The sequence below is a fragment of the Panthera tigris genome, chromosome E1 (genome assembly GCF_018350195.1).
Source record: "Panthera tigris isolate Pti1 chromosome E1, P.tigris_Pti1_mat1.1, whole genome shotgun sequence".
In the NCBI taxonomy this organism is placed as follows: Eukaryota; Metazoa; Chordata; class Mammalia; order Carnivora; family Felidae; genus Panthera; species Panthera tigris.
Window position 1 is genome coordinate 28,595,905 of NC_056673.1, and position 139,456 is coordinate 28,735,360.

A 139,456-nucleotide genomic window follows, 5' to 3' on the forward strand; every position below is an offset into this window, starting at 1 on the left:
TCATTTGATTTATCTGTTTTTGCTCCACCCCTACTCTTCACGACATTTGGACAGGCATTAATAAGTAGTGATCTCTTGTTGCAAATGAATAGTGTTTTTCTGGTAATGTAGATGAAACAGCACAATGCTGTTCAGTTTCATTACATCCATCTTTTAACTAGTGGAATGTGTGTGGGGTGGAGGCTAAAGCCACTGAAAAGAGTTTTACCTCTGTACCAGAATAGCTTCATGTAAGGATTTAATTTATGTTTTTGACTATTAGCATGATGATGTAACTGAGCTAAGCTTTTAGTTGGGTTTAGGCCCACCAAGTTTGTGTGACTTGTTAGGTATCAACTTTTTTCCAAGCTGAGCCATTACCCGGGGCTTGGGGCATCTGAGGGCAGGGAGGAACAGGTGGCCAAAGGAGAAATGTTTGGTGCCTGAGAGTATGTTTTCCAGTTGTATTGAATTTCTTACTTGGTGTATTTTTGATCTGTCTTACTTTCTTTCCTTCTTACGTGCTATGCTATTTTGCTGGCTATTTGTTAGATGTTCTCTGTCATTTAGGAGTTGTGAAACGGAAGTTAGCTTTTCTACTTAAATGCTTTGTGGATGAAACTGATAGGTTTAACATTGATTTCTGGTAGCTTCTTTCTAGAAGAGTTAAACTGATAAATGTGTTTCTATGGCTTTGGACTTGTTTTTGGCATCTTGGGGATGAGACCCTTCTTAGAAACAAGTGTTTTAGAACCCTCAACTACTAGCTGAACTAAATGTCTACCAGGAAAATGAGTGGATTTATTTCCTTTACCTTTGTTCTCTGTGATTGTCTAGCTGTCAAGGAACTTAAATAGGTATTCAGAGAAAAAAATTCTCCCTTGTTTCCCCTTCCTCACCTTACCAGTTAAAGCAGAAATAACTAGTGATGACACTTTAGGTGGTAGAATTGAAACACAAACCCAGCTTCTGACCACATGGGCCACAGGCAATTGGCTTAAGCCCTTAGTGTGGTTATGAAGTTGGGGTGGACTGGAAGGGGGTGGGGAGATTACTTCTGCTTTCCTCCTGAGAAGCTTGGCTGGGTGTTGTTGTTTTGGTTTGGTTTGGAGGAGGGGGGCGGGGTGCTTCCTTTGGTAAAATGTTCTTCCTTTCTTCCTTGATTGCATTGAGGCTGGTAATGAAAGGTAAACACTTCTCTCTCGCCAATGTTTTTTTGGTATTTGCAAATATTCCATTCTTGGCTTTTCCTAGATTTGTTGTCAGTTCTAGCTTTTTTGCATGAAGAATAAGTCCATTAACTTGACAGATTTGAAGCCTCTTCTAACTTCTTTGGAGTAGATATTCCCTACTGAAAGTTTTGGATTTGATTTGTTTTCAATTTGCTGAGAAGTCTTACTTGGGGACAGGTAATTGACAACAGCAGAGATGTTTCCTATTCCTGGGATTCTAAATCTAATTATAACCCCAATGTACTCACAGGATTTTAAAATTCTCTCCGAAATAGGAAGGAAATATCCTGTTACTTTCTAATGTTTGCTAAAAGTTGTCTTTAGAAAAGCTGATCTAAGTTTTCAAGTAATCTCTACCCCCAACGTGGGGCTCAAACCTATGGCCCCCACATCAAGAGTCACATGCTCCTCCAAACTGAACCAGCCAGGCACCCCCTAGAAAAGCTGATCTTAATAGGTATATTCCTTTGTCATGTGTCATTAGCCTTTTGTCAACTTACATTAGAGCTCTTAAAAAGAGAGAGGGATGAGGCATGGTGAAAAACCTGTTACTTTGAAAGAAAGTGAGAGGAATAATTAACTGTTTTTGCGGAGTTCACAGCCCCAAAATTAATCTAGAACCAACTAATAGCACCAATAAAAATATTTACTTAGGACTTCTTATATTACAGGAAATGTTCTAAGCATTTTACATACATTTCTCATTTAATTCACGAGTCATCACTGGGAGATAACGCATTTATCTTGTCCTCATTTTCCAGATGAGGAAATAAATCCCTGGAAGGTTAAATGATGGGTTATATAAGCTGGGGCAGAGGAAGTGGGAAAGAAGAACCTGAATAAGATGAGGAGGAGGGGATCTTGAGTTTTATTTGGGTGGATGTAGGCACACTTTTTTTTCTTTTTTTGCTTAGACACCAAACATTTCAGTTATCATATTCAAAGGTAACACCACTGATTCACCCACTGAAAGTTGTTCACAGTAATCAGGATGAATTTACTCTTTAGACATCCTTAGTCTTTTCACTTTCTCCAGTACTGTCTGTGGAAGCTGGTTTGAGGAGAGGCTCATTTGTTTGTGGTTAAGGATATTGTCTGTCCTAAGGGTAGAAATGCCCCTTCTAGGGATGGAGTCTTTAATCTTACTGGTTAACCTCCTTATATTCCTCAAAACATTTGGACCTGATTGTTTTTGAGTAATTGTTCCAAACTTTTGGATATTTTCCCTCTGGAAAATATCCTAAGGTTTAAAATTTCATCTGAATTTAAAAAGTTGTTAAATTTTCTTTTTAAGGGAGGGTTTGGGGAGCAATCAGGAATTTGGGTTTCCTCTCATGGATAGAGATAAAATTAGCCATTTTCCTCAAGAAAAGTGATACATCTGAATCCCAGCTCTTCATTAATGAGAACTGGACTGTTTTCACTTGACCTCTACTTCCTGTTGGTGGGAAACAGAGGTGCTGTGAGAAAGATTGCTGGAGAAGGGTTTCTAGATCTCAGAATAAGTTCAAGAGTCTGGCAATATTGTCATTAGAATAATGGTCTTCATAAGCACTAGTTTTCATGATCCTAAAGCTTCATTTTTAACACCCTTTGAAAGGCTATAAAGTAGGAAAGGCTAAACTGGGGAGGAGGAAAACTTAGTAGATAAATTACATAGACCTTGAGGTGAATCTGTGCTCAAGAAGCAGAGACGTGGAGTCACTGAATGAAAATGAAAGAACAGGCAGTGTCTACGGTCAGAACTGAAAGGTTTTAGTTTACCTAGTTAATTCCTTAGATTTACATCTTAGTTTCCTCCTTATCTTGCATGTGCATATAAACTTAGGCTTACTGAGCCGTTTTCTTTTTCTCCCCAAATAAGACTAATTTTATAGGAGACATAGGGGCCACTGCAGCAGCTTAGCTGAGGAACGTATGAGAAACTGTTCATTTTCTGTCCCCTCCTGTCTTAGGCTGATCTGTCCCTTGATGTGCTACCTGCTTCTGCTACCGACCCATACTGCAGACTTCTCATTCATCCCCAAGGCCTCCAAGCAATGTCCAATAGGGAATCGACTCTAAAAGGAACCAGACCAGACCAGACCAGACCAAAAAGGTGTGCAGCCCTTTCATTGTGGTGACTGAGGGAAGGAAAGAATGGGAGGGGGTATATGTGTGTAGTGGATGGAAGGGAAACACAGACTGTCAAATTACTATCTCTCCAGTTTCTTTTAGAATAGAATTCTGCAACCATACTATCACTATTGTGTCAATATAGGGGAAGTTCAAGATGGTGACCTTGATTAGAATATGTCTGGAGAGGAATAAATGGAGTGTGTGAGATAAGAGACCGTTGGTTATGAAGGATGTTGAAGTCCTGAAATAATGTGACCATCTGAGGAATTTTTTTAAGCCAGAGTTTATAAAAATATCACCAATACAGCCTGCCCCCTCACTGCCCGCCACAGGAGACTTCTCGGACTGGAGACATTTGTTTAATAATAGCTTGTCTCTGATATTCCCAGTAGCTACCTCTCTGAGGAGGGGATAGCAAACGTTCAGGACACCATCCTACAAAGTTCCAGCAGCAGTGACGCCTACACGGAAGACTTGGAACTGCAAACAGAGGCTGGGGTCACCTCAGTGACATCTGACGCCGTCCAACCACAAGTTCGGTTTTTGTTCTGTGGGGCGAGAAAGACTGTACTAAAAAATAATTTCTTATCTATACTTCCTCACTTGTTTTTGTTTATTTTTTTGGCGGGAGAGGGGGATGTTCGGGCAAAATTTCCTATCCTCTCTGGCGTTAAGGGGAGGATGGGAAAGCTCAGCCCTTCGCCCAAGAATAAGCCAGTAATGACATCTCTACGCGTGGGAAGTGTTTCCCTCAGCTGGGAGGATCTGAGGCTGCACCCCAGTGGGATTCCTTGCTAGAGCTGGAGGGCCGCTCCGAGGTAGATGCACATCGTAAGCAGGAGTGCGGAGGGGTTAGCGCGCTGGGGATGAAATACCAGACGGGAGAGACACTCCAAGTCCTGGGGGCTTCCCCCAATTTGGAGGCACGGTAGTGCGGCGCATACGGGACTGAAGAGCCAGGTGACCGCCGTGGCCTGCGCCTGCCGCCGAGGGTCTGACAGGGACGCGACGCTGCTGGGCACCGCGTTGGAGTCCCGGGAGACGGCGCCGCAGTGCCCAGCGAGTCCGCGCCAGACCCTGGCGTCCTCCATCTTCTCTCCTGCGCTCCCCCTGCTCCGGCTGCCTGAGCCGCGGACCGCAGCACCACACACCCCCGCGGGGGGGGACGCCGCGCCCCATCCCCGCCCCCGGCCCCACCCCAGCCCCCCCGCGGAGGCCCTGACCCCACCGCCGGCGGGCGCTGGCTGAGCTCCGAGGCGGCGAGTCTGCGGCGGGGACGCCCAGAAGGGGTCCGGGCGGCTGGGGGCGGCGGCGGCCGGGTCGGGGCTCCCCCCCCGCCCGCGCTCGCCGCGGCGGTGGTGCGTCCCGGAGGTTACCGGAAGTGGCCGCGCTCGGCGCTGCCATGTTGAGGAGCCGCCGCTGCCGCTGCCGCCGCCGCCGCCGCCGCCGCTTTGTTGTCGCCTCCTCCGGCTGAGGAGGCTCCCCGAGCGGGGGGAGTGGGGAGGAGGGGGGTCGGCCGCCGCAGCCATGGAGGCCAACTGGACCGCGTTCCTGTTCCAGGTACTGGGGGCCCCCCCGGGGGGGGCACGGGGGGGACAGGGGGGCCGGGCCCCGGGCTGGCGGGCGGGCGGGCGCTCCTCCTCCCCTCCCTCCCGGCTCCGCTCTCCGGCCCGGCCTTAATCCCCCTTTGTTTTTCCGCCCGCCCGCCCCGGCGGAGCGGGGCTGCTGAGGTGAAAGGAGGCGGCCTCACGGGGTGCGGGGGAGAGAGCAGGCCTCGGGGTGAACCCCGGGCCCCCCCTAACACACTCACGCACACGCACACACCCTTCCCTCCCGCCCTGAAGGGGAAGGGAGGAGGCCGGTCGCTGTCACCACCCGCGGCCCAGAGAAAGGAGGGCGCCGGGCCGCTGGATAGCGCGGGCCGCTTGGCCACCGCGCGCTCGGCCCGGGCCCGCACCGTGGGGTGAGGGGGGGGTCCCCAGGTCCTACTCTGAGACACCCCCCCACACACACACACACTTCATCCATCTTTCGCTGTCCTGCCGTTTAACCTCCCTCTCCTCTTTTTGTGTGTGTGTTGACTTTCTGACCCCCCCATCCCCGCGAATAGCGGGTATCCCTGGGTTCCCCGCCACTCCCCCTTCCCGCCCCCCCCCCGTGTTTACCCTGTTGGGGGGTGTTCTGAGTGAGTCTCCCCTCCCCAAACTTTTTCACTGGATTACATTTTTTCTCTCGCAAGCCTTTGCCGAACCTTGGCAGCTGACACCCTCTCCCTCTGTCCAGCTCTCCCGCCGTCCCATTCAGCCCGGGGAATCCCCCAGCCGGGCCGGGGCGGGGGGAGCGGTGGGGGCCGGGACTCCAGGAGGCCCGACCTTCTCTCCCGGAGCGCTTTTCCCTCTCGTCCCACCTCGAACGTTTCCTCCTACCGAGTGGGGGAGACGGAAAGTGGAGACAGCAAACAAAGTCCGCTTACAAAGCCCCCAGATGAGTCATTCGTTGGGGTGTTGGTCTACACTTTCTGCAAGAAACTTAAAAGTGACTGTAGCCGATACGTTGGCACTCCTCTTGCCCGCCTGTTTTAGGTGGGGGACCCCTGTTGGGAAGACCTAGGCTGGAACTTATTTTTTCCCTGCCTCATTTCTATTTGCAAACGAATCACTTAGTGGGCAGTAGTGATGAGCTCACGGGAAAACTTCGGAACCGGAGGAGGTTAAGAAGCTTGTCACTTTAAATGCGTTCTTCCCGCCTCTCTGGGTTATTTTCCTTCTTTGAATAACTTTGTGAAATCCCAAACGCCTTGCTTGGGCGCTGGAGACCTTTGAAACTAACCAGGAATGGATGCAGAATTCTCAAAAAATCATCCCAGCCACTGGACCCATCCCAGTGGAGATGATATAGGGAATTGGATAATTCAGACATTACCTATTGTGTAGAGCTGGTATATTGTTTTCAAACATATTTTCTTTCAAATGTGAGTAAATTTGATTTTTAAGTAGTTGTTGAAATATATTCGGGCTTCTTAAAATTGAAGATACACAAAATTTGTCAAACTTCTTTTCTCATCCTGATCTAGTATTGTTTTATCATGCTTTAAGTCTACCTAAAAAATGCATTGGGGAAGATATGATGTATAACTACCTGGCATCCAGATTGGTGTAAAGGTGGCAAATGCCCTCTCTAGAAAGCGCTTTCAAATGGTCTTTTTAAAACATGGGATTAATGGGCCACCTAAGTGATTTTCATTTGAAGAATGCTTTTGATTTACCATATTAAATCTGCTGTATGTAAACTTAATGGTGATTGAAAAAAAGGAGAGTTCTTTATGTAAAGGAAAAACCTATAACTAATTTTTGGAAAGCTAGTTGAACATTTTTTTGGAATGCTTTTATTCTTTTCCTGGATAAGACAAATGCCAATCATTTATTGATCAACTTGTTAATTAGACTTTATATTATTGAATTTTTTTTTTCAGCAATTAAAATCTTTTTCTCCACCTGATGGAGAAGTGTGAAAGCTAATATTTGATCTTGGGCTTGGCAATGTGTGCAGTGAAAATTGTTGGAAAAATAATTTAGAGCCAAAGACAGTGGAATGGGTTAAGAGAATATTTCAGTCTTTTCTATAGAAAGGTATGAATAGACTTACTCAGTTTCAGTTTTAAGTAATTTTCCCTGGGGAAATGGGAGAGTTAAACTCTCTCGTTTGTTTCCTAGAGCATACTGTGGAATTTATATTTTAAAACAGTTTAATACCTGCTTGCTTTCCAGATAACCTGGTGGAAAGTGAAAGCCATAGCTGTTAAGATGTTTGATGGATGATTCTCCTAACAGGGCATTCAAGATATGACTCACTGATGCTAATTTGTTTCAGTACAAAATTTTTTGCCCTCTGGCACTGGAGATTTCATGGTGCTATATCCTACCACCCTGGGTGATGAAATAACATTTCTGTTTTGTTTTTTGCCAACCCCAGAAAAAGGAAAGCTTGGGCAGGGTTAAAAAAGCCTTCAAGTTGAAAGAGATGGGAGATAAAATGAAAGCTTTGGTTTGATGATACTAGTCAAATAAAAGTCTACCCAGAATTTTTTTTTTTTTTTTTTTTTAATCATTTAACTGAAGGCAGGCCATGGTGGTTATTTTACTCTGTCTCTCCCTCAGTGAACAAGTTGGGGGAATCCAGTTCCCCTCTTAGAAGGCTTCATGTAGAAGTGTGGGGACCCTAGGAATCCTCAGAGAGTGATTCCCATAGTGGTCGAGGCATTCTACAGCATTTCACCCAAGAAGCAGGGACCTGGTGTGACCTCGTGTGAGAGTGAGCTTCAGCAATGCTGTAAAAATACTTTATGTTGCCACAGACATCTGAATTGGTAAAATGGCAGTAAGTGCTTTTAGTACTCCATCGAACTAATGGTTGTTCAGAATTGAAAAATGCCTCTAAACACTATAAGTCTGAACTTTGGCCAGAAGATTTGCATTCTCTATTATCTGATCTGTTAGCCTTTGAAATTGTATATCGTGAGCTATCTTCAGCTATTAACTGTTTGTATACTGTATGGAAACTTGGGTATACAGGTTGGAAAGGGGGTAAGATTTGCATCCAAATTCTGTAAAGTTTCTACTAATGTCTCCTGGGCAGACCCTGACATTTACAGTAGCTCCATAAATTAAATTAAAAGTGGACTGTAATTCAGTATGATCCCTGAGTCCAGAAAGATACTCATAAGTAAGCACACAATTTCTGTATTTCCAGGACTGAAAGGGTGATTCAACCAAAATTATTAAATTGAAACTGGTAGCTGTGGATACCACACTTCCTAATGATTTGGGGAGACTGGTTCCAGGCTTAGCTGCTGTGCTGCCATCACGTAAATATTACAGCTATGTGCGATAGACACTCTTATCCATCAGGGGAGAAGCGCTGAGCATGTGTGTCTGTCTCCTTGTTATTTTCTTCTTAATCAAGTTAACTGTAGGATTTGTGATTATAGAGTGAGAAGGGTAAATAAGTGGCTAGGGTGTCTAAGATGATGGGATGGGCCCTCCTAGGATGTTGTATGCTTAAGATATTTGGAACTCCTGCCTTCGAATGCATGTATCCTTTTAGGATTACAAAACTCAAGCATAGGGGCTTGAGCCCACTATCAAAAGTTGCAAAAATAATGGTGGTAAAAAGTACAACGTATCAGGAAGAACTATTTCAGGAATTTTCCCCATCATTTCCTAATTGTTTATCAGTATGGAGAATTTTAAAAGAAGCAAAACCAAGAGAGTAACTACTCATAAATACCAAGAACATGATCCACGACGAAATTTTGGTTTCAGTGCAGCTAAAGAAAATTTCTAGACAGCGTCCAGTTCTGGAGTGGAGAAGCACATTATAACAGCAAATGTCTAATACTTTAACGAAACATCCAAGTGCTGGAAGAAGATGAAAATGAAAGGAATTTTAATTATTTACGGTTTGTGTTCTCTTGCTAGTCTGTCTTTGAGAGTTTCAGGTTTGAACAACTAGTGTTGTTAAAGGATGCAGATTTCTAGCGTAAGAGTAAATGAACTGGGAAACAACTGACAGGTGTTTTGCTGTGGGCTACCTTCACACATGCCTTCCAGGCTGATTAATAGCAGGTTTAATTTCAGTCAATCTTTTAGTAATAAAGTAAAGTAAAAACTTTAAAAGGAAACTTACCAAACCGCGTATGTATTCAGAGAGCTAGATTCCTGTTATCACTTAGCAACAGCCTCCTTCCTCCAGCACTAAGTTTTCTGATGGAAAGGGAGAGACAGTGCCTTTCTTTTCCTAGGTAAAATAGACAAATAGATGATTATGTGTATACATGTGTATGTATATGAATGTGTTGTGTGTGTGTTACTGCAGTAAGGTACTCGTAGATACTTAGTCTGGAGTGTGACTTTTTTTTTTTTTTTTTTTTTTGGACAAGTTATTTAAACTTGGTTTCGGCACTGACAGACTAATGCAAACTGATTCCATCCGCTGGTATGTCCCTTATGAACCAGGGTGGTGTGTAGTCAGCTGTTTGAAAGCAAGATCACTGTCAGCAACTTAGTTGTACAAGTTTTGTGTCTGCACAGTGATTTTAATGCTTTGTACTGGAAGCTCTAAGGGTCACTAGGTGGTTGCTGGCTCACTGCTGCAGGGAGTAGCTTACAGGCTCTTTGATTGTTTCTTCTGGTCTCTGTTGTCTGTGGGACATGTTGAATTTTGAAGGCCATTGTGAGAGGCTGAGTTTCTGAAGTGTAAATGTTTGGTTTTAGGCCCATGAAGCCTCCCATCACCAACAGCAGGCAGCACAGAACAGCTTGCTGCCCCTCCTGAGCTCTGCTGTGGAACCCCCTGATCAGAAACCATTGCTTCCAATACCAATAACTCAGAAACCTCAAGCGGCACCAGAAACATTAAAGGATGCCATTGGGATTAAAAAAGAAAAACCCAAAACTTCATTTGTGTGCACTTACTGCAGTAAAGCTTTCAGGGACAGCTATCACCTGAGGCGCCACGAGTCCTGCCACACAGGGATCAAGTTGGTGTCCCGGTCAAAGAAAACTCCCACTACGGTGGTTCCCCTCATCTCCACCATCGCTGGGGACAGCAGCAGAACTTCGTTGGTCTCAACCATTGCTGGCATCTTATCAACAGTCACTACATCTTCCTCGGGCACCAACCCCAGCAGCAGTGCCAGCACCACAGCTATGCCCGTGACCCAGTCTGTCAAGAAACCCAGTAAGCCTGTCAAGAAGAACCATGCCTGCGAGATGTGTGGGAAGGCCTTCCGAGACGTGTACCACCTCAACCGGCACAAGCTCTCCCATTCGGACGAAAAGCCCTTCGAGTGTCCTGTTTGTAATCAGCGCTTCAAGAGGAAGGACCGGATGACTTACCATGTGAGGTCTCACGAAGGAGGCATCACCAAACCCTATACTTGCAGTGTTTGTGGGAAAGGCTTCTCGAGGTACTGCATTTTGCTTTGCTTTGCTTTCATTATGGTATCAGTGAACTTCAGTTTTGTCTCTTTGCCATCTAGAAGGTTTATGTGAGAATAGCTGTGGGCAGGCCTGTGTTATTAGAGGAGATTGGTGATAGATAAAGTATTACACCTCCAGGTCTCATTTCAGTGTGGTGTGGTTGGCAAGCGATGACACAGTGATTAGCTTAATATTTCAGCTGAGAAGTGCCTTGGTGGACTGGGGTCTTCATTTGGCACATCAGTAATTCTTGTCACTGCAAAACCACCAGTTTCCAATTCAGTCGGGTGACTAGATATGAGGTTCACTGTGCAAATCAAAGAAACTTATTTCCTGGAAGTTGGGATGACCTTGGATACTCTTAGTAAAAGTTGTAGGAGGACGTTTTTCCGTGTATCTGTGGTTACTAACATTTCACTAATTTTCATTTTCAAGGCTTTTAAAGTTAATAGAGTAGTAGCTGTCTCTGGCAAGTGTTAGGACTAAAACTTTGGGTATTTTATAATTTAAAGAACCAAGACCTAACATGATTTGATGTTGACTAGGAGAGAAAAATTAACAGGTAAAGGACTAAGACTTTTGTTTGTGGTAAGAGAGGTAAGGAGGCTTGCACTGGGGGGAGGGGGAGTTGGTAATTCGGCTAGCTTTCTTTAAAATGCCCCCCACCCAAAGCTGCCAAGCATGTAAACATCACAGTGAGTAGCATTTCTCAATGTGTGTTCCATTACATCTTCTGTTGAAACTCTCTCTTTCACAGGCCTGACCACTTAAGCTGTCACGTAAAACATGTCCATTCAACAGAAAGACCCTTCAAATGCCAAGTAAGAGTTAAAATGACTTATCCTTAGTGTAGCACTTAATGCACATTATCCAAAAGGTCTGAGCCAATCAAATCTCACCGTTCTTGAATAGTCTTAAAATCACTGACTTGAGTAAATGTGGTCCATTTGAATTCTGGTTTTATACAAGATAAATGACAGCTTCTATTTCTGTGAGGCAAGAGCATTTAAAAATGTAAATGTGTTGTTTTTGTTAAGCTACATTTCCCTTTCCTTAGGCAACAGTATTTATTGTTATAAGAAAAAAATTTATAGTCTGGCAAAGGTCATTATGTGTTTGGAATGAATGAAATAAATGAATGAAATGCTTTAAATTATTTGCCGGGTTGATGATTGAGGTTGTTTTAACTGTAATAGAAGAAAACTAGGAATTTTCTCCCAAATGTTATCACTTACCGGATGTTTGTCTGCCAAATTGGGGTATTTTCTAGTTGTTTGAAAATCTGTTGATTTTATTTCACATAAGTTGTGATAATGAAAAGGTTAGGAATCTTGCTAAATCAAATGACTTTTTTAGACCTCAGTAATTTTAGTTTGTTGTTGGAAGTCTTTTTGTGCTCCTTTCAGTTAAATGTGTTAATGACTGACTTTATTAAGTAAATGATTTGAACTGTAAGAAAAATCCAATTCGAGGAAGGAAGCTAGTGTCATTTGAATGAGTGCCTGCTATGTGCGAGGCCTCGGGCCAGTCTCTTAATCCCACCAATAAATTTGTGAGGTAGGTATTATTTACCTTCATTTTACAGATGAAGAAACACATTCAGATAGGTTAACTAATTTGCTCAGTGTTACCTTGTCGTGAATCAAGGAGCTGGATTTAAATCCAGGTTTAACTGACTCTACGGCTCACATCTTTTCAGTACTTACTCTGTGTTGATATTTTTTCTTCCCTCAAAACGTAAGGAAGGGTCTAAAATTCATCGAGTGTTTTGTCATGATGGCGATTCTAGGTAACACATGCAGTTCAGATTCAACTCAGTCTGCTTGCGGACATGGATAGGGTAATGCCTAGAATATAACGTACTTTAAAATGAGTAGAACAGGATAGTCTATATTTAAAAAAAGTTTTCCTCCCTCATGCAGACGTGCACTGCTGCCTTTGCCACCAAAGACAGACTGCGGACACACATGGTGCGCCACGAAGGCAAGGTATCGTGTAACATCTGTGGGAAGCTTCTGAGTGCAGCGTACATCACCAGCCACTTAAAGACACACGGGCAGAGCCAAAGTATCAACTGTAATACATGTAAACAAGGCATCAGTAAAAGTAGGTGACACTTCAAATTATATTTCTGTCGCATTTGAGATTGGTGACATCTGAGTGTTTTGATAATGTATTGAAGGTATTTTCACTGTGCTGTCAGTACATTCACGTTCATCTTACATGTTCCCTCCCATCACCAAAGCGCGTAAACACACGTCAATGGAGAGTAGATACTGATGTTAGAAACAGACCTCACCTGCATATATACAATACAGACAGCACTGACAAGCCCTCCGCTAATTTTGCTTTCAGTCCTGTGCTTGTCTACTAACGACACCCAAGTTAGAAAAGCATAATTTTCCCGTAGCTGTTTTTCAATGCGTCCCTTCTTCTATGGAGTTTGACTAAAAGGCTCTAGTGTTTTAGAATTGCGGCAGCAGAAGCCACACTAGGAAGTTGCATCTTATGCTGGGCAATTTTGATTGTTTTTATTCAGTGTCAGGAAGATTCTCAAGCATCAATGTCTCCTAACTACTGATTGAGTTAATAACATGCCCTTAATAACCTTAAAGATGAAAGGAGTGTTATTAAGTTTGCTTTTCAGACCCAGATCTGTAGAGATAGGACATCCTACCCATTTGAAGGTGTAAGTGCTTTGCCCACCTTAAATTCAGAATTGAAAAGAGACTCTTTCAGGGACTTGTGGATAAAACTTGATACTTGTACCTACCCAGGCTTTTTCTTTGAGATTGCCCTAACCACCAGGAGAAAGTATATTTCTCATTCCGTATCCCATTATATATGTACTTTGTGCGGCAGAAACATTAAGTTCTCAAAATAGGTGGCCAAAAGTGAGTGGGAAAGAACGTTTATTGTGTTTTAATCTCATCCATTTTCCTTCTTTGTAAGTAAGTTGGGTTTATTATCTAGCATGTCACACTTTGTTAACTTTACAAAAACTTACTTCTAGTGCATGTTGTTGTGGTCAAGTAACCAACTATATTAGATATTTTGGTGAGTGTGAATTTGTCCATTCTAATGTTAACGAAGTTCCCTTCCAAAAGACACTTGCTTTTCAATATAGCAAAGAATTCTTTTTTTCTTTTATATTGATTTTCCCTAGTTTTCTAGATTCCTTTCTTAATTTATCTACTTTGACCAATATAGACAGAAGCGGCAAAAGAAGATGCTCTGTAGTAAAAACTATCAAGTCCAATGATAAAGGTCAGAGAAGCATGAGGAGTCTCTAAGTATCCAAGTTTGGGGTTTTGAAAAAAAATGGCTGCACTTTTTCAAGGTAAATGTAGCGTTTCTGGTTTGTCTTTGGAGTAGCATGCATGAGTGAAGAGACCAGCAACCAGAAGCAGCAGCAGCAGCAGCAACAGCAGCAGCAGCAGCAACATGTGACGAGCTGGCCAGGGAAGCAGGTGGAGACACTGAGACTGTGGGAAGAAGCTGTCAAAGCAAGAAAGAAAGGTAAGATGAGGCAGTCAGTGCTCCAAGTGTGGCTAAAGAAGTGTTTTCGTTCTGTAGTTTATTTTCTTAAAGCTTTGCTATTTTCTGCTTTGTAGTGTTCTTTCTGTATTGTATTATTCATTACATGTTTCCGACTTTATAGTGCTGATAATCTTTTCTCTTGGTCTTATCCTTAATCTCATTCAGTCTGTCACTGGGGCTGGCATTAGCTTAACATATATGTACCAAGTTGTCAGGAACTTTAGTTGTTACTAAAATTGAGAATGGTTCCCTTTCCTTTCATGTATCTTCTAAAGAATCAGAGCATCACTTTTCAACATAGCTTTTTAACTTCATACCTATAGCTTTTGGCTTCTAGACTGTTGTGCAGCCATTTCAGATCAATCTTTTTGTCTATGTACCATCAGCCACGGGAGAGATTCCCGAAATTCCTTCTTTCCTTCCTGACCCCTACCATGTCTTATTCCTGTTTTATTTTAAATTCATAAGGAATCCCCTGGATGTAGGCTTCTTGTAATCCTTTGCTGTGTGGTTTTTTCCCTCTTTCGCTTTCATGTAGTACGGCTGTTGCCTTGCACAGATCCCTTCTAAACACCCTGTACTTGGATAAAGATAAAAGGAATAGCCTCCTTTCTCATACATGTACTGGCATCGCAGCCAGATAGGCTTTCCACCCTTCCTCAGCTGCCACTTGCTCCTCTCTTGAAAATGAAAATTTGTCATTGTTCTAATAAAATGCTATATGGTTAGGAGAAGGGGTTGGGGGGTGGGGGGAATGTATACGTGCCATGACAATTGCCCAGTGAGTGAAAGAAAGCATGTTACGGAGGATGTTTTACTTAAAGGAGTTGAGAGTAAAATTGTTGAAGTCCTGGAAAAGGATGATGTCAGACTGAAAGGAAAATGTGCAGGGTTGGGAAAGTGGCGCATGTGAGGGTGAAAGCTCCCTCTTTGGTATAAACAAGAATATCCTTAGCAGTGCTACCATCACCTCAAAAGTGAGTTGGTTTTCTCTTTCTTTCTGTACTCTTCCATTTGGTGTTGTATTTCAGTTTGCTTGCACAATAAGACTTGATTGTTTAGCTCATCTTCTGACCTCCATGAAACAAAATGCTATTGTAGTCCCATTTGTAGCATGAATATCTCTGGAAACCACCACTGATGTTAGAAACTTCTATATTCATGTTAGTAAAATGCCACATTTGGGGGCAGAGGAGACTCCTGCCCTGAAAATGTAAACTTGAATCAATGTGTCTCTTTTTTAAATAAGATAATGTTAAGTTCCCAAACCTGAGTGACAATCAGATCACCATCTTGGGAACTTTTTAAAAATACAGATTTCCGGGTCGCCTGGGTGGCTCAGTGGGTTAAGCGTCCGGACTCTTGATTTCGGCTCAGGTCACGATCTTGAGGTTAGTGGAACTGAGCCCCATGTCGGGCTCTGTGCTGACATTGCAGAGCCTGCTTGGGATACTCTCTCTCCATCTCTCTCTGCCCCTCCCCTGCACACACACTTGTGTATGTGTGCGCTCTCCCTCAAATAAACATTAAAAAAAAAAAAAAAAAAAACCCAGATTTCCAAGATTCATGTAAATCTCACTATTGAATTTCCTGGGAGGCCTTTTTTTTTCTTTGTTTCCTTCAAGCTCCCTAGATAAATGATTTTGATCATCAGCCAGGTTTGGGAATTCCTGACAGAGAGTATGGAGTTCCATCATACTGATCAAGGAAGGGCTGCATATTGACCCCAGGTTCCGTGTGAGGTGCTTTGACCCATATGTGTGGGAGTATGCAGACCTCCATCTTTAGTCTCAAATGTATTTCTCCATTTTGACAGCCAGGTTACACACAGCTAGCCCACCCACCTGTCTTCTTACTGCTGTTTTCTGACACACCAGCAGGTGGTGCTGAATTTTGTTGAGGGGTGGGGTAGGGGGGTCACCTCTGAGGCAAATTTTAAGAAATGACCAGGCATTGCTGGATAACAAGGACCAGGGTCCCCCAAATCACTGCAAGGGCTCCTTGCTTAATTATTCCTCCTTGATATGGTTGATTTATGTATGTGTGTGTGTGTGTGTGTGTATAGGCAATTAAATGACACTAGGCATAAAATTGTGTCAGCATCAGAAACACAAGAAATGGGAGTTTGGGAAGGAGAATATAAACCCATTGAGAGATATTTTGTCTTAACATAGTTAGGAAACCTAACCGGAAACAGGATTATTTAACTAAACAATTTTTCTAAGACTGAAATAAACATGATATCTTTTTACCAGTCCTACTTACAGATTTTTAAAACCTTAACAGAATGTAGCTTCACCTCTGAATCTTTAGAGTTCATAGCAGTGAGGACGCACAACTCTCTCCGCTAGTTACAGTGTGCCTTACCAGAAGATTTTTCTGATTACCTGTTCTTGTGTGACCATTGGCCCAGCGCTGTGTAAAACAGGCTCTTTCTCCTGGCCTGCCGATGGTTGGCTCTGCCTGCATGAAGCTGTAGTGAGAATACTAAGCCCTGCTTGCTATCTCTGCCCCCCAGAGTGCCTTGCAGAAATTAACTGATCTTCCCAGCATCACTGTGAGGTAGGTACATAAATCTAAACTTGAAACCAAAAGCACCAGGCTGAACAGGTTGCCCAAGTCCTTGTGGGAGGTACAGCATCAGAAAAGAGATTCAGGCACCCCGCCCCCCCAGTTCTGTGTTCAGAGAGCCTCCCTTCCTGATGACCACTTGGTAGAAAACTGTATTTTCATTCATAAAATGTGTGTCCTTTTAATTAAAAAAAGTTGATTCAGAAACTGTGAATTTTGTTCATTGCTTTGGGAGTCTAAAGGCCATTTTGTCTTCTTATTTTAGAAGCTGCTAACCTGTGCCAAACCTCCACGGCTGCTACGACACCTGTGACTCTCACTACTCCATTCAATATAACGTCCTCTGTGTCGTCTGGGACGATGTCAAACCCAGTCACAGTGGCAGCTGCAATGAGCATGAGAAGTCCAGTAAATGTTTCAAGTGCAGTTAACATAACCAGCCCAATGAACATAGGGCACCCTGTAACTATAACCAGTCCGTTATCCATGACCTCTCCTTTAACACTCACTACCCCAGTCAACCTTCCCACCCCTGTCACTGCTCCAGTGAATATAGCACACCCTGTCACGATCACATCTCCAATGAACCTGCCCACACCTATGACGTTAGCTGCCCCTCTCAATATAGCAATGAGGCCTGTAGAGAGCATGCCTTTCTTACCCCAAGCTTTGCCTACATCACCACCTTGGTAAACAGTATTATAAAATCAAAATATGGGTTAAAGTAAATATTTACCAGCAACTTACTTTTAGTTTATTAAAGCAAAAAGTAAACCATGAAATCGGGAGATTTTATTACATTAGTTAATAATAGTGTAGTAGCATTTTTCTCCAATTTGGCTGGGATTATTCAAAGTAGGGTGTGTATGTAACTTATCACTGGACCACTTTAGTCTAATCAGAAATTCCTTTTAGCTGACAGCATTGCTTAAACAGGATAGTAGTTGGCAAGATAAAATGCCAGAATTAAAACCAATCATAAAAAAGCAAAACCCATTTCAAAATAAAAAAAACAGCATTATTGTTTCTAATCCCAAGAAATCATTTTATTCTAAACACTAGCAAAACTCTTCTCCCCATATAAAGTGGATGGGTGGATGGCTGATTTTAACCTGAAGTCCTAAATCCACAGATAGAGAGCTAGTGTAGAATTGTCTGTGTTTATTGTTTTTATGAGTAAATACATGCATTGTCATAATAAAATGCATTTCAGAGAATATGCATTTTACCTTTGGGAATATGTTAATTTCAGGCAGCATTCCCTATGGGAAAGGTGATACCAGCTCTGATATGCAAAGCATATGATAATTTATCATTCTAACTTCAACATATAATAGGGATTGTGACCTGATATTTGGAGATGTAAATATTGCTCAGCATATTAATCCTGATGGAATATAGCATTGTAGTTGACTTTTTAAAAAAAAAAAAAAAATTAAAAAAACAACAACAACAACAACCAAAATATACAAATTGTGTTTTGGTAAGAAAAGGCCTCAACTGACAGCGGAGAAGTCAAGTGTGTGGACAGGCAGACTCCTAACAAACAGAGGCCAGTGGGACTCCTTTCAGGAGCCAAGGAGTACTTTGGAACAGTTAAAATATATTGCTTTAAATTGGAAGATGCTGGAGGCACTGGGATGTGATATGCCCCTCTCTCTCCCAATCAGAGCCTGTTGATGTTACAACAGGGAAAGATGTGTTAGTTGCTCACTAGAGTTTATGTCTTATATTAAATTGTATACAGTTTTTATTCTAACCACTAACTAGGTAGTATGCCCCTTCAGAACAGCAGAGTGTATCTTTTTTTTTTTTTTTAATTTCTCCTTCCGTTTCTTAATCAAGTATTGTGCAGATTTGTTCAACTTTGTAAATATGGACATCACTTTTTTTTTTTTCTTTGAAAAAACACTTGTATCAGCTTTGTGGTGTTTTCAGGGAGACAGCTATCTGTACTCCCTGTAGAAACCCAGCAATGATTGTGCACGTTAAGACATGTGCTTTTTATTTCTTAGCAGGATGTTTTATCTCTGTACATAAAGTAGAAACCAAAAGTTAGGGAAACAGATACTCTTTACACCATCATGCCACACATGTTTTGAAAGCATTGTGTTTAAAAAAAAAAAAGTTACTAAAACCAAGACGCTGTGATTTTTTTTAAGTTGCAATATGTTTTGGGTTTTTTTTTTTTTTTTCTTTTTTAATCTTGCAGTTAAGTGGAATTTAGTTGTATTAATCTTGCAGAATGTTTGCAGGACTGACTATCAAACTGGATGACTTCCGTTTATACCCCACTGTGTCAGTTCAAGCATCAAACACCTTACATCTGAGGCAGACTTCCTACATCAGGGACAGGTATCTGTGTGTCATTATACAAAACAGTTCGAGGGGGTTGAACTACGTAGTAAAAAATAAAATAGTACTTAGTGTAAAATAATTTTATAAATGATCTTTTGTACTTTAGGACATTAAATTGTACAACTTTTGTATATATAAAAGCTTAGGAACTTTCTGTTTAGCAGGAAGGCAACACATTCCTACACTTTTAATGTATATGTTTGTTATAATGTCCATGTAAACATGCCCTATGTTTGTGCCTTTTAATTAGTTTGTCTCAATAAACAAAATGTAGAGAAAAATATGTAGCTATGACTTTGTTACAACTGTTCTATCCACAGTACAAAGATGGTTTGTTTTTAATCTGTAGAGCATTATGTGTGGACTACTGGAAGGACTTGTGTAGGGAAGGCCCATACGTGGCCCTGCTGAGGCCTGGATTGGGCAGGTAGTGGCCACATTTGGAGGAAGCCCAATTTCCTGGCATGCAGCCCCAGGACTGGGTTCTGGCTCTGCCTGCTGGGACCTGTCATCTCTTTGGCTGGGCTGGCAATCACCGTCCACCGTGACTCAGACAGCCCAGGCTTTCTCCACAGTGGCCCAAGGAGCAGTCCTCAGTGGGGGCAGGTGTGGACCCTACCCCCAGGCTAGAGTGTGGTCGTCAGAACCCTGAAAGTATTAGTTCTTAAAAAAAAAAAAAAAAAAAAAAAAAAAAAAAGATATATACTAGAAATGATTGTTTTATCAATTCATTGTATAATAAACAGGAGTGAGACTTCATTGTATGAGTTCAGTTAAAATGCTATTTTGTATGCATTCTTTATTCACTTAAGAAGCTTGTCTGCAATAATAAAGCCACGTCGTGTCTTCTTTTGGGAGGGAGAGAGTTGGCAGGAAGGGGGTGGCGGCAGGCCACTGAAGGGGGGGTGGCGATAGGTTGTGTGGTAAGATTCTCCTGTGTCTTGGAACTGGAATTGAGTTTTGATGCTGATGAACTGATTCAACCAAGTGTTGAAGGCACGACGGCCACCGCGCTACGAGAAAAACAGAGTTTATTTTTCCCTTCTGGTTGTAACCTGGTTGAGAGCTTCCCTTTATCAGATTGGCAGCTAAACAGTTGTATTAGATAATCCTCAAATCTGACATCAGCCTGTTATGCTCTAGGGCTCGCTGCTTGGCCTGCATTTGCCTTTTATTGTATACCCATTTCCCTCCTAAGGTGTGCTCCTAAACGAAGGTTTCTATGTAAGCAGATGATGATTTTTCCTGTCAATACCAGCACTGTATTACTAACATGCAAAATACTGCAGATTTATTTTGACAAATTAAAGTTAACCGGTCACAAATGTTATGGATTGCTTAATATCTCAGAAGCTTCACCGGTTCACCATGATGGTAGAGCAATGTTGAAAGCACTTGCTTCTCCAGGTAGTACGCATCAGCACGGGGCTGGAGGAACGGGGAGGGACTGATGTCCGGCTGGTTGGTACCGAGCTCCTGCAGAGAAGGGAGGGTGGAAATGCACCAGACTGACCCCACAAGTACTGCCAGTCCGCCTGAGGAGAGTCTAGGCAGCCAGGCCTTGGGGCAGTGGCCCAGGCTTAGGCCCCTGTTCCATCCAAAAGAGAAAATGGATTTAGAACATTTCTCATGCTCTAGAAGCCAATTTCTTTACTTGTAAAGGGTCTTAGGCCCGTTTGTGTTCAACCAGATCCATCAGATGTCCGTTAGGTGCCAACAATGTGCCAGACACCATCTGGCACTAAAGGACAGTAAAGGTGGTTCCCATGTGGTTGCCACCTCGAAGGAGGCTGTTAAGAGACATGACAAGTACTCCAGTGACAGTATCACCAGATAGCAAATCAAGATGAACCTGACACTTCATTTAATGAAAAAGTTTTGGGTACCTACACCCAAATTCTGTTTTATATAGAATTGAGGCTTTTCAAACTTTTTCTGACGATTGCTTTAGTCTCTGTGGACTCCGTGAAAACAGCTGGAGGAAAAGTGTTCCTGGTGTTTTTGTCCGGAAACAAGAAGTGTTATTTCACTGAGTTGCTAGTTAATCTTTACAGTCCTGGGTGTACAAGTCTCTCTGCTCTTCTTGAGGGACTCTGCAGTTTAGTCCTCTCCAAAGAGACCTGGGTGCAGGATGGAGAGGGGATAGTGAAGGTTTTCCCTGAAGTGTCCTCGAGGATCACTGGACTAAAAGTCCAGTGTGCTCATGGGATGTAATCACTTTCCCCTCCCTGCTCTAATAAATCTCGCCCTCAGTCCTGCAGTCTTTGCATTTCCTCCTTAAGGAGTCTCGTAGCTGAACAAATGCCATTTGTCCCCATTTGGGCCTATAAATCTCCCCCACAGCTGGTCTGACCTTGACAGATTACTGGATAATCTCCCCCTGGTCTTGTAAAAATGGCCGGGGGGGGGGGGGGGCGGGCGGCAGGTCAGTGTAATGGTTCAGGGCTCAGTACTGACTGACTGGCTGACTGTGCATTGATCTGGACACCAGCTTCTCTTGGTTGCCCACTTTTGGGCAATCAGACCCATGTGGTTCCCAAGGAAGGAATGGAGAGAGGGTCAAGGGCTTTGCTTTGTTGGATTTTTCTGTAATCTAGCCCTCTCCTTGAGGCAACCCATCAGGGGTTGGCTCGTTAGATTTTCCCTTCCCAAAACAGGCACTTGACCCAGATCTTGGCCCTGGACCATGAGGGTTAAGTATACTTCACTTTACAAAAACTGCCATGTCATGGGAAGAGAAGGGATTTTCACACTTAAGAGTCTGTATCACCCCTGACTTGCATCATAATTTCAGAAATTTTCTTCATCCTTGATTATCTTAAATTGCCATCCCATCTCCTTCCCAATCCTAAATATCTCTTTGAAGAGGACGTAAAATAAGAATTTAAAATCACTCTTCTTATGGGAATGAATCCTTTCTGAGTGTGTACCTGCCAACCATGCAGGAGGAATTCTCTGGAGTATTTTGTAAATTTATATTCTTTATGGGTTTTTCTCAGAAGTGAGGTTCATATGCATTTGGCTGCATCAGCCTTGTTACCTGTATGTCACTTTTCCCTAAACACATCTAGAAAGGGCCTGGAGCAAGAACTACCAGGCTAAAGAGGGACATTTGAGGACAACATTGTGTTCTGCCAGTGAACTATTCCTTTGGCACGGGGGTGGGGGTGGGGGGGCGGTGCAGAAGCAAATGGAGAGGACAAGGAGACCAAGGGGGAATGGAAGGGACGTGCTGCCCATCATGCCCATCAGCTTTGTCTGAAAGTCAGTGCCAGGTCCAAGACTGGGAGCAGATGTACCAATTCTAGAGGCTGCTCATGGAGAGAGGAGCCAGCCTCAGAGACTGGGATGCAAATTTAAATCTCTGTCAATCTTAGGGGCAGTCAGGGGCCACCAAAGGCACAGTCTTTACAGAGTCCGCTTAATCCACTCAGAGATCTGACTTGGAGCCTGGATCCCCAAGGCCCTTGCTCAGGAGCCAAGGAATCCTCGCTTTGTTAGCGGGGAAAAGAGCCAGAGAGACATCAACTTTGCTTAGTGGGGGGAAGGGGAGAGGGAGGAAGGAAATGGGAGACTTGGAGGTTAGGAAGAGGCCCAGGGCGGGGAGAGAGATTTTGGAGAAAATGTCCTTGTGCTTCCTGTGGTGTAACCCTCACCCCGGTCCCCTCCCCTTTCCACTCATCTGCCCTGGGTTGGACATGATGACTCCGAGGCCTCAGAGACAGGCTGCTAGTCCAAGCCAGCTGTGATCATTTCAGCTTCAGTCAAGGGGCAGGAAAGATGTGTCTTCAGCCATAAAAAGGATGAAATCAGTAGCTGAAGAAACAGGCAAGATTCAAGTGATTAGTATGGAATCCCCCTACGGTGGGGGTCCATGAGCCACTTCTAGCTGAAGAGGTGGGCATCCTTCCCGGAATGCCACAGCGTCATCCCAGGAGAGCAGGCCCTGACTCACGGTGGCCTGTCCAACACAAGAGAAGTTCTGCCACTTTGTCAACACCAGGAGCTCCGTGGCCATCAAGGATCGCTGAGGGAGAATGGGGCAAGGGTAGAGGTGGGGAAAGAGAGTCAAAGGAGGTGGAACCTTTCTATGTGCTGTTCCCTCGGCCTAGAATGGCCTCCCCACAAGCAACTTTCCCATTTCCTCCATTATGAACCCCTAGAGGTCTTGCAAAACCAATGTAAATGTGGCTCCCTCTGAAACCTCCCCTGTAACTTTAGGTGGTTGGCTCATTCCTCCTCAGTGTGACAGGAGAAGTTGGCAGATACCCAAATAAAGTAGAGGTAGGCGAGCACCCTCTGGTTTCTAAGTCCGACTGTGGGTTCCACATCCCCTAAATCTCTGGTTCCAAATTAGTGGGGCTGTGACAGCCTGTGGTTTTACTGACTTTGCCCTGTATCGATGAGTCCCAGTGTCCGGGAAGCCTGAAACACAGCAAAGAACCAAGTGCCAAGACCAGAAACAACAGCAACAGGTAAGTGTGGCCCCCAGAGGATCCAGTGGAGGGTGAGACCTGGCAGACCGTCCCTGAAATACAGGGTTGCAATCAAAAGCAGAGTTGGAATCTGACAGGCCTGGGTGTAAATCCAGGCTGTGCCACCTGGAGCTGTGTGATCTTGAGCAAGATACATAACCTCTCTGGCCTCCCTTTCCTCAGCTGTAGAATGACAGTAAGAATGGACCCCCCCCCCCTCCACCTGGTCCTCCTATTTTCCTATCCCAGGAACAGCAACATCACTTTGCTCAGAGACACTAACTGCATTCTCCCTAAGACCTACAAAGGAGCCGGGTGCTTTCCTGCATGGCTTCCCCACCTCAGACTCTCAGATTCTGAGGACTGGCATCCAGCATAGGAACCAGGGCCTCATGCAAGAATGAGACAGTTAGATGGAAGACGCATCTTCGGAAAAGCAGCTAACTGATGGCTGGCCGGAGATGTGGCAGACAGGGCTCAGGTTAGACCCAGGGAAGAACCACCGGGCTGGGAGACCTGGAAAAGTGGTCATGACATGTGCCCAGCTGGGGACGGTGCATCCTGCTTCAGAGAAGTCTTTCCATCTCGCTTCCTGCCCCCACACGCACTACATCCACACAAGATCCGCGGTCCCACCTCCTGACCAGAGAGTGAGTTCTGCTTACAGTGGACTGCAAGTCTGGCTCGGGCCTGCCCTCCTGCCTTCTCAAAAAGAAAGGAAGCACCGCCTCCTGCCCAGGCAGGATGGGGGAGAGAAGCCTGACAGCTTCCTCACACCTGCTCGCTCCCGAGTCAGTCCCAGTCGGCTCCACCTGCTCTCTCGAAGGAAGGCGTCCCGGGGCTCACGCGCTCGGAGAGGGGGGCCCCCCGCAGAGAGCGAGGCAAACGTGGGTTTTGCCAGGGCCGCATCGGTCAAGCTCCCGTGGTCCCCAAACTGCCATGCCTAGCGTCCGGTGCCCTCCACCGTTTGGCCCGATCTACTTTGCCGGCCTCCCCTCCGCGATCCCGCCCCCGGGCCGACCAGAGTTACCGCGGGGCTGCGGGGGAGCAGCTGCGAGCCACCAACCCGGGGCGTGACGGCCCGCCCCCACCGGAGCACCGCCGAGCCGGGATTGGTTGAAATCTCCTGCGTTCTGATTGGTCGAGTCAGGGTGTTCATTCACGCCGAGCCGTCCTCCTGTAGAAGTTTCTCCAGTGCTGCTTCACTTTCTTCTCCCCGCACGGTAGTTGTACGTTTTCTATGTAAATAGGTACAGTGCAGCTCTATGCTTCCGCAGGTGAAGTGCCGCCGAATAGCGTTGGCCCCTGAAGGATGGCCGGAGCTGTCACTTTATTGTAGCCAGCACCCAAATCACACAGGTGCGGCGAATCGGGAGAGGCTTGTGGGAAGCTGGGGGGACTGCGTTTTGCAGCCCTTGGGAAGGCCGCCGTTCATCCTGGGATGCCCTTTGCTGGGTGGCCTTTCAGAAGACTCGCTATTGCTAGAAACCAGTCCGTTCTTCCGCCTACGCTTACATTTCACATTTCATTGCCTTCTGTCATGCTGTTCCATATGCTAGGAATGCTTTTCTCACTCACTTTTTTTTTTTTTTTTTTCCCAAATGTGGTTAAATATTCCTGCTCACCAGCATCCTCCGGAGAAAACCCTGATTGCAGGGCTTGGACACAGAAAACGTAAAGTGAGCTTGAAATATTTTTCAAACACTTTTTATTTGGAAATAATTTCAAAATTACAAAAAGTTGCAAAAATGAAAATAGTACAAGAAACACCTGTATACCCTTTACCCAGATTCACCTATTGCTAACATTTTATTCCGTGTTTAATTACATATAGGCTCTCTCTCTCTAATTTTTTAAAAACTATTGCAGGGTTTCATACATCACGGCCCTTATCCCTAAATACTTCTGTATGCATTTCCTAAACATGGATAATGCTCTTACACTCTTATACTCTTATTAACTTTATACACTTACATCTATATAATACTTTCATTTCATCTACCATCCATATTACAATTTCGTCAGATGGTCTAATTATATCCTTGACGGCACCCAGTATAAGGTCTAGTCTAGGGTCAGGTATTGTGTTTAGTTGTTGTGTTTCTTTAGGCTCCTTAAAACTGGAACATTTATATGACTACCTTTATTCTTATTATTTTTTAAATTACAGACCCCTGCTTTTTTTTTTTTTTTTTTTTTAATAGAATGTTCCTCTGGGTGCCTGGGTGACTCAGTCGTTTAAGCGTCCAACTCTTGGTTTTGCTCAGGTCATGATCTCACAGTGCATGAGTTCGAGGCCTGCATGGGGCTCTGCACTGACAGCACGAAGCCTGCCTCTGATTCTCTGTCTCCCTCTCTCTCTCCCCCTCACCTGCTTGCTCTCTATCTCTCTCTCAAAATAAATACATAAACATTAAAAAACAAGAAGACATTTTAAAAAATAGAAATTCCTCGTCTTGTGTTTATCTGATGTTTTCCCATGGTTAAATTGAGATAACGCATTCTCAGCAGGAATACTGCTGAGGCAATGTGTCCTCAGGATATCCTATCTGGAGGCACATGATGTCCCTCTGTCCCCCATAGATGATGATAATTTAGATCACCCAGTCAAGGTGTTGCCCAGTTTCTCCACTTATGATTACTTTTCTCCCCCTTGCAACTAATAAGCAGTCTATGGGAAAACACTTTAAGACCATTCAAATATCCTCCGCATCAAAATTTCCCCCTAGATTTAGCATCCATTGATGGTCTAATTCGGGTTTACCATGGTGGTGTAAACATCTCTTTGCACAAGTTTGTAGAGATGGGAATGTATCAGATAAAATGGGAACATACTGAAAGAACACAGGAGCAAGGAAATGGCCAGAATCTGGAACAATCTAAGCATTGAAATAAATAATGATAATAAATTATAACATTGAAGGAAAGTAATAATCCACGAACCCACAGTAAACCAAGCCTGGGGTGGCTCAGTCTGTTGAGCATCCGACTTCAGCTCAGGTCGTGATCTCACAGTTTGTGAGTTCGAGCCCCACGTTGGGCTCTGTGCTGACAGCTCAGAGCCTGGAACCTGCTTTGGATTCTGTGTCCCCCCCTCTCTGTGTCTCCCCTCCTTGTGCTCTTTCTCTCAAAAATAAATAAACATTAAAAAAAAAACAACAGCATAAATCTCAGTTTGGGCTTCCAGTGACCCCACCATGCAGTGGTAGCTATGCCCCTCTATGCTACTATATTGCTGTGCCTCTCCTCTGACCTGCCACCATCATGTGACACTTTCCTAATTAGGAAACAGAGCTGAATTGAGCCCTGGCCTCTATCTCCTCCTGCCCCAAGGGAAGCAGGCCCTGCAGGATCAGGTATGGGACCTGGAGCTGAGGGTCTTGGACCCTGGAAACTGAGTCACAGCCTCAGGGTCCCCTTGTCCCAAGGGTTCAGCTCTGCCAGAGGGCTCTATTTTCCCTTTTAAAGAGACACCCAGTAGGGGCGGCTCGGTCAGTTGAGCATCCAACTCTTGATTTCTGCTCAGGTCATGATCTCCCGGTTTGTGGGATCGAGCCCCACGTTGGGGTTTGCACTGACAGCGTGGAGCCTGCTTGGGATTCTCTCTCTCCCTCTCTCACTGCCCCTCCCCTGCTCATTCACTCTAAATAAATAAATAAATAAATAAATAAATAAATAAATAAATATAAACTTAAAAAATAAAAGAGACACCCAGTAAGTGGAATCTCCCTCAAAGACATCACTCAGCCCTCTAGGGAGGGTCCCCTGCCCACCACCTTGGAACTGGCCGTGGTACAACCCCAGGGAAGCTCTTCTGCCAAAGAAGAAGATATTCCTGCCTTTCCACTAGTGCCCAGAGCCTCACTCAGGGGCCGATGATGTAGCGCCAGCTTCCTCTCTTTCCTTCCTTGGCCATTTACCGGCCCGCCCGAGGGGTCCTCCCCAGATGCTCCTTTACCTGTGGCTCTGCTCCCCAAGTCCGACTCAGGAATATTCATCTTGCCCCATCCCCAACCCCCTCCATGAATCATTATTGCTGGGACGGACCAGATCTAACGTCTTAGACTAATTTGATTTCGGGCAGGCCCCTTTGAATTATAAGAATGACAGTAAGCAAAACAGGCATCATTGTCTAAGTGTATTACAGTGATGAGGAACGGACACTGCAGCCAGACCACCTCCTCCTGATCCCAGCTGTGCAAAACAAATGTGCACAAGTTACTTAATCTCTCTGTGCCTCAGTTTCCTCATCTGTGAACAAGGCCTGATGGTAGTACCTACCTGAGGGCTGTTGAGGAGTAAATGAGGTAAGAATGTTAGTGTTGGGGAGCCTGGCTGGCTCAGGCAGTAGAGCGTGCAACTCTTGATCTCAGAGTCCTGAGTTCAAGCCCCAGATTGGGCATAGAGTTTAAACGTTTAAAAAAAATTTTTTTTAATTTTTTATTTATTTTGAGAGACAGAATCCCAAGCAGGCTCTGCACCATCAGCACAGAGCCGGATGCGGGGCTTGAACTCAAGAACGGTGAGATCGTGACCTGAGCCGAGATCAAGAGTCAGACACTTAACCGACTGCGTCACCCAGGAGCCCCTAAATTTTTTTTTTAAATTTTTTTAACGTTTATTTATTTTTGAGACAGAGAGAGACAGAGCATGAACGGGGGAGGGTCAGAGAGAGAGGGAGACACAGAATCTGAAACGGGCTCCAGGCTCTGAGCGGTCAGCACAGAGCCTGGCGCGGGGCTCGAACTCACGGACAGCAAGATCATGACGGGAGCCGAAGTCGGACGCTCAACCGACTGAGCCACCCAGGCGCCCCTTTTTTTTTAATTTTAGAGAGAGAGAGTGTGGGGGAGAGGGGCAGAGAGAGAGAATCTCAAGCAGGCTCCACACTCAGCATGGACTCGATCCCAGGACCCTGGGATCATGACCTGAGAGAAAATCAAAAGTCAGTGGCTCAACTGACTGAGCCACCAGGAGCCCTGGGGGTAGAGTTTAAAAATAATAAAAATAGGAGCGCCTGGGTGGCTCAGTTGGTTAAGTATCTGACTTTGGCTCAGGTCATGATCTCAGAGCTTGTGGGTTCAAGCCCTGCTTCAGGCTCTGTGCTGACAGCTCAGAGCCTGGAGCCTGCTTCAGATTCTGTGTCTCCCTCTCTCTCTGCCCCTCCCCTGCTCGTGCTCTGTCTCTCTCAAAAATAAACATTAAAATAAATTAATTAATTAATAAAAAGACTTTTAAAAAACAATGTAAAGGTTAACTGGCACATAGTAAGCATCATGTGTTTGCTTTTATAATAATTGTAATTGTTAACTCCAGGAGTGTAGTGAAGGGTATGGACTCTGGAGTCACAGGCTGGGTTTGTACCATGGTTCTCCCACTTACGGTTGGAATTTGGGCAAAGCTTTTGACCTCCCTCTGCCTCAGTTTCCACATCTGTGAAATAGGAGTGAAAAACAACGCTTGCCTCTTAGGGTGTTTCTGGATTAAATGAGGTAAAATGTGCCAAAGTGCTTAAAACAGGGTCAGACACATTATAAATTGTTCAAAAAACTTTATCATTTACTATTATTATTTTTATTTCACTGTTTTTATTTTTAAGTAATCTCTACGCCCAATGTGGGGCTCAAACTCACAACCCCAAGATCAAGAGTCATAAGCTCTACCGACTGAGCCATCCAGGTGCCCCACACCATTATTATTTTTAATCTAGTGAGGAAGACAGTGATATTCTTACTGTCGTTTTAGAGATGAGAAAACTGAGATTCAGGCTAAGTACCTCGCAGGGATTTACTTGTGCCCTGGTCTGAGTGGCGCCAAGGTCTTGGTCACCACACTATGCGGACGGAGCAGGTTTAGAGGGAGTTTACGAGGAAGAAGGAATCTGCTGCTCCGAGCCAGGATTGAATGTCTAGCCTCGTGAAATATTTGTGCAGGCTCAAAAGCCACTTCGTCAAAGGCGCCCTCTCTGATCTCTCCCCCTTGACAATGAACCCCTTCCTCCCTAGATCTGCTTACACCTTGACCTTCATGTCACACTCTGCCTTGTCTTGTTTGCCAGCTGCTCCACATCTACCTTCCCCTTAGACTTGGGAGGTGAGGTGAGGAAGGGCTAGACATTGTTCATTTTGGGGGTCTCAGTATGGGAAGTGGGCGAAAAAGGTCCTAGAATTGGCTTGAAATTGCCTAAGTTAAATGTAATTACGGAGGGAAAGGTATTTATGTTTAACTTTCCTCCTTCCAATCAAGGTGACCCTGAAAACTATCACAGACGTATACATATATATGATTACAAAGGAATGTACATTCAACGTAGGAAATTTGGCAAGTCCAGAAAAGTATTAATTAATAATAATTATTAATAAAACAAAAGTTATCTGGGGTGCCTGGGTGGCTCAGTTGGGTAAGTGCCCGACTCTTGATTTCAGCTCAGGTCATGATCTCATAGTTCATGGGTTTGAGCCCCAAATGTGTTTGAGTGCTCTCTCTCTCTCAAAATAAATAAACTTAAAAAAAAAGATAAAATAAAAGTTATCTATAAAACTCTCATTCAACAATTTGTTAATATGTTGGCAAATTTTCTTCTATGCTTATAACTAAATAAATAAAAATAAATAAACGGGCTCATAATGCATAAGCTGTTTCATAGCCTCCCTTTTCCAAACACATTGTGAACATTTTTGTAGACATTAAATGTCCTTTTTGTTCGTTTGTTATTATTTGTTTATTTTGGGGAGAGTGCAAGCAGGGGAGGGGCAGAGAGAGGGGACAGAGGAGCCAAAGCAGGCTCTGTGCTGACAGCAGCAACCCAGACTCGAACTCACAAACCACGAGATCATGACCTGAGCTGAAGTCGGTTGCTCGACCCACTGAGCCACCTGAGGCCCCTGGATAAAGGTTACCTGAAATTCCATTTATGTATCCCTGATCTTCACCCCACTGCCTTGTAGAGGACAAGCTAGCAGACTTTGTACAGGAGGTCAGGACCCCTGCAGCCTTACAAACTGCTACCCGTGAAGGGAGGACATGTGGTTTTTGTAAGGGCAAACCAGACGCGTCTCACCCACCTGTCAGAAGTCAGTCCTTTGGCAAATAGTTACAGACAGTCCTTGCCTTTCAGTGGTCCAGTTTGTGATTTTTCGACTTTATGATGGTGCGAAGCACATACACATTCAGTAGAAACTCTACTTCGAATTGTGAATTTGGATCTTTTACCTTGAAATGTGAATTTGAATCTTTTCCCGGGCTCGTGATATACGAGGCTCTCCCATGATGTCGGTGGCAGGACGAAGCTTCTAGTCAGCCCCAAGATCAGGAGGGTCACAACCCATACACTGATAACCATTCTGTACCCATACAACCGTTCTGTCCCTCACTTTCAGTACAGTATTCAATACGTGACATGAGACAGTCAGCACCTTATTATATAATTTTTTTAAACGTTTATTTATTTTTGAGACAGAGAGAGACAGAGCATGAACGGGGGAGGGTCAGAGAGAGAGTGGGACACAGAATCGGAAGCAGGCTCCAGGCTGTGAGCCATCAGCCCAGAGCCCAACTCGGGGCTCGAACTCACAGACCGCGAGATCGTGACCTGAGCTAAAGTCGGACGCTTAAGCGACTGAGCCACCCAGGCGCCCCAGTCAGCACCTTATTATAAAATGGGCCCTGTGGTAGATGATTTTGCCTACCTGTAGGCTAATGTTAAGTGTTCCTAGCACAGGTCAGGCAGCCTGGGCGAAGCTGTGATGTTCAGCAGGTTAGATGTATTCGATGTGTTTTTGACTTATGACACTTTCAATTTAGGATGCGTTTGTCAGGACGTAGCTACTGTAAGTTGAGGGAGATGTGTACTCACTCATGGCGCTGCCAGGCTGGGTGGTACAAGCACTGAGACAGAGGACACCCCCTGTCTCCCAGGAGCTCATGCGGAGAGCTACTACCTTACCCTGAGCTATATGTAGGCAGGATGGACAGAGGGACCGCTGGGGAGCAGCGGGCTACTCAAGAGAAGGAGAGTTCGCAGAAAGTGCTACAGGCATGACATTGGCATTGGTGCCCCGGGAAAGGGGTGAGGGGCCTGGGAATCCTTCTCTCAGTTGGAAGTCAGGTTGGCAATCCCACAGGTTTCCATCTAGTTACCATCCCGGGAGGGGAGGTGCGTACTCATTTATTTTGAGTAAAAAATGTCTCCCCTGTTTCCGTGTTTCTCTCATGTGTTCTTTCAAAACCCCCACGTGTTACTGCCAATTACTTGTCAGCGTCCTCTGAGTTTCCTGCTCAGATCGGTAAAGCTGGAGAAAGGGATAGGATTACCCCAGTTGTCTGGATGTTCGCGCCACTTTCTTTTCCACCTTGGACCTGACTAAGCTTCAGTGATGCTAGAAGGCTTCTCTTTAGGGCAAGAGAATGGGCTGTTTCCCAAGCCGCAGCCACGTGTTCTTGTCCACGATTTGTGCCCCAGCATTTGTCTGGGGCTGCGGAAATCCCAGAAGGGCAATGTCTGGTTTTCCCTGGGGTCCAGTTGGAACCCGCTCTTTCCAAGCCTGAGCCCCACAGCTCAGCCTCACCCTCATTGCAGAGGTGGGACACAGCGGATATGCTCCCACTTATCTGTGCTTAGTATAACCACAGACTTGGCAAGAAGCTTTCCTCACCTTCCCATTTGCTCAGTGGGAACAGCAAGTGGTCTTGACTGTCCTAGCTTGGGGGTAAGGGGCAAGGACAGGAAAGGGGAGGGACTGGAGTGTAGGCGAAGGGCAGGCTGGGAAGGGCCTCCCGAAGGAGTTCAAATTTTATTCTCCAAGCAATGGGTTGTCATTCGTATCTTTTCAACAAGACAGAGACATCACCAGTCTAAGCTTTAGAAAATAACCTGCCAGCATCGAGAAGGATGGATTGAAAGTCAGGAGCCCTGGTGGCACCAGCAGAACAAGGGCAGAGCCGTGGGAATGCAGAGGGGGCACATTCCAGAGACATTCAGGAAGTAGAAAGCCCTGAATTCGCAGCATATGAACTTGGTAGCTCATATGAATGGGAGGTGCCCTTCTTCAGGACAGAGAGTTCTGGCGAAGGAGGATGTGGAGTTCACGGCTTCCAGGCTTGCCACGCTGAAGATGAGGTGGTTCTGCGCCAGGCTGTCCAATGGCAGTTACACATTCCAGGCAGGAGCTCAGGAGAGGGAGTGGGGACCCCAGAATGGGTCATCACCCCAGACAGCTGGCGGCAGACGCCGTGCTACTATCATCAGTAACGATGCTAGCCGTCACTGCACATTTTGATGTGCCAGGCAGTGGTCTGGGCGCTTCACATGCGTGGATTTGTGTAAACCTCACCCCGATCTTTGGAGGTTGTGAGCTCCAAATTCAGGTGAGGAAAACAGGCCCAGAGAAAGTTCAGTAACTGCCCTAAAGTCATGCAGCACGCAAGTGGGGGGCAATCGGGGCTTGGTACCTGCTCCACTCTAGCCCCACTGGGAGAACATCTTGGGAGTTGTGGGATTTAAGGAAAAGGCAAGAGGACTGTACCCTGGAGAAGCCCCTGGGGCAGGCAGGGCTGAAGAAAGGAAGGAGCTGGTAGGAAAACAAAGGTGGGAAGCCACGGGGTGGGAGTCATTTCAGGGTGTTAACTGCCCCTGGAATGCTGGGGGCAGGGTCTCAACTGCAGGATCCAAGGGGGATTGAGGGATTAGACAGCGTGTCTGGTTTCTTTCTGGAGAAGTTTATTGAGCTATCGAGGAATGGGCAAGAGAGAACCAGGGCAATGGCCGGAGGGCAGGGCAGGGTTACAGGCTTCTTAAAAAGGGGGGCATCCCTCAGGTTTGAAGGTATGAAGCAGAGAAGGGGAGAAAGAACCGATGGAGCCTCCTGGAGCGTGGGGGTTGTGCCTGAGAGCATATGTCATCCTCTGAGCTGAGCAGGGACAACAGGGGCCCAACCCAGGGCAGAAGCTGGGGGAATAAGGTGGGGGTGGGGTGGAGGAGGAAGGAACAGGACTTGGTAACCAATAGAATATAGGGCAAGGGACACTTGAGATCTGAGGTTTCCAGCTGCCAAAGAGGAGGAGGAGGAGGATTGGACAGGCAAAGGCTCCGAGTTCGATTTTAGCCTCCTTGCCTGTGAGGTGTCCGAGGGACCTGCAGGCCTGGCCTGGGAGCCTCTGGGCCCTTATGGCTCAGAGGCAGTGGTAGGAGTGAGGGAAGTTACCCAGGGTGGGTATCAGAGGCAGGGGAGGGGTCTGAGGAAAAGCTTCCAGAAAGACAGCCCTGAAAGGAAGGATAAGGTAGCAATGCCCAAGAAGTGTCCTTCAATGAAGAGCATCCATTCGAGTGACTGATTTCATTTGATGACTGTATTAATAGCGTATTAAAAGATTTTATGAACACTCAGGGGCAAATGCAAATAGCGGTATCTCCAAGTCTGCGGATGCGTTTTCCGGGCTCTGCAGGTGACAGGGAGGAACTGCAGAAGCATCTTGCAAGTAGGCAGAAAAGTGAACCGCACTGTGGGCTGGAATAAGGTAACACTCATGATGACATAATCTAGAAGACCCGCAAAGAGGATCAATCCCAAGCTCCCAGTTACAACTTCAGGACAGGAGCCAGGAGGCAGTTGGTCTAGATTAAGGGTCTTTGATCTGGGGTCTAGGGACTACCTCCTGAGGTTTCAAGCAACCCCCCCCCCCCTCCCGGCAAGGGCATGTACCACCAAGTGAAGGAGCATGAGGTGGGGTGTGGGGTGGAGAGGAGATCCTCAGAGGGTCTGGGCACCCCACCCTGGAGCTGTACTCCAAATGCTAACCTGATGTTGGACCTCCCCAAGGAGGGTGTGGTTCTGAGGTTTCTCCTCCTCACAAGTTCCCAACTTGCTAAAGAAACCTTCCCTTGACATGCAAATGATGGAAACACACGGTGTCTGGGGCACTCTGGTTTGTGGTTTTTACCATCAGATGTCTCTGTGGCTGAGCAGGTTGACTTGTCTCAGCAGAGCTAGGGGGAAGCCCTCAGAGGAAGAGGGGAGAGGGGCTATTCCCTGGAGTCTGGGCCCACATGGGAAGTGGGCCTCCAAGGCAGGCTGTGGAAGAGGAGGGTGCAGACCCTTCGCAAGCTGTCGGGGGCGGGGCTGGAACTGCACCCTCCTCAGACCTCCTATGTAGCTCCTCTTCAACGCAGAATACTGGGCTGTCGCCACCTGCCCCCGCCCCCCCCCCCCCCGCCCCGGCCCCACACTGGAGTTTGAAGCCAAACCACATGAAAAAGAATAGTCAAATCTGATCTCCCATTTATTGGACAAGTTCTTCTGTGGAAAATCTTCTCAGGGCTCAGAAGCCCCCAAAAGTGACCGGGGATGCTGGGAGATGGGGAGATGGCAGGAGGTATCTGATGATGTGATGTGATGGATAACCGCTTTGATCTCCTGACCCCCTCCTCACCATCTCCTCCGACCTCGGCATTTTGTTTCCTTCCCGGAGCCCTAGCTTCCCAGGGGCCACCCTTCCCCCACACCGCAGCTGTCCCAGGCCCAGATGTGCGTCGTCCACCCTCTGCACCCGCCCGGGCAGCTCTGCTCTTAGGTGGCCCTCCGAGCCACGCGCTCGGGTCCCCGCCCCACCCCGGCCCGTCTCCGGGAGCGCCTTCCCGGCGCCGGTCCCCGAGCAGGGAGGGGCAGGACGCCCCGCACCCCACTAGCCGGGGGAGACCGAGGCTCCTAGCTCACGCCCTCCGGCCCGCCGGTGGGGGCTCACGGCGGCTGGTGCGGGGGCGACGCAGGGGAGACCCCGCCAACCGTCCCCGGAGTCCCCCAGCCCCGCGACTGTGCCGCTTCCCGCCCCCCCCCCATTCCGGCTTCCCTCCTCTCTCGGAGGGGGTCGGGCCTCCGAGCGGGTCTGGGGGCGCCGCGGCCTGGCCGGCGCCCCGCCCGCGGTCCCGCTCCTCCCCGCGCGGCCCCACTTGTGGCCCCGCCGGCGGCCGCGCAGGGACAGCTGCATTTCTCGCCGCCCGCCGCTAGGAAGCTGGCCTCGCCTCGCATTCTCCGCCTCCCGCGCCCCAGCCGCGCCGCCGCGCCGGGCCCGCCGCCGCCACCGCCGCCACCGCCGCCGGCGCGGGATCGCGGCCCCTCCCCCGCCCGCCGGCCCCTCGGGCCCGCGGGGCAGCGGACGCGCGTGGCGGCTGCTCGGTAAGACCCTCCCTTCGCTCCCCCGCGCGAGCCGGCTCCGGCCCGGCCCGGCGGCCCCACCTTCTCGGGCGCCGATCGCCGCGGCGCCGCTGGGAGGGCCGGGCCGGCGCGAGTTTGATTCCCGGCGCTGCCGCCGCGGCTTCCCGGGAGCCCGCGCCGCCCCAGCCGCGTGCGCCGGGTCGCGGCCCTCGCCTCCTCCCCGAGCCCCCTCCTCACCCAGGCCGTGGGCGCGCGAGGCGGGCGGGCACCGGGGGGCGGGGAGCGGGGAGCGGGGCTCGGGGCTCGAGGGGTGGTCGCGGGCGGGCGGGCGGCGCCGGGATGGGCTGCGAGGCCTCCCTGAGCCGGCGCCGCCCTGAGCCCCTGCCCCGGCCGCTCCCCCTTTTGTGTGGGCGCCCCTCGCAGCGCTGCCCGGGCCTGGGGGCGCTGGCTGGCGGGGGGCGCCTGCTGAGGGCAGAGCTCCTCCTAGGAGGAGGGGAGGCTGGCTTCCCGTCCCCGCCGATGTCACAGGTCGGCTCAGCCTTTTCTGGTCCCACCCGGTCCCCTGGGAGCTGCATCTCCCGGTGGCTCGCTAGGGAAAGTTCAGAACGCACTGTCCCCGCCCCTGCTCCCCCGCCCCTCGGCTCGGTATGCCCCGGGCTCTAAGCTCCAGGGGGTTGGTGTTGGCGTTTATTCATTCTTTCCTCTTCAGTTTCTCCTTGCATTGTTGCCTTACACCCGGCACTGGCTTGGCCTTTTCTTTTCTCCTTAAAAGAAGTTTTGGCTGCAGGAAATTTTTACTGAAATGAAATTCCTGGAGAGGGACTTGTTTTAGGGGAAAGGAGGTTTTAGATTTTCCTTTATTTTATTAATTTTATTATATGTGTGTGTGTGTGTGTGTGTGTGTGTGTGTGTGTACATTCACACACACACACACACACACACACACACACACACACACATATGTATGTATTTTGGTGAGAGTGAGGGGAAAGACTGGGAGTTTAGATGTAAGATGTCCTAGAGGTGGTACGGGATGCAAGGAGACCATCTCACTCCCCACCTGGCCCTGAGGCAGGAACACCACCCCACATGGGGAATAACCTTGCCTGTTGGTTATTCTGAGCATCCTGAGCCACCTGGTCCTGCAGAAAGGACTCAGGGAGATGTTCTGGGCCTCTCATGCTCTTTCTCTGGCAGGCATGCTCATCTTTACCGCCTGGTGGAGTTAGCCATGTATGCCTGAAGAAGTGAGGGACACAGGGAATTCTCATGGAGGAGGTCACCTTACCATGAGATTTGGCCCCTTTGTGGAATCAAGTGTGAAACTGGGCCCTCTCTGTTGTCAGGGGTCGATGCCATTGGGACCTCTATTTTGAATGGAGGGTGGCATCTCTGGGATGGAGAGAGAAACCTGGCTCACGTCACCAGGAGGCTGAAGGGTGTGTGCAGGAGGGTTGGGTTTGAAATCCGCCTGTCCCCTTTCTGCTGCTGGAAGGAGCAGGAGACAAGGGAACAGGAGTGGTGCATCAGGCCTGGGCACATCCTTAAACAGGAGAGAGAACTTGGACAACTAGGATGGCCCAGCAGTGGTAACATGACTAGGGAGGGGACTTGGGGCCAGAGGCTGGGGTCATGGACCCCTTTGAGAATCTGGTGAAAGCCCCAGCTCCTGCTGTCTCCAAAGTGCACGTGTGCAGGGACACATTTTGTATACGCTATAACGATGTTACCATACCCTTTGGAACTGGAACCCCTTGGAAGACCCCTGATCTACAGTCTCGGTCCAGCAAAGTCCATTCAGAACGGTTCTCTCCTTTGTGGCCAGTCAGTGAATAATCCCAGTGTGCGAAGAGTAGACTTCTCAGGAGGTCGTTTCTCATGACCTTCTCATGCAACTTTGGGCGTGTGGCCACGGTGACCTGGAAACTCTGGACCAGAGCCCAGCTCCCTACAGTCAGCCAGAGGATGGGGGCAGATGGCTGGGGCAGGGGGCTTCTCCAGGGGCTGTCTGTGTGGCGAGAAGGCTCTAGGCGCTGCGTGGGGGCCACAGTTCTATCGGATTAGAGGCAAGTATAATTTCACTGGGTATGGAGCCAGGCGCTTTAAGAGCCCCAGCTTATTCTTGGCGAAGAGGGCTTGAGGTGGAAGGAGGAGCTTCAGTGGAGAGTGCAAGTGTGAAAACACTGCCCCTCTTGAGGAGTTTTGGGGCACCATTGTCCAAGGCCAGGATCCAGGTACTGTAGGTTCCTTTGGACTTTAAACGACAGTGGGGGGCCCAGAGGAGACAGATGTCACCGACCCCAGTGCACCCCAGGAGGTGTGGCCTGCCTTTGGTTTCTTAACCAAAGTGCCCTAGTTTGGCTGCTCAGGTGTTCGTGGCACCTACGCTTGCTGTCGGATCTAGAAGGGCCTTTAGTAGGGGTTGCCATCTCTGACTTCTCTGCTTTGGTGTTGAGAAGCACTTCTGAGGCTCAAGTGCCCCGAGACAGTGGTAGCTCATGGGCATTTTGCTTTATTTAAGTAGCCAGCACAGTGTTTGGGGTACAGCAGTACCCACACTTGTTCCCTCCAGAGCTTCCTACATTTCCTCAGGAGTATTCTAAAGCCTTGGGGGCAGGAAGCTGGAGTCAGGCAGGGGTCACCTCTAACTATGCAAAATGGCCCAGAGGAGGAGATGCCTCCATTTCATTGACTCTGACAGGCTCCTTTGCTTACAGGAAGAGACACAGGAGGCCTTGGAGACGCCATAGTCCAAGTCCCTGAATTTGGGACTTGGAAGTTGTCTTGGTGAGATGTCAGGGTCCTGTGGCAGTGACTAAAATTTCACATTCACTGCTGCTGCCCTGGATAGCACTGGCGAGTTGAGGATGCTGGTTGTGGTGGCTCACTCAGTGCTTCTCTGATCTCTGCCTTCAGCCTCCCAGTGAGCACGTCTGATCTGTCACAGCAGTTATAATGGGCTCCTAATAACGCGGCTATTACGCTTATTTTTAATTTTTGGTTTTTTGTTTTTTTTAGAGAGTGCACATGAGTGGGGGAGGGACCGAGGAGCGGGGGAGACTCTCATGCAGGCTCCACGCTCAGTGCGGAGCCGGACACGGGGCTTGATCCCACGACTCAAGGATCATGACCTGAGCGGAAACCAAGAATCGGACGCTCAACTGACTGAGCCACCCACAGGGGCCTCTCTTATTATTTTTAAAACAGGTCATAAATGGCAAATGCTATAACAATGCCTGTAAACAGAAACTCCCTTGTAAAATGTGGCCTTTCCATTTCTGTTATGGTGGCACCAAGTGTCTCTGAGGAATGATTGGTGAGATAAAGAAGTTCCAGCTCCCTCTAACCTCCTTCCCCCAGAGGCAGCTGGGGCCCTTTGGTGTCCTCCTCCCACCCCTTAGCTCAGTGGTTTGGAGCATAGGATCCGAAGTTAGAGTCCCAGCCCTCTCTCTTCCTCTCTGATTTTATAAGTGCCTGCCTCAGTCTCTCAGCTTTAGAAAGCGTGGAAGGAGAACTAATGTGTATGCCAAAGAATAAATGTTCTTTAGTGTAGAAGCTATTAGTACTATTATTTTTGTTAACTTTTTTTTAATGTTTATTTATTTTTGAGAGAGGGTGTGCGGCAGTGGGGGAGGGGGAGAGGGAGAGGATCCCAAGAGGCCTCTACGCTGACAGCAGCTACCCCATGTGGGGCTCGAACTCACAAACCACAAGATCATGACCTGAGCCAAAGTCCAACGCTCAATGGACTGAGCCACCCAAGTGCCCCTATTATTACTGTTATTATTTCTGCACATGGGTGCTAATGTTCTGAGGCTCCTTGTTGTTAAGGAAAATCTTTGGTAAAGATTTTACAGTCTAAAGTCTGTAGAGGTGGAAGCTGGCTTTAGGAGGAGTAGGATGAAGTGTGTTCAGGCTTTTAAATTATGAGCAAAGGGTTCTGCATGGTGGGGAGATGGGAGCCTGAAATGTCAAGGGTGATGATAGAGAAGCATAGTTGGGTACAGAATGACTCAGCATCTGTAGCCCTGCTGTGGAACCGACTCTTCTCCCTTCTTTTTGGGTAAGAGAATAAGCTGATGAGAGTAGGGGAGTTGGGAAAGGGTCATAATAAGGTAGGAGAGTTGCATGACTTTTATGTTGATGCTAACATTGGTTCTGGAGAAAGGGAGTGTAGCGGGGGTGGGGGGCAGGCCCCCTATGCAGTCAAGAGTGAAAGCTGCAAGGTGGAGGGGGTTTCAGGAAGGAATAGATCTGCTGAATAATTCCAGCACTCCCTGAGCACTTGCTATGGCTCAAAGCCTGTTCCAGGTGCTTCTCACGGATCAGCTCATTTAATTCTCACAAGACTCTATGAGATGTCAGATCTGTTTTTCAGTTAAGAAACAGAGACGTAAAGAGGTTAAATAACTTGCCCAAGATCACATGTCTAGAAGGTGGTAGAGCCAGGATTTGAATCCAAGAGGCCTGTCTCTGTAGAGCTTACATCCTTAGAGAAATTCTGGGCTAGGGGTGGAGAGAGGCGAGGACGGTGGGGCTGGGGCTAAAGGCCTTCGTGCTCTGCTGGAAGGGCAGCCCAGGCCACATTCAGACATCACCAGAAGGTGCCTGGAGTGTTCAGTCTGCCGAGAACCGCTGGCCAAGTGCCAGGCACTCTGCTGGGGCTGACCCCCCGTACAAAGGTCATTGAGGCCCCTGCCTGCAAGATGCCTGTGGTCTTGTAGGGGAGACAGGTTAGCCCAGAACTCCACGGCAAGCACTGCTATGAGACAAAGCACTGCAGAGGGGACGCTCTACCGTCCAGAAGAGCTGGGGTGGGGAAGGCTGCCTGCAAGAGAGGGCACTTGAGCCGAGTGAGAGCAAAGGTGGCCGCTGTCTCCAGGACATCACTCTCCCACTCTGTGAACTTTGATTAGAACCGAGGGTCAAATTTTCTGGATCCTGCAACACCCTGGCTGGGGTGAGGCAGGAACTGGGAAGTGCAGTTGGCTTCCTTGATGTCTTTGTGGTTTTTAAGAGTCATCTCCTGTAATGCTTGCAGTGAACTTGCTGAAGAAGAAATAGAAATCTTCTAAGAGTTACTGCCCAGAGGGGCACCTGGCTGGCTCCGTCGGTGGAGCATGCAACTCTTTTTTCTTTTTAAGTTTATTTAATGAGAGAGAGAGAGAGAGAGAGAGAGGGCAGGGGAGGGGGAGAGAGATAAAAGAGAGAGAGAGATTCCCAAGCAGGTTCTGCTTTGTCAGCACGATGCGAAGCCGGATGTGGGGCTCGAGCTCATGAACTGTGAGATCATGACCTGAGCAGGAATCAAGAGTTGGATGCTTAGCCCGCTGAGCCACCCAGATGCTGCTGGAGCATGCGACTCGTGATCTCGGGGTTGTAAGTTTGAGCCCCACGTTGGGTGTAGGGATTACTTTAAAAAAAAAAAAAATAGAGTTACTGCTCAGAGCACAGTGATTCACTCCTGTCTCTCCGAACTTAGAAGCAGAACCAGAGGCAAATGAACGTAAGCTGTGGAGGAAGGACTCGAGTAAGGGATGAGGAAAACGTTCCTTGCAGATAGGATGTGAGATGTGAGAACAAGTGACTCATAGGAGCAGAGGGGAATGGCCTCCCCTGAAGGTCTTTAGAAATGGGAACGAGTTTCATTTGTCTTGGTGGTTTCAGAGATTTCATCTGGAGACAGGAAGACGAAGTAGAGGCCCCTAGAGGTCTGTGTCAGCTCAGCGATAGGAGGGTGAAAGGAGCTGGAATTTCTGAGCTAGAAGATGGCTCAAATCTGGCCTAGGTCCTTATTTTGCCGTAACATGGAGCGGCTCATCCATTAGTCAGTGAGCCGGGACACGAGGCACATCTGCCCAACAGCTGGGGTCTTGCCCTGCGCTGATCCCAGTCAGAGGGGATGCTTACCGGGAGTGCCCACGGGGTGGGGTCCAAGCCTTGTGACGAGGCCTGCGGGAAACCCGCAAGGAGTTGACCTTTGGGCTGTTGGCACTAGAGAAAAGCATCAGCTGTGCTCAGATGCTTCTGAGGATGCCTGTTCCCTGCTGGAGCTACTGGGTCATCCAGGTCACCCTGCTGGCCTGGCACCCAGGAGAGCTTTGGGTGCACATTTGGCGCCTTTGGCGAACCTTGCCGAATGAAAAGTAAATAGCAGAAGTCATTACTCTTTTGCCATACACTTGTTGGGCCAGCACCCTTGTCCTTGCACTTCTGTGTAGCATAGGCCGACAGTAGAATCATTGTCTAATCCCCCCAGGCGCAGAGAAAGGTGTCCCAAAGCGTGCTGGGGCGAGGGGAATTGACACAACACAGTTTAGGATCTTCCTCAAAACTTACAGTTCTTTGAAAGAACATCAAGGGCTGACGTTATGTTCATTTATAATGACCTGCTTTTTTCGTTTGCTTTGGGTTTGTCATTGATCCTAGCACAAAAGTAAAGGCTGAATTTTCCAAATTGAGAAAAAGCATAAGGATATAGTGATCTAAACTGCATTCAGCAAGAGGGCCACAGAGATCTCTGAAGAGAAACAAGGCTTGCTCTCAGAAGGGAATCTGATTAAGAATGAGCCAACGGGCGCTCGGGTGGCTCAGTCGGTTAAGCGTCCAACTTCGGCTCAAGTCGTGATATCACGGTTTGTGAGTTCGAGCCCTGCATCGAGCCCTGCACTGGCAGTGCAGAGCCTGCTTGGGATTCTCTCCCTCCCCCTCTCTCTCTGCCCCTCCATAACTTGTGCTCTCTCTGTCAAAATAAATAAATTTAAAAAAAAATAAAGAATGAGCCAAATATGAACAGATGCTGAACAGTGGCTTTGAAATACTGGGTGGTGGGCTTCACTTGCTGGGATCAGTTTAAATGGACTCATGCAAATTAAAACAAAGCAGCAACAGAAATCACTCTGCCTCCTCCTCTAACCTTGTTGTTCCTTGTTTGTTAAGGAAGCAGTAGGTACTAGGGGGCCATTCTCCAGAGCTCTGGTTTGGAGCTCTGTTGAGAAGATTTTCAGTGGTCATGTAGGGTGATCAGGCATAGGAAATGATTTCATTTTGTTCAGGTCTGAGATTAGTTTCGGTTTCAGGCTGTGCCAGGAGCTGAGAGAGCCAGCGAGCTCGGGCGAGCGGCGGGAGGGGTGAGCTGGGAGAGAGCCTCCCCGCTGGCCGCGTGTGGGCCCGTGGTAAGGTGGCCAGACAGGGAGCCCCTGGGTTGCGCAGGGAGAGGAAGAAGATGAATCAGAGATGGAGTCGGGCTAGGAAGCCGTGGAGGGTCTGTGTGTCTGGGGACTGGGATGTGTGATGAGGAAGGGAGTGTATGAAGATATCAACAGGAGTGTGTAGGACACAACGTTGCGCAGTTACCTGACTGCTGAGCCACCGGGCTGGGTGGTCACAGGGAAGCTGTGAAACACATTACCTGCGTCAGGTGGATTTTCCACGAGCAGGTGTAGACCTGAGAGGAGAGCAGGTGTAAGTATGCCACAAGGCCTACGCACACCTTGGACTGACATCCTTGAAACTAGCCCCCACTGTGCACATTTTCTTGCATTTGACTTTCCTTAAAAAAAAAAGAAAAAAGAAGAAGAAGTCAAATTAAGGTTTGCGTGCTGACAGTTGAGAATTAGCAGACCCTAGCAAGTTTGGGGGTGTCCTGTAAGAACTTCAAGCTGTCATTTTTCCAGAGACGGTTTGGGGCCTGTCTGGTTGTTTTACAGGGTATCATTACCCTGGAAAACCAGGAGTTCTCCTCCGCTGGTGGGATCTGGGGAAGGCACACACAGATGTTTCAGTCCATCTTAGCAGTCCCACCACATCATTGCATTTTATTTCTCCAAGTCATAAATTCATTTTATTTCTAAAAGAGAGAATCTTTTAGATTCTGGCTGACTCAGTTGGTAGAGCATGTGATTCTTGATCTTGGGGATGTTGGTTTGAGCCCCACACTGGGTGTAATGATTACTTAAAAAAATAAAATCTTTTAAAAAAATTTTTAAATGTTTTATTTATTTTTGAGAGAGAGAGAGAGAGAGAGAGAGAAAGAGAGACAGAGCATGAGCGGGGGAGGGGCAGAGAGAGAGGGAGACACAGGATCTGAAGCAGGCTCCAGGCTCTGAGCTGTCAGCACAGAGCCTGATGGCAGGGGCTTGAACTCACGGACCACAAGATCATGACCTGAGCTGAAGTCAGATGCCTAACCAACTGAGCCACCCAGGTGCCCCAAAATCTTTTTTTTTAAAGTTTATTTCTTTATTTTGAGAGAGATAGAGCGTGAGCAGGGGAGGAGCAGAAAGAGAGAGGTAGAGAGAGAGAATCCCAAGCAGCCTTCGTGCTGTCATCACAGAGCTGAATGCGGGGCTCGAACTCATGAACCGTGAGATCATGACCTAAGCCGAGATCAAGAGTTGGATGCTTAACCGACTGAGCCACCCACATACCTCCCCCAAATAAAAATCTTTAAAAATAAATAAATAAGAGAGAATTACTGAATTTCGTTTATTTATAAAGTTTATTTATTTATTTTGAGAGAGAGCAAGCAAGCAGAGGAGGGGCAGAGAGAATCCCAAGCAGGCTGTGCACTCTCAGCCCAGAGCCCCACGTGGGGCTCGAACCGGGAACCACAAGATCATGACCTCAGCTGAAACCAAGAGGCTTAACTGACTGAGCCACCCAGGTAGCCCTTGAGGATCACTGAATTTTAAAGCCAGAAAGGATTTCGAAGCTCGCCCAGCCCGTTCCTGGAAGAATTTGTGATCCTGGGTTGTTAAGGCAGCTCAGAAAGACCTATGGTATGTGGTTAAGAACATGAGTTTGAACGCCGCCTCTGCAGTCGCTGTTGGGTTTTTAGGGCAAGTTAGTCTCTCAGAATCTTGGTTTCCTGACCCACACAATGAGGGTATCGCTGTTCCCTAATAATTGCTAATGAGAATCAAATACTTAATGGTTTTTTTAACTTTTTTTTTAAAGTTTATTTTTATTTTTGAGAGAGAGAGAGCGCAAGGGGGGGGGAGGAGCAGAGAGAGAGGGGGACAGAGGCTCTGAAGCAGGCTCTGCACTGACAGCAGAGGGTCTGATGCGGGGCTCAAACCCATGAACCGTGAGATGGTGACCTGAGCCGAAGTCGGACGCTTAACGGACTGAGCCACCCAGGTGCCCTGTGAATCAAATACTTACTGAGTCCTTAGCGCAAGGCTTAGCATATTTGCAAGTTAGCATATTTGCTAACACGTAAGTGTTAGCTGCTGTTGCTGGTGCCAGTTGTTGTTTGTGTTATCATTTCGTGAAATGACGTGGTAGTTGGTGGTAGGGCCAGGGCTACATGTGAAACGCTTTTCATTGCTAGCTCTCCAGCATGGCCAGAAGGTGACTTCATCAGTCTTGATATACGACGTGAAGAGCATTCATGGAAGCGCATGTGTAGAAATCTTGTAACGAGCGTTCATAACAGAGCTAGAAGAGATGGGCTTAATCCATTGATTAGATACAATTAAGAGTTTGGGCAGGAGCATATGCTTACCAAATAATTTGTTTCCACAAATATCATTTACTCGTGTTTGGAGGTTTCCTAAATGCCAGCTTGGTTACCTCTGCTGGAAAGGTTGGTGTGTTTTTTGATGTTTTTGTGGAAGAGTTCGTCTCAAACTGGAAACCTCCATTTCGATGAGTTGTGGCGGCAAGTGAGGCTTTGGGCGTAATGGAAATATTTCTGTAGCCTGGCTGCTATTTATCAAGGGTGAAGACAGTGCGTGTTTAAAAAAACTATGGGCTTGGCAGAAGTCCACACGGCTTAGGCCAGGCCTGCATAAATGTGCTCCCAAATGATTTGCACTGACCTTTTTTGCAAATCGCTGACAGCCTAGGAGCCTCCCGAGGGAGCCCTTTTAGTCTGAAACATTATTGAGGCCCGTACAAGCCTCCGCCGTGAGTGGTCTTTTGACACCTCTGACGGGGTGGCACCTTCTCCTAAGGCCGCTTTGGTGTGTTTTCTTGGAATATGAAAACAAATGGAAATTGATTTTGTTTGGCAAATCCTGCACCCTTCCCTTGAGATACTGCCACTCTCTGGGGGCTACGGAACTGAAATCTGTTTTTGATGCTGATCCATGGCACTTCTTAAATTTCTGTGCCTGAGGGAGGGAGCGTGAGAAAGTGTGAAGCTCGTCAGCGTGTCATTTGGAGTCCAAGACCAGAGGTCCGGTCTCACCCCTGCCATGAATGGACCGTGTCGTTCTGAGCAGATCACCTAACTTCTTGGTTTGTACTTTTCTTGAGGTTAAGCTATTGTTACACCCACAACAACAAATGCCTATTGAGCACATCTGCTAAACAGAGCTGTGAATAATAATCCCTATCGCGCAGGATCGTTGTGATGGTCCAGTAATAACAGCTAGCATTTATTACATGCCTGTTGCCTGCCAGCCACCTTCTTAAGCACATTAATTTATTTACTCAGCCCTAGACGAGTATGGTATTATCACCACTTTACTGAGGCACAGAGGGTTGAATCAACTCGCCCGAGATCCTTCATCTAGTTAGTTGAGGAAGTGGGACGCGAACCCAGAAAGCCAGGCTGCTGAGTCTGTAGATGGTGTTTACAAGAGGGCTTTATTCTGTGGTAGCGTTGGACTTTTTATTCTTTCACTGCTCCTCTTCTTTTATTTGAGGAGCCGAGGGAGGGATAAGCTGAGCCTGGAGGTAGATTAAGTGTACAGATCACAGTGTTGGAAAGAATGAGGGGACGGAGCATATGAGAGCTTTTTTTGGAGTTATAGGGAAACAGCTGCTTCTAAGTTTGGGACAGAGTTGAGGAGAGCGCAGGGACAGAGAAGGACGTTTTCTGGGTGGATTTTTACTATCTGCCATGAGGGAGTGCACCGTCTATGGATTTAAGAGCCACGTGCCTCTTTCCCCTTCTATCACATTTTATCTGGAAGCCTGTCTTTCAATTCCAACTCAGCCCTCAGCTGTGACAACTATAGAAACTTAGAAAACGAGCCAAGGATAGTGAATTCTTGGGACGTGAAAGGAAAGGTGAAGCAAGGGCTTTTTAGTGAATTTCTTCCTTGTTACCAGATTTCTATCAAGGACTTATGGGGATGAGCCATAGAGTGGCTTGCGTTTAATGAAGAGAAGATTGGAAACTTGGGTGACTTCCTTTTTTCTCATGAATCGACTTAATAAGGGACTGAATCATCCTATTAGCTATCGTCCTGGAAAAGAAAAAAGAAAGGAGAGAGCAAGAGAGTGGGATGGCATTTGACCAAAACCAGAAGCCTTCTGTGGCAGTCTCCCCAGACAGAGGCCAGGCGGACACGAGGGGCCTTGAGGTTCAAGCCAAGGCTGAGGTCCCTCCAGGGGCTCTGGGAAGAGCTCCCAGCTTCCTGTCACTGCCACCCTCAGCCCTTGCCATCCCTGTGAGGCTCTGGGGAATGAACAGGCCTTAAGGGGAAATGAATAGGGGGTGCAAGGGTCATTTTTAAATGACAAACCACTGGTGAAATTCACACACAGCAGTGATAATTTTGAAGACATTAACATACAAATTCATTACATAAAACTAGACAATTCAAAAACAGCTTTTGACCTTCAGGGATGTGAATGGCTACTTCTGACCCCGTCCTGTGAAGGTGGCAGGGGCCCTCCCTGTGCTGATGCCTGATGCCTTGGACCGTCTTTGGGGATCTCTCGGTCTCTTCCGGGACTCCAGACAGGAGGCATCCAGGTGTGAGCACATCCTGCCTGCCCAGCCCCACCGGCAAGTCGCCCTGTTCTCTGAGTTTGCCAAGAGGCTGGGGAACACATCCTTTTCTGAGCCACTCTTTGTGACCCTTTTGTGGACCTTAATTTGGATTCTGAGCTGAGGCTGGGGTCGCCAGGGGAATGTGAAGTCTGCCCGGGAGAGACGGTGGGGAGGGTTGCAAGGAAGCTCCTCACACCAGCCCTTGGAATGTTAAAAGGGTGGTCGCGTTTTCAGACTCTCTCTGGCTTCGTGGCACACATTTTCCAGAGTGTTGGCTTTTCTCAACAATGTCTCTCTGTCCCCATTTTGCCTCGTTTTCCTTCCTGCCCCAGCCATCAGCAGCCGCCACTGTTAACAGCTCCCATTCATAAGAGGACTTATTCTGTGTCAAGCATTTCACTTAAGTAATTCAATTTAGTCCTGTATCAGCCCTGTGAGCCTGGGACTGTTGTCTGTTTAGAAGTAGGAGCTGTGACTAAGGACTAAAGTGTGAAGTAACTTGTCCAAATAATGCAGCCATTTACTAGGTAGGACGGTTTTTGGTTTTAAACTTGTATTGCGAAATTTTTCTTTTCTTTTTTTTTTTTTTTTAATGTTTCTTTATTTTGAGAGAGGGGCAGGGGAGGGGCAGAGAGAGAGAGAGAGACAATCCCAAGCAGGCTCAGCTCTGTCAGTGTAGACCCCAAATCGGGGCTCGATCTCATGAACTGTGAGATCATGACCTGAACTGAAATCAAAAGTTGGACGCTCAACCCACTGAGCCACCCAGGCGCCCCTTATTGTGAAAATTTTCAAATATACACAGAAGTAGAGAGACCAGTATAGTACATTCGCATATCCTCATCATCAGACTTCTCCAAGCTTTATTTATGGAGAAGCACTGTCTCCGTGCTTCTGTGGGTTCAGCATACAGCAGATACCGTCGTGTGAATTAGAAGACAGGACCCTTTCTCGGGGGACCGAGCTTGGTAAGCAGAGCATAGGCTAGATTCCAGCCCCATTTGCCCCCTTGGATGGGCACCTTGTGAAGTGAACAGCTCACACAACTGTATATGGCAACCCTACGAGCTAACTTCTCATCTAACTTCTGGCATAAAGGAAGGGGACAATAGCGAGATACCAGTTCTGGACAATGATGATTTCTCTGGTTGGTCCTCAACTATGTGGGGTCAGGAGAGAAAAGCGTAGTTGTTGGAGACTTTGGGGGCTAAGATAAATGAAGTGGGGGGCGGTGATTCCCAGAGGAGATCCTTCTGCTGTAGAGGAGGGTGCGGGCAGAGGAGTTGTGTCTTCCGTTGCTCGTGCTTTCTACCAGCCACCTGCTCTCTTGGTGACTCCTCCCTGATGCCTTCTCTCTTATGTTCTGTGCCCAGGGCAGGGGAAGCACTTGTGTGTGGCCATGAGGCCGGTGGGAGGGGAGCTGGGAGGGAGCAGGGTGTGAAAACCTGCTGTGAACTCACTCTTGGCTGCCACCGTCCTGGAGTTGCTGGGACCAGCTGCCTTTCCCTCCTGGCAGCTTACCTTTTCTCAGAGCTCAGTGTAGCCAGGCGCTGGCTGGGGGGGGGGGGGGGGGGGGGGGGTTGGGGGGGTGAGGGGGGAGCTGCTTTCACACCTGTGGAACTGTTCTTTTTTAAAAAAGCCCCAGAGTGGGCATGTGGGTCACCAGATGAGGAGCTTCTTGAGGGAGGGACTGGGTCTTTTTTTTTTTTTTTTTTTTTTTTTTTTTTTGGTGCAGTGCTTTTGGCTCTCCCCATTACAGCATTTGGCACTGGTGCTCTAAAAATATTTGTTAAGCAAATGAATGTTAAAACAAACAAATGTAGCATCCTGCAGACCAGGCAAATGTGCTGAAGGGCACAACAGGTCGAATAACTTGTGAACTTCAGTCAGGAGAGGCTAGACCTGTGCTGTAGTAATAATCAAACCCTAACGTGCCAGGGGCTTGACACAATCTGGGTTTCATTTGTGCTCATGGAGAGTCTGATGCCGTTCAGCAGTCCTCCCCTATCCACACCGTCTGAAATCTGGGACCTTTAAAGTTATCACAGGAGGGGCGCCTGGGTGGCGCAGTCGGTTAAGCGTCCGACTTCAGCCAGGTCATGATCTCGCGGTCCGTGAGTTCGAGCCCCGCGTCAGGCTCTGGGCTGATGGCTCGGAGCCTGGAGCCTGTTTCCGATTCTGTGTCTCCCTCTCTCTCTGCCCCTCCCCCGTTCATGCTCTGTCTCGCTCTGTCCCAAAAATAAATAAAAAACGTTGAAAAAAAAAATTAAAAAAAAAAAAGTTATCACAGGAGTGGAAGAGAGATGGAGACAGCCCCTGGCTTCTAGCCGCCTTGCAAGGAACAGACACCCCTACTTCCATTCACATTTCATTGGCGGGAGCTAGTCCCATGGATTCAACCTAACCGCTAGCGAGGCTGGGAAACACAGCAGGGCAAAGGGCTGTCTTCCCAGTTTAGAGGCGAGGATTTTGTATTTCTTGCCGGTGGCTTTAGTCCATTGGAGTGCCCCCGGCCTAATCACTTATCCTCAGTTATCCGAGTTTTGTTTTGTTTTTTACCTGCCACTTCCTTTAATCCTTTAAGGGGAGGAGGCACGAGATGGCACTGAAGGAGAGTCACACAGCACCGACTATAACCTCTCCTTTACTACACGTTGGTCATGTGACTTCCATTGAGTCACTTCACCTCTGTGAGCCTCTTTCGTCATTTATAAAAGGAGGATAATAGCGCAGCCCATCTCTTAGTTCAGACTCTACTGACAGCCAGTAACAGAAACCTAGCTTGAGCTATTCGAAACCACAGGGGAATGGAAGATGGGAGGGCAGGGACTACGGCTGGCCTCCCAAGTACCTACAAATGCAGGACGCCACTGCTTCCGTGTGTGTGTGCCAGAGGTCACGGGCCCTCAGCTTCCAACTAGACCGGTTCTGGTTCCAGTAATCATCAGGCTGAATAGCAGCTCAGAACCTTGATTCCAATTCCTGGTGAAAGAAGCTGGTTGGCCCATTCGTGTCAGCTGTCTCCTGTTGGTCTCATCAGCTGGAGCCAGGAGGCCATGGACTGTATAGTACCACCAAGGCCTGGGGGGTGACCCTGTGAAGGGGGGTAGAGACGGTCCTCAGAAAGGGGCCTGTGCTTAGCTGGTTCAAGGACTGGCGAGTTGGTTGGGTAATATCTGGAGTGCTGCGTTAACGTGAGCTGGCCTGTTGGTGTGTGATTTCTCATTAGGAATCTCGGAGATTGCACTGCCCCGAAGGGGGATGGGAGAGGTTGTAATCTTGTGAGGGAGGGGCCTACTTTGAAACAGAAACAAAAGATAAAACTCTCCTAGAGGCAGAGGAGCTGTGTGTGGGAAGGTCACGAGCCTGGACCCTGGATGGGAGGGAATGGACAGAACTGGCTTGGGGCATTGCCCAGGGTCAAGCTAGGTTCACAGGCCATTAGACCCTAACATGGTGAAACAGAGAGTACCTTGACTGTGCTCTCACCTGCCTAAATATGGATGCTTCTGTAGCTGAAACTGTGATGTGGAAAGGAACTGAGCCCAGGTTATGGCACTTCGTTCCTTGTCTGGCACTGTCCCAGCTGGCTGTGTGACTGTGAACGAGTCACTTCACCTCTCTGGGCTGAGTTCTCTGAAGATCCTGAAGTGCAGTATATGCGTGTGTCTGTGCAAGGTGGGGTTAAGGCCTGGAGTCTGGAATTAAGACAGCTGGGGCCGAGTCCTTATTCTCACTCTGCTAAGCTGTATGAGCTGGGGAAATGTCTTTACCTCCTTGAGTCTGGGTTTCCTCACTTGTGAAATGATGATATTTGAGGTACCTTCCTCATATGGTTATGGTGGGGATTATATGAAATGAGTGCCCCATAAAATATCAGCTAATACTATGAACAGAAGCCAAAGCTGGCCACTTGCAGGGACCTGTGACCTGGTAATTCTGTGCCCGCAGACCCTCTGCGTTGGAATGAGCATGAGGGCTGTATAGGGGTGTGGCGGGCCGGATGCAGCCAGAAGTCCTGAGAGGCTAGGGGGCTGGAGGGAGCTTGGGGAGACTGCTGACAGAGGCAGGTCTAGCAGGCTGACGCTCAGGTCCTTGTATTCATTCGGTTCTGCCAGCACTGCCAGGTGCCAGGTGAAGCTTACAGCCCCTGGAGTGCCTGCCTGCCCACCATTCTTCCCACGCCCCATCTGCTTCCAGCAATTTGTTGAATTCGGGGGTTGGGGGGCTCCTTCCTTTCAGCCCTGGGGGGTGGGTGCGCGGAGGTTTGGGAGGCTCTGGGTGCAAAAGGGGGCTCAGGGTTGGGATTAAAGTGCTTCCCTTAGTGAAACTGCAGACCTCGGAGAGCTGAAAAATAAATGAAGAAACCCTTCTGAGCGCAGAGCAATTTGAGGGCTGAATTATTTAGAGGCTGCTATCCCTCTGGCCGGTCCTGGGGGAAGGGGGGCTAGGGAGGAATGTAGGACCCGCTGGGGCCGAAGGTCCCTGACCCGGCCTGGGCTGCCCCTTTGTCCTGGGGTCAGCGCGGCGGTGGCCTCCCGCAGCCCGGCGACCCCGGCTGGCCTCCCGGGTCCTGCTAGGCTCCGGTGCGAGGCGATAATGAGTTACATAAAGAAGTGACCCCATTAGGGGCCGGCGGGCAGTGTCACCCCCAGCGTGGATGGGTCACCGGCCCCTCCTCCAGGGAGCCACCGAGGGGGGCTGCCGCTGGGCTGCTGGGGGGAAGCCCTAATCCTCTTTTGTTTCGTTCAGGATTATGTTTTGAGCCGAAGACTTGAGGAAAAGCAGCGCCTCCAGCAGCTACGGGGCCCGGAGAGGGTGTCCCGGCGCTGAGGCCTGCTGTGTCCTGCCAGGGGTGGACCGTGGCCATGGCAACTCCTGCCCGGGGCTGCGTAAACATGGGCTTTCAAAGGGGGCCTTGTTCCCTGCGGGAGCCCTTCAGTTCCAGTCCGCTGGGGCTTTTCAGGCCTGGGGAGGAAAGGGAGGGCAGCGGGGAGGGGCGGGCCTGCTGGTGCTGGTGAGGAAGTGTCACTCGCGTCCCCCCCTCTCCCCCGCCCTAGGAATGTTTCCTGGAGGCCCCAGTTTCCAGAGCTCCTGCTTCTGGGGAATGAAAAGAAGCGTAAGCATCAGGAATTCGTTCAGTCTCCAGGCAACAGGGTGTGTGTGTGTGTGTGTGTGTGTGTGTGTGTGTGTGTGTGTGTAATTAAGGGGAGGGAAGGAAGCTTGAAAAAAAAAATCACTCTCCCTCTGGCCACCTCAGAACGGAAGCCCTCAGTCCCCAGACGGATTTCAGCAAGCTAGCCAGGGCCACCGGAAGCAGATCCTTTTGGCAATGAATATCAAATGAGTAATCTCACAGAAAACGTCGAATCATTCATTAAGTGTAATGTAACCTCATGGGCAGTGTGTATGCTTATGTATGAGCCGGTGAATTTTTGTGAGAAGGCTGATCTTTGGAGCTTGAATAGACTCCACTGTCTTTGGGGGAGCCTGGCCCTGGGCTCCCCTCCCATCATTTTGTCTTTAAGGTAACCCTGGTGTAAAAACCGGGAAGGATGCGTGGCTGATCACTAAACAGCCACGTAATTTATAAGGCATCTTCTGTGTGTTGGTTACTGAATGAGTGATGAATGCATTTCCACTAGGGAAGGTGGGGTTGTGACCCAGTCTTTCCCCTTGACGCTGCCCTCCTCTCTGGCCTTGTGTGAAGACGCATCCAGCAGGTGTGGGGAGGAGAGGAGGCAGAACACAGATCTGACTGCTCTCTCAACTGTTAAGGTTGGCCAGCCCTCTGTCTGTGAGTTCTGATGCTACTGGGGCTCCTTGAGGGACGTGTGAGAAAAGACCCTAGCCTTTCAGGCTCAGATTCGGACAGCAGGTTCTGAGCCTGCTTATATTATTTTCAAGTCACTGTCAGTCTGAGGACCACAGGGTCCTGTCTGGTACTGCTACCGACCCCCAGTGTCACACCTTACGTTCTGGTCAAGAGGGGTGGGAATCGGGGCGCACCTGGGAGGCTCAGTGGGTTGAGCGTCTGAATCTTGATTTTTGCCCAGGGCATGAGCGAAAGGTTGGTGGGATCCAGCCCCATGTCCAGTTCTGCCCTGACATTGTGGCGCCTGCTTGGGATTCTCTCTCTCTTTCTCTGTCTCTTTGCCCCTCCCCTTCTCATTCTCTCTCTCTCGCTCTCACAAAATAAATAAATAAACATTAAAAAAAAAGAGGGATGGGAATCCACAAAGTTGAGTGAACATAGGTGGGTGCCCTGGCCACTCAGCCAAGTTTCCTCACACCCAAGGGAGAGCATGAAGGGTTCTCATTCACAGGCTGGACACTGAGAGCAGAAGCAGGTGGCTAGATTCTCATGGACTCTTATGTCTTCTGCCCCCTCCTCCTCTCAAAGCTTGGAAGGGTCTAAATTCTTCTTGTCATTAACTGCTGAATTTGGGGGAGCTGGTGCTATTTGAAGCGACTTCTTCATTTGAAGATGGAGTGGAGGAGGCTCATTAACTTTCCAAACTTTTCTGATTAACACAAAATAGGAGGAACTGCATGGAGCTTTGTGGAGAGAGAGAGAAAAAAGGAAGATATAGTTCATGCTTCTGGAGAGATCCGGTCTAATGGATGAACCAACCAACACATGAAAAGAACATTAAGGGTTTGTAAAGTGACAGACATTCTTGTTTGCTTGTTGAATCTGGGGCCAGAATCAGAATGGTGTGGGATGGGGCCCTGGCGTGGGTGAGTTTTATAAGCTCCCCGGGTGTTCCTCATGTGCCACCAGTGTCCCAGGACACTGTTCACAAATGGGGATGGTTCTGTTTCCCAGAAGACATTGGTTGTGTCTGGAGATATTTTTGGTTGGCATTCCTGGGGTTACTGGCATTTGTGGGTAGAGGCCAGGGATGCCACTACCCATCTTCCAATATACAGAAATATATCTCCTCAAAGAGAATGATCTGGTCCCAAATGTCAAGTTAAGACAATGTTAAGAAACCTTGCTCTTGTGACCGCACCAGACCTTCTGGAGATTTGTGTTGAGCAGAAGTCTGAGAGCAGGAAGGACCAGCGGTCGGGTGGAAAGGAGCCAGGTGGGAGCATCGTGCAGGGAGATAGCACATGGCGGGGTTTGGAGGTAGGAGAATGTGATTTGGTTTTTGCAAAGGGAGAAAGGCTTGTGGTTGCATGAAAGTCATCTGAGACGTAGAAGGAGGTTTTCAGCCATGTGTCCCTTGGAGTTGGGCTTGCATCGGGTCGGAGGGACTTTTGGTTGGGACATCAAGCCCTTCTGACTGTTGGCTGTGTATGTCAGTGACTCTTAGGCCTCTGTCCGCTCTGGGTGAGTGAAGGAGCCCCTGTCAGGTACCGTCCAGTCCCACTCTGGGGCTGGCTTTCCCTGAGCTCATGCATATAGGAAAGCTGCCCGCCATCCCTCTGGCACCAGGAACAGGCAGTGCCCTTTGCCTTAGTTAATGGCTTCGTGCGTGGCCCCTTCTTTCGTGTCCTCCCTGCTTTTTAGGGAAGGTGAGGAGAGGCCCAAGTCTGCTGAGTCCATGCTGTCTGCCCACTTCCTAATGGTCCTGGCTCATGGCAGTTGGTCTGTCATGTTTTTGAATAAACGAATGAATCCTTGAATGAATGGAAGATCGGGGCCTTCCGCAGTGAATTGCCCCTTTTATAAGTACATAGCCCTTCAGTCCTTGTGCCATAAGTTGTAATAGGAGAGGCTGAGATTGGCAATAAGGAGGAAGGTCTCTATTGTCAAGAATTTCCAGGGAGTAGAACGCGTAACCGGAGGGTCACCTGAAGGAAGTGGGGGCCGTTCCTCTTTGGAGAAGAGCTGGCCTTTTCTGGCTGCAGGATTGGCCACCGAGGGGCCATTTTTGCCCTCCCAGGGTGACCCACATTACGTTCCCTCCTCTGAGGCTTCCAGCTTTTAATTAGATTTCTTAGCTCTTAGAGTAGACGTGAATATCCTTTTATAAGGAGTAAAAAGTGCTGTCCGAACACGCACGTGTAGTAATTCTCCTGGGGCATCACTGCTGGACATCCACAGGCTGGCACTCTGGCACGAGCGGAGCGAGGCCGTGAGCACAGTTCAGCCAAAACACCCCCTCTCGTAGGGTATGTTTAGAGGCAGCATTCCTCTGAATGTCTGCTCCTGCTTCTGAGCTGGCTTTTCTCTGCCTTCAGTCAAACCCTTGGGACAGAAAGGGCTTCTGTTGGTGCAATTCAGGAGAAAAGGGCCCCTGGATGTCCCAGGCTCAGGCTGGTGTGGTAAAGGATGTGTCTCAAGGGCTGCCTGTGAGCTGAGCCCAATCCTACCTTCCTCATAGCCAGGCCCAAGTCGTGAGCCTCTTCTTGGGCCCTTTGCTAGACTCTGGCTGGCTTTGTCAGGCGAAGTTTCTGGCACCTGCCTCATCTGCCGTGGTGTGCTTGTGCAGTTAGAACCTTGCTGCTCAAAGTCCAGACTCCGGACTGACAGCCTCACATCACCTGATTAGAAACGGGGAGTCTCAGGCCCCACCTCAGACTGCCAGAGTCAGTCTGCGTTTTACCAAGATCCCTGGTGGTTCATGTGCACGTTCAAGTCTGAGAAGCACCATGCTAGAAGACTTTGCATGCTGAGTGGACAACTGAGGGGATGGCTGGAGGCTCGCGCACATATGCCCCCGTCTTTGCAGAGTGCTTTAGAACAGGGCTTCTTTGGGGCGCCTGGGTGGCTCAGTTGGTTAAGCGTCTGACTTCGGCTCAGGTCGTGATCTCATGGTTCATGGGTTCAAGCCCCTCATGGGGTTCTGGGCTGACAGCTCACAGCCTGGAGCCTGCTTCGGATTGTGTGTCTCCCTCTCTCTCTGGCCCTCCCCTGCTTGCTCTCTGTCTCTGTCTCAAAAATGAATAAACATTAAAAAAATTTTTTTAAAAATAGAACAGGGCTTCTTCAACCGGCTGAGGTGAAGGATGGGTTGTTTTCATTCATTCAGGGATGGGTATGGGGTCCCAATGAGTATGACCAGTCTGCACAAGTCTGACAGTGTCTGAACGGCTCTGTATGTGTTCCCTGTTCTAAGAGGCAAGTCCACCACCACCTGCTGGGTTGCTGTGGCAATGTCAAATTGCTAGAAACATCTTTAAATCTACTTTCTTTTCCTGTACTTAACTTGCCAGGGACCCATAACAGTTTGTGGATGGTCTGTGGACTTGCTTTCAGTGGTCCTGGTCTAGAACCCAGTGCTTAGGGTCAGATAGACCCAGGTTTGAACCTTGGCTCTCTCACTTATTTGCTGTGTTTTCTTGGGCAACTGTTTGACCTCTCTGAGCCTTCATTTTGTCATCTGTAAATCAGAGATGATAATGTCCTTACCTCATAGGATTGGGATGAGGATTAAATGAGGGAAGCACAGAGCCCAGCGCACAGAATGCACACTTAATGATATTGGCTGTCCAATGGCACTATTGTTATTGTTTAATGTCTTGGAACATCTGAAAATGAAGACAGTAGTGCTGGTTAAAGGATGCCTTTGTTTCTAGATATATAGTAGTCTTTAAAACTAGCAAATTCCTTTGGGACAGAAACATTTTTCCCCTGCTAACTTCTGGTAGTTTAGGGCTGCTGATAATGCATTTTCCTCTGTATGGATCCAAGCGAAACCCAAAATCAGAATTAGGACAGTGTTGGAACTTGTTTTTAAGTGATGGAAAGAAATAGTAAGCACTGTAGGAAATCCCTATCGTCCCGCAGGGCCTTGCTCTGAAAGCTTTCTCTTCCCTCTACCTGGGTGGACTTTCAGTGCCAAGTTGCCTAATCCTAAACTGCCAGTTCATCCTTCCTTTCTGGAAATTCAGGCTGCCCTCTTGGCTATTTCTTCAGAGGAAAGAGGTAAAGGGAAGATGTAGAGGACCCAAGTCAGAAGATCTGTGTTCTAGAGTCATCTTAGCAAGGCTAATACCTCATTGGCATACAGTTCTTGGCCTCTTTTTGAGGCCCAGTCCCTTTGGATAATCTAAAGAGAACTTTGACACTCCCTTCTACCCTGAACAGTGAATGCACACACAAACACCAAGACTGTATGTTCGATTTTGGGGGACTGGTGGGGGTCGGGTCCATGGACCTCATCAAACCCTCAAGGACTCTTCCACAAGGCTTGCTTCTCGTGTACCAGAATATCTAAGTGACCCGCAGCATGGGACAAGGGTTAAATGCACAGGCTTTGGAGTCAGAGTGCTGGGGTCTCAATCATTCTTCTGCTAGTTGCTAGCTTGTTGACCTTGGGCGAGTTACTTATGTCTTCCAAGCCTCAGCTTTCCCATCGATAAAGTGGGGATAAGAGTGCGCCTACCTCAGTAGGGTAGTTGTGAGATTAGAACAGGTAACATTTGTCAAATGTACATATTGCACTATTGTTTCCCCTACAGAACGTCCCATTGCCTTCTGAAGGAGTCCCAAGTCAGTAGCAAGAGCCCACGTAACCCCTTTTTCACAGCATCCAGTATTTGGACTGAGAAAATGAGGCTTTCCTGTGGATGGGGTGGTGGGGGGGGGGCGGGTGGCACAGACCCCTTGCCGTACCTCTTGGAAATTTGAAGGGCTGGGGAGCTTTGGAGCAAGGCTCCTAGAAACCCGCTAACCCCAGCTGCTCCTGTTCAGTAATTGCCATGCGCTGTTGGTTTTGGCTGCAGGCGCACAGATCCCTGCCTCGGGAGCTTCCCTGAAACTAGACGCCCAACCCAGAAGGCTGGGGAGGAGTCGAAATGAAGAATGGAGAAGTAGACCTTTTTTTTCTCTCCTTAATTAACTCTGGCTCTTTTGCTCCCTGGGCTCTCTGCAGCCCCAGCAATTAGTGGGAGTGTTAACTGGGGTCAGGGCAGTGGCAGGGCTTCAGGGAGCTCCTGGGGACAGTGCTGAGGAGGCGGCGGAGGAAGTGCCTCTCAGGCCAGGAATGAGGGCTTCGCCTCCTGCTGCCCCGGGGCCCTCCTACCCCTTGCCGACCCCTTTCAGCTGAGCTGCCCAGACACCCAGGCTTCCCCCGTTACATTCCCCGCTCTGGCTCAGCTGTTCTGTGAGAATGGCGAGGAGTAAAAGGACTCCAAACATTGGCCCCCACCGGGCCCTTAATTACATTAACGCACAAAGCGGCAGTGCTGGCCGGCTGCTCCGGGTGCAGCGCCTGGCCTGTCCGCGAACAATTGCCCTTCTGTTCTCACGGCCTGTTTTCCCCCAGCTGCGCCTCCTTTCATCTGGGCCTCTTTCCCAGGGACGCGGGCGCATTCCCAGGAGGGTGGAATCTCAGTCCTAACCTTCTTACTTCTTCCCTGGTTTGGTCGGTTTCGTTTCCTCCCTTGGCCTCCCTGAGCGGTCCCTTTCCCCTCTGGTTCAGGAGGCCCATATGAGCCCCGTCTCGCACGCTCCGGACGCCGCCCCATCCAGTCTGGGTTTGGAGCGTGTGGGGGGGAATGATTGCGTTGGGGGGGTTAATGTGCTCTTCTGTTTTTGGTTCTAGTTTGCAAGTTGTCACGAAAGGGAAGCAGAATGCCCACTTTATAACGACACCCCACTAATCATAATGATGCCTTCCATTTGTTTAGAATTTGGTAGTTTTTAGAAGTGCTGTCCCATACATGTCTCACCGACCTGGGAATTTTTGTGTACGGCGGCCAGGACGGGTACCCCTGACCCCTCATTCAGGGGAGCTCAGGGACCAGGAAGCCACAGAGCCAGGCCAAGACCCAGGGTGGACTCCCAGGCCCCCCTGCCTCCTTGGCTTCATGAGCATGGCCCTTTTTCAGGCCTCCTCAGTGCCTCAGCAGAAATGCTGGCCACAGAAGGATGTCCAGGAGGGGCACTGTTGGTGTTGGTGAGCTGGAGCTCCTTGCCATGACCTGCAAGTGAGGGGCCCCCGAGAAGTTGCATTTCCAATCTCTCCACTTCACTCTGTCCCCTTCCCCAGCTTCAAGGGCTGAGGCTGTCACTTCTGCTTCTTCCTCATTTTAGTGTTGAGCCATTCCAGATGCTTAGGTCTTTTGAGACTCCAGAGAAGGAAATTCTCTAGTCCTCCCCACATTCCAGGGTCAGCCGGCCCTGGCACGCGGCACAGGCCTCCTGACCCTGATGTGAGCTTGCCAGTAAGCGCACCCGTGGGATCTGCTTTCTGGACCTGGGCTTGCCTGCCCAGCTCAGGGAGGCAGCAGGCCTGCGGCCCCAGCCAGATGCCCTCTCACCACCGCCGGGCCGGCCATCGGGCGGCTAAGCACAGGCGGCTGGGTGCCTGCTGCCCCCCCACCCCATCCCCCGGGGAGCATCTCTGCTTGCAGAACCAGGCCTTGCTCAGGCGGCACAGCCCCTGTAATTAGTGTTCTTCATGAGACAGCTGGTGCAGTTTTTTTTGCTTTAAACCCCCTTCCTTCTTCACAATTGCACACGGCTTAGGGACCTGCCATTCTCACTCCCACCGACATTCCCACGAGGCTCCTGAGCCCCATATGGTGAAGCTTGTCTCTTTTCTCTCCTTGTGGCCGGGTGGGGAGTGGCGCAGGCAAGAATCCTTGTCCGCTGGGGGTCTCCAAGGGACACTGGGCCCCCGCGGGTGGCAGCTGGCTTCTGTTTCTCTGCCTGGGGCGGGGCACCTGACTGGGCCCTGTTTCACTTAAGCGTCTTTCACCAAAATCTTTTAGAGCACTTTAAGAGCTAATGGGCTTTTTGTTAACATTCCCTGGAGAATTTCAGCCCCTTGGGAAGGGTACCCCACTGGCTTGTTGCCCAGGTGTCAGCATTGCGCCTGCTAGCCTCTGGACTGCAGCTGGGCCAGTTCTGTGTCACTGCTGAGGGTCGCCTGGGGTTTATGCCATCCCCGCAGATCTGCATCCGGACTCTCAGGCTCACTGCCTGTAGTCAGAATGTGTTCCTCTTATTCCTGCGCACTTTACATGCTCACTGAAGAAGAACTGGAAAATGGTTAATTTCTGACACAGAATGATCATTCTGATAATTTAAGCACTGCCACTGATAACGTTTGGTTGTATTTCCTTCTGCTTTTTTTTTAATGCGCATAGATTTTAAAAATAGTTGTAATCTTACTAATTACCTACTTTTTTTGTAGGTAGCTTTTTCGTGTAACTGCAAAATGAGCATTTTTAATGTAATGGCATGATTTTATTTTATTATTACTTTTTAAATTATTTATTTTTGAGAGAGAGAGAGCGCGACAGTGCAAGTCGGGAGGGGCAGAGAGAGGAGACAGAATCCGAAGCAGGCTCCAGGCTCTGAGCTGTCAGCACAGAGCCCACTGTAGGGCTCAAACTCATAAACCCTGAGATTATGACCTGAGCCGAAGTCGGACACTTAACTGACTGAGCCACCCAGGCACCCCTGAAATGGCATGATTTTAAAACATGATTTCTGGGTGGCTCAGTCACTTAAGTGTCCGACTTCGGCTCAGGTCATGATCTCGTGGTTTGTGAGTTTGAGTCCCCCCACTGGGCTCTGTGCTGAGCCTCCTTTGGATTTTGTGTCTCCCTTTCTCTCTGCCCCTCCGCCACTCATGCTCTCTCACTCTCTCTCAAATAAATAAACATTTAAAAAATTTTTTTTAAATGTGGTTTCAAATGGCTGTAAGATATTTCATCGAATGGTCATACCATTGTTTATTTGCACATTCCACTGTTGTTGACCTCTCCCTCCCCAGCTCGTCTTTGTTTTGAGCCTCAGAACTTTATGGAACATGACAGTCAAGAGCCATTTGTTTGGGTTGTATTGGTGTAATATTAATCCAGAACTGGGACCTCTGCCAAGGCCTCTTGTTGCCAAGGTGCTGGGAGGAGGGACCTGGCTATGGTATAGGTCTGGCTGCGACAGAGGTTCCTAGCATGGCCCCTTTAGTCCTCAACTTCCTAGTCCTTAAAGTGGGGGAACTCATGTGAGTGGCCATCAGGAAGCTTCTGTGGCTTATGCAGGGGTAACTCGGTGGGACACAAGTTTAGACTGGCTCTCAGAACCCATCAGGAAATTGGTTGAGTCTCATTTCCAGCCTTGGGCCTGGCATGGTGGCCCAGGTGCCAGGAACATGCTGCTGTGACCCAGCTTGGTCTCCTTCCTTGAGCTGTTTTGGACTCTTGCCCTATCCCACAAGCAGAGCCATCCCTCCAGACCTCCTGGGTATTCGCCCTGGAGTCATCAGGTGCTGTTTACCCTTTCCCAGACGGCCTGGGAAGCTCAGTGGCCTGGGCTGCTGGACACTGCCTAGGGCCAGTGCCTTGTTTAGCCACTCTAAATGTCAGGGCAGAAACCAGCCTTCTCTCCCAGTGCCTCTTTTTTTTTTTTTTTTTTTATGTTTATTTTTGAGAGAGAGAGAGAGGGAGAGAGAGACAGAGAAACAGAGCACGAGTGGGGGTGGGCAGAGAGAGAGGGAGACACAGAATCTGAAACAGGCTCCAGGCTCTGAGCTGTCAGCACAGAGCCCAATGTAGGGCTCGAACTCCAGAACAGCGAGATCATGACCTAGGCCGAAGTCGGACACTTAACCGACTGAGCCACCCAGGTGTCCCCTCCACCCCCCGCCCAGTACCTCTTAATTCCACATCTGATGGGGGTGCCTGGCTGGCTCAGCCTGAGGAGCATGCAACTCTTGATCTCAGGGTTATGAGTTTGAGCCCCACGTTGGGTGTAGAGATTACTTAGATAAATAAAGCTTAAAAAGCTTAAAAAGAATACATCTGATGGTGATAAGGATTAATAATAAATATAATGATAATAAGCAGTGTCCTTTGTACTTGAGACCCACAGCCACTTTCAGTTCTGTTGACCCTTTTCCCTCTCTTCCTGCCCCAGTGAAGGGATAAGTTGAGGCGTTGAGAGATTTGAGTTTGGTGCAGTAGTGTAACTAGGCAGGAAGGATTGGCCAGGCTTGGGTTCCAGTCCTGGCTCTGTCCTCTGATGTTCCCTTGTTGCTCAGTCTTCCTCAAATATCCAATGAAAACAGCGATGCCTGACTTGCAAAGCTGATAACAAGGATCGCATGAGAGTCTTTCTGTAAAATTCCCTGTGACATAGTAGGTGCCCCCTCAGTGTTGTTTTGTGGATATTGTTCAGGGTCACAAAATACCAGAGGGATTTGCCCACCCAGTCCCCTCCCTGCTCACGTTTTCCTGGAGTCTCTTCAACTGTGTGTTTACCTAGCCAGCTCTAGGCAGGAAGCTTTCCTGTTGGGCCGATCAGAGAAGTATGGCAGACCAGAGCTGACATCGTTTTCAGCTCCTGGCTAGGACATTCTGCCAAGACAGGCCATGTTCTCCTACACCTCGCTCATCCAAGTGAAAGTAACTGGGGCCTTTTCCTTTTGGCTTTATCCTTGGCTGGTCTGGAGAAGGCAGCTCCACATGAATGCTGGGTGTGGTGTCATGATTAATTTGCAAGTATGTCTTCGTGGCCACACATGTCTGCAGGCTCTTGTTGGAACCTAAAAAAGCCAACAGGAAGCCCAAGAGAGTCATCTGGGAACAGGCTTTGCTTCTGGGTCCTGCCACCCTAACTAAGGTCACAAAGTTGGCTGCTTCCAGCAGGCACTGAACTCCAGCCTGGCTAGACTGAGCTGGCTCTTGAGTGTCCAGAGAAGAATCTTACAGACTTTCCAGCCGTCTTCCCAAGACCTTGAGTTTTGGATGCCATTCCTCTGGAGGCCACGGATCCATAGCATCGACATCACCTGGGAGCTAGTTGGAAATGCAGAATCTCAGGCCTCAAATCAAACCTATTGAGTCAGGACTTGGAGTTTAGCAAAATCCCTAGGAGGTTCGTGTATATGTTAGAGGTTGGGAGGCACTGATTTAGATCAGTCCTCAGCCAGGTGAAGTTAGAATCAGCTGTAAAAATGGGGCACCCGGGTGGCTCAGTTAAGAGTCTGACCTCAGCTCAGGTCATGATCTCATGGTTCGTGGGTTCGAGCGCTATATTGGTCACTCTGCTATCATCGCAGAGCCCCTTCGGATCCTCTGCCCCCCTCTCTCTCTGCCCCTCACTCACTCTCGTTCTCTCTCTCTCTCTTTCGATCTCTCTCTCAAAAATAAATAGACATAGGGGCACCTGGATGGCTCAGTTGGTTACATGTCCTGACTTAGGCTCAGGTCATGATCTCGTGGTTTGTGAGTTCGAGCCCCGCGTCGGGCTCTGTGCTGACAGCTCAGAGCCTGGAGCCTGCTTCAGATTCTGTCTCCCTCTCTCTCTGCCCCTCCCTTGCTCATGATCTGTCTCTCAACAATAAATAAACGTTAAAAAAAAATAGACATTAAAAAATACAGTTAAAAAAAAAAGTATAAGCTGTAAAAAATGTACCGACTCCCTAGGTCCTTCCCCAGACCACTGAATCAGAATCACTGTGGATAAGATCTGGGCACTGGTGGGTTTTTTGTTTGTTTGTTTTGTTTTGTTTTTTTAAGTTTGTTTATTTATTTTGAGAGAGAGAGAGAGAGAGAGAGAGAGAGTGAGGGAGGGGCAGAGAGAGAGAATGCCAAGCAGGCTCTGCACTGTGAGTGCAGAGCCCAATGCAGGGCTTTAACCTGAGAACTAAACCATGAGATCATGACCTGAGCTGAAACCAAGAGTCCAACGCTTAGCAGACTGAGCCACCCAGGCTCCCCTGGGCACTGGTATTAAAAAAGAAAAAAATTTCCTCAGTGATTCTAATATGCAGCTGTAGCAGAGAATTAGTTTAGACCCTTATCTTTGGGATGGATGTTCGTAAATGACGATGATCATGAGAGTGCTAGTTGCTGTTTATTGACCTTCTACTCTGCAGAAAGGTCATTACCCTTACCTAGCGTGCTGGATGAAGGTCTTTAGCTTTATCTAGAATCCTGCATGAAGGTTCTTTACCTTTATCTAGGATCTTTACTTAAACCTGAAGGTTGTAGCCCTCTCACTGAGGCTCAGAGAAGTGACGCAAGGCCCCCAAGGCCACGTAAGTGGTGCGGCTGGAACTGCCTGCCCAGACGCTATACTGAAGCTCGGGATGGTTCAGATGGGTCTGGTTCTCCTTGGAAAATCCGGCAGCGGGTTCTTTTCTTTCCTGCCTCAGTTTCAATGATACTTTCAGATGGTGTGGCTTGGGGATCATTTAGTTCGAGGAAAGGCACAGCAGCTTTTAGCCCTCAGATTCATGTGTCTCCTAGAATGAAGGGATGGGGGCGCCTGGGTGGCTCAGTCAGTTTAACGTCCGTCTTTGGCTCAGGTCATGATCTCACAGTTCGTGGGTTCGAGCCCCGCATCGGGCTTTGTGCTGACAGCTCAGAGCCTGGAACCTGCTTCGGATTCCATGTTTCCCTCTCTCTCTGATCCTCTCCTGCTCACACTTGGTGTCTCTCTCTCAAAAATAAAATAAACATTAAAAAAAAAAAAGAAACATTAAACATTAGAAAAAAAAAGGGGCGCCTGGGTGGCTCAGTCGGTTAAGCGTCCGACTTTGGCTCAGGTCGTGATCTCGCGGTTCGTGAGTTCAAGCCCTGCATCGGGCTCTGTGCTGACAGCTCAGAGCCTGGAGCCTGTTTCAGATTCTGTCTCCCTCTCTCTCTGACCGTCCCCCATTCATGCTCTGTCTCTCTCTGTCTCAAAAATAAATAAACGTTAAAAAAAATTAAAAAAAAAACATTAAAAAAAAAAGAATGAAGGGATGGAGGGGTGGGGTGAATGGCAGACAATGATAGAGAAATCTCAGGGAAGGGAGGTATTTCCACAGGTCATAGAGCCCCAGCCCAGCTCTGTCTGTGTGAAGCTAGCGGTGGGTTCCACCAAGTCCCTGTGTCCCTGTGTACCCAAACTCCGCACTCCTCCAGATGAGCAGTGCTCCTTCCAGTTCTGCAAATCTGAGTTTCTACGATAACAGTGGGGAGACTGAGGCATTGGCCAGAAGCAAGCCAGACCGCAGACCCTAAGTCATCTGCTCCAGGAGTAGCCGGGAGGCCACCGCGCTGGGGATGGTTGCCATGGGGGAGTCAGCGCACGGTGGAGGGGGGAGTACACAGAACCCTGAAGCGGAACCTCCCCGGGAGTTGTGAGCCTGCAGAGAAACCAGGCGAGAAGTGCAAAGAAAATGGGCCAGACATTGAGAAATAGCCCTTTCTTTCATGTTTTGAACCATGTCCAAACCTAACTTCTGAGTTCGAATAAGGATTTGAAAATCAGCCTGAGGCTCCCACGGAATCTAAATCCAGGTTACTGTGTGCATCTTCCTTATAAAGTCATGGAATCGCTGCGTTGAGGGAATGGAATGAGCAAGGGTGGGTGTTTCACTGCTTCTTTTTTTTTTTTTTTTCTTTCATTGCTTTTCTTTTTAAGAAAACTCCTCGCCCTTGTATTGTATGGCACCTTGCTATTCTCAGGGGCCTTTGTGCATGTCACTGCATTGCTGATCCCTGCACCATCTCTGTGGGGCCCAAAGAGTGTGTGAATGACCCCCGATATGTAGCAGAGGACGCACAGGCCCACAGATGCTAAATGAGAGCCTTGAGGCCCCACAGCAAATTGGGGCATAGCCTGGCCTGGAATCTGGGTCTTCAGACCCCAAGCACAGCAGTCCTTGTGTCCCACCAGTGCTTTTCTGGTGACTCCCTCCTTGGGCCTTCCAGGGTCTGGAGCTGGACGCTGTCATAGCCTTGGTGTAGGTGTAGCTCATAAAATACAGTCAGTTTCAGTCATCTGCACTTGTGTTTTACTTATTTATTTATTTTGAGAAAGGGCGCAGTGAGTGAGGGTGGAGAGAGAGACAGAATCCCGTGAGAGCAGAGAGAGAGAAGCGGGGCTCACCTGAAGCGGGGCTCGAGCTCATCCGATGTGAGGCTCGAACTCCTGAGCCGTGAGATCATGACTTGAGCCAAAGTCTGATGCTTAACCGACTGAGCCACCCAGGCGCCCCTGCACTTCTCTTTTAAAACATGGTTTCCTTTTAAATTATACAGCCAATGCACAACTATATTACTTTCATTAAAAATTTCAAATGATACAAATAAATAGCCCCCTTTGGCTACCCTCTCCCTAGCCCACTCTTCAGAAGCAACCACTGATGACAATTTGATGTGAATGCTCCTAGTCCGTTAAAAAAAAATGCATTTTGCATGTGTTACTGATGGATTATTATAATCCCTAACCATCTTGCTTGCTTTAATTGCCAGCTGTGAGTGCATGTGTGTAGAGAAAGCAAACGTTCTAATATTACCTTCAGCAAGATAAAACCAGGGTGGTAAATCAGCCGGACTGGTTTAAAGCAGTGATTCTCCAACTTGCATGTGCATATGAATCACCCATAGATTGTTCTAAAATGCAGATTCTGATTCAGCAGGTCTGGTATAGGTCCTAGGATCCTGTATTTCTTTTCTTTCTTTTTTTTTTTTTTAATGTTTATTTGTTTTTGAGAGACAGAGTGCGAGCAGGGGAGGGGCAGAGAGAGAGGGAGACACAGAATTGGAAGCAGGCTCCAGGCTCTGAGCTGTCAGCACAGAGCCCGACGCGGGGCTCCAACCCATGAACCGTGAGATCATGACCTGAGCTGAAGTTGGATGCTTAACCAACTGAGCTACCCAGGCGCCCCAGATCCTGCATTTCTAATCAGCTCCCAGTTGGCACAGATTCTGCCAATTGTAGGCCACATTTTAAGCAGGAAGGGTTTAGAGCACAGGCCCTGGGCTCAAACACACCTGCCGGGCCTTTCATTGCCAGGTGACTGAGCTGGGCAAGTGTGTAAGCTTTCTGTGCTTGTACAAAGAGGATAAGAAGGACACCTTATCCATGGGATTCTTGTGAAAACAAAATGATCTGGGGCACGTGGAGCATTTATTCCAGTGCCTGGCACGTAGTGAGCGCCCGATAAATGTAAGTTATTAGTGTGACCTAGAGATGAACACCATTATGTTGTCTAAGCCAAACAGAAAACGCTTGCTGGTTGGCTAGTATTTGGAACTGTCTGTACTGATGCACTTCTCCATTATTCGTTCCGTGTCATAATCACCATCGTCATCATCAGGATTTTTAATACGCTTTGTATGGTATTCTTTACTTATGAGGGAACTGAGGCTCGGGGAGTTTTTGAGTGAATTAACCAGATCCACAGAGCTAAGAAGTAGCAGAAACAAACTTACACCCAGGTTCCAGGTCTGGTGCTTGTTGTATATACGCTGTAGCTGACTTCTCTTGTCTGCGGACTGGGAGCTAGAGCCTCTGAGGGTGGTGCCAGGGAAATTTTGAAAAACTGTATCCCCTTACACATTTTTAAAATTCACATGTAAAGACTTCTATCATAACTTTAAGTAGAGTGTATTACCAGGCTGACGGTAGGTCACCTACTTGCTTCGAATATATTTTTGTCAAACGCAGCCCTAACACAGCAGGCTCAGCCCATGCAACTACGGAAAATGTCTGTCATAATTCCTAATGGGCAGACTGGACCTCGTTGTTCGAGCCCTCAGCCAAATCTTACTTTGTGTCAGAAAAAGTCAGACTTCATTTTGCGATTTGAATAAATGTGTTAAACGGGTGTCCCTGTGTCCGCTTCCTTGCTTCCCGATCCTCACCCTGAAATAAACAGATGGGTAGGTAAGGAGGTAGATAAGGCCTTGGTAAAATAAGGCCAGCTCCCTTCTCAATGTCCATCCCCTGGGGACTCCCCCCCCCCTGCCCCCCCCCCCACCCACGGGGGCTGCATTCTCCAGTAGTCCCTTTGTTTGTTTGGTGGCTTTCACCGCCCACCCCCCCTCCCCGGAGAGCACCAGCGGGCAGTTAGGATGGCTAGGGGTGGGTCTTTCTTTTGGGAAATGTTTAGGAGGGCCATCATGAAAAGAGAGCTGTAGATCCAGATGGTTCCCAGCACCGTTTTTTCTCGTTTTGGAAAGGACTACCTGGGGCGCCTGGGTGGCTCAGTCGGTTAAGCATCTGACTCTTGATTTCGGCTCAGGTCATGATCTCATGGTTTGTGAGTTTGAGCCCTACGTTGGCTCTGTGCTGACAGCATGGAGCCTGCTTGGGATTCTCTCTCCCTTCTCTCTGCCCCATCCTGATGGGTGCTTTTTCTTTCTCTCAAAATAAATTAAAAAAAATTTTTTTTGGAAGGAAGGAAGGAGAAAAGAGAAAGAACGAGAAAGAAAGAAAGAAAGAAAGAAAGAAAGAAAGGGCAAGCAAGTGAGCAGACTGTCTGTGGAAATGAGGTTTTGGAAATCGATTCCTTGAAAGCCAACACCCCGGGAAGTGCCCGCATTTCCCAGATGTATGCTGGTGGGAAGAACACTAAACCAGGTGCCCCACCAGAGATGCTACCCAGGGTTTTGCTCTGCAAATGTTATACCGCTCACTCCAGAGCTTGTGGGCCTTTGGGACTCTTTTGCTGGAGCTGGAGTCTTCCTCCTGTGGGCTCCCCAGTGACACCTTGGACCCATGCCCCATTGTCTTTTCCCAGTGAGATGGCAAGAGCTCACACTATATACCTCCTTGTTACAGGTAAACTGAGGCCCAGAACAGGAGACTAACTTCATGGCCACACGCCAGTCCACGTACCCCACCAAGAAAGCCACTGGCCTTCCCAGGGGGGGCATCACAAGGCAAAAAAGCCTTGGGTGGGTCAGAAGAGCTGGTCTTCAGAGCTCATCCCCTGCCTCAGTGAAAGTCACTTGCACTCTCTCGTCCTCAGCATCTCTGCTAAATGGGCTGATGTGGCAGGCATTTGGCCGAGTGTTCACAGGCTTGGAGGCTGGGCACACCATGCTTTGCCATTTACTAGCTGAGTGACCTTAGACAAGTTCCTTACCTCTCTCTCTCTCCCTCTCAGGAAACCGGGATAAGGATAGTATCTCCCTCCTGGGCCGGTTGAGAGGGTCAATGAAACAAAAGCTATTTAGTGTCTGGCCCACACAGCATGCTCAGTAAATATTATTGTTGCTGTTATGCTTGTTTTTTGTTCTCCGTAGGAATTGTAGTCAGGAGAAAAAACTGAGTGGAGTGAAGTCCCAGTTGAGGCTTTCCAAGGGCAGGGCTGTGCTAGTGTGTGGCATTGTCTCCTTCCTAGGATCGCAACACGTGCGGAGGGGCGCTTAATATGTGTCACCTGATGACTGACGAGAGCCAGCCCGGAGGCTCTCATTATTGCCCTGGGCCCCTGCCATCTGCTGAGCCTGCGGTTGGCATCTTCCTCTGGCCTTCACCCTCCCGGGAGCATTTCAAGCCTCCGGCCTTGTGCCCGGGGTGGGCGGGGTGGGGGTGGGGGTTGCTGAAGACTGCCCCCTTCTGCTCCCCACGTTTCCCCTCAGCTAATAGCTTTGAGAGTGCCCTGCTTTTGGGGTCCACCTGCCTGGCCCCTCCTGCTGCGGGTTCCTGCGCTCTTTGGGGGTGCTCTTTGGGGGTGCGTGGGGCCACAGACGCTCAGCCGACTCACCCTTCTGTTTCCAAGCTGGCCCGTCTCCATTTCTCATGGGCCCCTCCCAGCAGATATTTCATAAAGAGTCTTGTCCCCACCCCTCCATCCCTTCCCCTTGGGAATTTTGTCATCTTTTCTTACAAACTTTCAGCTGGAAGTCACTCCCTGGCTCTCTGTCCTCAGCCTCAGACACGGAAATAGTGAAACAAAATAAACGCTCCAATTCACCATGGGCTTTTGCTGTTCCAAGGAATCCCTTTGTCAAGCAAAGAATCCTTTTGTAAAGTGAATAATTGCTCACTTTGGATTTCTATCCGGGATTTTTTTTGTTGGGGAACTTTCTCAAGAGTGGGGCCAGGCTCGTTCGTAGGCCTGGGGGGTGGAGAGGCTTCTCACCTCCCTCTCTACCAACTGAAAAAGCTCAGGGTATGGCTTCTAGATCTTCTGATTACCTTTAATCCTTCCGCCGTCTTCCTGTCAGGGCTCTAGCCCGCCAACATCGATCATGCCGCCCGGAAGGTGGTGACGGGTTTGTGTTTCTCGCTCTGTTTTGTTCCTTTGCTCCGCCAGTCGTGTCTCCATGGAAACAGGTGCAGCCTTTGTGTTGCGTTTGCCTGGGGCAAATCGATGCCTAGTGGGGATTTTTCTTTGCTCTCCACCCCCCCCCCCCCAATTTGGTATCAAAGACAGAGGTGGGGGCAGCGCAGGGATTTACAGGGGGACTCTGGTAGCCGGGAGCACCAAGGGTGGGGAGCTCTCATCAGTCCTCCAGCGGGGACTCCAAGACTTGGAGCCTGGCCTGGCCTCCCTTCGTGGTTGCCGCATCATGAGGCTGTCAGAGGGAGGGGACCCCGCAGTGGTTTGTAGATACTCAGCCCTCCTGGGCCCTTTGTATTTGCAGGGGCAGCTGCTTGCCAGGGCGGCAGGGGTGGGGGGGGGGGGACGGGAGGCGGGGGACGGGAGGCTGGGTGGGAAAGGTGACAACAGCACTGATCCTTTGGCAGGACCTGTGGGGCGAGGACTTTGACCTTTGCGGGCCTTGGTGTCTTCTGAGAGAGAGAGGGTGGGAGGTTTTAAACCTCTTTGGTACTTAGACTCCTTTTACCTTAAGGAAACCCCACATTTGGGTAAACTCTGCTAAATTAGTGTCACATGATTGTCCCATGGTGAAGAGTAAATGCTGTGTTTGATTCAAACCACTGAGTTACCTGGTTTGCGATGAACCTTCAGAATCAGGAACCTCTCTTTAGACTGAACCTCGTGCTTCTGATCCAGCCCCCCTCCTCCCAAGCTCCCCATCCTCCTGCCCAAGGTATTCTGCATCCCTGGCTGATCACAGTCTAGTAGGTGAACCTTCTGTTCCAGGTCAAAGCCCCAGGGTTGGCCCCAGCAGCCTGGGGCGACAGCAGATCCGCTCTGTGTTCTCAGAACCCTCCCAGAAGTTCATGGGCGGGTGGGCTTCCAAGCAGCAGTGTCCTGCCTGAGCCCTGCCTGCCGTATTTCCCACAGTCACCTCTGGTCACCACTGCTTTGACCAACTCCGTCATCCAATAGACGACACAGTAGGCTTCTAGCAATACTGCACTCGTGCTAACCTTAAGGTGGTCACATCCACTTCTTTTTTTGTTTTTTTTTTTAATTTTTTTTTTTAACGTTTATTTATTTTTGAGACAGAGAGAGACAGAGCATGAACGGGGGAGGGTCAGAGAGAGAGGGAGACACAGAATCTGAAACAGGCTCCAGGCTCTGAGCAGTCAGCACAGAGCCCGACGCGGGGCTCGAACTCACATACCGAGAGATCGTAACCTGAGCCGAAGTCGGACGCTTAACCGACTGAGCCACCCAGGCGCCCCGGTCACATCCACTTCTTGATTGAATCAGCAAACTCCAAACTTCATTTTCATATCTGAACTCTACCCAGCTGCTTGTCAAATGAAGCAAAGGTTGTATTTAGCCTTGGCTTTGCATTGTCTGAAAGCCTCCCTTGACACCGGACCTGGAGCAAAATTCCCTGAGGAGACTCCTGAGCATGTTAGGAGATACACTTGCTAGTGGTGGTAAAGGTCAAGTTGTCCAGTCTCCTGCCTACAGAATGGGTACATGGTGGGGCTACAACTTTCAGGTTTCTGTGCTGGAGCGTGAACTCTCTAATGCCTCTTCATAGTCAACAAGTTTCTAATGGAATCTAACTTCAATCCCATCTCATTTTGTCCTGGCTGGAGGAAAGATAGAGAACAAAGAGCAAGTATCCTTAATGCTTTACTCAAAGGACCTTAAATCTCTGCTCAGCCTTGGCCAGACACACTCCATTTTGGAGGGTTGCCTTCTCGCTTTCTCTCCTTCCCGCAGAACAATGCCCGAGTTTGCTGTTGGTAAGACAAGGAGAATAGTAGCTGTCTCATTGGGTTGGTGTGAAAATTAAATGGAGGCTCTGGGAATACACCTCACTGTGCACCTGTCCTGTGGTTCATTTTCAGTCACTCCAGTTGAGCCTGAATACATTTTATTTCCTGCCTGCTGTTATGCCACTCAGCGTTCCTGCTTTTTTGCACAGCCTCTCTGGAGTAAAGCCCCTGGGCTAGTGGGACCTCCTCCTCATTGTTCCTGGCCCAGACAGGCCGGGTGGGGCACGTGCAGGCGACCCCTCTGCTGCTCCCGAAGAGATGTGGGTGTGGGGGAGAAAAGCCTTTCTACGCCAAGGTCTTGGACGGCATTGTCCCTGTCCCTGTTTCTCACCTGACCTCTGCTCCCAGTTGGAACCGCTGACGCCTGGTCTCTCCGCAACCTGGATCCGTGCTTTGTCCAAAGCGCGAGGTATGAGCTGCTGCGACCCCTACACCTCAGGGAGCGAGGGCTTCGGAGGTAGCAGGTTTTTTTCTGGGTGTTACTCTTTCTCCCTTTGAACCCCACATGCCCTAGCAGACTGGTTGAGAGCAAGGAGCGGGGAGCCATGCTCCCTGGGTTCTTGCCCAGCTCTCCCACTGTGCCTCCCTGGGCCTCAGGCTTCTCCATGGCACGTGGGAAGTGCTAAAACAAGTATTTGCTAGAACTAAAAAAATTTGCCTAGTGGAGCTGTTTGATTTAAAGCCCCCTCCCCCTTTCTCCTGGTCAGCGTAAATACCCATATTGCTTGTCCGCTTTATGCTGCGCACTGACCTAGCTGTTGGGGCGGAAGAGCTGAATGAGACCAGAACAATCCCTGCCCTGCAGGTGGGCACCGGCCTGTTGGGGCCACCGGTCAGCCGCACACTGGTGATTGTGATACGTGACGTGCTGATGGTGCAACAAGAATCTAACAGGCCCAGGCTGCGTGGGGGTGAGCCAAAGAGTGCCTCTGGGAAGGCTTCTTGGAGGAGGAGGACTGCAAACTGAATCCTGAGATAAAGAGTTGCAGTTGATCAGGGTGAGGCTGTTGGGGCCAAGGCATTAAGAGCACCAGGAAAGGGGCACCTGGGTGGCTCAATTGGTTAAGCGTCTGAATCTTGATTTCTTCTCAGGTCACAATCTCACAGTGTGTGGGTTGGAGCCCCACGTCAGGCTCTGTGCTGACAGCGTGGAGCCTGCTTGGGATTCTCTGTCTCCCTCTCTCTCTGCCCTCCCCCGCCCCACTTCTGCTTGCTCTCTCTCTCTCTCTCTCTCTCTCAAAATAAATAAATAAACATTTAAAAAAAAAAAAAAAAAAAAGGAGCATCAGGAAATGTGCCAGGATCAGCGGTGGTCAGAGGAAGCCGTGGCCCAGGACTCGGACAGGCACTGGCTAAATCAGCAGGTTCCTGGAGGGCAGGTCCGCCTGAACTAGGAGGATGGCATCTCCTCTCCAGAACCAGATCTCTGAGTGTGCCCCGGGGTGGGGCTGGGGGGCGGAAACTAAGAGTACCTCAATATTGACATTCCTTCTCCTCTCCAGCCGATCTCTAGGTTCTGGTGATGTTTTTCCCTACAGCCCCTGCCCCTCCCTTCTCCCTTCTTAGATAATGATTTGCTACTCACTTCAGCGGAGCTGGGTGGGGGGGAGGGGTAGTGTCTTTTAAATAGAAGCCCCCAGAATACCCTGAACCTCTTTGACTTGCTTGGGGTGGGGATGGTTGGGAATGAGAATTGCCTGTTCCTCAGGAAATTCTGATTCAGTACGGGGCCCTGGACCTTTGTCTTTCACAAGCACCCCCCCCACCCCGTGGTCCTGTTGCACAGAGGGGCGGGGGCACAGACCCCCCTCCCTGGTCTCCTTGCAGTTTTTTTATTTTACTTTTACAGGAGGCATTATTGTTGCTTATTTTTAAATCTCTCCTTTTATTCTTCCAATGGGGATCTCTATCATCTTGTTTGGGGCTTTACTACTTTTTAAAAAGATACTGTTAGCTAGTGAAATGGGGGCGCAAAGAAGTAGAAGTTGCCCAAGGTCACGGAGAAGCCAACATCTGCCTTATAGAATCCATGGGATCTTCAGCCTGCTCAGAATGTCTCGCCAGGCAGAAGCCTCAGTGCCCAGAGCCCCAGATGTTTGCAGAAGTGGGACAACGGTCTGCTCCTCAGACATTCGCTACCTTTTTATTATAAGGCAGGGTATCTTCTTGCCTCCCTCCCTTGGGTTCCAGGCCTGTGTCATCACAATTGACATAGGCTAGCAGTCCAGGGACCCGGGGCAGTGGGGTGTGGGGGGGGCACAGGACGAGTCAAGAGGGTCCTTGGCTTCATGCAGGATAGAAATCAAATGCAAGCAGGGTTTACTAAACAGCTTAAGTGATAGGGTATAGCAGACGGTGTTGTCTGAAAGACTCAGAAAGGAAAGTTGTCTCTTGGGCTTAGGGGTTTATATTGGAAAGGGGTCCAGGGTACGTGTTCCTTCAGGAGTCCGGGATAGGGTCCAATCCAAAGTGAGTGTCAGGTGAACAATAGGTGTTGTTTCATAAATCATCAAAGGGAGGGAGTATTGATGCCAGCGTGGGCCAAGGTTTGTTCGAAGCTAATGCCCTGGAACATGTCTGAGATCTGGTTCTTCTTAGATGGTGTCATGTGTCTTGGGGGCCTGGGACGAGACTCAGAGAATGATTAACTTCCTCGTTTTCCCCTTGCAGTGGGAACGTAGCTTCTCTGGTTTACCTAGACGCAAGGTGGGATACAGAGCATGCGTAAATGGAGCCTTTCTAAAATGGAGTCCCTTCCGCTTCCTTATCTCACAACCATTGTTCTGCCCACTTTCTTGAAAATCTGTTCTCCTACCAATACCTGCCCATAAATCTTGTCTCCAGGAAGTCCTGGGTGGCTTAGCCAGGGAAAAACGAAGCCTGCAAACGGCAAGCAAACCTTCACCATGGCTACACATGGGTGTGACCACAGCTGTGGTCACCTCTCAGGCCAAGGTGGTGTGTGGGTAGCCGTCTCTGGGGCTGCAGAGGTGGGAGGAGCCCTTTCTGCAGGCTTCTGTGGCAACGTATGCTATTGTAATTCTTGTTCTCCACGAAAAAAAGATATTTTCCTCTTGGGTATCCGACCTACAGTAGGTGCCCCCTAAGTATTTTTTGACTGACAGTGAATGAATGGGTGCATCGTTAGGAGTCTGTGTGTGAGTGAAACAGATTCAGTTCTCCTGGGACATTTAGAATACCTCCTGGATAATGTGGGGTCACTGAAGAAGTGTTCCCCCCAGCCCCTGCTTTTAAGAGCTGATACGATGGAAGGAGGCAGTGAATGGCAAAAGTGCCACGTTGCCCATCCACATGGCCACTAAGTGCTCTCTCCCCTTTTCCAGACCACCAGAACACTTTCAGTGCTAGGGATGGTCTAGAAGAACAGAGACAGATCGATATGGGCTGACGTTTCCAGGGACTGCCTCATGGAAAGGGGAACTTGCACTAGCTCTTGAAAGCTGGACAGGGCTTGTTTAGGAGACGGAGGAGAGGTGCAAATCAGTGTTCTAAAGTGTGGTCTCTGGGGGCGCCTGGGTGGATCAGTTGGTTGATTTCAGCTCAGGTCATGGTCTCGCATGAGTTCGAGCCCCGTATTGGACTCTGCGCTGACAGTGGAGCCTCCTTGGGATTCTCGGTCTCCCTCTCTCTCTCCCTCTCCCCCCTCTCTCCCTCTCTCTCTGTCTCTCTCTCAAAAATAAAATAAAGTGTGGTCTCTGGACCAGTGGTGTCAGCATCACCTGGGAACTTGCTAGACATGCAAATTTGGGGGCCCCACCCCAGACCTAGGGAACAGGAGCTGTGGGTTAGAGCCCAGCAGCGTGTGTTCAAGAGCCCTGCCGGTGACCCCAATGCTCTCTGAGTGTGGCCACTGCTGATGCAGACAAAGGGAGGAGTCTGATCTTTCCAGGAGAGAGGAGCTGGGAAGTGACACGGCATATCGGCATATCGTAGATGAGTCCTTCTGTTGGCAGCACAGAGAGAAGACAGGAGGGGGACGGGAGAGCGCTAGGAGACATCAGAGAAGCAGGCATGGGATAAACTTGAGGTTTGCCCCACTTTAAGAGCATTCTTTTCAGGGCGCCTGGGTAGCTCAGTCGGTTAAGTGTCAGACTCTTGACTTCAGCTCAGGTCGTGATCTCATGGTTTGTGATTTCGAGCCCTGCATTGGTCTCTGTGCTGACAGCATGGACCTTGCTTGGGATTCTCTGTCTCCCTCCCTCTCTCTGCCCCTCCCCTGCCTGCTGTCTATTTCTCTCTAAATAAATAAACAAAGCACTCTTTTCTTTAAACGTTTAAAATGACTTGTGCCCTGTCACACTTATATGCTGATCATGGAAAAAATGTAAGAAGGAATGAAAGGTAGGGGCAGGACGCAGAAATCTACCATCCAAGACAACTATGGAGAGACAGCGTGTTTCCTGCCACCCGTCCCCCTATGTGCGTTTCCTTGACAGGGCTGAAAGCATACCATATGTATCCATTTGCATCCTGCATTCTTACTTAACAAAATATTGTAAGCATTTCCTGATGTGCTTTCAGGCTGTCTCTTTTATTGTCGTAAGAGCCCTGTAAATTGCCCAGAGGCATTGCTGGTAAGGAAGGAGTAACTGAGGCCCAGAGAGAAAAGGAAACTTGGTCCATGAACTTCAGACAGTTAGGGAAGTCCATAGTCACATGGCCTGGGCTCATCAATTCACAAATTATAAGGATGCAAAAAAAGGGGAGATGACGGGGGAAGCTGTAGATTAAAATAGGCTTAAAGGACAAACAACAGGCAAGACCAAAAGTACAGTGTCCAGGGATGTACATTTGAACAATAAAGTACACAGAAGTGATTACTGCAAAAGTCAGTGTGTGGTATGTGGAGGGGTTATGGAGTGGCTGGCCACGTCTCTTTTCTTTTTTATAAATTTGTTGTTAAGTTTATTTATTTACTTTGAGAGAGAGAGAGTGAGAGAGAATCCCAAGAAGGCTCCACACTGTCAGAGCAGAGCCCAACATGGGGCTTGAACTCATGAACCACAAGATCATGTCCTGAGCGGAAGTCGGACCCTTAACTGACTGAGCCACCCAGGAGTCCGGCCAAGTCTCCTTTCTTGGCACGAATGTAACAAACTTACATTTGTTTAGAGCAGTTTTCTCTTATTTATTTATTTATTTATTTATTTATTTAGGGAAAATGTTCAGGGGACGAAGGTGTTGCTCAAGGAGCTATGTGGCAGAGCCAGGAGCAGAACCCAGGCTCAGAGGTTCCCCTCAGGTCTCCGTTCCCCATTGTTCCCACACTTTGTGCATTGTCTGCTCACCTGCCTCCCAGCCCCCAGCCTCCATCTGCCGCTTGCTGGAGAAACTACAGATTGATGGTTCGTGTTGGTTGACTTTCAGGGCTAGGCCAGAACACGCTTGGGGAGACCGGTGATGGCCCTTGACTGAAATGGGGAAACTCTGAAGGAGATTGGTCACGTTAAGAGTGAAGGTGTAGGGGCTCCTGGGTGGCTTAGACAGTTAAGTGTCTGACTTCAACTCAGGTCATGATCTCCCAGTCAATGAGTTCGAGCCCCGTGTCGGGCTCTGTGCTGACAGCTCAGACCCTGGAGCCTGCTTCGGATACTGTGTCTCCCTCTCATTTGCCCCTCCCCTGCTCACGTTCTGTCTCTTTGTCTCTCTCAAAAATAAACATAAAAAAAATTAAAAAAAAAAAAAGAGTGAAGGTGTGTCTGACACCATCTCCCATCATCCTGTGCGGTGTGTGCTGGGCCGGGGGGTGCCTTGACCAGTCCTGCTGTCTCCGGTTGGTTCAAAGACAGACACCCAAACACCCAATAATGCTTACTTCTCAGAATCCCTTTCCTTAGCCCGGTCCATCAGTTTCCTTAAAATACTGTTTTTTTCTTTAATAAGCACTTACCGTCCCCCCTCCCCCCATACACGTGGCCCCTCTGCCTCAGGTGTTCTTTTCTTCTCTTTCCTATTGTTTTGGACAAGCCCAAGGAGGCAGTGCCAGGGCCACCATGGGGCACACCTAGGAGAGGTGACAGAAGATGAGCCCTGATGATATGAAGCACACCCTTTCTCCCGGCAGACAAATAGGAGGGCCTTTTCCAAATCTGGGCTTCTGAGGCCAGGGCCTTGCGAGTTTTGAACCTGGGACTTGGGCTTCTAGCTGGACCTCTGCTTCTCTCTGCCCAGACTGGCAAGTTTCATAGAACCAGCTGAGGTTCTGTGAGGACCCCAGTGGGAGGGGTCCCAGGGCTCACCCCAGCCCTGCCTGCTCAGGAGAAGGGGTCTCTGCACTTACCCACCCTTCCCGAAAGGATGTGGAATTGGTCCTCTGTCGGGGATCAGCTGCCCACAGTCCTTGGTCTCTCCCAGATAATTGTAACAAAGGGCTCCAGGGCTTTTCACACTGCTGAGGAGGAAGGCTCCCCTTTCGGTTCTAGAATAGCACTGATAGAACTTCCTGAAATGTTGGAAATGTTCTAAAATATGTACTGTTCAATATGATGGGCATTGGCCTCGGTGGCTGTTGAACACTTGCAATGTGGTCTGTGAGGAACTGAATTTTATTTTATTTATAATAAAAAAAAATTTAATGTTTATTTGTTTTTGAGAGAGAGACAGAGACAGAGCATGAGCAAGAGAGGGCAGAGAGAAAGGGAGACACAGAATCCGAAGCAGGCTCCAGGCTCTGAGCTGTCAGCACAGAGTCCGATGCGGGGCTTGAACCCACAGACCTCGAGATCATGATCTGAGCTGGAGTCGGACACTTAACCGACTGAGCCACCAGGTGCCCTGAGGAACTGAATTTTAAGTTTTATTTCATTTTAATTAATTGTAATTTAAATGTACATGTCATATGGGACTAGTGGCTACCTTCTTGGACAGTTCTAGAAGGAATGGGTCTCTGAGAAGTCCACAGTGGCCACGTCGAGATGTTTCAGAAGTGCCTGCCGCCCTCTTTCCCACAAGCCCACATACACACATTACACATTTCAGCAAGGCCCTGGATACAATGTCCTTTTATAACAAAGGCCACTGTTTAAATATTCTTATCTCGAATGAGGCGGAGCAGCCACGGACCACAAATGTGCCCCCACGCACGGCTTCCCTTTGTCCTTGCACAATTGAAGGCAGGCGGGGTAAGACCTCAGGAAACCGTGCACCTGAGAAGTCCCAATCCAGCAGACAAGCCTGCTGTTGCGCCCTGGCATAGGGTCTTGCCCTTCCCAGCTCCTCGCCTTCAGGAGGAATGAATCCAGTACCAGTTGATGCCTGGTAGCTCGCCGACCTGAACGCTTGTGTGAATGAGGCCTGGTCACCGGGGTGATCCGCCCACACTGGCAGTTTTGCTCTTACTTCCTTTTGAACAGCTTGGCCCTCAAGTAAAAAGGATTTTTCCTTTCTGTGAGAAGGTGGAGGCTGGGGGCAGTTTTGGGTTTCTCGGCTTTATATATGTGTGTGTGTATATATATGTGTGTGTATATATATATATATATCTCCATATATCCATATATATATCCATATAAATATAAATATATATATGGATATATATATATATATGGATATATATATATATATGGATATATATATATATAAAAGTTTATTTATTCTGAGAGAGAGAGTGAGCAGGGAGGGGCAGAGAGAGAGGGAGAGAGAGGATCCCAAGCAGGCTCCACACTGCCAGTGCAGAGCCTGATGGGGCGTTCAGACTCACGAACTGTGGGATCGTGACCTGAGCCGAAACCAAGAGCCAGACACTTAACCGACTGAGCCACCCAGGCACCCCTATATGTACATATTTTTGAGCAGGATGGGTGGTGGCACGGATGTTTACCAGATGAGTCGGTTCTCTTACCCCCTGCCCCCTGCCTCCCATTTTCCCAGTGTCCAGAGCCCAGGAGCGCTCTGTAATGTTTGCTGAATGCATGAATCAGTGATTTCCCCCTGCCAGAGCACCCTGTAAGACAGACCTCTTCTTATCCTCCTTTGTCTTAGGCTCCTTCTGTCTTTTCTTCCTCTGCCCCTGCAGTACAGACAAGCCACCTCCCCTCCCTGCTCCCTTTCTGTCCCAGGCTCTCAGTCGCGTGCTTCATTTTCCAGCACGCTAACCTTTTCCAATAGCTGTTTCCCAGTGTGTCATAACCCACCTATTCCGAATGTTCCAGAACGTATCCCTGCACTGCCATCTCCCCGCGGCCCCATGGCATGTGTGACTCTGCAGGACCGCGTGAGCAGTCCTCATCAACAGGGGTGTCATTGTCCCCTGGCCCACTCCATGCAGATGGGGACAGAGTCCCTCTGTGCCGGCAGGATTTCCTGTGCGCTGGTTGCCCTGTGTCCGAAAAGAGCCCGAGTGGTGCCCCCTTCTGTCTGGTGATTCCGCCACCTCCTCCTGCCTGGCTTCCTTAGGTCTTTACTAAGGAAAGACCTTAGTCTGTCTAAGACTGTGGTAAAATCTGTATAACATAAACTTTACCATTTTAACCACTTCTAGGGGCAGTTCGGTGGCATTAAGTACATTCACGCTGGTGTACGATCATCACCACCATCCACTTCCAGAACTTGGTCATCATCCCAAACGGAAACTGGGTGCCTCAAACCATAACTTCATTCCCCCGTTCCCTCGGCCGCCGGTAACCTCTGTCCTAATTTCTGTCTCTCGGAATTTCTCTATTCTAGGTAGCTCATAAAAGTAGGATCATACAGCATTTGTCCTTTTGTGTCTGGCTTTTACATGTTTTCAAGGTCTGTCCGTGTTGTAGCATATATTGCAATTCCCTTCCTTTTTATGGCAGAATAATGTTCCACTGTTCCATATGTATACACTATAATTTGTTTATCCATTCATCTGTGGATGGACTCTTGGGTCATTTTTACCTTTGGGATATTGTGAATAATGTTCTTAAGAACATGGGTGTGTACGAATATCTGTTTGAATCACTGCTTTCAGTTCTTCGGGGCGTATACCTTCGGAGTGGAATTTCTAGAACATAGTTAATTTTGGGTTTAACTTTTGAAGGAACTACCAAAGTGTTTTCCAGCGCAGCAGCATTTTACATTCCCACCACCAGTGCACTTTATTACTATTATTTTTAATTCTTAATTTTAAAGTACAGAGCTAATACGCGTTTGTTGAAAAACTTCAAAGGATGCAGGGAGGCGGGAAGTAAACAGCAGAAGATCCCCCCTGGTGCAGCCCCACCTCTACTATAACTGCTACTTAGTAGCTGGGGTGTCTGCACTTCCTGTGCAGGTCTAGATACGCCAAGTACACACTCAAGACACCTGAGTGCAAACAGTGGGTGTGCACGTGACCCAGTAACTTGGCTTTCTCCTGTCATTCCTTGTTGGCCCCTGAACGTCTCGGCTGCATGCTTTCCCGTGTTGGAGGTGTATCCTGTGTTATTTATTGGTTAGTGGGTATTGAGAGACAAGTGGGGGGCTTTTCCCTCTTTGCTCTAGCAAACTGCACTGAGCTTACTGCTTTGCACACACGTGGGCCACAATCTCACCAGATCACAGCCTATGTGGGAAAAATGTGAGCGGGGCTTGGTACTGGGGAGGCCATGCGGCCCAGAACCACCTTCCCCACCAGTGGCCGCTTTTCCCAAATTGCTCTCCTCTCCCAGGGCAGCTAAGCTAAGCTGAGCTGTGAGCCTCTTTGTGAAGGCGGGCCACCCACCTCAGCCAAGAGACAGCCTTGGCCGGGCACGCCCTCCCCTCTGGGAATTCCCAGAGTCAAGTAACTTAGAGCTGGATGGAGAGGTGAGCAGTAGGCTGGAGAGAGGGAGAGAGGGAAAGAGTCTGGGCTCTGGTGCGGAGGGGGGCAGGGCGGGGGTTTCTTTTAGGGGCACGGAGAAGGTGCTTGTGAGGCTGGCAAGGCATCCAGTGCTCTGACACACTAGGAAAGACCCAGTTTAGGCCTGGCAAGAGTCCACCTTTTAAGCCAAGGACCAGCCTGTCTTTTGCCAGCACCTTTTTCTGCAAAGCCCCAGGCAGCTGGTGGGAGAGTACAAAGCGGCCTGGAAAATCCATAAACTGCATAATCAGCCCCTGCATCTTGGCCGCTTGACTCTGTTTATTGCTTCCTGTCCCCGAAAGCCCTTTACAAACAGAGCGGCTTTGAGGGGGGTGAGCTGGACCTGGTGGGTGGCCTGCCCCTGCCAGCGGGGGCCCTAAACAAGCCCATTCCCTTGTACTGCGCCCCCTGGAGGATGAGAGCTAGGGGACTGTCTGAGGGTGTGAGAAGACACCCCCCAAAGGAGGGCGAGCCCCCAGAGAGCTGTTTACTTTGTAATTGACAAAGGACAAGGATCCCATTTCTACCAATTTCCTTGAAGGCCTGGAGGTGAAGCTTTAATGAGGTGCAGGAGGGGAGCAGGTGAAAACCTTAGCCTCTGACTGACCCCTGCTAGGTGGCGGTGGGGGGAGCAGGGGCCCATTCCCAGGGATCTAGGGACAGCCCTGGTTCCAAGGGCTTAGGCGACTTGCTCAAAACCTGTTCTATTCTTGTATTACTTTTTTTGAAACAGGTTTTCCCCTGCTGACTGACTTCTTCCTTCCCTCCCTTTCCTCCCCCAACTTCATCCTCCCTCCCCCAGGATTAACTAATTCACTTTACATCCCTTCCCGCCACTGCCCGTGGCCAGGATGTGACTCTCTCGGGGAGAGCTGCCGCCCTGAAAAAGTTGGTCTAGACACTGCTGGGGTGCCTGTGAGGGCTGTTTGCTGTACTTCCCTTGCCTCTGGGTGACGCAGTGGCACCTGCTTGGTGGGAGGCGGGATGGTAGGCAGGCTTCCCAGAGCTGGGGCAGCCCCTCCCAGCCAGATGTGTTAGAGCCATCCCTCTGGAAGACCTGGGGCTCCCACCCCCCGAGGGGGTGGTTGGAGGCCTGAGTTCCCACGCCCCTCTGCTGCCTTGTTATTTCCTTCCTTTACTTGGCTTCCCTGGATGGTTGACTACAACGCCCTGATTTAAAAAGCAGTGAAGGGGAGCCTGGGTGGCTCAGTCGGTTAAGCATCTGACCCTTGATCTCAGTTCAGGTCATGATCTCACGGTTTCATGAGATTGAGCCCTGCATTGGGCTCTGCGCTGACAGTGCGGAGGCTGCTTGGGATTCTCTCTCTCTCCCCCTCTCTCTCTCTTCCCCTGCCCCGCTCGCTCGCATGACACAGTCTCTCAAAATAAATAAATAAACGTACAAAAAAAAAAAAAAAAGACCGCGAAGATGGCTTGGCCTGCCTCCTCTGTGTGGACCGGCCGTGGGTTTGCTTGTGCTTTTCCTCAAAGGGCTTGTCTATACAGACTTCCACGTGGGACCTGTGTGTGTCTGAGCCTGCTTTTTTCGTTGTGCAATTCCGAGCCAGCCCCACCCTTCCAGCTCCTTCCTGAAAGTGAAATGTTACAGTCCTTGCTCAAGAACAAAAGCCCCAAGTTCAGCCCTGCATGTTAATGATTTTCAAGTGTGGCCACTTCCTCCTGTGGGGCGTGCAGCGGATTGTTGAGGACAGCCCAGACCCTGACCGGGAGGTCGCGCAGCGGGTGGGAGAGGGAGCCTGGCGCTGTCCCCTCCGGGCCTGGGGCTGCCGTAGCCGAGGAGGCATGTGGCGGGACTGGCTCAGCTCTCAGCTCGGCTGCACCTACTTCGTTTCTATTTCCCTGCTCTGGGGCCTACTCCACGCAGGGCTTCTGCTCCTGCTCCGGGATACCTGGAGGGGGGTAGGGAACCGTTGCCAGGCTGACCGGAGCCTCAGTTTCCCTGTTTGCCCCATGCAGAGGTCAGACGCCCTCTGAGGGTGCAATACAGTGAGAGTGCGCTAAGTGGTCGGGAGTGTGGGCTTTGGGGAAGAATCCTGACTCACCACTTCCTGGCTATGAGACCTCAGGCGAGTTAATTCCTCTGTACCTCAGTTTCCTCATCTACAAAATAATCCACTTCCTGCCTTGGAGGATTGTTTCGAGGATTCTGTGTAGGTGAAGTGCCTCACACAGTGGCAGGGTGAGGCCCTACTGGAGCATCCATGCCCAGCCTAGAGCCCGGCTGAATGGAAAGGGCTGTGGACTCTTTCTCCAGCATTATAAACTGTGAAGTGCAGAGCACATGTAAAGCACGGTCATTTGGGGGCAGTCAGCACGCTCAGAGTGAGAGAATGATCTATTTCGGTACCCTTAAATGAGTAGAATCAGCAGACCCTAGCAGTGATTCCCAGATGTTTCCCACTGTAGAAGTTGGGTTTTCATTCTTGCCTTTTTTTTTTTTTTAATTTGAGAGAGAGAGAGAGAGAAAGCACAAGGAGGGGAGAGGGGCAGAGGGAATGAGAGAGAAGATCCCAAGCAGGCTCCACCCTGTCAGCACAGAGCCCAATGTGGGGTGCGAACCCATGACCCCGAGATCATGACCTGAGCTGAAATCAAGAGTCGGGCACTCAACCGACTGAGCCACCCAGGTGCGCCTCATTCTTGCCTTTCTTGTTTGTCCTTCCCCTTGGTTAATTTTGTGAGAACACATACAGGTTCACCATATGCAAAGGTGGCACAAAGCTGAATTCACCCTGTGTCCGTGGGCTGTGGGCCTGATAATCCCCACAACTCCACTGTTAAAGATGCATAGACCTTGAAGGACAAATCAATCATATGTTTGCTGCTAGTAAGCAATGCTTGAGCACTAGCTGGATACACTGTATTTTAACTGGTGATTATCAAGGAACTCCGGGGACTGAGGAATGCCCAGCTGCTTTTCAAAGGTCCCAGCAATCATTGGGTGCTTCCCAGGCTGTTGCCTCACACCCCTTAGGTCTGGATACCTTGTGGCCCACTTCCCATGGCTGAGGCCCTTCTGGCCATACCCTCTATCTGACCCAGCCACCATTCTGTGGTGGGAGGAAGGGCGTGCAGGGTCCGCACATCCCAGGCCGGGTGCTTCCCCTTGAGAAACAGAGCGGGTGCGAGTTTGGGCTTGTGGGGTGACTTGGCAGGGCCTTTGTGTGCTGACTGTTGACTAAGCCCAGGTGTGCAGACCCAGTGTTTACAGAGTCCTGGTTGGCTCAGGCTGGAATGAAGAAAGTCGATACTCAGGGGAGGGGGAAGTGTTATGGATAATCCAAAAGCCATTTGTTTGGGGCCTGGAGCCAGAGATAAGGTATTTTTGCAGATCTCCCTAAATCAATCAGACTGGAACTCTTTTTAATGTGTGCCTACAGTGTACGTTGGAGGCTACGGGGAATGAACAGCCCATAAAATTCAGTTCATACACCTGTGGACCATCTGGGGACTTAGGGCGGACACAGAGGATGTCAGAGGAGAGAGAGGTCTGGAGATCATTTAATCCTCCCTGCCCATTTTTCTGGGAAAATGGAGGGAAGCTGGAGGCCCAGGAGGTAAAATGACTTGCCTAAGGTCACTTAGCTGGTTATCGATGGAGCTAAAACTAGAATGAAAGGTTTCATACTGCATCAGGACGTAGTGGTCGTCGCGCTTTACTGGGCACCAGAATCATCGGGAGAGCTTGTTAAAATGCAGATTCCAAGACCATGCCCCCATAGATTCTGATTTTAGTAGTGGGGTGGGGAATATGTGTTCTTAGCAAACACCTTGGGGAGTCTGATGCAGTCTTACCACCCTCTGGGGACACACTTTTTTTTTAATGTTTATTTATTTTTGAGAGAGAGAGAGAGAGAGAGCACGAGCAGGGTGGGGGAGGGCAGAGAGAGAGGGAGACACAGAATCTGAAGCAGATTCCAGGCTCTGAGCTGTCAGCACAGAGCCTGACGTGGGGCTCGAACCCACGAACTGTGAGATCATGACCCAAGCCAAAGTCAGATGCTTAACCGACTGAGCCACCCAGGTGCCCCAGGGATATGCTGCTTTAATGCAAGGAGTAATTGCTTCTGAGACTGATAGGGAGGCACGATTATGCTTCCCAAAGAGTGGGTGGTAAGCAGTAGGGCAAACAGGCAGAGATGCAAACAGCTCAGGAGATGAGAGCATGGGGGTTACTCTCCCAGGCTTTAAAACTCTCGCAGGTAACTAAGGTGTCAGGAGACTTGGCGGGCACACTGGTCTTTGCCATGTAAGGCCATGCAGGTTGGAGGTGGCACAGCCCTGGACAACCTCTAGGTCACACATGACTCCGGAAAGTGGCTCTGATAATGGTAGAGGGCGATGATTTACAGTTCTGGATGATCGTGAGGATTAACTGACCCCATGCACCGGCAACATTGCCCGCACTCAGTAAATGGCAGGTTCTCTGACGATGCATAACTGCTGGGGGTGGGGGCAAGGGTGGGTTTCTGCTTAGTGTCATTATGGAATGGACTTCTGAGGATTTCGTACGGGGAAAGGGGTCTGGTTCTGTATCTAAGAAAGGGTGCCAGTCCTTCCAGCCCTAGGGTACTGGGATCCAGCCACCTCCTTCTGCAGAGACACCGTCATGGTTTGTAACTAGTACAGTGGTGCCTTTCTCTGGCCCCAGTTCACCCCTACCCCACCCCTGTCCTTGCATCCCTGGGAGATTTCAGTGATGGGAAAGGTCGACTGAATCGGGACTGTTTCTGTCTCTAGCGGTGGAGACTGAGGCCCCTACAGGCAAAGAAGGCTGGTTATGGGACACCCAAGAGTTCCTGCCCCCTTGCTCTGACTTTCAGATTTCAGGGCCAGGGCTCCCAGCCCCAGCTGGCCTGAGGCCCTTCCCTGCACTCCATTCCAGGAGCTGGTCCTACAAGCAAGTGGGAAGGCCGTGCCTTGGCCAGGGTGCATCGCTTCCTGGTTCTGGCCAGTTCTGCAGGTCACGTCGGCCTGACCTCACCTTTGCTGCACCAGATGCTGTAAAAACAATTCTGGGCACAGATGGGGACGAGAGAAAGGGCCTGGGGGCTCCCGTGGTCCTGCCGTCAGCCTAGGGAAGGGAGCGGCTGGCGTGGTGGGCTGCAAGACGGATGGAGGGTGGTGTTAGTGCAGTTAGTGTGTGGGGAGGAGAGTGTGGCTGTAATTTTAAAAACACAGCTTCAGAGTAAGGTGAAGAGAGGAACGGATTGAGTACCTAGGCTGGCTGGGAGTGTTCGGGAGAGATCTAATGAGGGCTGTCTGTGCCCTGTGGCTGTATGAGTGAACGGGTTTGGGTGAGCCGGTGTGCGTAGCACACGCAGACGTATGGGCTGTTTTGTAATTACTAGCGTGTGCACCACCGGGGGAGAGAGCACCGGCCCAGGAGTCTGGGTTCAGATCGCAGGCTCTGTGACCTTTGGCAACGGGCACCATCTGGAAGTGACAACATTGAGATTTCTTTCTGCCTTCCCGACCTGGCCTCTCTAGAGGGCATGTGTGGGCACATGGCTGTCTGGAGGCGAGGCCGTGTGGGTGAGTAAAGGCCTCAGGTGGGGAGGGGATGCCCGACAGCTGGCTACTGGGTGCCCCAGGCTGTGGAAGGGGAGCTCTGCTCTGCACAGATGAAGAAGGGGCCAAGGCGAGGAGAGGGGAGCAGCCTGCGGTCGGGAAAGTAGCTGGCCTGCTAAGTGGCTCTAAACAATCCCATCTGCTGTCTGGGCTGGCCCTTCTTGCTGGGGTGGAATTTCTGATGATGTCTTGGCTGCCAGAGGGGGAGGGCCACGGCCCTCCCAGCCACAGCTGCTGCCTGTTCTTTTGAAGCTCAGGGCCAACCACCCCCTCCCCAAGCCTCTGCTCCCCGGCCGGGGCCGAGCCTGCATTCCTCAGCTGCCAGAGGCGGCACTTCTGAGAAGGCCACTCAGCCTGTATGCCTGTGCTCCTGCTGCCCTGGGTAGGGAGCCCCTACCGGAGAGCCGAGCCGGGCCCCCAGGAGGAGTGGGAGGGCCTGGGCGACCCAGGCCCTGGTATATTCCAGTCACTTCTCCCCCTAGGAAACACAGCAGAGTACGGACAGGCGTGGGGCTGTTGGCCCAGCTCCCCACTCCACTCAGGGGCCACAGAGCCCCTCAGCCCGAGGTCCTGAAGGCCCCTGAGGGGAGGCCTTTGTGCTGTACGCTGTCCCTTCGGGGCTGGATTCAAGATCCTAACTCCAGGCTTGACTCCTGGGCCAGGCTCTAGACTCAGCCCCTGAGAACTGTGTGGCCTTAGAGCCTTACTAACAGCCGCCCCGGGCTGAGAGCATCTGTGTGGAGCCTGTGTGTGCCCATGGCATGAATCCCCCTCAGAGGGGAACCCATCCTCAGAGGAACAGGCGTCCTGTTCTACAGGTGAGGAAACTCACTCAGGAAGTCCACTCACCCAAGCAGTGGTGATCAGAATGGAAGCTGAGGTTGGCTTGGAGCTAAAGCTCCCTTTTTAACCTCCGTGCTCTACAGCCTTTTACCCCCGACTCCGTGCCATTCAAAAACCAGCTTGTGGGGATGCCTGGGTGGCTCAGTCAGTTAAACGTCCGACTCTTGATTTTGGCTCAGGTCACGGTCTCACAGTTCGTGAGATCGAGCCCTGTGTCGGGCTCAGCACCCGACATTCTCTCTCAAAATAAATAAATAAACTTAAAAAAAAAAAATCTAAGTTAACTTAAAAAAAAAAGAAGAAAGAAAGAAAGAAACAGCAACCTGTGGTTTCCCCTCTGCAAGGAGCTTCCTGGCCAGACCCGACCCTGCCCTGCCCCAGCGGATCCCCCACGCCGTGGTCTAACCTCTGAAATAGCTGTGGCCTGGGCCTCCACCTTGCTCATGGGCCTTCATTCTGCCCTGTGAGGCCACCAGGAGGCGCGCGGGTCCCTGAGCACGAAGGGGCGCAGTGGGAGGAGTGGCGCCCGGTTCCCACTGAGGCACGACTATAGGAGACCTGCTGAAATAGTAGAGGCGGGAAGGATGGAGCTGGATTCTAAGGATTACAAAAGTTCTAGAGTCCTGGAGGCTCTGGGGTTTGCTTTTTTCATACGCTTTTCTTCTGTCACCATTCGGTTTTTGTTTTGCTTTGTTTTAATTTTTTTTTAATGTTTATTCATTTTTGAGAGAGAGAGACAGACAGAGCATGAGCAGGGGAGGGGCAGAGAGAGAGGGAGACACAGAATCTGAAGCAGGCTCCAGGCTCCGAGCTGACAGCACAGAGCCCGACGCGGGGCCTGAACTCATGGACCGTGAGATCATGACCCGAGCCTAAGACGGACACCCAGCCGGCTGAGCCACCCAGGTGCCCCTGTTTTGTTTTGATTAGAGAGACAGCATAAGGTGGAGGTTAAGAAGAGCAGGGACTCTGGGGCCAGACAGTTTGGACTCGGATTTTGGCTCCATCACTGACTGTGTGACCCCACGTAAGTTATTTGAACTCTCTGGGCCTTCGTTTCCTTATCTGTAAAGTGGGTATAATAATTGCTTTACTTTGAGGCTTGGATGAGATAATGCATGCCAAGTGCTTAGAAAGTAGATGGCACACAGTGAACATTCAGACATTTGCTATAATTATTAAAAAGTAATTCACGTCCATTGTAAATAATATACATATGCAAAAGGAAAATTAAAAAAAAATCACTGTAATGCTGTCATTTTGCTATTCTTTATAGGTTATTATTTTATTTTTATGTTTTTATTTTTTAGATAGAGAGAAAGACAAGCAGGGGAGTGGGGGAGAAAGAGAGAGAGAGAGAGAGAGAGAGAGAGAGAGAGAGAGAGAGAGAATCCCAAGCAGGCTCCACACTCTGCATGGAGCCCAACGCGGGGCTCGATCCCACAACCTTGTGATCACGACCTGAGCTGAAATCAAGACTCAGACGCTCAACCGACTGAGCCACCCAGGTGCCTCTGCTAATTTTACTTTTAAATTAATGAATGTGAATCAAAACTTAAAAGATATACAAAGATTTACAGAGACAAGTTTCCTGGTCTGTCTCTTATGACCTAATCCTTCCCAGTGGAAACCTATGGAATCAGTTTCTTACGAATCCTTTCCGAGTGTCTTCTCCATACACACTGACATACACGTGCCATAACGCACTATAGTACGTTCTGTACACACTGTGTTCGGCCTTGTATTGCTCCCCTGAGCGATGGGTCTTGAGCAGAGAGACACAAAGAGATGCCTCATTTTAGTTTACTCTTGTATAGTATTCCATTATACATATTATATGCATTCCATAGAAGAGGGGTTCATGGATCAGTGAATGGGTGCACAGTGTATGTTAGTGGGCGGAGGGAATGGGGGCAGGAGTTGGCATTCTGTTCCCAGGACCCTCCTCTGCCCACCCTGAGCACCCCTCCCTAATCTTGGTTCCTTGAGCTGGATTCCCTGGGCATGCTCAGATACTAAATTGTCTGGCATCATTGACTGACTACCTGTCCCCAGGGGCCCAGAGACATCTGTGACTGTCTAGACTTGAGAGCTCAGCCCCAGACCACACAGGCCCTGCCTACAGAGGGGCCTTCAGCCTGACCGCCTGAAGGAGAGGCCCAGGGAGGGGCCGCTGGCCTGTCTCTCCCAAGGCGCTGGATCTGGGCCAGCATGAGCTCATGTCTGGAGCCAGCTCAGCTTTACTACCTTGCACCTGAGCTGCCAGTGGCTCCCTTCTCCCAGTTTGGGCCACGGACTCGGTCCCAGGTACACATACATTGGTGCCAGCCCTGAGGGGCGGGCCTACGGCCCCTGGGTAGGACAGTGGGGAGTAGCACCCGCCCTGTCCACTGAGGTTTGATCTCCTCCCAGTCTCCTGGGCTGAGTGTCTTGGCTAAGCTGGTACAATTTGTTGATGGGGAGAGGGATTGTTGTAGAAATCGGTTTTAAGCAGCTCAGGTAGAAGTGGAAAACAGTTGGTCGTCCGGCCAACACCCTTGGTGGGGTGCGGAAAAGGGTTTTGTAAGGAAACTGCCACGGTTCTGTCTGTCCTTCAGGATGAGGCTTTGCCTGCAAACTTCCCCTTCCTCTTCTCTTGCTCCCCCAACACAGGCACCAGCCACCCCCAGCCTCTTGAAGGGCAACTCTGCCTGGTTAGGACTCAATTCAGTCCACAGGTGCCGAGTTCTTGCCATGTGCCCAGCTCTAGCAATACAGAGGAGTGGTTGAGCTGGATGGATTTACAGTGCTGGCTCCGGAGTCAGACCTCCTGGGCTGAAATGTCAGCTTGGCTGTGTGACCTTAACAAGTTACTCGACTCTTCTGTGCTTCATTTTTCAATCTGTAAAGTAGAAATCGCAGTGACATAGGCACCTTGTAGGGCACAAAGAGCAGGTGAGAAGAGCTAACATGCATAAGGCACAGGGAGTACGGCTGACTTGTAAAGAAGCAGGCAACATATGTACCATTATCCTACCAAGATGCGCCAAACAAGTGACATGTCCCTCGTGCCTGAGGAGCTTCATGTTGGGCCTTTTCAGCTGGAATGCAGAAGTGGTTTCCTGGTGGTGCCGTTCACACAGCCAAGCCCTGTATTTGGGCCTCAGGAACAGAGATGAACGATGGTGTCCTTAGGACTGAGGCTCCAAGGCAGATGCTTCCATAGGAGAGGGACCTTTTTAACTTCGTTGGAAACCTCTTGCCCTAGTCCTTACTGTGTATAGTTCCTGTTGGCCACAGACCTGGCCATGGGAGTTGAGGCAAGAGAGGGAAAAATTAGGAAAGAAAATGTCATTCTTCTCCTTTTTTTCTTCTACAGACTTTTAAAAGATTTTTTTCTGGGGAAAGGGATTTTTTTTTTTTCTGCCCCAGCCTTAGACTGGACTAAATGATTGGGCATGGCCAGAGAAGGTAAGTGGGCAACCCAAGGTCACACAGCAGGGCATGGCAGAGCTGAGTCTGTCTCTCCTTCTTTTTCTCCTGCTGCTCTCAGGTCTAGCCCCTCCCCGCCCCCCCCCCCCCCCCCCCCCCCCCCCCCCCCCCCCCCCCCGGCATGGCTATGCCTGAGGGTCCTCTCTGCTCCTAGTGCCACCCAGAGGTGGGCACAGGTGTGGCCGCCCAGCAGCTCAGTCCCTCAGAATGAGGCTGGCTTTGTCACAGCCCCAGCAGCTGTGGCCGTTTGAGTTTCCATTAAGCCTTTTCCGCGCCTTGGGCAGGAGCAGGAGGCTCGGCATTTAAAGGTCACCCAGCTTTTGAAGCTGCAGCGACATTAATAGCTTGGGAAGAAAACAAGCCTGTGCAGGGGCAGGAGGACAAGGCGCCTCTGTCAGGGCTGCCCCTCCTCCTCCCGCTGGGTGCGCACACGCATCCACACAGGCTTATACGCTTGTGCACCCACACGCAGCCCCCGAGAGCCTCTCTCTGTCTCTTGTGCCCCCACCTTCCTTCCTCCCCCCCCCCCCGCTTCTGCGGCCTCTCCGGCTCAGGAGCCAAGATGCTTAGCAGACTAGCCTGCGCCCTGCCCCCATGGCGTCTGAGGTGACAGTTGGACAAGGACGCAGCTGCCCTGAGTCCAGCAGCCTCTCCATTAGCACTGCCATTACCCGCCTGAGGTTTCCCCGGGACTTAACCATGGTTACACAAGCGTCCCAGGGGTCATATGACCTCATTCTGGCCCCGCTGGCTTTTGCAGCCTGGATTCCCGATAAGACGAAGTAAGCCCGGGCCTCGGCTTCTCATATGGGAATGAAAGGGCTGGCAAGCAGGGCCTATCTTGCTTGCCAATTCTAATCACCTGGTAGGGGCTCTGTGGGCTCCAGAGGACAAGAATACCTGGATAGATTAGTGATGTCTGCCAAGGACATAGGCTGGAAATCGGTGGCCTGTGTGCCTTGCATTTCCCACTTGGAGAATAAGTCATTTTGAAACTTCCAGTCTTGGATTCTGAGACCCTTGGGCTGGTTGGGTTCCTCTCCTTTTGAGTCGGAGGTGGGGGTGGGACAGATTCTTGGGTTCTAGGAGAGAAGCTGCTCCGTTTGCCCTTTCCCTGGGAGCCCCGGGGCCTGAGCCCTAGAACTCCACCTAGTGGCCTGGCATGGCAGTGCCACAGGGCTGGGCCTCTGAGTCCCCTCTACGGGGCGGGATCACAGCAATTACAGATGGGTCACAAGACCTGGTCTGTCCCTTGTCCCTCAGGGATTTTCAGCGGAGGGAGCCAGGGGTGTGCAGAGACAGAGCTGGCCTCAGGCAGTCCCTCCTCCTTCTAGAAGAGAAAGGGTCGGGCAATTGGGACCTCTGGCTTCCCAGCCCCACATCTCTTCCTAGGGCCTCCTGTTCTATCCCTGCTTTCAGGGTTGGGTTCTCCCGGGGTGCAGTAGAATGTCAAGTCAGATCTTGGAGGGGGTTGATCTCCTGTCCCCTGGAACTGACGCTGGCTTGGAAAGGGGACCATCCTGCCATTAGCCTTGTGTGCCTTTTAAGGGATGAGGCCCTCAGGCCAGGCAGCAGAAGGCTCACGGGACCTCAACCATGTCACTGATTGCCTTGGCCTCAGCTGTTTCGTCTGTGAAATGGGATAATAATGCAAGCCCCTATAGAAATTATAGCTTTTTTGTGTGAGGACTAAATGAGAACATAGAGGAGAAAGGGCTTTGGAAACTAAAAAGTCCTCCCGCTAACCCCCATCTTGCTATGAGCCAGAGGGAGGAGGGGAAGGGAAGACAACCCACAGTTAATTGTGCTCCTGCGTCTTTCCTTCCCTTCTTTATCCACCTAACAAACCTCTGTTGTTAGTGCCAGGCACTATTTTAGGCACTTTACTCAGCACAGTGAATAAAACGGAGACCTCGCCCTCACGGACCTTGCATTTGAGTGGCAGAGGTGGTCAGCGACAAGCAGAGAAATAATCTCTCAGGTGGCCTGTTCCATGAGGAAACGAAAGTAGGGCAAAAGGGGAGGGAACGTGGCAGAGGGGGGTGGTGATGCCTCTCTGGTAAGGTTGTGCTTGAGTAGGGGCCAGAGGGAGGGGAGGGAGGGCGCACATCGATATTTGGGCAAAGAACATGGCAGGTAGTAGAAAGAGTAAGTTCAGCATGGGAGTGCGTGTGGCTTGCAGGGTGATGAGCCAGGATCCAGGATGCCCAGAGCGAGTGAGGGGAGGGGACAGAGTGAGGTTTGACAGTGAAGGCAGGTGGCACAGGCAGGACAGTGTGGGGCCTGGTGGACCACGGTAAGGCTCTAGGTTGTGTTCTGAGGACATGAGGAGCCATTGTGGGGGGTGGAGCAGAGGAATGGCATGACCACCGTGGTGAGTTGTCTGCGGAAAGGCAATGGGGGACACAGAGGCAGGCAGGGGTGGTAGCAGTGGAGGTGGTGGGGCGTGGCCAGATGCCGGGTTTTGAAGCTAGGGAAGATTGGATTTGCTGGGACTGAGTGTGGGATGTAAGAATTCGAGCACTCAAGGAGACGCTCAAGCTTTTGGCCTGAGCCCTGTGGAGTTGCGGTTAACAGAGACGGGGAAGGTGGGGGGAGCAGGCTGGGCTTGGAAGGAACCAGGGAGTCGAACTCAGATGACCCATTCTGTCGGAGCTGCTATTGGACATCCAAGTGGAGGCAGCAGGTCAGATGTGCAAGTGTAGAGTTGAAGGGCATATTCCCAGGAGGCCTCAGGGCAAGAGAAATTTGGGAGCCGGTATTCAGCAGTAGATGGTATGTATTTAAAGTCATGGGACTGGATTACATTGTTCAAGCCACAAGTGTAGCCAAGGCAAAGGGCCAAGACCTGTGCCTGAGGCCACACCAACCTGTCTTCTTGGATGCTTCCTGGCTCCAGGCACCCGTGTAAGTTCCATCAGAGCACCCCCTCCAGGGCATATTCTCCCAAGTTTTACAAATGAGGAAGCTGAGGTTCAGAGAAGTGAAATGATTTCTCCAAGTCACACGGCCTTACTAGGCCCAGTGAGAATGGAAGCCCAGGACTCTGGCTCCTAGGCGCTCAAGTCTCCCAGGTGGACCCTATCTGGTGCTGCGGGAGATGGGCTGGGATGACCTTGGGCAAGGTCAGGCGGCGAGCTTGCCGGCAGCCTGCCCACCTCCCCTGCGCCAGGCCAGGAGTGACTCAGGCCTTGGCTGTCTCCTCACGCTTGGAGTGAGGATTGGCAGGCTGCTGCCCCCCTCCCCCCAGTCCCAGATTCCTTTATGGGGAAGTGGAAGGCCTGGCTCCCTGGGACCTGGGGGAGGACAGGTGTGGGATTTCTGCTTCCCAGTGCCTAGGTCACACACAGCCCAGAGTTCAGGAGAGCCTTAGAGTTGGCCTCCAAGACCAAGACCTCCAACAGGCTCAACGGGTTTCATTCACTTCCTTTTTCAGAAGTGGGTCAGGGGTTATCTCCCTCTGTTGCCCTGCCAGAGCCCCGCAGCTGGGGTTCAGAGAGGTCAAGTGGTTTCCCCAAGGTCACAGAGCCAGCTCTGGGGCTGAGCCAACAGACACCCTTTCCCCTTCCCTCCCCCAGTGCTGTCTAGGTCACATTTCCTCTGCTGGAATGTCAGCCAGGCCGGGCCCTGTCTCCTGAGCCTGGGCCACACACGGTTGCATTTCTGAGCCTCCTTAGCTCCTAGCCCTTCAAGCCTGACTTGGCATTTTGGGCTCTTAGGAGGTGGGTTCCTAAATCTGGCCTCTCTACGTACTGGCTGCGTGACTTTGTGCAAGTTACCTAACTTCTCTGAACTGGTTTCCACAGCTACGAAATGGAGACAAGAGTGTCTATCTCTGGAGTTGTAATAAAGATTAAATGTGGAAGTGTCTGGCACAGGGCTGTAAACCTAAGTCACCTGCCTTAATTCTTTCATGTGGTTTTTAAAAAAATTTTTAAAAAGTTTGATTTTGAGAGAGTGAGTTGGGGAGGGGCAGAGAGAGAGAGAGGAAGAGAGAGAATCCTAAGCAGGCTCCAGCTGTCAGTGCAGAGCCCAATGCAGGACTCAGTCCTGACAACTGTGAGATCATGACCCGAGCCAAATGGAGCGGGACACTCAAACGACTGAGCCACCCGGGTGCCCCTCTTCCATGTGTTTTAAATTGCTTTTCATTTGAGCTATGCTCATTGCAAAAGGCAGCCTGGCACAGATGACCCTGACCCCTAGGACAGTCCTTCTCCCTGCTCCCAGTGGTGCTAGCCCACCTCAGCCCTGGCCTCACGGTTTGCACTTGAGCTTAGCAAGGGATGGTCCTGTCAGAAGGGGGGAGGGGCATGCACGGCCCCACCTGGTGCCGATTATAGGCAACTTGGCTTTTGGATCTGTGCATTCCGGCAGAGTCCTGTGGAAATGGTGTTTCTGAACAACGACCTCTGTTCCCTCACGCTTCCCATTAGCGTTTCTGAGCCACTTTCTCCTCACAGAATGACCTTTGATGGAAGAGTCTAGGCTTTGCCACTGCCGGCCATATGTCTTTGGGCAATTCTGACAAGTCTTGGGCGTCAGTCTCTTCAACTGCAATGTGGAGCACGCTGTGGGGCTGGCCCAGAGTTGTCATCCATCACATATTGGGGCACACACAGAAAAATGCTGTTTTTCCAGGCTTTTCACCTGGGGTAAATGGAAGAGGAGGCTGCTTGACCTGCGGTGTCTCCAGCTGCCCAGGCCAGCCAGGCTTCCCCCGGGGCTTCGCGGATCAGTACTCCTTCCAAGGGCTGAAGGACGCCCCACCCCCCGCCCCCCGCCCAACCCTGGGTAGTAGTTCGGCCAGTGTCCCGACTGCTGGCTCTCTGGTTTAATTCTCACTGAAGCCCCATAAGTACGGGTGAGGTCATTGGGCACCGAGAGGAGAGGACACTCCTGGGAGGTCCCACAGCTGGGGAGTGGCAGAGCAGGGATTGCAGCCTGGGTCTGAGCCACTGCACTTCCTGTAAACGGTGGGGGTGAGGGAACTTCCCGGACAGTCACACCCCGAGGGGCCGGTCCGGATGGCCGCTAAGGGGGAAATGTGGACCCCATCATTTTCCCTCCTCCTCCACCAGGGGTAGATCAGGTCCTGGCTTCCATCTCTAAGGGTCTCCCCTTGGCTAAGTGAGAACCAAGTCTCTGTCTTAGTAAATTACTTGCAGGGCAGGGGAGAAGGTGGCTTTACTCCAGAGGGTGTTCACACAACGCACTGACTCGAATGTGTGATGACACCAGGACAGCAGATGGCGGCCCTGGGCACTGGCCTCCCGGGCCCCGTGTCCCTGAGGTCCTTGTTAGAGGCCTCAGCGCAGGTTTCCAGAGCTCGGGGTAGTGCCTCGCCCTGGAAAGCGTTCTGGCAAAGTCAGACCAGCATCCTCACCTCCCGATGTGGCGGGGTTGGTGGGAGGTGTGGACGTGGGGGGTTGGGGTGTCTAAAGCCGGCTGTGGGAGGCCATGTTGTACTTGGCGACCTTCCTGTGCTCATGTTCATAACAGTTCCTGGACTGATCATTTGAGGTCACCCCTCCGTTTCTCCTTGTGAAATGGCTCTAGCCTCTCTGGAACGTGAGTTGCTCATTTGGGAAGAGAGGGCGTGTAACAAGTTGGATGGTAAATCGTGCTTTACCCAGTCAACAGAATACTACTCAGGCATTAAAAATGATGCAGTAGATCTCTATGTTCTGACATGAGAAGATGACTACAATACATTACTAAGCGGAAAAAACAAGTTGCAGAGAATTTATGGTTTGATCACATTTCAGGAAAAAAAATTCATACATATGGGAGTAGATGCATAAAGGAAGTATCTAGATGTAGATACACCAGAGTGTTCACAGGTGTGTTCCGGAAGCTGGGAGGGATTATAGTTCTGTAACATCTGTGTCCAGAGGTTGCATGGGGCCAAAGTGCTTCTAGTTTTCCGTTCTTGAATACAGCTCACTTCTCTGGACTGGGCAGACGCCCACCCGACAGGCCCCAGAACAGGAGCCCTGGACAATTTCCACATGCCTCTCAGGATGCAGATCTTTCTAGTAGGTTAGAATCTCAGCATGGTGGCACTGGGGAACAATATGCAGCCTCATTTGACCTGTGTGGAGACTGTCCTAAGGGGAGAGAGGGAATCCGTAGTAGTGCTGGCTCTTCTGACCCCAGAGGGAGTGAGAGCCCATCTGTTGCACTTTCCACGCTCCTCTGCTCTTGTCTTTCCTATACCATCAGCTGTTTGACTGTTGGAATCATGGCAAGGAAGATCATCATGTCGATTTGCTCACACGCACGTTTCAGTGTCAGCTGTTAACGATTATGATCCCAAGTCCTAGAAAAGGGAAAACAGGTTTGCACCTGTTTCATCAAACTTAGGAAATACCCTTTGATGGAACGGTCCCTTGAAATAAAGCTGCCACTTTTCTACAACTAACAAAATTACTGTGAATCTTGGGGTAAGCATGAGAAGTTCAGAATTTGATGTTTTTAGATGTACTCACCTCTCAGTTGACTGCACTAACAAAACTGTGACCTTCGCAGTGATTTACATGCTTGGTGGTGAGTGGGCAGGACAGTTTTCTGTCGCAGATATGATGGCACTCTCCACAAATTGGAGGCCATGGTGTTGGGATCAAGTTGGGACCCTGATGTGAGAAGCAGAGACTGGGTGGGTCGGAGACCTGAGGGTCAGGATGGGACCTGTACAGGCCCCTCCTGCCCTCAGGTCCTCAGGGCTCCTTGGCAGTAGCAGCAGTGATTGAAACCAGCAGCCACAGTCCTGGGTTCAAATCCTAACTCCACTTCCTCAGCATCTATGCCTCAGTTTTCCTACCTGCGAAATGGGGATGCTAGGGCCTACCTCACAGTGGTGTCCTGCGTCGACCCACGCAGAACCCATGGTGCCCGGCCCAGAGTAAGCCGTGGCTAACAGGTGGCAATCCTGCGTCAGTACAGAACTGTGGCTGTTTAATTATTGCAGCTGGAGAGAAAGCACAAAGAAGTGGTTCTCCCGCGGGCGAGGCAGGAGCACACCGCCCCCCCCCACCCCCCCACCCCCACCCCGTTCCCTTGCCATTCAGCTCCTGACTCCTCCTCCCTCGGTTTCAGGTGGGACCGTCGGTGGAGCCGGCTCCAGGATGCCCCGGGGGTGTGGATGACCAGCCGCCCAGCCCGGATGCCGCCGCCCCGCGAGGGCCGCTCCCCGAGGGCCGCCGGTGGCCCCGCGCCCTAGCCTCCTGACCCGGGGACCCCGCGCGCCCCGGCCGCCTAGGGGAGCGGGAGCCACGGGAAGGAGCCTCCCGAGCCCGCCGAGCGAGCGGCCACGGCGCAGGGACCCGGGGGCAGGAGCTCGGCGCCGGCCGCCAACATTTTCCCCCAGCGGCTCGGCAAAATGACCAGCCTGTTCCGCCGGAGCAGCAGCGGCGGCGGGGGCGGCGGCTCCGCCGGGGCGCGCGGGGCCGGGGGCGGCGCGCCCGCCTCGCAGGAGCTCAACAACAGCCGGCCCGCCCGCCAGGTGCGCCGCCTCGAGTTCAACCAGGCCATGGACGACTTCAAGACCATGTTTCCCAACATGGATTACGACATCATCGAGTGCGTGCTGCGCGCCAACAGCGGCGCCGTGGACGCCACCATCGACCAGCTGCTGCAGATGAACCTGGAGGGCGGTGGCGGCAGCGTCTACGAGGACAGCTCCGACTCGGAGGACAGCATCCCCCCGGAGGTAGGGGCGCGGCCCCGATCATTCGCCTGGAGCTCCAGCGCTGTTTGAACCTCACAGAGGACTTGGGTTGTTTCCCCTGGATGAGTTCTAACTCGCGGGTAGCGGGTTTCTCCTAGGAATACCATACCCAAGTCAGCCAGTGGCCTTTTATGGGCAGAAATCATGCAGTCATTCAACAAACATTGAACACCTACTCAGTGGTGTGCCACGCACTGTACTGGAGCCAACTCAGGGGTCATCAGAATCGAGGAGCTTGTTAAAAATGCAGACACTTGGGCCCTACCCCAACATACTGAAACGCAATTCCAGGCTGGGGCCCTCTAGCCTGTATTTTTCTAGAAAGGCTCCTTTTGAACCTCTGGGGTGTCCACCTTGGCCACGTCAGACCAAGTTTCGGCCTGCACAGAGCTCACAAGAATCAGGCAATGACAGCTTCCAGTGGTAAATGCTATGATGGGAGAAATGGAAGCAGGAGAGGCTTCCAGGGTGGCTTCCCAGAGAAGGGAGGGCTAAGCTGAGGCCCGAAGAAAGAGTACGGAGCAAGGGAAAGGATGTGCAGGCAGAGGGAACCACTCGTGCAAAGGTTAAGAGGTGAAACAGAGCACGAGTCACTAGGGAGCTGGCCATGGGACCATCTGTCAGGACCCTGGAATGAGCAGAGACTGGCAGCTTGAGGAGGCCTGGTGGTTGAGAGTGAGCATGGCTGTATCCTTAGAGCACAGGGAGCCGTGGAAGAGGAGTGACCTCAGACTTACTAACTTCCTCTGGCCAAGCCGTGCCGGAGGCGGGAGCAAGCAGTGCCCGAGCGGTTCCCTCCTTCCTCAGGGAGGTCACTGGGGGAGAAAGGGCCACCCTGCTGCATCAGGGCCCAGCCGGCCGCATCCAAGAGTCCAGTAAATGTTTGGCCCCTCAGTCTCCGCAGGACCTGCAGTGCTGGGTGCAGAAGGGGCACACAGGTCACCACCTGCAGGGACATCTGGGACGTGTGGCCATGGGCAAGACTGAGCAGGTGGGATTTAACTCCGCTCTTCATGGAGTCCCAGCCTGTGCCAGGCACCACCCTACATGTTTTAGATGTATCGGTCCTTCCAGCCCTCATACGCTTTGTGAGGTGGCATTATTATTACCCTCTTTCACAGAGAAAACCTAGACCCGGCTCTGGCCTCAGACTCCATCTCAATGTCAACACAGCCCTGCAGGCACCCACTTTCCATCAACACAGCCCTGCAGGGAGATGCCCACCTGCCCTCCCTTAGTGGGTGCTGCCTGGGATTTCTGTCTCCAGGCAGGGGAGAAGCTCTGTGGGCAGTGGCATCTGACTCACGCCCGTGTCACCTGCAACACCCAGCACGATCCTGGCACAAAGCAGGCACCCAAGGAATGTTTGTTGAGTGAATAAATGTTGCTGCTGTCTTTGCACAGCTTTCTTTAGTCTCTTTCGTGAGGAGACCACTCTTTGACCTGCCTGGATTAGCCAGTGGAAGGAGTCTTAGAAAACCCAGATGGTCTTTGTAGAAAGGAGGGGTGTGCGTGTGTGCGTATGTGTGTAGGTGTGGGTGTGTGTTTGCAAATACATCCTTTAAGTGTGAGCAGGAAGGAAAGTATTTTGCATACTTTGACCCCTTCCACAGTCTCATTTATCCTGCAGTCTGGCAGGTAGGGGAGAATAATCTTTCCTCCTTTGTCCATGGCACCCACAGGGCTGTGAACCTTTGTGGGGCTTCACCATCCCCTAGTTAGGCCTGTACTGTGCGAGCTTCTGTTTTTCTGAGACCCTTGCTTTCCAAATTGAGCCCCTTCTCAGCACCCCGCCTTGGCTGTGTCCCCAAGCCCCCACCTTTGGACCTCTGCCTGGCCCGTCGGCAGGCAGTTCCTGAGCCAGCGGAAAGTGCTTCAGAAAATTTATGAGCAGCAGCTGGAATGACAATAATGGCTGACTGGTGGATGGTGGGCTGCCCGAGGGGGATCCTTGCTACAGAAACATATCTCCTGTCAGACAAATGGCCCAGCCCTCAGCCCCGAGAGCACCTGGCAAGCATCTGTCACCCACACGGAGTCAAGCCAAGAGGCCACAGAGCCGAAAACTTCAGCACCTTTAGAGCCAGAAGAACAACCTCATTGTGGCTGGTGGGGTTGCAGGGAGAGCGGCAGAGGGAGGCCAGAAACATGGCTGGGGTTACTCTCCCTGGAGACTCGGGATCAGCCTTTCTGGAGCGTGCCTGGCCCACTGCCTGCCTCCTTGGCGTTTCCTCATTCTGCTCCAGGAGCCTCTGATGAACGTCTGGTTCTTGCGGCCCCAGGAGGCTGTGCTGAGGAACGGAGCGGCTAGCAGGGGAGGGGGCCTCCTGGTGCAGCCCCCAAGGCCTGCTCTCCCTGAGTCTGGAGGCCGGCCACTGCAGGCCACAGTTTAGGAAACCCCAAACAGCTTCCTTCTGGGAAGACTTCCTTCCCAGCTCTCCCCTCCTCCCCCATCTCCTTCACACCAGCCTCAGTGGGCCAGGTCGGCCAGCCACTGAGGGAGAAGCTGGCCTCAAGGCCCCGGTCTGGAACCCTGGCCCTCAGAGCAGCAGGGTCTGAAGAACGGGCTGGGGGTCAGGAGCAACACGTTCTCTGGGGGCACCTGGTAGTTGCTGAGCCCCTGTCCTGTGCCAGGCACCAGGGGCTCCCCAGTGAACTGGACTGGAGCTTGCAGTGTTCTCTCTCTCTCTTTTTGCTTCTTGTGGAAATTTGGGGTAAGCAGAGCAGCGGCCCACAAAGCAGCTACATTCTTCTTTTTCTACAAAAGCATCTGTTTAAATACTTTCCGCCTCAAAGGAAAGAACGTTAGTGCATTCCAGGGCGGGAGGCCTCCTTGGGTCAGGCTGGCTGTGCATGCACGAAGTGTGGCAGTGCGTGTGTGAGTGTGTATGCACTCGTGTGTGTGCTCACTCACCTGCCAGGGTGTCCCTGCAAGACCCTGGGCGCCTGGGCATGGGTGGGCTCAGGGCAGAGAGGGGGTAGTGCAGCCTGGCCCCGCCTCGGCTCGCAGAAACAGGTTAGCGTGGCTTCTGCAAACTCACTCGGGGCTAAAAGGCAGGGCCTGGGGCCTCAGGCCCATTGACAGCCTCTGAGCCCTTCCCATGTTCCTTGGTCTTGGAGGAGATGGGAACAGAAGTGGGGAGCAGAGGACGGGAAGCTAAGGTGTAGGTCAGCTGGGGTTGGTTTGACCTGGGATCTCCTGGTTGATGGTCACCTCCTGCCCCGGACTCCCCTGTGGATCTCTGGGGAAGGATCTAGGTCAGTCCATGGCGCAGGAGCCCTGGGTCTGGCCCAGCCCTTGGCTTTTCCCTGCCCTTCTTTCTGGCTTCTGGATGAAGAGAGGCGTCCAGGGGGGAGAGACATTCTGGGTCTCTCAGGTCTCCCTGAGACCTGGGTCTCTCCCCTTGCCACTGTCCCCCCCGAGAATCCAACCAGGGTGTGTAGGTGTTGTGCCTGACAGACAGGTCTTTGCTGTGGACGCCATGTCCAAGTTGAAAACTCAGTTCTGAAAAGAACACATGGCTTTGCCATGTCACTTAGTCAACCTGGGTCTCAAGTTCCTTATCTGTAAAATGGGAGTAACAATCCTTATCGTACCTTGCCAAGTCGTTTGAGGTTAAGGTGAGCTAATTGAGGTAGAGGCAGTCTGAGAGCATGAATGACGTTAAAGTTACTTATCAGAAGGAACACACATACCGAAGGGTACGTGTGGCCGTGTGGCTTGATGAAGTTTCCCCAGCACTCAGGTCAAGAAACATCAGCAGAGCCCGGAATCCGGGTGTCTTCGCAGCCTTCTCCACCCCCTGCAGAGGTCATATTGCTCTGACTTCTAGCACTGTGATTTGTTTCGCCTGTTTTTAAAGCTTGCTTGGGTGGGTAATGCTCTGAACATTCTTTCGGGGACGTGTGCTTTCATGCCCATTGAGTATGTTGGAACTGTAGGGTCAGAGGCGGCCATGCATTTAGCTTTACAGAAGCCCAAACAGTTTAGCAGAGTGGCGGCCGTGTCCCTTTACACCCCCACCAGCAGCACAGCGTTCCCTTACTATGCATCCTTGCCCACACTTGTGATTTTGTCTGAATGTTATGTAAATTCAGGGAAGGATTGTTAACATTTTTTTTTTTTATTGTGTCTGATATAGATCTTGGAGAGGACTTTGGAACCTGATAGCTCCGATGAAGAACCCCCGCCTGTATACTCCCCGCCAGCCTACCACATGCACATGTTCGACAGGCCTTACCCGCTGGCTCCCCCCACCCCACCTCCCCGGTGAGAATCCATCTCCTCTCCGGGCTCAGGGCGGTGGGGCAAGGGATCAGGGGTTGGGCTTGAGAAACAAACACAGTGGGAAACTTGGCTGGACCCCTCAGTATATCATTCCACCAAGAACAGGCTTCTACAGCAGCAAGAGACATTTTAGCTAGATACCAAGGAGAACTTTCATGCCGTAAGGATCGAAAGAGCAAATATTCACTAAATTCATCCTCTAGGCCAAGTGCTGTGCTGAAGGTGACTGGGGACACGATGTTAAATAAGGCTCAGCCCTGCTCTCTGGGATCTCACAGTCAAGGCTGATGCACGTGGGAGAAACATGTACTGACGCTTCCCCTCCTGAGCCGTCGGCAAACATTACTAATTGATCACTGTGCTCTTTCCTGCTCCGTTGAGACAGAGCTTCAGAATCCTCTCCAACACAGCACTCCCAGAGTCCTCAGTGACTGATGGAATGGAGATCTATTGGCTATCCCTGGCCTAGGCATGTCGTGGGTATTTTCAGGCAATGGGAGCAAGTTAAGTCTTTTTCTGGGATAGTCTGGTAATTGGAGACCGAGGAATGGACTGCTGGGTCCTTGGAGACTTCTGGCAGGTGAGGGACTCTGTAATTTCGAAGTTTAACCGGAAGCTCGTTGCCAGCGGGGTCCCGCGGTCTCTCGGGGGCTTGTTTTTCTGTGCCTCGTGTCTGTAGGGGGGCTGCTGGGTGGAGTCCAGGTGCCTCTGTGTCCGGGAGTTTCATTTCCTTAGAATGGCTCAGGGCGGGGGTGCTGAGGAGTGGGGACACATGATGGGACAGGGGACTTTTCCAGTGGATCGTTTCTTCTGGGGATCTTGGGAGCCTCAGATGGCAGTAGTGAACTCTGTCACACCCGCGTGGAGAGTAACAGCAGCTACCGTTTACTAAGTGCTGGAAACCGGTGAGGCTTTCTTTGTACGTTCGCCGCTTAGGAGGCAGGCACTGTCATCCTCATTTCACAGGGGAGGAAGCGAAGCCTAAGAGAGGTTTCGTAACTTGCTCAAGACTACAGAGCTGAGCTTTGATTTGGTTCTGAGTCCACAACCAATGTCCTTGCTGCTGTCTGTTGCCTCCCTTTATGAGAACATTCTCTGCGGTTGCAGCTCAGAGGAGCTGATGGAGGCCTAGAAGTTTACAGGGCAGAGGGGACAATGTTTTGAGTCAGGGGCAGGAGCAGAGCTGGGTCCTTCCTTGATTGCAGGGGGTACCAGGAGGCTGCAGTGTGGGGCGGGGGAGAGGCAGGGAGTAAGTGGGTTGGTCTGGGTGAGGCCTCGGCAGGACTGGCAGCCTGGCACAGGTCATGGAACCCAGGGCTAAATAGTTTTCCTTCGACTTTTCTTTCTTTTTAAAAAATATGCCGAGATGCTTTCGCAAAAGGTGCAGTTTCTGTCAGGCAAAGTGGTTCTGCCTGTTTTTCAGAAGCGAAAACTGAGGCCGTAAGAGATGGGATCCCAGCGTGAACCCAGGGGGACCCCGGCCACATCCTTCTTCCTCTCCTTTGGCCGGGTGTTCAGCTGCTGTGGGTGCAGTAGGGCTGCGGGCAGGGGCGGTGCAGCTCAGTGATTGAAGCCACTGTTGGGGGCAGGATGACCTCAGCACTAGACCAAGGCTCCAGAGCCCTGAGACCTGGAAATGAAGGCTTCGCTAGGCCTGGGAAGGATACAGGGAAGAGAACTTGAGTCGTGCAGTCAGAAAAAAGGAAAGTGCTTTCCCACCCCTGTCTTTCAGCTGCCCAACTTCTGATACTTTAGGTGCTTCTGCTGTGTGGGCTTTGGCTCACTACCTAACCTCTCTGAGCTTTGCTCCCCTCACATGTGAAGTGGGACTACTAATCCCGGCCTCGGCACTGCTGTAAGGACTAAAAGAGATACCGTGCGTGGAGCACTTAGCAGTCCCAGGCGTGAATCAGACCTACTATCTGTGGTTTCCTGCTCCCTCCCATCCCTGGCTGTACCACTGGCCTCTGAGCTCTAATGTGGAACACTGAGACCAGTGGTGAGGCTTCTCTCAGGGGCCAGTGTTCAGAAGAAGCGGGGCCAGGCTCTGAGCGTGTGCCCCTTTGTCCCAGGATAGCCCAGATATGCCCCTAGGCCATCTCCAGGCGTAGAACATTCATTTCCAGCATTTATTGAGTCACCTGCAACATGCAGGTGCTGAACCATGTGTGTGACGCTGAGATGAATGTAGCATTGCCTTGACCCCCAAGGAGATCGGAGTCTGGGGGAGGTACAGGGCTGGGGCAAGAAAGCCTGCCTAGAGGAACTCATGTCTGAGCTGTGTCCTGGAGAGGTAGAGGACAGGAGGGTATTTCAGGCAATGGAAGCAGCATGTGCAAAAGCCAGGAGGCAGGAAAGGGGGAACCATCCAGGAGCTTCAGGAGTCCGGGGAACTCCGGGAAATGTGGAATGGCCTTGAAGGCTGGAGGTCATGGGGAGCCTCTGGGTCCTCTGAGGAGCTTTGGCCTTATCCTGCAGCCAGCAGGTTTAAGCTGGAGAGTGACAGGATCAGGTTAGTGTTTTAACAATCTCCGTCTGGCTGCCAGGAAGGGGTTTGGGGGAGGAATAGCAGGAGGTCCCTGAGGGACTGCAGCCAGGGCGGCAGGGTTTGGGAGCTTGCCTTGCTCAGACACAGAGAGGCAGGGTGATCCGAGGGGTAAGTGCCCGGAAAGTCAGGACCCCTAGGCCCAGATTTCACTGGCCCCATCTGTGTGTCCCTGGACAGGGCCTGGATCCATCTGGGCCTCAGTGTCCAGTGTTTACCAAAATTCCTCCCTGGGAGGTTTATGTCTGAAATCTTCCTCGAGTGTGATGTTCCCTGGGTAAACCTGCGGGTCTGATGGGTGTGCGGTTTTAGTTTTGGGGTCTAGGGGCCAGGAGAGCCTCCCAGCCTTCTCTCTCCTTCCCCTCCCCCAGCTTGCCCTTCCCTCTATCTGAGGGATGAAAGAGGTCTCTCAAACCCAAAGGCACCCCTCCGCACTGGCCACCTGCTGTTTTTCCATTGAAATTACAGCCTTAGAAGTTTTTTATTTGCCTCTCAGCTCATTTCTGACATTCCTTTCCGACCACAATGGAGTTGCCTGGGCTCAGGCCCCCCCCCTGGCTCTCGCAGCTGTGGCTGACCTCATCTCTGCTGGTGCCAGGGCAAGGGCTGGGGAGGGACTGGGCACGTCCTTCCTGGGGACCACGGGCCCAGCAGTCAGGGAAATGGGGCTGAGGAGGGGGCCTCCGGCTCCTGTCCCCCCTCGCCTCTTGGTCTCAGTAACTAATGGCCAGAGGGGTCCCAATGCAATTCTGGGAGTCTCTCTCTGCCCTTGCCTGGGTGGCTCTGGGTGTGGTTGAGTTGGGGTGGGTACCTGTGTCCTAGGGGAAGGTGCTGGAGAGGAATTCTCTGTGCTGGGACCAACCCGGGTGGTCTGCGAGTCCCCAAGAGACATCCTCTCCTCTGCCTCGGGCCCTTGGGAGAAATGAAGCCTCCAACAGTGACAGGTGGCAGAGTGATGTGGAGAGAGATCCGCCTAGGACTCAGAGTCGCGGGTGGTGATGTGTGCTCTTCTGGAGCAGTCCCTCACCTGTACACGAGAGGGTGGACAGCGTGCTGGTTTCCTTGGCTCCCACCGCGCACTTAGCAGCTTGTTATCCCGTCTGCTGCCGCCCCCGCACCCCCCCTCGTCCTGCCAGGCCACCCGCCCAAAATAGAAAAGGAAAGGAAGTTATTTCCACAGTCAGCGGCAGCCCGGAAAAGCTCCCCTCTAGTGAGGGGGCGGGCGGGATTCCTGGAGCTGGAGACAAATCAAAGCCAGGCGAGAGTGGCCGCCACCCCCAGCCCGCTGCCTTCTGTGTGTGTCATTTCCCTGATTCAGCAGAACACGTGTCCTGCGGTTGCCACGCTGCAGGCTGCCGAGGAGCTGTGGGGAGCTCCTGGCCTGGCCCCAGGCTGCCCTCAGGCCCGGAATGGCAGGGCAGAAGGCTGGGGGTCAGGGGGGGCCCATGGCCCCCCTTCTCTGCCTGCACACACCTTCCCCTCCACCGTTGGCCTCTGCCTTGGCCCTCGGACCTCCTGCCAGGCACCTTGCGAATGAGGAGCCGCTCCTGAGCACCTCTTGGAACAAGAAACTTTCCATTCCCACCTTCAATGTGCCTTTTCAGAACTCTGTTCAAGACATAGCCTCAGAGCCTCATGAGGGGCTCCTGTATGCTTGGGCAGGGAGGCAGTTTTTCCATGAGGAAGCTGAGTCCCAGAGGGGAGCAAGGTCTTGCCCAGGACCGTCCTGCTGGCTGTGACTGAGCCAGAACTGGAGCCTGGATCTGCTCTACTCTGTAGGGATCCTGCCGTCCCCATGTCCCCCCCCCCCCCACCCCGGCAAACCAACATTCGGGCGGACTGGGCTTGGTGGTTTATGTGTCTGGTCACTGGGAGCACACCTGTTCTCAGCAGCCGTGAGGGCACACTGTCCTGGGTGCTAGGGAAATGCTGCTGTGTTTAGAGGACATTCGTAAACATCTACCTGTGAATCCATGACACGCAACTTGAGCGCCGTGAACACAGAGTGCTCTAGGCCTAGAGATCTTGAGGGCACAGGGTGGCTGGAGAGCAGGGACTGTCTGGAGCACGAGAAGGCTAGGCCCTGGGGCCAGAGACTGAGGTTAGCAGAGGCCTGATTGGGAAAATGAACTGGAGCCCTCGGCCTTCGTTCTGGAGGCAGTGGAGGCCTTGGGAGGCTTCAGAGCAGAAACACCATTCTGAGCAGCTTCCCGGTGTCATGGGCCGGGACCCCCGTGTTTGGGCCTGACCGTTCCCTCCTCATTGTTCCCTCTCATCCTCCAGCATCGATGTGCTGAGCTCCGGACCTGCTTCGAGCCAGAGGCGCTATCGTAACTGGAACCCACCACTGCTGGGCAACCTCCCGGATGACTTTCTCCGCATCCTGCCCCAGCAGCTGGACAGCATTCAGGTAACGGGGGAAGCCCCTAGCTGCCTGTGCCACACCTCCGCTTGCCCACGGCTTGTGCCAGCCGTTTTCACTTCCTGATGTTTAAGCCCGGGTGAGCTATTTCTGTTGCCTTGGGTTCGCAAGGAAAAAACGCTGAGCCCAAAGCCTCATTTCCTGTCTGGGCCTGCAGGTTTCCTATTCCACCCAGGAAAGGTGACAGCCCTGAGGAGTCCGTGGCTGCAGCCATCAGCTCAGGCTGGAGGGAGGTGGGCCTGGGGGCAACTGGCCGTGGAAGGGCAGAGCACCTTCCCTCCCTCCCGTGGGAAACGGCCAGGGGCAGCTTCTGCCCCTGACGTTGGCACAGCCCGAGGGGCCCTGCAGAAGGGGGCCTCACCCTGGGACAGGTAGGACAGGGGGAGTTGGGAGTTTGGGAATCCATGTGGAGCTGGCCAAGCTATTGAGCAGTTTGCAGATCACTTTTCAGGACTGATTCCTCGGGACTGACGAGGGATGGGGTGGTCCAAGGGGGAGGAAAAATAGTTTTTAAGACCTAGCCACTTTCCCCGCAGAGAGGCCTCTGGCCTGCTAAGTTGGATTTTGGCTGACCCCTAGAGCTCAGTAGCAGTGCAGGCCCCAGGGTGAGGCTGGAGGCTCCTGGGAAAGAGCACGTGTGCACCCAGATGTGCGTGGATGTCTGTGCGGCACGTGCCCTTGCGAGAAGCCATCTGGTGTGCTTGCCCCCCCGTCAGGGTAACACTGGGGGCTCCAAGCCCACGAGCGGAGAGAGAGGCCTGCCCCCCGTGGCTGGGCCCGGGTCCCGGGACCAGGAGAACCGCTGGAAGCAGTACCTGGAGGACGAGAGGATCGCGCTCTTCCTGCAGAACGAGGAGTTCATGAAGGAGCTGCAGCGCAACCGGGACTTCCTCCTGGCGCTGGAGAGAGGTGGTGCACCGGGCGTGGTGCCACGGTCACTTCTGTGGTGGGGAAGGGGGCTGGAGTTGGCTTTAGCCTTGGGGCTCAGATGAGGCACTGAGCTGGAGGCCAAGGTGGCTTCTGTCCTGTTGATACACGACCCCCACCAACTTAGCCCCCCCGGGATTCTGGGATTCTGCCAACAGGGACACGGGTCAGTGGCCAACTCTTCTCCCTCCCCTGGGACTCAGAGCAAGAGGGATGTGCCTTCTTAGGCCCTCTCTTTGCCCCTGTGCCAGGCACTGGCCGTGGCCTGGAGCTGGGTCCATAGGGGCTCTCTGAGCAGAGGACATCAGAGCAGGGCCTCTCAAGTGTTTTGGCAGTTTGGGTTATCTCTGGCTGGGGACTGTAGTTCCCAGTCTGGCTGCCTTTCTCCTTCAGGGTGGGAGTGTGTCTGTGGTGGGGTGCGGTGAGAGGCCTGTGGGAGGCCTGTCTTGTGAGGGTGTGTGTGTGTGTGTGTGTGTGTGGTGTGTGTGTGTGTGTGTGTGACTGACAGTGTGTGGTTGGGGAGGAGTAAGGTGTGCAGAGAGAAGGTTGGCTCCAGACCTGCAGCACAGGTGCTGGGGTCTCAGGGCCTGGCATTTTATTTTATTTTATTTTACTTTATTTTTTTAAAGTTTATTCATTTTGAGAGAGAGAGAGAGAGAGAGAGAGAGAGAGAGAGAACAAGCGGGGGAGGAGCAGAGAGAGAGAGGGGGAGAGAGAGAATCCCAAGCAGGCTCCATGCTGTCAGCTGTAGAGCCTGACGCGGGGCTGTATCCCATGAACCGTGAGATCATGACCTGAGCTGAAATCCAGAGTCTCTTAGCCCACTGAGCCACCCCGGCGCCCCAGGGCCTTTCCTTTTAAATGAAGGGTTGGACTACATGATCTCTCAGCGTCCTTCTAATTCTGATGTTCTAACATTCCATCCACGTGCTTGTCAGGGCAGTAGTTTCTATGGTACGGCTGGTTCTTTGAGAGCCGGTTGACGTGTGTGTGCACATATTTTGTGTGTGTCATGTGAGATCTGGGGCCTTAGCCGCCAACGACCTCCTGTGTCTCAGCCCAGGGTGCCCCTGGGAGAGAGCTAACTGTCCTGACAGGAATGTGGTCCTTTTCCAGATCGTTTGAAATACGAGTCCCAGAAATCCAAATCCAACAGCAGCAGCAGCAGCAGCAACAGCGTGGCTGTGGGAAATGACTTTGGCTTTCCCTCTCCTGCCCCAGGTAACCTTGCCTTCCTAGGAGAGAGGCCCAGAGGGCATAGAGGCTCACACCCCAGCTGTGCTTTGCATGTTTGGAGTTTAGAGGTAGGGTGAGGAAATAGGCTGGAGGGGAGGGTTCTGACCCCACCACCGCACTGTGGCGTCAGAACTGTGAGTGACATGGCCCTCCACTTAGCAGGCCTGGACTCTTACCAATCCAGTGGCTGCTGGAGCCCCCCCTGGGATTGGCTAACAGGCTGGCTGAGCTCAGAAAGTGCCTGGAGCATGGCCAAGAAGGGGACATACCACATCACATATGTCCCGTGGTGGGTGGGCTCAGGAAGGACTCAAAGACTTCTAAGGCTTGATCTCCGCCCTGGGGAATGCAGGAGAAACATCCCCCAAAGGGGTAGAACCAACCAGCAAAGCTGAGGACACACTGATTATAGCAAATGCTCATGGTGAGAAGGGCAGGGAAGGGTTTATTCATTCAGTCGCTGGGGGAATCCCCATCGTAGCCAGGCCCTGCCCTAGTGTTGGAAGAAGAGAACTTTGAGTTTCATGTACAAGGTGGTAAGAAGCAAGAACTGCCCCAAAAGAGGGGCAGGCCCCTCCGGGAGCCCTAACCCGCTAGAGGTGGGCCAGGAAGGGACAGCAGGCTGTTGGGATGCACGAAGAAGCGTCGGGCTAGAGCTGGGAACATGGGAACAGAGAGGTCTAGGAGGCCTAGATTCCGTACTTGACATCTGGACCCTGCCCATGTGTCCCTGTGTGTGCGTCGGGACCCCTAGCCAGTCAGTTCCTTCCTGCGTACATAGGCTGCCCACCTCAGAGGAAGAAGCAGCAGCGGCTTTTGCCCAAAGCACACCTCACATCACGCCGTGGAGTGGGGTGGTAGAGCAGAGGATGGGAGCTCAGCTGATCCCAGCTCAGAGGAAGAAAATCCTGTGGAACTGATTCATAAGCAACAGGCTTGGAGCTTAGGCCCCACCAGATGTGCATCTGGTAGTCTTAACGACAGTCTCTTGTCCTTGATCCTGAATTAACTAGACACACCAGGGCTGCTGGGATGGATCATAATGACTCACAGGGGACTTAGCAGGCAAGGTGACTCGGGATTAGCCGAGTTGCAGGGTGGAGAGCAGGGGCTTTAGAAGGGCAGCGAGAGATGCAAGTGGGTGCTGAGTGATCGGGGAGACTCTAGGTGGCCAACTGGGTTTTGACTTGGGAACTGGCCCTATTCTCATTCCTACTCATTGTCTAAGGAGTCAGGAACTCCATGTCTGGAGGGACTTAATGGAGTTGCTGACCCAGGCAGGAAGGAGAAGGGAATCTGCACGGACGAATGTCTGCTCCGTGCCCACGCCTCGTCTCCATTCCCTTATTAACCCTCTCACTGGGTCGGGCTGCAGGCCAGCCTCTGTGTGCTGGTGAGTATCTAACAGCCAGATCAGGGTGCAGGGGCAGCCCCAGTGCTTAGCGTCTGTGACTTCCATGATGTAAACACTCCCACCATACTGGTTTCAAGCTACCAGCATGGCTTTGCGGAACACGGAGTTGGTCAGAGCAGTGGACGGTTGGAAGAGTGTGTGAGCCACGCGCACAGGACATACCACTGTCTTGCCTTTTACACAAAAAAGCAAAGCAGGGCTTGGCAGATAAAGAAGTCCTCCTCAAACCCCTAGTGTCCTCCTTTCTTTCCTTTTTTTTTATTTTATTAAAAAAATTTTTTTTAATGTTTATTTATTTTTGAAGGAGAGCGAGAGAGTGCAAGCAGGGTGGGGGGCACAGAGAGGGAGACACAGAATCGAAAGCAGGCTCCAGGCTCTGAGCTGTCAGCACAGAGCCCGACGCGGGGCTCAAACTCACGAACCGCGAGATCATGACCTGAGCCGAAGTCGGTTGTTTAACTGACCGAGCCACCTAGGCGCCCCTCCTTTCTTTTTCTTTTTTTTTTTTTTCTTATATTTATTTTTTAGAAAGAGAGACAGAACATGAGTGGGAGAGGGGCAGAGAGAGAGGGAGACACAGAATCTGAAGCAGGCTCCAGGCTCTGAGCTGTCAGCACAGACCTGACACGGGGCTCGAACTTAGGAACTGTGAAATCATAATCTGAATCAAAGTTGGAGGCTGAACCTACCGAGACACCCAGGTGCCCCTAGTGTCCTCCTTTCTTAAAGCTCCCTCTTGGTTAGGGAAGAAGCCTGATTTTTGCCTCTCTCCTCAAATGGAAGGGTTGGGGCCGTCCCCTGTCCTATGGGGACAGCCCTGACCTGCTTCCCCTGGGCCCCCAGCCCCGGGGCCTTGGGCAGCTACTCTCCCTCTGCAGCCGGACCTCAGAGGTGTCTTCCCCTTCCAGGAACCAGTGACGCCAATCCTGCTGTGTCTGAAGATGCCTTATTCAGGGACAAGTTAAAACACATGGGAAAATGTGAGTCCTGCCTAGGCCCCCTCCCCATCTCTTCTAAGACAGGCGCTGTGGCCTCGTAGGAGGGAAGGAGGCATGGGTGTTTTTAAGGTAGCTGACTCTGGGTGAACCAAAGTGACATTTTAATCGCAGGCTGGCTCCCTCAGCCTTCCTGCCTCGCTTCCCTCTCTGCGGCTGAGTGTGGATACAAATTAAGTTTTAAATCCTCTTGAGCCAGCTGTCTGCAGAAAAATAATAATGTGCTGCACCCACCCCACCCCGTCCCTGTTTCAGAGTTCACGTTCTTTGTGGCTTGAGGGGACTTGGCCTGATGAGTGGGGAGGCCCGTGTTAAGCCCACTGTCTGCAGGCAGGAGGCCAGAGGGGTCGGTGACCTCTCCCCGCAGAGTCCTGGCGGCCAGGACGAACCTACCCCCCTCCTCCCCTCCCCACCACCCAACCACGTGTGAATGAGGCTGCCATCCTTCCAGGCTCCATTTCAGGGAAAATCTCGGATTAGTCATGGAAATCCCAGAACCGACTCTGGAGGTGGTGAAGGGGGCGGGAGAGGCGGCGGCGGGAAAGACAGCCAAGACGCATCGGTGTCTGTCACAGCTGGGGAAGGAATACCCGGATCTCGGGCTGCCTGCCCGGGCCTGGTCCTGCTCTCGGTGGCCTTTGCTGCCCCTGCAGGCCGGGCCGGGAGGGCAGCCTCCCTGCTTGGGGATGCCCGGCCACCCGCCGCTGCAGCCACCGCCGCCGCATTCCTGTCGCCCTCCCACCCGGGGGAGGGAAGGCGGGATGGCCCCGTGGCTGCGGCTCTCCGCTCACGGGTCTCTCTGCCCCAGCCACCCGGAGGAAGCTGTTTGAGCTGGCCAGGGCCTTCTCCGAGAAGACCAGGATGAGGAAGTCAAAGAGGAAACACTTGTCCAAGCACCAGTCGTATCCTTTCCGGCCTGGCGCTGGGGGGCTGCGGGCGCCGACCCCCTGGCCAGACTGCCGGGGCTGCGCTCTCCCTGGGGCTGGGACCGGCTCTGCGGCCACCCCTCTCCTCCGCGCGCCCGAGGCCAGCCCACCGCCCTGCCTGGACCACCGTGACCGGCCCTGGGGACAGGCCAGCGTCTCCTGCTGCCTTCTGTGGGCTCCCAAGGAGAGAGCTCCACTTTCTGGCCGGGCTAATCTGCTCTTGGGAGAAAACTTGGTTCTTCCACTGAAACCAGCAAACCTCTCCCTGATTTCCTGAGTTGAATCGATCTGTAGCTCTTGCTACCTCCCCACTTTCCTCTTTGTCCCCTGCCTCCTCGCTTTCAGTGGTTCCTTGAGGAAAAATAGGGTTTTCCACATTTTAACCTAGACTCCCACCCATGCTTGTCACATGGGACCCAGGCTACTAGTAGCTGAAACGGCCAGTGGGGAGCAGGGAGGAAGCCCCTTCTTCACCCCAGAGATGGGAGCTGGGTGAGAAAGTCTCCCCGCCCCCCCAAGGAAAGGAGGCTTTGGGGAGCCCTGGGGGAGAAGGCTGGAAGGGGAGGAGTCTCCTGGGCTCGCAGTGGGTGGTAGCCAGCCAGGGGCAGGGGGCGGTACAACTGGAGGACGATGGCAGTGCCTCCCACCCCTGAGACGTTTTCCTGAATGGCCTGGCAGGCTGGGAGCTGCGGTGTCAACGGCTAATCTGCTGGACGACGTGGAGGGTCACACTTGTGGTGAGGCGAGGAGGGCAGGGAAGCTGGAGCTCTAAGTTGCTTGTGATGGGTGATCCTCCAAGAGGAGGGCCCGGCTATTTCATGGGTGGGCCCAACCTGGGGGGGATACATCATGGATAGGTGGGCAGGTGACCCAAGGAAATGGGTCCTCCTGCTTGGTTCGTGTCGCCTCTCCCTTCCACTCCCCGAAGGAGGCCCCGGCCGCACCTCCACCTAGATCTCTCCCTGGAGCACAAAGTGTCAGGTGCTGTTTCTGGGGAGTCTTCCCTGGGGTGGGAGGGGGCAGGCAGGCCTACTCACGTGGAGGGGCCTCCCCTTGAGAACCAAGCGCTGTGCAGTTTTAGTCTCTGGGCCCAGACACCTTTCAGCGTGCATGCAGTCCCTCCCAAAAGACACTGCCTTAGATGCTAGCAGGCCCATAGCTGAACCTGATCCTTAGGCCTCAGAGCAGAGGGGCCCTTTGGTCAGGAGACACCCAGAAGCAAGGGCCAGGGGGGTCTTAGAGGCCATATGGAGGGTGCAATTTCCGCACCCATTTTACAGATGAGGAAGCTGAGGGAAGGACTTGTCCAGGGTCTCAGAGCTCAGTGATGCAGCCAGGCCAGCAGCTAGGTATTCTAACTCCACACTGTGCCCTGGTGCCCTCACCAATCCCACGTATCCCCCCGCCCCCACCCCACCCCAGAGTCAGCTTGTGCCCCAGCAAACAAGGGGGATGGAGAGAGTTGGGTCAGTTCCCTTGCCCAGCCTGGAGGACGTGCCTGCGTGACACCCTGCATGGTGGAGGATGAGACAACTTCCCTCTGCTTTTCAGATGAAGACTTCCGGGGAAGGCGTCAGGACGCACCCAAGATGGAGGAAGCCCTACGGGAAGGACAGTAAGAGGTAAGGCCTGGAGTCACAGCTGCCCAGAGACCGGGCCTGCCATGCCCTCCTCGAGGTGTCTTCCCAGGGCTCCGGAGGCATTGGGCTCAGGCAACTGGATGGCACAGGTCCTGGTTTTCTTCCCTTGTTGTGAGAGGGGACATGGTCTTCTGCATGGAACTCGTCTTTGGCCTGCCTTCCTTCCTTCCTTCTAGCAGAGTAATCACACCTGCCTGTGCCAGATCCTGGGAAGAAGGGGGGGAAAGTCAGCTTTGACCTTGAGAGTTTACAGCCAAATTGAGAAGACAGTCCAGGACACACACTGCACAGTGGGAGGGCCACTTAAGAAAAAGTGACATGGCCTCACCACGGCCGAGCACACGGAACCCTCCCACTGCCTGCTTGGGTTGGGTGGTGTAGGATCGGCCAAAACCAGATGAAGAAACAGCCTGTCTGGAGGCAGCTCTGTTTCTGGCTGCAGCCCTGGGCCCTCAGGCTGCTTTTCCTCCTCTTAACCTGTGCATCCCCGGGGTTGGCGGGGAGTGGGGGTGGGGGTGTGGATCAGGGAATGTCAACACCTCCTCCAGGGCTCAGTGGAACCTGTCCCTGTTCCAACTCCCTCTCTGCCCATGCTTCCTTCCCCTAGCCGCTGTCCTACAAGGCTCCTTGAGCTGACGGTGTGGCAGGTATGACCCTGTTTGAAGAAATACTTGCCTCCCTCAGGATAGTTGTAGTGGAGGGAGATTGGCCAGCTGGCCTTCACATCACTTCAAAGTGACTGCCTGTCACACCCCCCCACGATGTGGACACACTCAGTCTTTCCTCACGCACGGAGCTGCACCCACGATTTCCACTGGTCCGGAATGCTCAAATACGGCCAGCCGGGGAAGGGCCCCCACAGCCCCACCGCTGCTGCCTCCTTCGGTCTCCTTTCCACTTCTCCCCGGGAAACTGTGTCTGGTCCAGAGCCACCCCCCACATCAGGACCTTGCCATCATTTATTTCTCTCTCCAAGTCTTCGAGCTTTTCCTTTTCCAGCGTCTTCCTCAAGTCTATACCCTGTTCCTCCTCATCTTAAAAGCCAAGAGATTTCATCGTTTCCCTTCATTGCCCGACTTGTGAAAAAGTGGCCTCCTCTCCACCATCCCCAGGTTGATCCAGGAAGGTCACCGGCAGGACCAGGTCCTTCTCCGGTTCTGTGTCTTTGTGCCATGCCCCACCCCCCTACCCTGCTTCTGTGGCCCAGGCCTCCTGGGCCGCCTTCCTCTCTTCCTCTCTGCTGTGTGCTTCCTGCTCCTGATGGCCCTCTGGGTCCCTCCGCCCCAGCTCTCCCCCAAGGTCCACCTTTGACTCTCTTCCAAGTCTTCTCACTCCTCTCTGGCAGTCCACCACGCTCATTTACAGCAACAGCAATACTTCTGTGCAGCGGGCTCCAGAACCTGAATCTCCCTCTCAGTCTGCCACATCCACCCTGAATCCCCACCGTGCCCAGGATTGTCTTTCCAGCCCTGGGTATGAACTCACTGGCAGCCAAACAACACCTTCCTCCTGACTTCCCCATTTCATTTCCCCTACCCCTTTCAGCCCCGCGCTGGCAAACTCTCACGGCCTGGTTAACGCTTGCTGGTCTCTTCGCTGCCCCTGCTCTGCTCACCCCATCTCCGGGACACCACTCTCCTGCCATTCCCCTCTTGCTGTTTGAGCGAGTACAGGCTTCCGAACTCCCAGCCTGGTGTGTGTGGCCCGCTGAATTCTGATCCCAGTTTAGTTTTCTGCCCCTCCAGGTCCCCTGGGTCCAGCTTATCTGAGCTACAGCTGCGTCCCGGAATGGGCTGGCCCCTTCCCCACCTCTCGGCCTTTCCTATCCAGCCGCTTCCCCAGCCCCCTACTCTATCTCTAGCTGCCAGAGGCTCTGCTCTCACTGTTGTAGGAGCTTGGGTTTGCGGGGGCAGGGCATGACCCGAGGCAGAGTTTCAAGGCTGGCATAGAGTCCCCGGAGGAAGGACAGGGCACCTGTCTTTGGTGTCTTCTGCCCCAAACCGTCTCTCCAGGAACCACTGACAAGGAAAGACCCCCTGGGCTCCATTGAAACACTTCTTCCATCTCTCTTCCCCACCAGATGCCAGCAGTTCCTCCTCACCGGACAAGATCTGACCTGGCAGAGGCGGCTGGAGAGCAAAACCGGCCCCCAGCTGAAGGGCCCAGCTGCAGCCGGACAGATGGTGCTTGAGTACTGAGGCCTCCTGATTCTCCGGCCCCAGTCCAGCCCAGCCACTGCCACTGCCACTGCCATTTTCACGGGACTTAGAACTTTGGAGTTTTGTGCTGTGATTGGAGGAAGGACCTGGGGCCCCTAGGGGCAGCAGCCAATCATGGCCCCTTTTGTAGCCAGGCTGTTCTATGGGCAATGAGCAGAAATGCAGGAACCACCATCAACTTGACCCCCCCACCCACCTTGTTTAAAAAAATCCCGGAAAATAGGCAAAGGTGGGGGTGCCCAAGAGGGCAGGATGGTGAAGGCCCGAAGGCAGAACCCCTGCCTCTCTCCTTTCCCCATCTCTCCTTCTGGGCAGCAGACACTGCCCGACACCCCCCCCCCCATTCCCATCCTCAGCTCCCTCCTGGGCACCTTGGGCCCTTGATTCCCATGATTTCCTGCATCCCAGCCTTTTCCCCAGGGCTGCTGACCCTTGGTACCATCCCTGCACAGATCCGTGGGTAGGAGAGCCCTGGGCAGTCACTCAGGCTCCCTCTGAGTAGTTACGGGCCACCGCAGAGAGGTATCTACTGACCGCCCCTCCGGCTGCCCCTGGGGTTTGCATGGGCCCCCAGCAGGGACGAGGAGGGTGGCCCCCAGGGAGCTGGAGGACTCTGGCCAGGCAGGAGGATTCTTTACTGTGGCAGGAGACAAAAACCAATTCTGGATGGGAACTGGGGAGGCGGGGGAGGGGGGGGGCGCGGTTCACGGGTGGGGTGGGGGCCCTGAGCAGAAGTCCTGCTGTCACTAAGGGTGGGCAGCAGCAGGTTCTGAAGTGATCCTTGAGAAAGTGCAGGACTGAGGAGCGTGAGGGATGAGGCTGCCAGCCTGGGTGGGGGCGGGGCGCCTGGGGCAGAAGGGCTTGCTGGGCGTCTCTTGCCTAGAACAAGAAGGTGAATGATCCGAGGAGGCACACTCCGGTTCTACGAGCCTTACCGGGCACCGACCACTGCCAGTGGGAGGGTGGCTGGCCCGGTCTCTCCGGCCAGACTTCGAGACGGGAACGCGCTGACCTCTCCGGAGAACCCGGGAGCCTGGGCAGGCACGAGGCGTCGCGGCCCCCGCAGTGGAGAACCAACCAGCCCAGCCCAACCGCGCGGGGTGGGGAGGTTGGAAGTGGGAGCCAAGCCTCGGCGGGGCCCTGGTGGCCGCAAGTCGCCCCTAGATAGTGAGGACTTGGCGGGCGCGATCGCACCTCCTTCCGCCGAGGCCGGGCGCACTCGGTGGCCCAGCTTTCCCGGCGCGCTCCGAAGAGGCGGCCCCCGGAGGACGTGGGGGTGGGGATCGGGACGCGCAGCGCCGCTGCGGAGCCCGACCAAGTTTGGCACCCGCGCGGGGCCTAGGGCGCTGGCGCGGGGCCGCCCGCCCTCTGCTGCTCCCTGCGACCCGCCTGTGGCCCCCGAGGAGCCCCTGGGCCGCCAGCCCGAGCTCCGAACAGCCTGGGCCCGGGGGGCAGAGGAGGGGCCTCTGGGCTGTGGCCGTGACCCTCCCGGCGCATGGCGGGGAAGCCCCAGCCCCACGTCTGTGTGTGTTGCTTTGTTAGTTGTTTTTTCTCCTATGTGTGGGTTTTTTCTTGGAGCTGTTTCATAGGAATTCCTGTAATAAAGACTTGGTGTTCTCTTGGTGCTCTGATGTGGCCGGCAGTGTGGGCTGGACCCTTCCTCCTCTCTTCTTGTCCTGGGCAGGGTTTGGCCCCTGGAGCCCCGCCTTGCCCCCGAGGGTCACCTGCCTCAGTTAACCCGCAGTGTCTGTAAGGCCCCGAGGGCTCAGCTTTCTCCGCAGCGCACTCCGGAGAAGAGACCTGCCGCCCGCAGGGCAACCTCGCCCACCTGCTGCTTTGCTCTGCGCAGTCGCCTTCCTGTTTGCCCTTGGGAAAATCCCTAGCTCCTCGGCAAAGGAAAACTCCAAGGCAAAAGCCAGTGTGTGGCGAAAGCTTACCCAGATACCCAGAAAGCTTCAGGAGTGACACTGACGGGAGGCTGCAGGGAGGTGCAAAGGCCCGTAGAGATCTTCCCATTCAAGGACCTCTAGCTTTCTTTCCCTTACTCCCCAGCAGTGTAGGACTACCGCCCATGCCAGGGAACTCCCAGCCCAAAGAGGAAGCTGGTGCCCTTTGCAGACAGGGCAGTTCTGAAGGTTAAAAGGTTCTTTGTTGTGTTGAGCCCATAGGCCTCCTTGTGGCTTTCACTCACATTTTATTCTGGGCTCTCAGTCACCCAGGCCAAGGCCACCGCTCTAACCCCTGCTGCCACATTTGAGCTCAGTCTGGAGGAACAATGCAGGTTCTCCCTGCCCTCCTATAAACAGGTTCTCCTTCACCCCCAGTTAGACCAAGGTAAGACAGCGGGTGATGCTCTCCATACATACTGTTTGGATGTGGGCAAACCAAGCTGATCCTCTAACCCTGGCTCTGTGCATTAAAAAAAAAACAAAAACAAAAACAAAACATATATATATATATATACACACTGTATATTATAATATATATGTAATATAATATATATTATATATATTTAATGTTTATTTTTGAGAGAGAGAGAGTGCGAGCAGGGGAGGGGCAGAGAGAGAGGGAGACACAGAATCTGAAGCAGGCTCCAGGCTCCGAGCTGTCAGCACAGAGCCCAATGTGGGGCTCAAACCCACGAACAGCGAGATCATGACCTGAGCCACCCAGGTACTCCTAAAAAAATATTTTTATGTAATCTCTACACCCAGATCAGGAGCATGCTCTACTGACCGAGCCAGCTGGGTGTCCCAGTGTTGTGCATTTTTTACTGATAGGTGTGTAACCCTCAGGTGTGTAACCTGGGACCTTGTTAGAAATGCCAATTCTCAGCCCTACCCTAGACATACTGAATCAGAGACTCAGGGAGTGCAGCCCAGCAATCTGAGTCTTGTGTTTGGGAACCACACTGCCAGGCCCCTACCTACTACTGGCTGCACAGAATTACCTGAGTAGCTTAAAAAAAAAAAAAAAATCCTGATGCTCAGTACCCTATATCAATTAAATCAACAGCCATGGGGTGATTTATTTTACAGCTCCTCATGTAATTCAAATTTGCAATCAAGTTTGAGGACCAGCACACTGGGCAGTCTGGTAGTGTTTCATATTAGCTCAATTAATCTGACCCAATAATTACGGATGATGAAATGACAATTCAGAAAGTAACTTTGCAAGGTTGCAGAGGTAGCAAGGTGTGAAGCCAGAAACACGGTCCAGGGGTGCCTGACTCCAAATGCTGTTCAAGGTGTGCTGTGTGGACCCGCAGCATCAGCATCACAGAGCACATTAGAAATGCATGTTATGGGGCCCTACTCCAGATCTACTGAATCTCAAACTGGGAGTATTTTAACAAGCCCTCCAGATGATTCTGATACATGCCAAGTTTGAGAAGCACAGTTCCACAACTTGCTACTCAAAATTTGGTCTATGGACCGGCACCATCTGTATCACCTGGAACTTGATAGAAACACACAATTTCAGGGTCTACCCTAGACCTACTGGACTAGAATGTCCACTTTAATATATATATATATATATACACACATATATATATGTAATTTTTTTTTTTTTTTGAGAAAGAGAGCAGGGGAGAGGGGGAGAGGGAGAGAGAATCTGAAGTAGGCTCCATGCTGAGCATGGGGACTGATGTGGGGCTCGATCCCACAATCCTGGGATTATGAGCTGAGCTGAAATCAAGAGTTGGATGCTTGACCGACCGAGCCACCCAGGTGCCCCTAGAATGTCCATTTTAATAAACTCTTCAGGTGACTTGAATGCACATTGAAGCTGGAGAAACACTACTCTAGAACACCAGTTCTCAAACTTGCTATATACATTGGAATTCTTTTTTTTTTTCAAGTTTTTAAAATTTTTTTTAGTAATCCCTACACCCGATGTGGGGCTCAAACCCACGACCCTGAGGTCAAGAGTTGCACATTTCTCCATTGCTCTTCCCAGCCAGGCACCATGTACTGGAATTATTGCTGAAACTTGGGTCCCATTCCCAAAGATTCTGATTTCATTGGTTTGGGATTTAGCCTGGGAATCAGAGTGTAAAAGTGCCTCAGGTGATTCTAATATGCAGCAAAGTTTGAGAACCATCCACTCTTTTGCCTTTCAGTTAACTGACTGAAGGTAATTGTATCCAGAGAGGGGATGTGGGGAGAGAAGGCAAAGAAAGCGATCCAGATACACCTGGAAAATGGAGATGCACAGCAGATGAAGCCTCTGCTCCGTGATGAGTCCCTCTGGGCCGAACAGTGTTTATAGGACCTAGGAGGGAGTCAGGCTGGGCCAGGCAACCCCCTCATCCATCTGCCCTCACATGCCAGGCTCGTCTACAAATGTTGGGCTCCTGGTATCCACAAAGTGATCCTTGGAGAGTGACCTGCTAAAGTGCTGAGCTGGGCTGTCTGGAGTCTGGTCCAGCTAGTGCCTCTCCTCCTTGCTTCAGTGTCCCCAGGGCTCAGCCCCAACTTGAGAGATCATGGGTCTGAAGAATGCTGTGCCCAGAAGAACTGGCCTGCTTATTACCAACCTGGAGTCTCAACCCTTCCTCTGTTCACTTGAGGCACCTGGTAGGGGCCTGAGATTGGAAGAAAGACAGGAGGACAATTTGGTTTGCAGAAGGCAGAAGACAGGCAAGATACAGGATGATGAAGATGATGGCTGCTCATTGAGTGCTTATTGTATGCAACTTTTCTGGGGAGCTTTACGTACATTATTTTACATAATCCCCACAACTATTATATGAAATCAGTATTATTATTTGTATTTCACAGATCGGGAAACTGAGGCACACATGCCCCTCAGTAAGTGGTAGTACTTACTACCCCGGCAGCCAAACTCCAAAGTTGTTACCTAAACACTAAGCTATACGCTCGGGCGGGGGAAGAGGTGGTAAGAACTAGAACCTCGCCATAGACAGGATCTGCCGAACACAGAAAGTTCTACCTGCTTAAAAACATCTCCATAGTGTGATGTCTGATCCAACAGTGTGCTCGGACGTCACCTATTAGCATTCTTTATTTGGTTTTAAAAATGATCTTAGCATTCCCATTGAATGGAAAATATGCTATTTAGAGAGAAGCACATGAACTCCTTTGCCCATTATCAGAGCATAGATTAATTTGTTGGATTAGCTGGCTAGGCCAGCTGGAGGAAGATTTAGAAATTTCTGGAGATGGGGGGAGCGGGTAGGGAGCAGGGCGGGTGGTTGAAACGGGGCTGTGTAAATCTACTGCCACCTGGTGGTCATCTCACAGAACTGGCCATTGAGAGGCCAACACCGTTTTCCCAGAAGGAAGTGAGCACCTGTTTGGCCAGAGGCCAAAGAGACAGAAGGGAATTTACTCTATTTGCATGGTTATATGTTTTGCAAATTTTGTAAAACAAAGATATTTTTGTACTTTTTTTCTTAAAAGAGCCACTAAGATTATATAAACCTTAGGCCCTACAGAGCCAGCATCTACCCTGTCATTTCTAGAGATTAAAGAGTCACAATTCTTTATCAGGTCAAGAGGATTATTCAGGGGACTCTGAAGTGAAGGGCTGTAAAGCTCAGTACAAACTCAGCTGGCTATGTCCTTGCTACTCGAAGTGTGGTTCTGTGGATCCAGTGACCAACTGTCCTGGTTTTCCAGGTCTGCGTGTTCCTTGGATGCGGAAATCTCAGTGCTAAAACTGGGAAAGTTCTGGGCAAACTTAGGCCAGTTGGCTACCTTACCTGCAGGTTAGCAGCGCTGGCATCGGCTTGGAAGAAGACTGTTAGAAATTCAGAGTTTCAGTCCTCACCCCAGACCGCTCGAGTCAGAATCTGAATTTCCCAAGATCCGGGAGGTTCCAGAGCATATTAAAGATAGATTTGCTCTGCCTTCCACAAGAAGAGGGGGGCCCACACCAGCCTGCAACATCTGCCTGCAAGGGGCTCATCCTCTGCTGGGAAAGCTCCAGAGTGATTCCAATTGGCCTTTAATTCTAATAATAAAAGGCCAGATTGTTGCTTCAGGCCCAGCTGGCTCCTGTTTCCTTGGCTACAAAAGGAGCCACAGTGATACAGGGCTGGTAGCGGCATAAAGTGCTTTTCTTTCCTCTGCTTGAACTAGATTCTTGTTGGGGGTAAGACTGTTTGCTGAAGAAATGAACAGGCAGCTGTGTGAACATGCCTTGCAAATTGTTAGGTGTGACTTAATTGTAGGTGTGATTTAATAAATTGTGATTTGTTGCTCTTAAACGTGCAGTGGTCAGAAAACGTTATTATCATCACTCTTATTTATTGAGCCTGTACACTAGGCACTGTTTTAAGCACTCGGCAGATATTAACCCACTGACTCCTCATAAGAAGGCTACAGGGTGGGTGATCCGATTATGCCCATATTACAGGTAACGGAGCTGAGGCCCCGAGGTTTGTAAACTGGATCTGTCAGTGGGCCACAGAGGATAGCCAGGACTAGAAATGACCAGGTTCTTGGAGGAGTGGAGGGTTATCCCCATTCAACCACAGCTTTTGCCCACATACCCATAGCGTGTCTGAGGAAGGCCTCCAGAAAGGAGGGCCGGGGTGGCTCCCTCATTTGTCCTAACTTGGCCTGATTCAGCCATGCTGTTGATGACAAAACTTTCTGAGAGCCACCTCTGGGCCAAGCAGCAGCCCGGGCGTGGGGAGGCAGAGATAAGACAGCCAGTTCCTGCCCTCAGAGAGGCCCAGTTAGACAGACTCAGACCAGTGAACACAGTTACAACACCACATTCCGAGAGGGAAAAGCTTAGGGAGCGAGGGAGCAGAGTCTGGCAGAGTGTGCGCTGCGGGCCGATGTGCCCTCCTGGCTGACCCTCGAAAGGAAGCGGAGGCGTGGGCCTCCGAGCAGGTGTGGGCCTCCAACCCACGCGTGCCAGGAGAGAGAGCACACAACAGCCTGGAGGTGGGAGACGATGCTCCGGCCTCCTCTTTGCACATCTCCCCCGCTGCTGCTCCTCCCCCTGGTCCCTGTACTGTGTATTGAATGTATACTATTGTTTTCCTCCTCTTTTGAGGCGAGCAGCTAATTTCTCCCTGATCCTGGCTCTCTGCCAAAGATGGGTAACGGTATTCATGATTTCATCAATACGCTGGGATTTTCACTCACCAAGGCCGTTCTGCCATCGGGGATGCTTCTCCACTTTTTGTCTGACAAATTCCCAGGCACTACTTAAATAAGGGTGCTATTTATAAAGACGTGGGCAGAGTGTAGGGAAGCCACAAAGGACGGCCTAGAACCTATGGCCAGTAACAGAGGGGCACAGTTTGCTGAGTCTCGGCCTTCAGGGGCAAGGGAGGGAACAGTGACTGGAACCCGGTGAGAGCTCTGTGTGAACAGGTTGCCCTGTAGAGCTGTGACTTTATGTTCCTGTACTGTACGTGGAGGGAGCCAGGGGAATAGAGACTACCTTCACTCTCCTCGTTCCTTCCATTCCCCTGCCAATGCCTCCCACTGGTGGTACCTCCTGGAACCCAACTGGAAGCAGAGGGCCGTGGTTGCGGTTCCTAGAAGTCAGCCTCCCGGGGAACAGAGCAGGGTGAAGGAGAGCACAGAGTGCGTGTGCACCTGGCAGGGCACATGGATGCTGTTCAGCCAAGTACTTATCAGTCAGTGTCATGGGGCTGAACAGTGTCCCTTCAAAATTTGTATGTTGAAGTCCTAACCCCCAGTAGCTCGGGATGTGACTGTGTTTAGAGATAGTCTTTAAAGAAGTATTGAAGTTAAAATGCAGCCATTAGGTTGGGCTCAGGTCCAATATGACTGGTGTCATAAGAGCACACAGGCACATACAAAGGGAACACCATGCGAGGACACGGGGAGAAGGTGGCCGTCTGCAAACCAAGGAGAGAGGCCTCAGGAGAAACCCACCCTGGCAAGTTGATCTCGGGCTTCTAGCATCCAGAATAGTGCGAAAGTATCTTTCTGTGGCCTAAGCCACCCAGCCTGTGGTACTTTGTTGTGACTGCCCTAGCAAACTGATATAATCCACATGCTATTCAACATAGAAGTTCTCAGTTATGAATTTGCCAGTCTCCCCCACTGGATAGTCAGCTTGTCCAGGACTCGGCACAGGGCCAGGCAGGTGCTTAAGCGCTTGTGAGCTGGACGGGATCATTTAACAAGACAATGAAACAATAAGGCAATTTACGAAATATCATCAAAATGCTGCAGTCCCAGGTGGCAATCAGGACACAAGAGCAACAGCGATGCTGTAACTGCCATCAGACTTGTTACTTACCAGCTCTCGTTTGGTCTTTGCAGAATGGTGGCTTCTACTCTTGCAGCAAACTACGCAGGTAGTGGATACTATTTAGCGGGCACATCTAGCGGGGTCGAGCAGGGTAGCGGAAGGAATACGGCCTTTTGGGGAGTTGACAAGTTCTATTTCCTTCTGTGTGAGATTTGTCAGGACGTTACCTATGGCATCAGGTAGCTGAACAATTGAATAGGACAAATCCAGATTGCTGCTGCAGTGCAAGGCATGAGTGCATCAGCCCCTTGCAGCCTTGAGAGGTCCTGGTGAGAAGACAGAGGCCTCTAATGTCCAGTTTGCCTGCCCCCGGCTGCCCCACAGCTTCCTCCTTTTCATGAATGAGTACTCCCTTGGGCACACACTTCCTGTTGCAGGGTCAGAGGGTTCCCAATTCATCCTGCTGTCACATCCCCAAGGTCTTCCTATCTACCCACCAACATTCCACTCTCTCAGTCACAGAGGCATTAAATAGGATGCTGAAGGGGAAACTGCAAAGTTTATTAATTCATTTTGAGAGAGAGTGTGTGCGTGTGCGCACGTGGGAGGAACAGAGAGACAGAGAGAGAGAGGGAGAGATTCCCAAGCAGGTTCAGAGCTGTCAGCGCAGAGCCTGACAGACTCAGGGCTTGATCCCACGAACCATGAGATCATCACCTGAGCCAAAATCAAGAGTCAGAAGCCTAACCCACTGCGCCACCCAGATGCCTCAAGGAGGGGAAACCTGAAGGGCTCAGAAGAGGAAGTAACTTCCCTAAGAAGATCTAGAGGAGAAATTCCAATCTTGCAATTCCTCCCCCACTGAGGGTTTGGGTCCTTGGCTCTCCTCCCTGAATAAATTCTCCTAATTCTTTACCAGTGGTAACTGCAGTGGCCTAGGGGAGCAGGCCTGAGTGGGAGAAGGGAAGTGTGTCTGTGGTCTGGGCTGGCAGCTAGCTGGGACTTGGACAGAATTAGAAACTCGTTATGAGGCCTGGGAAGACTATATTTAGTTGGGAGTATGTTTGCTCGACCTAGAGCAAAGCCTTCCAGACCTTCCTAAGACTGGGAGACTAGAGTCTCTACACCTGGCCCAGCAGCCAGCACTGTGCTCTCTCTTCCCTGTGCCACAGGGCCCTGCAGCAGCCATGAAACCCACCTCTCAGGTTAGCCCTGGGCCTCCAATCCCTCCTCTCCTGCCCGTGGGGCCAGTTTTGGCTGACCTCATAGGTCTACCAATCTCCAGCTTGAGACATAGCTAAGGAGGGTTGTGGGTTTCTGGAAAAGGTCCAGGCTGTGTGGGAAGGCTGGCTCTGTCAGTTAGGTGTCTGACAGGTTGCTTCACCTGCTGTGGCCTCACTTTCTCATCTATAATAAGGCTAATAATAGCTACCTTCTGGTTAGGTGTGTGGATCCAAGACAATACAAACAAACAAACAGTAACTGCTCCTGAAACATTAGTTTCCTCCTCGTCACCAGCCTCCCATAGAGTGGGAGTGCTCTGGAATGACCTGCTGCTCTTTCTGGCTGACAAAGATGATAATGGGCCCGGGGGGATATTTTGTGTGTATGCAATTCAAAACATTGCACTGGATTAAAAAGTTCAAACACGAATAAAAACTCTACCGATCAAACTCTGAAGGAAATATAAAGAAAAAATGCTGTCTTCTCTGGCAGTCTCACTGGAGATAACCAAGGTTCACAGCCTTGTGGGCCTTCTACGTAGTTTCCATCTTCATAGAAACACAAACGCATGTACAGGTGTTTTCTTTTTTCTTTTAACAGGTTAGGATCCCACTAAAAGATGTTTCTCTGCAACTTCCCTTTTCATTTAACTCTAAGTCATGGGCATTCACAAGTTCATTGTTAACAGCTGCATAGGATTGCATGGGACACACGAACCATAATTTTCCATTTGATTTTTTTCCTCCACTGCAGTGACGATCCTTGCACAAACATCCTCATGAAAGAAATTGTGCTTTCATTTCTTTGGGGGTACTTTACCCGAAGCACGATTATTGGACCAATAAGTAACCCCGAGAGGCTACTTTTCCCAGATTTTTGGGTCTCCGTCTGGGAATTTGTTTCGTTCACTTTCGCTTTGCCAGCCCCACGGAGGAGCGAGCCCGCGACGCCTCCCGCGGAGAAAACACTAGTTGCCGGGCGCATCCCGAAGGGAGCAGATGCAGGAGGCACTCCAGGGCCTAAGGACTCACGGGGCGCGCTGCACAGCAGGGCACGGAGGACAGACGCTTGAGCTTTAGTGTGACCCCAGGCCAGTGCCTGCCCGTCCCAGTGTCACGCCAGGCCAGTGACTGCCCGTCCCGGCCTCGGTTTCCTTCTGCGGAGTCTGTGGCTCCAAGCAAGATAAGGCGCAGTTCGGGCCCAGCGCCAGCGTGACCTCTATCTGTGCCTTTACGTGTGTCCTGGCCGGGCTGGTTCCCCGGACGTAGGCTGCGCCTCCCTCCTTCCTCCCCCTCGTCTTCCCTCCGCGCCGCCCCACCTTCCAGACTGGGTGGCTCAGCAAGGCCAGAAAGGGTAAAGCAGTCACCAGCGTGAATCCCTCCTCGAGATCGGTCATTTATTGCTTCTGCCCGGCTCTGGCCGGCTTCCTTCCTTTCGTCTCGGCTATCGAGTGCTCGCGTCTGAATCTGGCCGGGAGCCGAGGGCCGCGCCAGTTCGGCCCATCCTTTGCTTCTGCCTGGCTCGGCTCTCCGGCTGGGGCTGCGGAGAGGGCGCCGCGATCCTCGGCTCGGCCAGCAGCCTACGCCCTCTTCGCCGCCGCGGGCGCTTCCGGTTCCGGTAGCCGCTGGCCGTGTGTATCCCAGGCGCCTGCCATGGCGGGGAGCCGGTTGCAGACGGTGGGGAGCGTTTTCTCGCGGTGTGTGCTCGGAGGCGGGGTGGGCTGGGGGCGCCTCCCCCGGGATGGGGGCTCTCGACCGGTCGCGCTTTTTCTGGGTGGGTGTGAGTAGGGCGAGGCATTCTCCAGAGTGCGGAGTGGGAGCCGGGTGATGCCCTCTCGTGCTGTCCGCCGTCTCTGAATAGGTGTACTTGACATCACTCCCCGAATGTACCTTTCTCGTTCAAGATTGCACCTCTCCCCCTGCCGGGGTGGAGGTCTCTGGGAAGAGGAGGGGAGGAAGATGCTGATGGGCCCAGCTGGAGCCTCTATTTTCCTTGACTGGACGGGGATGGGGGGAGGAGGCGTGGGACGCACCTGAGAAAATAGAAGGACTTAACCCCTGAGCGTTGTTAGGTTGGTTTTGGAAAATGGAAGTATCTTACCTGTAGGTGGGGAACACCCGTGCTGCGGCCTCCTTCCGGTTCTGTGTTTCGGACTCGCAATCCCACTGATGCCCCAGGCTGTGACTAGACTGATTCATGGGCTTAGACGGGCTGTTGTAACTGGCTGACCTTCGTTATTTTCCCTTCCTTAAGGACTCGGGACCTGCTTCGGGCTGGGGTGTTGAAGGAGAAGCCCCTCTGGTTTGACATATATAACGCTTTTCCTCCACTGAGAGAGCCGGTCTTCCGAAGGCCCCGCCTGAGATATGGCAAAGCCAAAGCTGCCATCCAGGACATCTTGTACCCCGAGGATCGGATTAGAGCGTGAGTGCAAAGCGCCCGTGGTGGACAGGAGGCAGCGCGATTTCAGAAGGAAAGGTTTGGCTAGCAGTCGGGTGACTTGCAGGAATTGAGTCAGGGCTTTCCCTGTGGAGAAAGTCTTGAATATCTAGCCTGGTGAGGGAACCAGTGCCCCTCCCACATGTGAGAGAAACAAGTTCTGGGCAGTAGAGTCTGGAGCTCAGCAACGGACTGATCATTGCAATTATAGCTGCCTGTTTCTGTGCATGGATTAACACTATGCTAAACCCTTAAAAACATTCTCTCATTTAGGCCTTACTTTAACCCTACAGTATTTTGTCTCCATTTTATTCATAGGACTATGGGGTTCAAGGAAGTGAGCTTGCTGAGAATTCAGTGGAAGAACTTTTTCCCTCAAATGTTGATGCCAGTTTTTAGTACCTAGAATTTGTAGGATTCTGCTTCTCTTAAATATTAAGATCAGAGATTGTACTTTAGTCAATTGAATATATACACCTTATTCTTATCTCTATTTCTGGTTATAAGAAAACAAAACTTATAAAGTCATTATATTCTCATTTGAGGTCCAGGCCCCTTTCTTTTGAGGAATCTCCTCTCTACCCCCCCTCCCTGCCCCCGACACTCCTTGAGGTAGTAAAACAAGTATGTTCTGCTCTACGCGGAAATTTTCAGAGTAGGACATGAGATCTTTGGGGGTATTAAATACTTTGACAGCACTTTTCTGCGCAGGCTCATTGCATACACTTGGAAGCATTTGGCAGTTTGCAAGGCCATATTGCAAATGCACATACCTTGAGCTAATAGTACTGTTATTATGAATCTATTCCAGACTTGCATAGTGTACTAAGAAATATTGATAAAGGTAATCATTGCAGCACTCTCTAGAGTAGCAAAGGATTGGAAACAGAAAAGTTCAGTGATTTGAAATGATCTTTAAGAACTATTAAGGAGGGGCGCCTGGGTGGCTCAGTCGGTTAAGCGTCCGACTTCGGCTCAGGTCATGATCTCGTGGTCTGTGGGTTCGAGCCCCGTGTCGGGCTCTGTGCTGACAGCTCAGAGCCTGGAGCCTGTTTCAGATTCTGTGTCTCCCTCTTTCTCTGACCCTCCCCTGTTCATGCTCTCTCTCTATCTCTGTCTCAAAAATAAATAAACGTTAAAAAAAAAAAAAAAAGAACTATTAAGGAGAAGAGGCAAAGGCTTAATTAAAGTTATTTGCTCTTAGCTTAGAATATGAATTGCCCCTTCTCATTCTGAGGTGGGATCCACCACTGACAACAGGAATTGAAATCTGGGGTTCTGTCTTCCATAGAATTTGTCCCTTTGTCCTCAAATGAATCACTTTAATTAAAATAACTTAGTGATCTTTGTCTTGCTCTCTCAGCTAGAAGAATTTTCTCCAAGACTCAGATTTGCCCTTGGATAGTTAAAAATATTGCATGGAGAAACTCCTTTTATTTCCTCTAGAAATACCTTTCCTGGTAAATACCTTTTTATTATGACTGGATATTTTAGTTGATGTCTTTGATAAAGATTATAACACCATAAACAAATTTAATATAGTTCAAGCCAGGGCAATAGAAATATTCTTCAATATTTGATTCTTTTTGGGCTGAACACAATGCCTAGTAAGACTCAAAATAAACTTGGTGAATGAAACAAAAACAAAAAAAAAAAGGAGAAGAGACAAGATGTACTTGAATGTTTCCTGTCCTTTGGGTTAAATTACGCAGCTTGGAACAGGGAAGGATAGGTGTGCATATGCTTATATGTTAGGAGAATATTCTTGGATGAATGCAGAAGAAACAGATTGGTATTGATTCCTGGGAGGGTACTGGGGGTGGGAGGAGGTGAGCAGGAATGTCACTTTCACCGGCTACCTTTTTGTAACATTTGTTATATTTACCATATGCATTACTTTAAAAAAAAAAAAAAAAAAAAAAAAGCTTCTGCTTAGCCTAGTAATTTTTCTTTACTTTGCTCTTGGCCGTGATCTGTAGTTGGAAATTTATATTGTGTTGTTTGTATTTTCTAGGAAATTTTATTCGGCCTATGGATCTGGTCAGAAAGCTTTTGATCTGTTCAATCCAAACTTCAAGTCTACCTGTCAACAGTAAGCCATCTTACAGGTCCTGTGTTGGTTGTTGTTTTTTTTTTTTTTTTTTTTTTTTTTTTTTTTTTGTAAGGAATTTAGGTCCCAGTGTGAGGAGTTTCATTGAATTCCACTTGAGGAAAAAGATGTTCCTTAGGCGGACCTGTTGAGCCGCTTGGTGTTGTGTACATCTTGATGACTCTCCATGCACAGACCTAAGATGTGACTGCTTGGAATTCCAGGTTTGTGGAGAAGTACATTGAGCTACAGAAGCTTGGAGAAACAGACGAAGAGAAATTGTTTGTGGAAACAGGAAAGGCTTTATTGGCAGAAGGTGTCATTTTAAGACGAGTAGGAGAAGCAAGGACTGTGAGTATTTTGTTATTAAAATTGTTGTTAGATTAACTGCCTGTTCGTTAGAGGTTAAAGGAAGGCTTGGTTTTCCTTCCCCAACCTTGGTTTATGTCCCTGAACACCGGGTCAAATACTGGTAGATTAAATATACTGAAACTTGAAAAAATGTATACACATACACACACACACACACACACACACGTATATACGCTGAAATTTTGTGATAATGACTGCTGCTTGGAACAAGTGAGTTGTCGTAAGGACTTTTGAAATTATGGTTCTGTAGAGATTTTTATCATAGGTATTGCTTGTTATAATAGAATCTGACCTGGAATATAAATGTTCCGTTTTTGACTCCGTGATAGAATGTGCTTAGTCATATAGCTTCAGCCAGTCAGTGGACTGAAAATGACAGCATCTGTGTGACATATTTCTGTCTGGTCTTTTAAGCAAAAGGCAGGTAGTCACGTTTCCTGGGAATCTGAACCTTCGGATGTGAAATCCCAAACAGTGTTGGAAAACAACAAGCCTCTGCCGGAAGCTCTACAGGGCCAGCATATGGAGCCGTCGGAGGAACAGTCGAAAGGTCTCTCACCTCCCTGACGAATGTGTATACTGACATCCAAACTGTATTCACTGGATGAATGTTGAACTGTTTTTAACAGTGGAACTGTGTAAATGTTTCTTGATCTCTAAGGCATTATGTTTGCCTTCATTCAGTTCCTATTTCTAGGTTGTCATAAAACTCAGTTTCATGGTTTGAATGAACTTTTATGTTAGGATGGTATTAAATAAAGAATTCCCTGGCTGCTTATAAAGTAAATTTACTTTAAAATTGTAAATAGCATAAGGAAACTTTTGTAAGTATTGTTTGAATGAGACTCGTTCTGAGTAGGTTTGCTTGGATTTCTGTGTTAACGTGTGGGTTGGCTCTATTTGATCCTGTGGTGTCTTTTTTCCATCAGGCTTTTACTTGTGCATGTGGTATGTTCCCTGGGCCAACTGTTTCTGTCTGCAGATAATCTTTACATTTTGCTCTAGAACTATCTTGATCTTCAACTTGAGAGGCTAAGCTGACATGTGCTTTGTAGTAAGAGTGAGAATCTGTCACTGACGATGGACAAAGGTCAGAACCATAACTTTAATTTCATAGATTGAGTGTGCTGGAGACAGTTAGCATAGGCCTGAACATAGTAGTCTGCTCAGTAGAGATTTGGGTGAATAAGCGATTACATCCAGCTAAAGACTGAACTCAGAGGACCTCTCTGTAGATACCTGGATTGCCAAGAGGGGGCCAGCTAATTTAGATGCTGTTGTCCACCAGTGTTCACCTGCCTCCCTGGTGGTGTGATGTGCTTACATGACCTTGTCAACTGTTCTGCTTTCTTCATTTTCATATCTTTTACCGAACATGTGAAATATTCCTTTCAGTTTGTAGCCCTTTTATTTGTGATCAGGCCAGTGGTTTTCAGCTACTAGTAATAAGCTGCTTCATAACTTGTTTATTTTATGTTATTTTATTTATTGTTTTTTAATGTTTATTTTAGAGAGCGACAGACAGCATGAGTGTGGGAGGGGCAGAGAGAGGGAGACACAGAATCCAAAGCAGGCTCCAGGGTCTGAGCTGTCAGCACAGAACCCGACACGGGGCTCGAACCCACTGACTGGGAGCAGTTTTCAGCCACGCTGCATCCTCCTGCCACCTTTATCACTGTTTGGCAATTCCTCTTGTTTGGGAATGCTTTACTTTTATTTTATTTACTTGTTTATTTTTTAAGTGTATTTATTTTGAGGGGTGGGAGGGGCAGAGGGAGGGGCAGAGAGAGAATCCCAAGCAGGTTTCACTTTGCCAGTGCAAAGCCTGACACGGGGCTTGATCCCACAAACCGGGAGATTTTGACCTGAGCTGAAATCCAGAGTCAGATGCCTGACTGACGGAGCCACCCAGGCGCCCTGGGGATGCTTTACTTTTAGATGGGAAAGTAAATCTCATCCATTCAACAACCGTAGACAACCAGTGAGTGCCAGGCCTTGGGAGGAGGGCTTAAGCAGGTGGAAAAGATGATCGTGCTCTCAGAGGAACAGTTGGAGAGTCACTCATTATTTTTCTAAACCTTAGGTTTCTGGGGTTTAAAAGGCAGTTTCTTTGCCATAGTGATGAAAACATTTTTAGAAAGTTGTTGCATTTTTTTTTTTTTTTTTCTATTTTAGAGAGAGAGAGTGAGCCGAGGAGAGGGGGCAGGGAGTGGGGGAGAGAGAATCTTAAGCAGGCTCCACACCTAGGGTGGAGCCTGACATGGGGCTTGATCCCACACTCCCTGGGATCATGACAGGAGCTGAAACCAAGAGTTGGACGCTCAACTGACTGAGCCACCCAGGAGCCCCTTCACGTACTTTTTTAAAAAAACTATACATGCACATGGTTCAAGATTTAAAGGTAAAAAGCTGGTCTCCTTTCCAAAACCTGTTCCCAGCCACCTATTTGCTCCCTCAAGGCCACCATCATCACCATTCCCTGTTCAGAAATATTTTGGGCATATGCATGGCGACACTATGCTTGCCATCCTGCACCTCATTTTCTCCCATCCTCTGTATGGATGCACAGTGATTTAGTGAGTGCCAAGGTGAACAAAAGTGGCTGTGTGTTTTCTTGTGCTGTAAACAGGCCAGTGTTGCTGTGGGTGCATTCTTAGCAGTGGTACTGCTGGACTCGAGAATAGCTCGTCTTTACTTCTGATACTGCCCTGCATGGAAACTGCTCAGTTCTGCTCCTGCCAGCAATATAGGGGGATGCCTGTATCCCCACGTCCTCACCAGTACATTCCAGTCTTGTTAAATCAGGCAAGGATTCTTCCGTGAGGACACCCTAAGCCTGATAGAAGGTAAAGAGACTAGCCCTTACGGCAAACTTCCTTTAGGTTGAATCTCAGTGGTCAACACGGTGAAAGTCGTGAAGTTTATCAGGGATTTCAGAGCTCTTCCCCACAGTTGTGGGGGCAAAAGCCACTGTCGGGTCCCTATAGGGATGTTTGGAGAGAATGGAAGTGTGACCTCATTCTTGCCTTAAAGAGCTTCAAATCCAGCTGGGAGACTTACTTGTACCCACTAAAGCATTAAACAGAGCTTTTCTAGAGCAGGCCCTCCATGTGGGTTTGCTGAACTCAAGCCAAGAAGGGTCCACGTCCAGGTTACAGTGCAGTTTACGAAGACAAATTTGAAGATCCGGGACTAGCTCTGGTTCCTCCAGTTTTTGCTGATGTGACCTCGTGCCTATCGTAGTCTCAGATTACAAAATAGGGGTAATGTTTGCCTCTTTGGCTTCTAGATCGTGTTGTGGAGATTGAGACAGACTGTAAAGCTCACCTGTAATATTACAGATGCTTTCATTACTCTTGAGGAGTAGTGGGAAAAGGTTTGAACAGATAGGCTGGGATCAGACCACGTGGCCCCAATAACTACTCAGAGTTGTTCCGTTGGCTGTAAGAAAGTTTGAGCAGGAAGTAATGTAGTGAAAGCAGCGTCAGGTGGAAGGAAGATTTGCTCAGATGTGATGCAAAGAATGGGATTGGCGGAGCGCGCAGGGAAGGGAGAGGGAGGGAAGAGGAGGCCCGTCAGACTTGGTCTCTGCAGCCATCCCAGTTGGAGGCGGGTTCCAAGGTCACAAACCCGAGTGACCAGAGGAATATGTGCCTCACTAACAGGCAGCAAGGTTGGGAAGAGGGTGGTCCTCAACACACTGAGTTAGGGGGTGATGCTGCATCATCCAAGTGGCAGATAGAGATGAGTTAGATGTCTGGGAGATGGGGAGGAAGTCCCTAGCAAAGGGTAAAGGTTGGAGGTGGGAGAATGAATGAGCTCTCCAAGGGGAGGATAGAGAGGTATGGGATGCTGGGGGCTGAACCAGGTGAATCCTCTTAATTAAAGGACAGAAGGGACAAGAAAGCCAACAAAGGCAATAGGTCCCACATCTTCCATCGTCTACATAGCAAGACTTTAAAGTGGTTTTGGATTCATAAGGTTTTATAGAGTTCTTCATTTCCTTTTGTTCAGCAGGCCTGATTCTTGATCATGTGTCCTTAAAAGGCAAGCCCTAGGGGTTTTCTAATTTTGTGTAATATTTAGTGTCATGTTTTCTGATAATGAAAGTGGTTTTACAGAAAAATCAGTGCTCCCATAGGATTCCTGATTTTATTAAAATGATAGCCTTCCCTGTACGTAAATGGTGGCTTGCCACTTAAAACATCCTACAGCTTCCGTGGCTCAGTCAGTGAGGCTTCTGACTTCGGCTCAGGTCATGATCTCACCGTTTGTGAGTTCGAGCCCCGCATCAGGCTCTGTGCTGACACCTCAGAGCCCGGAGCCTGCTTCAGGTTCTGTTTCCGTCTCTCTGCCCCTCCCCTGCTCGTGCTGTCTCTCTTTCTCTGTCTCAAGTGTAAAAAAATAAAATAAAAACATAAAATCATTCAAGTGGAAGGGTAAGATTTTCTCTGAGCCTAGCACTTCTGCCCTTGGGAATCCAGACAGGCACACAGCTATGACCAAGTATGGCTCTGAACTGGGCTGTCAGTTTTCCTGACCGCCAGGGCACTAGGGCATATGACATGATGTGGCTCTGACAGGTGCTGGTACTGCCTCAGAGGCATGCGGAGCTGGGAATGAGGAAAGGTGAGTGTATGTGTGTGTGCGTGGGCCGGGGCATGCGATTATGACTTTGTTCTGGGTCTCCATGCTCCTAAGCTCTATTCCAGAACAGCCAAAAGGTAGAGGACTGACTGGCGGGGTTGGTCACGTGTTTTGAAGCTTGGCCGGTGCTCAGTGAGATGGATGCCTGAGCAAGCTCAGTGGGCCACTTGGGGTCACCTTGAGTGGTGGAGGAAGAGCACCTGCCTTCCCGTGGGCAAGACGGGAAATGGCTTCCGTGTCACTCCTAGGGTAGTGCTCCGTGGGGCATCTGGGTCTGTGACTGGGTGAGTCTGGTGCTGGAGCGGTTTCTGGGGAGATGCCAAACGCAACCGTTGTTTCCTGTTTTTGCTACAGCACTCAAATGAAAAGGTTGCTAGGGGAAGGCAAAGGAGGCGGCAAAGGTGAGTGCTACCTCTTCTCCAAGATGTCGCCAGCATTGACCTCTCCGGCCAGACGTATCACAGGAAGAGGACTTTTGCTGAATGGTAGCTGACAGTGAAATTACGTTTTGGATATAGTTTTAGTCTCGATTGATGCTTTTCTTGGACTGGAAGTTAAATGTCAGTCACCTGACCTTCTAGTTGTTCCGTTCTTTTAATTAAAAGATGGTTCTAAGCAACATCCAGTAGTGGTCTATTTATTATTTATCAAGCATTTTCCTTCCAGCAGTTAGTGAAAGGTCAGTGGCTTCAACGGATGCTTTGTTTTTGGTGAGTAGCTTAGATGAAAAAGATATACAATCAATCTCTGCTCCCTCCTGTTTGCTCACGGGCAGGACACTGTTTAATAGTCATTGTGGCATTTAGATCGCAGCCCTCTGAAACATGCAGAAAAGTGCATGTGTATCCCTTGCCGCTGAACATTTCTCCAAAAGTAAACATCAGGTTGTGATTATGGTTAATAATGAGATATTGATTGTTTGAAAATGTCACCGCCAGGGACCATTGGCCCAAGAACCACTAGGTGGCGCTGCGCTCATGCTGCTCAGCCACAGGAATTTTACTACCTTGCCTCGGGGTACCTTGCCTTTCAAGGTTGGCGAGTGTCCTTGTAAAATACCGTTCTGGCTGAGATTTAGGAAGCCGAGGTCCTCGGGTGCCTGGGATAGGGTAGAGATGGGAGCAGAGAGGCCACAGGACAAATGACAAAAGCCTGCAGGGGGAAACCGACACTGCGCCATCATGGGAGCCGGAGAGGAGAGCGCCTACAGACTGCTCAGATCAGTGTTTCCTAACCTTCTCCAGTCAATGACAGAATCTGCGAATTTGCTGCGGAGGTCGACGGGAGAGCAATGCAGGCAGTGTGGGCCAGTGGAAAAAACCCAGGCCTTGTGGAGTCAGACCTGGGACGGAAGCCCTGATTGATTGCTTTGTCTTGTGCCATTAGGGGAGTTGGTGAATAACTTGACCCTCGGTTCCCTTGTCTGTAAAGCAGGGGTCCTAACATCTCCCTCATCAAGTTGCTATGCGGGTTAAATAAAAGCAGGAACAAAGTTCTTGGCACGGAGTCAGTCTTCCCTCTCAGTGCTTGGAAGGTTCTCAGCAACTGTTGCTTCCCACTGGGTGGAGGCGAATGTGCATTATATTAAAACAGAGAAGGAACAAAAAACTAGGATTGTGTACCTTTTCACCAGCTACTTGTCTAACCGCTTCTCTTTTCTGGGCCCCTCCCCACAGCAGTTGCTATCTCTTTTATCTCCTTCCAACCTTCTAGCGCCAAACCAATCAATCGGCCAATCAATCAAACAATTATAAAAAAAAAAAAAAAGGAGGAAACTAAAGAACAACCTGGGAACTCGTCCACTATTGGAGCTTACCCAGTGCTGGTAGGTTTCACTGGAAAACTTGCCTTTTTTAAATTATTATTATTATTATTTTTTTTTTATTTTTATTTATTTATTTTTTTAATTATTTTTAAGGCAGAGAGACAGAGAGTGAGTAGAAACCAACGTCTTAGTGGCCTTCCTTCTGTTTCTTCTTTCCTTCCTCATTGTTGCCCCCCTCCGCCCTCCTCGCAGTAGACTTTGCTCCCTTCTTCCTTCCCCCTGTCTCCCCAGATTGTGGAGGGAAGCCAGAGGTCACTACCTAGAGGTCCAGCAGAAGAAAATGGCTCCAACCTCAGAAGACATTGTTTCTGGGGTCCAGTGCTGCTAACAGTTGGGGCAGGAGTTTCTGGAACTCCCTCTGGTCCTCCTCCCAGTGAAGGACAGGGGGGGATGTCAGGGTTGAAATGGTGGGTGGCGTGGGAATGAGGTCTGGAAAGCCAGGAAGATCTATTTATGTCCTTCCCACTGTCCTGTGCCCCTCTCACTCCATTTGACTTTGGTTTGTCTGTAGGTGGGCCGTGGGGCCCCTCCACCACTGCTCACCTGGGATGCTAGGCTAGAGGACACCAGGGCTGAGGGTGCCACCGAGGTACCCGACCGAGGCAGAGCTCTGGCCTCTCTCCTTTTTAGGTCTCAGTCGAAAGAGCTGGGTTCCAATCGTGGCACTGCTGCTCCCCGTG

General features: G+C 50.6%; 3 protein-coding genes and 2 long non-coding RNA genes across 15 annotated transcripts in view; 3 read left to right on the plus strand and 2 right to left on the minus strand.

Moving 5' to 3' along the window:
- The first annotated feature begins 4,710 nt into the window (after window positions 1-4,710).
- On the plus strand, window positions 4,711-19,059 carry VEZF1 (vascular endothelial zinc finger 1). 2 transcript variants are annotated; one of them, XM_042967433.1, is made up of 6 exons: window positions 4,711-4,889; window positions 9,602-10,296; window positions 11,067-11,130; window positions 12,214-12,415; window positions 13,685-13,828; window positions 16,686-19,059. In XM_042967433.1, exons 1-6 carry the CDS (start codon window positions 4,857-4,859, stop codon window positions 17,111-17,113), a joined length of 1,566 nt encoding a protein of 521 aa, XP_042823367.1. In that variant the 5' UTR covers window positions 4,711-4,856; the 3' UTR covers window positions 17,114-19,059. The 2 variants fall into 2 exon arrangements, with proteins under 2 accessions (XP_042823367.1, XP_042823368.1); XM_042967434.1 differs by having other exon boundaries at window positions 12,232-12,415.
- Window positions 19,060-35,402: 16,343 nt separating this feature from the next.
- CUEDC1 (CUE domain containing 1) lies at window positions 35,403-118,642 on the plus strand. 4 transcript variants are annotated; one of them, XM_042966532.1, is made up of 12 exons: window positions 35,409-35,423; window positions 53,676-53,791; window positions 98,727-99,339; window positions 103,500-103,627; window positions 108,474-108,600; window positions 109,329-109,521; window positions 110,656-110,760; window positions 113,098-113,169; window positions 113,993-114,086; window positions 114,789-114,847; window positions 115,662-115,732; window positions 117,831-117,915. In XM_042966532.1, the coding sequence occupies exons 3-11, from the start codon at window positions 99,010-99,012 to the stop codon at window positions 115,727-115,729; spliced, it is 1,176 nt and encodes a 391-aa protein (XP_042822466.1). In that variant the 5' UTR covers window positions 35,409-35,423; window positions 53,676-53,791; window positions 98,727-99,009; the 3' UTR covers window positions 115,730-115,732; window positions 117,831-117,915. The 4 variants fall into 4 exon arrangements, with proteins under 4 accessions (XP_042822467.1, XP_042822464.1, XP_042822466.1 ...); XM_042966530.1 differs by lacking the exon at window positions 113,993-114,086 and having other exon boundaries at window positions 35,406-35,423; window positions 117,831-118,642; XM_042966533.1 differs by lacking the exons at window positions 113,993-114,086; window positions 114,789-114,847 and having other exon boundaries at window positions 35,403-35,423.
- Window positions 56,508-70,962, minus strand: LOC122233562. 3 transcript variants are annotated; one of them, XR_006211170.1, is made up of 4 exons: window positions 70,724-70,961; window positions 69,968-70,129; window positions 67,590-67,684; window positions 56,508-56,616 (listed from the first exon to the last, which is right to left on the minus strand). It is a non-coding gene; the product is annotated as an uncharacterized LOC122233562 (long non-coding RNA). The 3 variants fall into 3 exon arrangements; XR_006211168.1 differs by lacking the exon at window positions 56,508-56,616 and adding an exon at window positions 61,899-62,585 and having other exon boundaries at window positions 70,724-70,960; XR_006211167.1 differs by lacking the exon at window positions 56,508-56,616 and having other exon boundaries at window positions 67,260-67,684; window positions 70,724-70,962.
- Window positions 118,643-128,995: 10,353 nt separating the features above from the next.
- The window catches only part of MRPS23 (mitochondrial ribosomal protein S23), a 20,194-nt gene continuing 9,733 nt past the window's right edge, over window positions 128,996-139,456 (plus strand). For 2 of the 5 annotated variants that reach the window (XM_042966952.1, XM_042966953.1), the window contains exons 1-5: window positions 128,996-129,100; window positions 129,658-129,828; window positions 131,858-131,935; window positions 132,157-132,283; window positions 132,719-132,854. In XM_042966952.1, coding sequence (XP_042822886.1) covers window positions 129,057-129,100; window positions 129,658-129,828; window positions 131,858-131,935; window positions 132,157-132,283; window positions 132,719-132,854 — 556 coding nt within the window. In that variant the 5' untranslated portion in view covers window positions 128,996-129,056. Of the gene's footprint in view, window positions 129,101-129,657; window positions 129,829-131,857; window positions 131,936-132,156; window positions 132,284-132,718; window positions 133,083-134,933; window positions 135,151-137,305; window positions 137,539-139,456 lie in introns of those variants that run through there. The other 3 variants (XM_042966951.1, XM_042966954.1, XM_015539579.2) reach the window with 3 other exon arrangements.
- The window catches only part of LOC122233643, a 14,603-nt gene continuing 10,417 nt past the window's right edge, over window positions 135,271-139,456 (minus strand). The window contains exon 3 of the long non-coding RNA XR_006211292.1: window positions 135,271-135,359. This is a non-coding gene — a long non-coding RNA (uncharacterized LOC122233643). The remainder of the gene's footprint in view (window positions 135,360-139,456) is intronic.

What these genes read in the sequence shown, in the direction of transcription:
- VEZF1 (XM_042967433.1), top strand. Translation starts at nt 4,857, where the DNA reads ATGGAGGCCAACTGGACCGCGTTCCTGTTCCAG. An exon ending in TGTGGGAAAGGCTTCTCGAG is followed by an intron (nt 10,297 to 11,066) that starts GTACTGCATTTT and finishes TCTCTTTCACAG; the next exon opens with GCCTGACCACTTAAGCTGTC. An exon ending in TGTCAAAGCAAGAAAGAAAG is followed by an intron (nt 13,829 to 16,685) that starts GTAAGATGAGGC and finishes TTCTTATTTTAG; the next exon opens with AAGCTGCTAACCTGTGCCAA.
- CUEDC1 (XM_042966530.1), top strand. Translation starts at nt 99,010, where the DNA reads ATGACCAGCCTGTTCCGCCGGAGCAGCAGCGGCGGCGGGGGCGGCGGC. An exon ending in CTTTCCCTCTCCTGCCCCAG is followed by an intron (nt 110,761 to 113,097) that starts GTAACCTTGCCT and finishes TTCCCCTTCCAG; the next exon opens with GAACCAGTGACGCCAATCCT. An exon ending in GTTAAAACACATGGGAAAAT is followed by an intron (nt 113,170 to 114,788) that starts GTGAGTCCTGCC and finishes ATGGCCTGGCAG; the next exon opens with GCTGGGAGCTGCGGTGTCAA.